The sequence below is a fragment of the Euphorbia lathyris genome, chromosome 8 (genome assembly GCF_963576675.1).
Source record: "Euphorbia lathyris chromosome 8, ddEupLath1.1, whole genome shotgun sequence".
Taxonomy (NCBI): Eukaryota; Viridiplantae; Streptophyta; class Magnoliopsida; order Malpighiales; family Euphorbiaceae; genus Euphorbia; species Euphorbia lathyris.
Window position 1 is genome coordinate 8,457,987 of NC_088917.1, and position 144,179 is coordinate 8,602,165.

Genomic DNA, 144,179 nt, shown 5'->3' on the forward strand with positions numbered 1-144,179 from the left:
AAATCAAATTCAAATGATTTGATCCTCAGATTGCAACTATAAAGGGACAAGCATACCTCTTGGATTATTGCGGAATCACAGAAAATACAAGAGAGAAAAATACAAGCAAAAAGCACATCAAAACAAAAAGAGATCTTACACCAACTTTCTATCCTTGTGTAAAAGCTAGAGTGATTTTTGTAATCATCTAAAGTGTTCTTCATACGAAAAGAACAATTTGTATCAATTGTAAATTGAGAGTGTTGTGCTGAGTGTTTGGTTGTAAATACTCAGTGGTAGAGAAACCTAAGTGTTCGGTTATAGCACTTAGTAGGAGTTGAGTAGACGAATAGAGGAATGTACTCTTGCATATTCAACTTCCTTGTAAACGGTTTGTGCTCTACCTTTAAAGAGCTCAGTATTGGATTTAAAAAGCCCGGAGGGATTCTGGGGACTGGACGTAGGCGGAGAGGCCGAACCATGATAAGTCGTACTGAGTAATTTCTAACTCTCTCTCAATATATATATATATATATATATATATATATATATATATATATATATATATATCTGTATGTGTTGCTTGTCATATTTACTCAATATATAAAATTGCTTAAACTGACACTGAGTAAATAAGAGTGCTGAGTTGGAAGCTGACCACAACAGTGTCAATTCCCAACTCATACATAAAGTAGCTTTAGTCAACATCTGACTAAAGCTGTCTTACACTATAATCGGCCGTGCTAACCAAAGCTGAGTTGACTAACTCAAGAAAATATATTAAGTCAGCTTAATTAAAATAGAAAAAGTTATATTAGTTCCTAACCCCCCCTTGGAACTAATCACACGAGACCAACACCAACTTCCTCTCCACTCCTTCTTTCGTCTCATCAACCAACACAATATCATCTGCAAACAGCATGCACCATGGTATACCATCTTGGAGTGAACTTGTTAGTTCATCCATAACGATGGCAAAAAGAAATGGGCTTAGTGCGGAACCTTGATGCACTCCAATCGTAATAGGGAACTCTTCAATCTTCCCAACAGTAGTACGTACACTCGTGCATGCTCCCTCATACATGTCCTTTATGATGTCAATATATTTTCGCGAAATGCCTTTCCTTATCAAGGCCCACCAAAGTACTTCCCTTGGTACCTTATCATATGCTTTCTCCAAGTCAATGAAAACCATATACAATTCTTTCTTCTTATTTCAATAGTGCTCCATTAATTGTCTCATTAGATGGATGGCTTCCATAGTTGATCTTCCCGGCATAAAGCCAAACTGGTTTTCCGAGATCTTCACCGTCCTCCTTAGCCTTTGTTCGATCACTCGCTCCCAAAGTTTCATAGTGTGACTCATTAATTTGATTCCCCGATAGTTGGCACAATCTTGGACATCGCCTTTGTTCTTATACAAAGGGATTAAGATACTTTTCCTCAATTCTGATGGCATCTTATTGTTTCTCCAAATTTTGTTGAAGAACGTCGTCAACCATTCGATTTCTCCTTCTCCCAAACATCTCCAAATCTCAATAGGGATGCCATCCGGTCCTACTGCTTTCTTCAACTTCATCTTACTTAATGTCATTTTGACTTCACCCGCCATATATTAATAAAAGAAAAGGTGAGTGTTTGAACAAGAGAAGAGGAAGGAGAACAAACAAGAAGAAGAGGAAAGGAGAAAAGTTTAGGAAAGGTCAAGAAAAACGCAAATGAAAAAAATTACAGATGTCATCATTGATAAACCTGTGACAAAAAGCAGGAGCTGAAGGCCACCAATTGATCACTGAGGAAGAGACTCCAAATTTTGCTAAAGCATCAGCAACGCGATTTCCTTCCCTAAAGATGTGTATAAAAATAATGTTCATCCTAGAACAAATGCCGAGACAGTGCAACCATTCTTGTCGAATACTCCAAGGAACATCAATGGAACGAAGTCGAAGCAGATTAACTACGTACATGGAGTCTGACTCAACCCAGAGCTGATGCCAATTTTTCTCCCAAGCAAGTTGAATTGCGAATATGGCGACTCTCAACTCAGCCATGTAAGCAAAAGAAGGAGGGGTATAAAAAGCAAAGCAACCTTTGGGAAAGCCTCGATAATTACGAAAGATACCGCCCGTTCCCCGCCTCACCAGGAGTACCAAAAGCAGAGCCGTCCACATTGACTTTAACCCAACCCGGAGGAGGTTTAACCCAATGAACTGGAATAATGTTGGGAGCTGGAGACGGCCTTAGAGAAGCCAGAAGATGGGATAAGATATCAGCATCTCTCCTCAAAGAACAAAAACATTTAGAAGAGGCCAAGGACTCTCGAATCATTCGAAATAGGGTGATAATAAATACACCCTTATTGGAACGATGATTAGAATAATAGAATTACGCCAAATAAACTTACCGTTCAAATAAATATATATTTGTCTATTATAAAAAATTACAATAATATATTTAGTTGTTTATTTAATAAATGTGCATATGTAAAAAATAGGCAAATACAATCAACATATATGTATTAACCCAAACATTTTTATATTCACTATTTTGGAGTAAACAATAATAACAGAAAATCTCTCTAAATGATGTACCAAATAAGCTATACTATTTTGGTATTTAATATAATTTTTAGTTTGCAAGTATACTTTCTTAATGAATTTTTTGATTTCCAATTCTTATTAATTGTAATTTCTAGTTTCAGAGTAATTTTCTTAATTTATTTATATACCAATTTCTCGATTCGAGGTTCATTAGACACCCTATAAATAGAACTTTTTCGAATTTAAGCTTTCTGCATACGCAATAATTGAGAGATGCAGAAAAATTAAAATGCAATTAATTCAATAATAAATGTGAATTAGAATGGATTATAGAGTAAATTAGTTATTGTTAGTTTTATTAAATGGGTTTTTAATTATTGTAAAACCTTTTAAAACAGTCTAATAATATGAGACCGAGTGTAACATCCAACTCATTTTCACGAACTATCACTATGATAAAATACAATTCAATTACATGAATTGTGACCACTAAACTTAATACAGAGTTGTATTGTCCAGTTTGGTGGTGGAAGCGTCACGTGTTCCCTTTCCTCAAAATGTTAGTTCGGATCTCTTACGTATCACGTGACGACATGGCAGATTTATATTCATAGGATATCACCAAGTATACTTTATTAATGAATTGTTTGATTTTCAATTCTTATTAATTGTAATTTAATTTCTAGTTTTTCTTAATTGTTCCTTTGAAGTATATTTATGGAGTAGATTAATTTAACACGGAGTATTAAGAGAGACAGAAAAATTAAAATGCAATTAATTCAAAATAAATGTGAATTAGAATGGATTATAGATTAAATTAGTTTTTATTAGTTTTATTAAATGCGTTTTTTTATAGTTTGTCCGATTTCTCAATTGGAGACTCATCAACAACCTTTTTAATAGATCGTTTTTCAATTAAAGCTTTTTGTGCATGTTAGGAATCGAACTCAAGATCCAATTTAAGCGACTTGAGTCCCTTAACCACTCAATTCAATCTTAACGGGGCGTTTGGTATTCTATGGGATAAGGATAAAGATAAAGGCCGAGACATGGATAAGGATAAAAGATTGAGATAAGGATAAAAATACGATATGAGAGTTTATTATCTCATGTTTGATAGGTAGAATAAAAATAGAGATAAAATGATTCAGTTTACTATATTACCCCTATCCAAATTTAAATAGAAGGTATATATTATCGTAGTATCAACGTGGACTGTAATTAATTAAATTTAATATATCAATCTAACTTGAGAAATACTTGGAACAATGTATTAAATTTTCAAAATATAAAAAATGGAATAACTTGATAAATACTTGGAACACTATTAAATTTTCGAAATACAAAAAATGGAATAATTTGAGAAATATTTGGAACACAATATTAAATTTTCAAAGCACAAAAAATGGAATAACTAATATATTTAAGATGATAGATTAATTTAATTAATTTTATTCGACATTAATACTACAATAATATATGGACAAAGTTAGGTTTTTAAAAGTTCAAAATTAAAATTAACTATAAGAGTGTGGCAGAAGACGGGACTTCTGGAACGAATTAATGCAGAGGCGGCGGTAGCTGAGAACCTGACAACATAGTTTCATAATATGATTAGAGTAGCACCGGAACAAATTGTAAAAACATTTTTGATGCACCTCTGGAGTTTATGACAGGCTAGAAATACCCATATTTGGCAGTATGAGATTCGCACAACAGATCAAATAGTGGCTCAAGCTTGCACAGTACTTAATGATTGGTCAGAAGCAAATGCCTTGAGGAATCGGACTAGTACGGGAGAACAGCAGATCGGGAATACAGTAGCAGGAAATATTTCATCTGCTGGTTGCACGGCTTGGCACCCGCCATCGGAAGGATTTCTCTCGTGTTGTGTTGATGCCACATGCTTTAACGCTGATGGTCATGCAGGGATGGGAGCAGCAGTACGAGATGCAAATGGGCAGATGTGAAAGTTTGTTATGTTGTCCGACAACACGAAAATGTGAGGCCAGAGCTCTATTACATGCTATGCAATGGCTAAAAGCTGATGGAATAAGGAATGTGATTTTTGAATCTGATGCTAAACAAGTGATTGACGCAATAAATTCTAGTTTTGTTGATGATTCTAAATTTGGGGATAGAATTATTCAAATACGATCGATTCTAACATCAAATGACTCTTACTCAGTCAAATGGATACGGCGGGAAGCGAATGAGATGACACATGTGTTAGCACAGTCTTCCCGTTTATCCACTTGCCCTTCTTTTTTTAATTTATTACCGAGTTATGTTTCTGATTCATTGCTACAATTTTGCTATGATTTGACTCATTAATTCATTGTTTTTTTGATTAAAAAAAAGGTTCAAAATTAACTTGAAAAATATTTGGAACACCCTAATAAATTTTCAAAACACAACAAATGGAATAAATAATAAAATTTGATGGACAAATTAGGTTTTTCCATCTAAATAAGATACACTCATGTCATATACCACTATGAGAAAATACAATTCATTGACACAAATTGTGACCACTAAATTAATCCCCATGTTTTTTTTGCATACATTCTTTGATAAATTTTAATGGGATAATGACCCCCCAAAAAAAACTCTTTAACGTAATCGTTAGGAGTAATTTTATCTTTAACATTTAAAATGATGCAATTTTACTCATAATATTAGTAAGTTGGATCAATTTGAGATATCATTATAAAACACAACTATTTTATTTCTTATTCTACATCAGTTGTATATTGGTTGATGCTAAAAAAAAATCGCATTTTTTTATGATTTAATAATAGAATAAAAGATTAATATTTTTAAATTCGATGAACTAGTTAGATTTTTTTATCTAACTCGCACAAAAGATAATATACCTTTTTAATTCTTTTTCACCTTTGTTCATATATTTGTAATTTGTTATTAAATTACTAATGAGTGATAAAATGACGTACATGTGAACTGTAGATGAGACGATTCACAGCTGAGAGATAGTTAGATAAATTATTTTTCAAATTGATGCAACTAGCCAAAGTTAGGGGTAAATTTGCTATTTATTGTCAACATTAGGGGTAAAAATGTACCATTTTAAACATTACGAATAAAATTACTCCTACTTTGTCAACGTTAGAAGATTTTTTTTGGATAAAGTAAAAAAAATCATGTGTTTTCACGTATTGTCAAACTAGTACCTGAAAAAAATTGACGCTATAAAAACGAGAATTTTTTTATTTGACGCTATAAAAATGACTGTTAACGATTTCAAAATAGAAAATTCCAAGAATTAAAGTTGTTTACCACCACATTTACTATGAAACCAAAATTTTTATTTTCAAAATCACCATTTTCGGAGTTTTATATCTCTAAAACATTTATTTTCTCTTCCCATTAAACAACACCTAAATGACCTCAAAATTGAAAAATCGAAGGATTAAAGTTGCTTAGAATATCATTAAGTTTTTGAATTTTTTAAAATCAACGCCGATTTTAATTTTAATATCCTTATTTTTAGTAAAATGAAAAACCTCAGTTGTCTACTTTAGCAAAACAAAAAAACTCAGTCACCATTTGAATTTTTTTTTCGGGTACCGATTTGATAATATGCAAAAGCACATTGTGTTTTTTTAGAATTTACCCTATTTTCTTTTTTAACCTTATTTCAATTTTAATTAATTTAGGCCTAATGCTTCCCCAGCCCCCTTAACTTGTCCAAATTGGTCATTTTATCCCTTCAACTCATCGAATGTCCTATTTACCCCTTTAACTCCATAAAAGTGGTATTTTTCACCCCTTACAATCCGTTATCGAAGCCTAAATTGATAAGTTTTTTTAAACGTTAAACCTATATTTATGCTATTTTGTAAGTGGAATCTAAATTGATACTTTCCTAAAAATAATAGGCCTATTTTGGTACATTATCCCTACATATAATGTATTTAACTTGCTTATATTAATGTTCTTGTTATTTGTATTTTTTATTCGTTCTTTCTCTTTTTAACTTTTTTTACTACTATAAAGGGATAAAAAATACCATTTTTATGGAGTTAAGAGGGTAAATAAGATCTTAAGTGGTGAGAAATACCACTTTTATGGAGTTAAGGGGTAAATAGGATATTCGATGAGTTGAGAAGGGGTAAAATGACAAATTTGGATAAGTTAAGAGGATGAGAAATACCATTTTTATGGAGTTAAGGGGGTAAATAGGACATTCGATGAGTTGAAGGAGTAAAATGATCAATTTAGACAAGTTAAAGGTGCTGGAGAAGCATTAAGCCATTAATTTATTATACTATATGATTGGATGAAAGGATAAGGGTTGTATTACAATTATTATTTTGTCCTGCATTATTATTATTAAATTTATTAGTATTGTTTTTATTTTGTGGGGGCTCTTATTACTATTAAATATTGGTGACTTTTTTGTGGGGACAAAATCCAGAACAGTGCAGGGGTCTGGTGGTACTAATAATAATAGGATAGGGTTGAAAACATGAAATTGCATTTTAAATGTGAAATATGTTCATCATTATTTGGTAGGTGACTCATGAATTCAATTCCCTTCTTAATTAGTTGGAGATGTAATTTTTTTAATTAAGGGTTAAAATGGAAATTGAAGTTAAAAAACTAGGGTAAATTACAATAATAGTACTTTAACTTTAACTACATTCACACTTTAGTATTTAGATTTTATTTTATCATAAAAAAATACCCGAATTTAAGATGACTAGACGGTGTAGTACCTATTAACCTGCTACAACAAATAACGTATAAATCAAAATGCCCCTTAGAATACTAATTCTATACGCTTACTGGTAATTCAAACATGAGTATTATATCAGAAAATTACTGGAATCTTAATTAAGGATGTTTTTTTTTTCCCAGAAGCAACATGTTGGAACTGGAACTGGTAAAACAGGAAAAGACCGAACAAAAAATAAATGGGCAGAGTCGCAGACAATATCGCTTTCTTTGAGACGTTTGCGGAACTGCCAGAAAATTGCAAGCAATGTGAATTCCGGTCGCCTCCAGGATAAAATAGTCCTCTCTAATACGATTTTGTATTGCAACCATACAAAATCGTTTCTGTCTACACTCAATCTCAATTGCTCAGTTTCGAAAGTAAAATGTAATTGTGTGTTTTGAAATGGCAGTCTGACACCTATTTATATAGAAAAATAGAGCTGTTGAGCTCTGATTTACTGGAGAAGAAGGTGAGAGAGAAATCGGGGAAGGTGGTGAGACTGGGTTTGAGAAAGCCACGTTCAGAAAAATAGACGTTAAGAGTATAACATTCAGAAAGACTAATTCAGAGACTCTAATTAATTAAATAAAAAATAAAACCGAATTTAATATAATAATAGGATTTACACCAACCCAATCCGGCTCGGACGGGCGGCAGCGGCGCGCGTGTGGTGGTCTAGCAAGAGGTAGGTCCTCACCCTTTCACAAAAGTGGGTACCCCTTGGAGCACACTCCAAGTGTGTGAAGACCTCATTAATAAGTATCTCCACTAAGTGCTTTGAAAGCAATGTGAGATACTTTCCATCCTAAAACATAAAGGCAATGGCTTATTTTCATAAATTAAAATTGGGCCAAGCCCAACACAACATTATTTTAAAAACAAACTTTTTAACCTTGTTCATATTAGAAGTAAGGGATTTTTCTTCTTCTTCTGAAAAAAGTATATATTTAGCCGCAATATATGAAATGGTGTAAATTTAATCTTAACGTTTTCAAGTATGATCAACTTTAGCTCTACATTACTGAAAATTTAAAACAACTGATTTAACTGTTATTTAACTGTCACATCAGACATTCCAAACAAATTTGTCGATAAACTGAAGTTGTTTCCTACATTGTTTTAGCTAAGGCATTTAATCCAAATTTGAATTTATGAAAAAGCCTTAAAGCTTTGTCCTGAAAGAAGTGTAAAGTATTAAACATTTCTTAAATATCGCTTTGAAATGCTATTTATAAAAAGGGTCCTCATATATTTGGATGTTCCCAAGAGGTACCCCACTTTTGTAAAATGGTAAGGACATACATGATATTTGACTACCACATGTGCGCCGCCGCCGTCTGACCGGGCTGGTGTGGTGTGCACACTATATTTTTTGAGAAAATATTAATTATTAGTTTCCTCAACGGCTATTTTGATTTCGTCCACCAGAATCACTCTTTTTTCTTCTATATATACATGTTCTATTTCGTTTTTTTGTATATTGAAATAAATTCTTCATGCTTCCTTTAAAAATCGAAACTGAGCAATTATGGAGTGCATTTTGTGGCCGAGTTAGTACTGTGCAATATGAACTCGTATTTTCATTGAGTGGACTGTTTTATCCCGGAGACAATTGGATTATACGACTGTTTGTACTATCTGAAGACAGTTCCACAAACGTCTTAAAGAGAACGACCTCGTCCGCGACTCATCTCATTACTGTGTTTGTTAAAATTGTGTATTTTCTGTTCATGTTTTACCATACATTAATAGTTGGTTGTTTGTAACTATATATTAGTAACACAGTAAACATTTTAGACACATTAACAAAAAGAAAATTGTGATTAACTTATATATGATAGACTTAGTTGTTAACATTTTAATAAGTTTTTTTTGAAGGTCCGATATAAACTTAAATAACAATCAAACCCGCTTTTTAAATTTTTGATAACGTAAGATTAAAATTGATTTTTTTTTAAACGTTAGGATTAAATTTGGAGCGTTTCGTCCGTTAGTTTTCCGGAAAACTTTTCAATTTGCCCTCATTCCCAAAATAATTAAGCAGAGAGTCTAATAAATTAAATTGATTTCCACTTTTTCTTAATCTCAGAATGCAATTAAGTATATAACTAATAAAGTAATGATTGATTATGACATTAGGTTATTAATGGATATTTAATTTAATGAAGAATGGGACATCATATGATCAGATCCAGCACATTAATGATTTAATTCAATACATTACCAACTCAGATATTCCTCTTCAAACTCTATCTTTTTCATCGCTCTTTAATGATTTCATTATTAAAAGATTCCATTGATCTATTTAATTTTTGTGTTTGTTGTTTAATATTAATGTTGATTGTGAATTAAGGTTGGTTTAAGACTTTAACCCCTTAAATTAGAGATTTCAGGTTCCAACTGTTAGATGTGATTAACCAAAAAAACAAACCGAATACACAAAAACATATGAACAATAAAACTAAAAATTAAAAGGAAAGAGTTAGACAAATCTGACGCCTGTATTAGCAGTTTCCTTAAGACAGATGTCGTCGTTATTGACGATCGTCTCCCAGGATACAACAGATTACGCAAGAGAACTCAAACCGTGTGTAGCTTAGTTATCACCGGAGTAGGAAAACAAGAACAATGTAAACAGACAAAGAGTATTTTGAAAAACTTCAACATCAACTTTTAGCAACTTGTGAATTTTGACAATCCATTCTATATAAATAGAACTCGAAAGGATATGTCATTTCACGAACAAAAACGACTGTACACGGACAAACACGACTGTTTACGTACGAACACGACTGTTCACGAAGGACACGACTGTTCATGAAAGGAGGTGTTTGTTGGTATTAAAATTAATAAATAATTTTATTCAAAATTTTCCAACACCAACCTTAATGTATAGTCATATACTTTAATTGCAGAGAAACCATTTAAAAAGTGTCGAAAACAAATCTCAAATCGATTAATCATGACAACTTGTATATGTTAGTTGATTTTCTTAACAAAACACTTAGGAAGTGTTTGGTTCGTGCAAGAATAAAAGAATGGAATGAAAACTAAAAAAGAAAATACAAATTAATTTGAAATTCACCGCTAATTTGCAATTTTGTAGCTCTAAACGATCGAACTTGGTCAGAAGAGGGTGGGCCCCATAGCAACTCTATGGATTTTAACCGTTGGTTTGTTTTCAATCAAAATAGAATTCGAAAAACGCAAAAATCCAACACTTTAAAACTCAGAATAATTTACCGAATTGCTTGATCTTCAACCGCATCAATTTCACAGCCATTGTACTTCTCATAAAGTGAAAACCTCTGAATTATTAGAATGTGTTTTTCATGGGAGATCATCAGTATTTTTCACATGGACCCTGATGACCACGTGAATTTGGTCATTCACCGTTAGATGTAGGCTGATTAAATCTAAACCTTAGGATGCTTTGAATCTCCACCTTAGGATTTTAATCAGCCTACATCTAACGGTGAATGACCAAATTTACCGTGGTCATTAGGGTCCATGTGAACATTACTGGGGAGATCATATAGTGCATATGCTCTTCTCTCTAAACAAATAGAATTAATATATCAAGGTTTAATACATCAACAGTCTCTGAACTTATATCAAAAGCTTAATTGACCCTTTAAATTTATAAAGTGTTTTGTTAGTCTGCTCAATTTGTCTAAAATTACCTATTGACTATCTAAATTTGTTTAAAATGATTTATTGGCCTCCTGAACTTGCTTACAATGATCCATTAACCCATGAACTTGTTTAAAGTGATATACATTTCAATTTGTTTAAATCGATAAAAAAAATTTAAAACTTAGAAAGAATAAAAGCATGATTCATGATTCTAAATTTTTAAAACAAATTAATTTTCTATTTTTTTACATCTTTATGACATTTTTATAGATGTAGTGATTTAATCCAATGTTATTAGAACCAGATCAGATATCAAACTGGATTTGTAGCTGGATCATGGGTCACTTGATCGGACCGGATGGCTCAGATTGGTCAGACCAGATGACGTAATAAAAAAATAAATAATAATTATATATATTAAATATATATAATTAATTTAAAATTATTTTTATAAATTATATATATTCAAAACAAATTATAAACAACTTTTGGTTTGTTATTTTTTGTCAACTTGAGACTTAAATATATAACGGATAAATGAAGTTTAGAATAATTTTAAAATATGTCAATGTATTCTATGTCATGAGATCTTTTTAACGGTATATTATAAACTCAAAACAGACAAGTTATGAATGAAAAATTGATGCTCAAAGTGAACAATTTGAAATGGTTCGGAAAAAGATAAAACGAAGTGTATTTGTCTTTTCACTTCAAAAATGAGACTTTTAAGTCTTTGGTTACTTTGTCTTTTCCACCTAAAAAGTAGTTTTTTAAAAAAGTAGAGAATCCCTATTTTTTTTGGAAAAACAGCTTTTTCCAACAATAAACAGCAAACAGTAAGTAAAACGAATGTGCCCGAAATGAAACATTTTCATCACATATAGGAAAGACATAAGAATCTTAACTAGTTTATAAGTAAATGAGCTTCACAAGTCTTTAACCAATTATTATGGAAGAAGCTCTCTCACGTGTATGGAGTGTACTTGAAGCAGCATCGATTTAGAGGTGCACTCCCACGATATTGGCGACGCGAATGCCGCACCGAATGAGGTCCCTTACACCGACCAAAATTATTCGACTACTAAAAATAATTATTCTCGTTTTTTCTTACTTTAAAAAAGAATTTATTAAAAACCTAGGGTCACACCGGTTCCTAGCCGAACCGCCAAGTTCTGATTTAACCTCACATCTCTCAGATTTGTTGAGGTTCAACAAAATGGAAGAACTCGGACTAGATATCTGGCCGGTTTCCGGTTAGACCGATCGAACCGACCGGTCCATTTTGAGTCTGATAACATTGATTTAAGGGGGTGTTTGTTTACCTACTTTTCATCTCCTGTTTGCCTTTTCATTTTAAAAGGCAGAGTTTTAGGTGTTTGGTTAGGCTCCTCCTGTTTGCCTTTTACAGTTGAAAAACAGCATTAAGTGTTTGGTTAGTGACCTCCTGTTTGCATTTTACACCTGAAAAGCAGCTTTTCACAAAAGTAGAGAATCTCTGCTTTTTGGAAAAACAACATTTTCCAACAGCAAACAGCAACCAGCAACAGCAAACAGCAAACCGTAACAGCAAACAGCAAACAGCAACATCAAACAGTAGGTAAAACAAACGGACCCTTAATCATTACACTTTTTAAGCTAATGAGATACTACTATCAAGCTTTTTTGAAAACCATATATCAAATACACGTTTATTCCATTACTTACAACATGATTTAGTATTTGTTGGTCTAATATTTTGCCGAGACTTATGGTATAATTGAGTATTGACTATTGTCCAAATCTTTGGACTCATTATATGGCCCAAAATCATATAAATTTCATTTTCCTGATGTTATTAATTTATGAGGTCCAATACCAGAGTGGAGGAAATTAAATTTATAATATATAGTATAATATTCTCTAATATATAATTTTATTTCAATGGCTGAATCTTATTTATCTATGGTGTTTTGCTATCTTCTCTACTATTCTGCAAGTGTTCATGGAGCAAGGCATCAAGCCAACAATCAAATTCTGGATACGAAGTCCATAAAAAATGGTACACATTTTTCTCTTCTCAAATGGTATCAATTTCAGCTAAATTTGTATATGTTTTGTTGTTATATGTTATAACTTGTGTTTGTTAGTAGCCGCGGAGCATTGCAATCTCGGTTACTGTAGTTCACTTTGAGAGGAGTGAACTAGGGATGGCAACGGGTACTTTACCCGTGGGTACCCGGCACTATCCGACTCTAATGGGACTACCCGTACCCTGTATAAAAGGGTACGGGTATGAGATCAAAACCATTACCCGTTAGGGTAATGAGACGGGTATGGGAAGACCCCCCAGGGTACCCGGTACCCGTTACCCGTCATAATTTTTTAAATATCAAAAAATATTATTGTGTTTTAGATGTAAGGTTTGAGATTTGAACACCAACCTTTTGTTCTTCGACCATTAAGTGATACCAGTAAGCTATTTTATTTTTATTGATTAAGGTTCAATTTGTTCAATTTTTAGATTGATGATTTATTAAATTTATACTTTGTTAAATTTGGAATATTTTTTATTTTATTTATTGATTCTTAACGGGTAAGGGTACCTGCGGGTACCCGTGAATTAAATGGGACGGGTATGAGATGCAAAATATATACCCGTTAGGGTAATGGGAAGGGTACTAGTAATTAAAAAATAAACGGATAAGAGTTTGAGATTGACACTACCCGCGGGTACCCTACCCGTTGCCATCTCTAGAGTGAACAAGTTGCAAATGGGATTGGGTGGGAATCAGGGGTGGACCAGCACTATAGCTGAAAGGAGTTTTAGATCCTCCAATTAGTCTAAAAATACATTTTAGTATGGTGGGTAGAGGATTATGACCCCATCAAAATCCCCTACGCGACCCTTTGCCCAGCTAGTAACCTCCTTTAAATTTTTTTAACTCCCCTCTAATTTTATTATGCGTTCGCCTCTAGGGAATGGAGACTACTTCCACATCACCGTCCCCATTTAGATGAGGGAATTCCTATCTCCATCATTATTGGTGAAATAAGACAAAAATCATCATTGTTTTCGTTTTCGTGGGGATCTCCATTTTCCATTACTCAAATTTTAAATAATATTACTTTAACGTAATTTAAAATTTCAATGTATTATACTATTTAGAAAATATAATACTAATCTAATTACAATATTTTTTTTCTCTCCCAGTACTCAATTTTTCAAGATTCATGTATCCTTAGATTACAAAAGAAGTAATTATAAAGCTTTTCTTTAGAAATCTTCACGTAAAATTCTCGTCTGACATGGAAAGGGTGGGGGTGGGGATCCTCATAGGATGGGAGAAGTCCTCGTCCTTGTTTATCCTCGTCTCTAGGGATCTTTTTTCCTCACCCCCAACCCATGGGCAAAGTGAATGAGGATTTTCCGTCCATGTGGGGTGAATTCCTGCACCAGTTGCAATTCTAGGTGTAAGGTTGCTTCAAATTCAAAAGGAGTGTGTTAATAATAGAAATTGTTCTCGTGCCATATGCACCAGTTTAATCTTTTTGGTCAATTGATTGTTTGACATGAAGTAGTTAAATGTTTATTTCCCGATAACTTAATTGTTGACATAATAACATAGAATGTGTTATACACACTTCAAACTCAAAAAGCATTTGAGTATCGGAGTGTATCAAATAAAAACAATTGTTCTTGAGTCATACATATCATTGTTCTTGGGTCATACGTATCATTTTAAACATCTGAATAAAAATATTTAGGATTTTGGAATCGGACCAAATACACAAATAAAAAGATCTTGAACCGAAACTAAACTGTTGAATTTTTTTAGAATCAAACTGAATTATACTGTTGATACTCCTTTGATACAAAATTCTACAGATTTTCAAATCCTCATTTTAGACCTAACCGATCTCATCCTTAGAAGTAACGACCATTTCTTACTGCTCTAATAATACTTTGTTTAAAACAATTTGTATTTCTTAGTATTTCTTTTTGTTATTAACTCCAAACCAATCATCTTAACATTATTATAAATGAACAGTAGTGGTCACGTGGATCATGACGGATCATGACTGATCAAATGAATTTAGTTAGTCACCATTAAATTTATATCTTAGCTTATTTTAATCTCCACCTTAAAATTTTAATAAGATTAAATCTAACAATAACTGACCAAATTCATATTAGTCAATATCAATACGAATAGTACTGTGTACATAAAATATTAATAATTAAGTGGTGAAACTCTTAGTTTATTGGTTGAGAGTTTACCTATGACTGTAGAAGTCATGGGTTCGAATCACATGGGTGAGATGGGTTGGGTTGAAGGTTTCCTTTACCTTTAATGTAATTTTCTTTTTTTTTAATGTAAGTGCATTGCGCACAACTTTTTTAAAAAATATTAATAATTAAATAAATTTTTATTAAATCACTTAAATAAAAATTTATTTTTTAGAGTAAAAAACTTTAAAATATAAACCTTAAGTCTTAAATTATAAATTCTAAACTTTTAAAATATATAGGGATAAAGTATAAATGTCACACCCGACCCTAAACGACCTCAATCGGCATCGGACGTGAAATAGAAAGATCACAATCAACACTTAATAGTCTCCAAATATCATAAATATCACTTTTCTAGGTATTCCTCTTAAATGTATATTCTAAACAAATCCATATTCCTATTACATTAAAACCTCAACATATTTACCAACTTCATCATATTACAATTAAATACTAAAGTTCTAATAATAATTCTAACAATAAGCAACAACTTTCGATCCCCGCCTAATCGGCCGGTAACCTTCTCTCTATCATATACTTTCTCACCTAAAAATATTAAAACATTTAAAAAGGTGAGACAAAAATCTCAGTAAGCAATTATCAACTACATAAAATATTTATACTCAAAATAACTATATATATATTTTAATTTCCAAAATACATCATATAAAATTCATATTCTTAAAAATGAATATTTTATGGATTAATCCATAATAAAATACTCGAAATCGTACTTTCTCAAAATACCAATCATAGTCAAAACGCAAATCACTGTATTAAATTACTTAAGATAAAACTCGTGTATAGCTATATACATTTATTTGGTTAAAATCACAACTATACAAAATAAATAGGTTTACAATTAACCATTTACACCGTAAATCAATAAACACTTCATAACCGTATTTCGATGAATACTTCATAAACTGTATCTCAATAAATACTTCACAAATCGTATATCAATAAATATTTTGCAAATCGTATCCATTCGAGAGATAATCCCCATATGTAATATAATCGAGATATCTCATAATTTGTCTATCCCGTATGGTCTTACTCAACACTTCTTTGCCATACCCGATATGTCTTTCAACTGTGTACACATGCCGTATTTCTCACTAAATACGGACTTTAATAAAAACCACCTATCCGGATTACTCTTGATGGATACTAAAAATATTATATCATAAAATTATAACATGCTCAAATCTGTTTTCACAATCAAATTTCATAATTATTTCATAATCATAAACTGTAAACCATAAACCATTTGGCTTCCGTAAAAGAACCATAATTATTCAAATATTCACTAAAAATTGCTCAAAATACAAAATCATCTAAAATCAAATACTCCTTTAATATGACTAAAATCAGAAATATATATATATATATGTAAAATATATATATATAACTCATAAATCAACATCATAGAGTTTTCCAAATCTTTTTCTTCAAATCAATTCTTTAAAATATCAAATCTTACACAACTATTAATCAAATATACTAAGTTCATCAAAACCAAACCCAAATCATGTATACATAAACATATATTATAGGTGGAAATTGACATGCAAATACATATATAATTACTTGAACTTAACTTTAAACTCATGTAGTTTATCGATTCACTTGAACATCAATCTTCATTTTATTCTCTCTTACTTGTAATTCTTTTGTTCTTTTTAATAATATAGGCACTGGGTTAGTGGTTTGTCCGGGGGTGCCGACCTAGTTGGGATGTCCGGCTCTTCACTGCCCTGATGTCAGATTTACTCAAAAAAAAAAAAAACCTTTAAACTCATGTTCAAAACTAAATCATAAAAACTCAAATTAATCAAATGCATGGCAAAAATCCCAACAAAAATTTGATTTTCTGGAAAATATAGAGTTGTATATACATATATATACATAAAAACTTAAAAGGGTAGTTGATAGTTACTTACATTAGCCATAATTGAGAAAATTAGCACATTAAACCTCAAATTTACCCCTCTAATCAGTGTAGGTCGAATCCATCATAGAAAATTTTAAATCCAAATCACACCGACATAATGTGTATTAGGATGTCTAAAACCTACTGTAAAAAATATGAGCTCGATCCGACGGTGCAAACTCCAGATATCAAAGAATGATCAAAACTATGTACATCAGGTGCATGAATGGGGAAGAATGAGATGGAGATGGTGAAGATGAGATATGGGAAATGTAGCAGCCATTGAGACCCACGAAATTACATTCTAGAATTGTGTAATTTGTCTTCCCAAAAAAGGAAAACATCCTTTTTGATCCTCTCAAATCCAATTTCTTTTAAAACTTACCCTAAACTTTTAATTTTACATTTGAAATATGAAATTAGTCTTCAAACTATATCCCTAATATTCAATTAACTCTCCAATCAATAAATAACTATAATATAACCTAATATTAGAGTATAATAACTTAAATTAGGGACACGGATGTGACAATAAAAATACTCCTAACGTTTACAACCAAGAGCAATTTTACCTTTAATGTATAAAATGATGCAATTCCCTTAACGTTGGCAGCCAAGAGCAATTTTACCCCTAACGTTGTCAAGTTGGACCAATTTCAGATATTATTGTAAAACACATATATTTTGTTCCTTATTCTGCACCAATTGCATACTAGTTCGTTTAAAAAAATTATATTTTTTTTTATGATTTAATAATTGAATTGGAGGTTAATATTTATTAATTCGGCGAATATTTTGAATTTTTTTTATCCAACTCGTAAAATAGACAATATATTTTTTAATATTTTTTCACGTCTACTTATATGTTTATGACGTATCACTAATGAGTGATAAAATGACTCACATGTGAACTGTAGATGACAAGATTCATAACCGAAAAAACAGTTTGATGAATTATTTCTAAAATTGACTAAACTTGGCAACATTAAAGGTAAAATTACTCTTGACTGCCAACTTTAGAGGTAAAATTGCATCATTTTATACGTTAAGGATAAAATTACTTGTGGCAGTTTATAGTTATTTGGGATAAAGTACCAAAATAGGTCTAAGTTTTTTGGGAAAGTATCAATTTAGGCTCAATGTTCAAAATAGCACTAATATAGGCTTAACGTTTATAATATAATATCAATTTAGGCTTAACGTTTACAATATAGCGTCAATTTAAGCCTCACGTATAAAATAGCACTAATATATGCTTAACATTTACAAAATAATACGAATTTAAGCTTAACTTTTACAAAAATATATACAATTTAAGCTAAACGTCATAATTAAATTAACCATATTATATTTTTTCCCAATTAGCTTTATATATTATCTTTTTATTTAGTTCTATATTCTTATTTATTAGGCTTAATAGGCACCCAGCCCCCTAAACTTATAACTTTTTTTCACCTGGCCCCCTCAACTTAGGGGATAACCTCTCAACCCCCTCAACTCTCCAAAAACATCACATACAACCCTTTACATCCTTATGTCCGGTCAAAATATTGACCCGTGTAGAAAACGCGCTTGACTGTTGACCACACCAATGCCACGTGTCATTTTTTTCATTAAATTTTTCCATGTCAGCAAAAATATAAAATGATAAAATTGCCCTTATGCATACCCTTTGCCCTAAGAACGATTGGTTTTTCCATTGAACATTATTTTTGTGTCTGCAATTGAACATTTTAACCATTAATTACGAATTTCAATCAACCTAGGCAACAATATATATAAAAAAATCCAGTAAATTACTCCATAATTTGGGCATCTGTAGAATTTTCTTCCTTGATTTGTTTCCATGAAACTTTAAGTACATCATATTCACCACAAAAACATGATTCATGAGTACCCACCATGAAATCGGTTTCAAGAACAACACAAGCCCTAACCTAATTGATAAAAAAAAAAAGAATTATCTCAGAAGAAGAAAAAAACAAACCAGAAGAAGAAGAAGAAGAAGAAGAAGGAGAAGAATAAAAAGAAGGTAGAGGAGGAATAAAGGAGATGAAGGAGATGAATACTTACTGTTGAACTTGAATTGGAGACCGGTCGGAGACAGAAAAGAGGTGAATCGAAGGAATCATAAAAGAGGAAGGAAGGATTTCTGAGGAGAAGAACGTTAGGGATTTAATACAAGTAATTAGTATTCTTGCCCATTAAACATAGCCTAATAGGCTTACTTTGTTAAAAACAAAGTAAGCATAGCCTAATCCTAAGATCTTATATTTGTTTTCATCAATGATTCCATGACTACTAAATTTCATTGCTACTAAATATTCAATTACTTTTAGTTTTCATATATTACATGAGCCATGGAATTTAGGAGTCAATGAATGGTTGATGAAAAACAAATATAAGGTTTTAATGGGTAAAAATATTAATTAATTGTATTATAATAAATAAGAAAATAGAACTAAATAAAAAGATAGCATATAAATTAATAGGAAAAGAATATAATATGATTAATTTAATTGTGACGTTTAACTTAAATTTGATATATTTTGTAAACGTTAAACTTAAATTTGATATATTTTGTAAACGTTAAACCTATATTGGTGTTATTTTGTACATGAGACCTAAATTGATGCTATATTTTACAATGTTAAGTCTAAATTGATATTATGATGTAAATGTTAAACTATATTGATGCTATTTTGAAGGTTGAGCTTAAATTGATATTTAAAAAAAAACCCCTTAGACCTATTTTGGTACTTATCCTAGTTATTTTTTTCCGTTATCCCAAATATATAATATGATTTTCGTTAATTCCATACTAAGAAATTTCATCGATTGGTCTCATATTTCAGGTTCAGCATTGAAAGAGAAGCTTAGTGAATACGGGGAAGGAATACTTCTACCCCTAAATTCAGGACCAAACGGCAATTTTCTAGTCACCGTCGGTTTCGGCACACCGGCACACGACATCACCTTACTTTTCGACACCGGAAGCGACATAACATGGATAAAATGTCAACCGTTCGGCGGCGACACCGGCAACAACACAGACTGCAATAGCCACACCATTTTCGATCCATCTTCATCTTCCACTTTCTCAAATGACCTCTCGTGCATTCCCAATTGTAATTCCTCCGGCAATTACAACGACAACACCTCTTTCACCGGCTATTTTGCTACAGACACGCTCACCATAATTTCCGATCAGATCCCCAATTTCATCTTCGTTTGTGCGCAGAAAATCAGCGGCGATTTCGAAGGAGCGAGTGGATTACTAGCCTTCGGAAGAGGGAAGAATTCCTTACTTGCTCAGACTGATTTAAATTTGCTTAGTATGTTCTGTTATTGTCTTCCGATTTCAGAAACTTCATCTGGTTATATTGTGTTTGGAGTTCAAGCATTTGAAACTTGCCAACCGGAGATCACAAAATTCATCCCGATTGAACCGGCGTCGAGTCAAATTGGACTCACTGGTTATTATATTCCGGTTATCGGAATAACAATTGGGGGAAAAAGACTTGAAATAGCTTCTTATGTTCCTTCGAATTCATCGTCTGTTCGAGCTATAATAGACTCAGGAACCGTCATTTCCCGCCTCCCACCTTCCTTGTATTCAGCTCTTCGTTCTGCATTTCAGGTACAAATTTCCACGTTTGATATTTTTATAAACTTATAAATTTAGAGGGAAAGAATAAAAATAAAACTTTGATTTAAAAGTTACTAAAAAATATATATAGATGTTGATTTTGTTAGTAAATACAGTTCAAATTTATAAAATTATAAAAGGTAAAGTTTAAATAAAACTGCTGTGGTTTTACTAATTTTCAGATAAAGGACTGTGGTTTACTTTTTATCAAAACGAAGACTGAGGTTTTCAAATTTAGCAAAATAAAGATTTTTTCGATTGATACTATTAAAATCACCATTGACGACTTCAAAAATGACATATTTTAAAAACTACTAATATTCTAAGCAACTTTAATTCTTCAACTTTTTTATTTCGAGATTATTTAGATGATATTTGGTAAAGAGAGAGAAAGTTAATGTTTAAGTTAATGTTTAGAGAGAGAAAGTTCCAAAAAAATGATTTTCTAAAATCGAAAATGTAGTTCCATAGAAAATATGGCATTGAACAACTTTAATTCTTGAAAATTTTCATTTTCAGGTCGTTAAAGATAGTTTTAATAGCATTATTAAAAGTGTGAAACCTCAATCCTCGTTTTGACAAAAAGTAAACCACAGTCCTTTATCAGAAAAGTAGTGAAACCACATGGGTTTTATTTGAACTTTACCCAATTATAAATATAAAGACAAAAGTAAGGTGTTGTTTAATAAAACTGAAAATTAAATAGTGAAAAAGTAAGTACTGAATTTTAAGTGATAAAAATTATAAGTGCTGAAAGTAATAATAATGTAACTGTTTGATAAATACTAAAAATAAGTGTTAAATATAAAAATATTAGTTATAGTGATTAACTTAAAATGTTAAGTTAAATATTTTGACTTATCAAAATAAGTGGTATTTAACTTAATTGACTAATTTAAGTGGTGGAAAAATAACCTTATTCAAACACATTTTAATTAAATAAGTGCTTAATATTTTAATTTAAGTGATAAATGGTGCTATCAAACAAGGCCTAACTCTTTTTCCATTTACTTTCGACTTTTTTTTAGGGTAAATTTCAAATAAAACCTCTGTGGTTTCACTAATTTTCAGATAAAGGACTGTGATTTACTTTTTTTCAAAGTAAGGACTGAGGTTTTCAACTTTAGCAAAATAATGACTTTTTTCGATTAATACTATTAAAATCACCCTTAACGACTTCAAAAATGACATATTTTAAGAACTACTAATATTCTAAGTAACTTTAATTCGTCAACTTTTTTATTTTGAGATTATTTAGATATTGTTTGGTAAAGAGAGAGAAAGTTAATGTTTAGAGAGAGAGTTCCAAAAAAGATGATTTTAATCGAAAATGTAGTTCTATAGAAAATATGATATTGAACAACTTTAATTCTTGAAAATTTTCATTTTCAGGTCGTTAAAGATGGTTTTAATAGCATTAATTCAAAAGGTGCTTGTTTTATTAAAAGTGCGAAACCTCAATCCTCGTTTTGACAAAAAGTAAACCATAGTCCTTTATTTGAAAATTAGTGAAACCACATGGGTTTATTTGAAATTTACCATTTTTTTTAACACCGTTAGTCAATTTGGACTGTGTTTGCTAACAAAATCAACCTTAAGATACATTTTTGCTAACTTTTAAACCACATAATTCATGTTTGAAAATGGCCCAAACCACAAGATTTATTTTTGTACTTCCTTCTAAATTTAGTTCTATAGGTGAATAGGGGAGAACAAATTTAAATTTAGACATTACTTATAAAATTATACAATATTAGCACTAAAGTTTTAGGGTTTATTTAAAAAAAATGGTTTCACGTTTTCGCAAATGATTTTTTTTTTGTCTCAAAACAAACCCTGTGATTTCTACCGTTAGAAAAAACGAGACAAATCTCTTAACACAGTTGAAATGGAAGAGTATTTTCAGTAAATTTTTTGTATTGTCACTTTATGGAGAGGAGGAGAAGAAGAAGAGGGAATCAAAAAGTAAGTCAAAAATTCGAAAGTGACAATTTTTTTACTGAAAATGTCCCTCCATTTTAACACTGTTAAAGAATTTGCTCCGTTTTTGTTAACGTTAGAAACCATATGATTTGTTTTGAAGCACTAAAAAAATCATAGTTATCAATCTAAAAAAATGCGAAATCATGTGGATTTTTTTTTAATTTAACCCAAAATTTTTATGAGTGAAGCAATTTGGAATTTCATTATGGATAAATGTAGTATAAGCTAATTTCTGTTAAGTTAGTTTCACGTCTCTGCTACATAATCGAATTCAATCATATGGTTATTAAGGAAAATATATTTAGACTCTATGGATGAAACCGTTCTACGTGGATGTCTGTGTTGTTTAATTGGTGTAGACATAGAACCGAAGTAATGAAAAATGAGCTCCCATTTGATTTGTTATTAATGGAGTTAAAAATTCCTCTATCAACAAAATATTAGTCCTAAAATTGTATGGTTTTATACGTGGAATTTAAATATGTCCTTTCATAATAACTATATAGTTAATTTTGTACTTATTTCTCTTATATATGATCATTTAAAATGTATAGATCATATAACCGTTAATGCTAATATTTTTTATTTTTGTGGTATTTATATTACATAGTAAATAATTTATTAGTCTTTATATTTTTACCTAAAATATTGTTTAGTCCTCTTATTTTAATAATATACTATTTAGTCCTTAATTTTTATCCATTCAACAGTTTAGTCACTTGTAAAGAGTAATAATTCAAATATTTAATGGACTAAAATATATAGGGACTAATAAATTATTACTCTATATTATATAAGGATAAAGTATAAATTTATATCTAGAATTATTATGGGAGAATAAATTTAAAATTCACATAAAAAAACCGTGCACTGTTATTGCACTAGTATTTTGTAGATTGAACAATTTGAAACTCCGTGAACGATAGATGTAACAGAAGTCATTTTTCTGTTAAGTTATTTGCACGAATACCCCACTTAATACAAATTTAGCCCTATGATTATTGGTGTAGGGATCTTCTAGAGTTAAAAATCCTCTAGAGTTGGTGGAGTTGCAATCTCAACCATTAATTGTAAAATTAATGGATGAGAATTAATTGATAAATTTTAATATTTAATTAGTCATTTATTGATCAATCAAATCTCATCCATTCATTTTGCAATTAATGGTTGAGATGATTACAACTCCACCAACTCTAGAGGATTTCAACTCTAGAGGATCCCTAGGCGATTATTGAGGGAGAAGAAACTTAGACTCCATATATGCAACCATATTTAGTACTAACTTTTAGTTCCACGTGGACACTAGTGCAACTTACGTGGTGCAAATATGGAATCAGAATAACGAGAAAAAGGCTTCTATTTGATCTGACATAATGAAATTAAAAATTATTCTATCTACAAAATTTTGGTGCTACTATTTCACGATTTTATATGTACATTATAAATGATTCTCTCCAATAATTATATAACTAATTTTATATTTATCTTTATCATCTATAATCATATGATAAATATATATATCATAATACACGGTTATGACACAACCATCCGATTTGTCATCCATTATTTTAGGAGATTATGTCAGGATATCCAAGGACTTCTCCATCGGAACCAGATTCAGGTTTGTTGGACACATGTTACAACCTTGACGGGCACATCAATGATTGGAGACCACCAAATATAGTTCTTCATTTGGGAGGATATGATAAACCGGTGGATATAGACTTGCATTCTTCTGCAGCTGCGATCTCAGGGAAAAATGACTCAGAGGTTTGCTTGGCTTTCGTCGGAAATAAAAATGACAATGATTTATTCATCATTGGGAATAAACAACATCGGGCTCGAGACATTTTCTTTGACATCAATAACAAAATACTTTATTTTTCATCAAGTGGTTGCTTAGCATCTAATTAAATGAGCTTATATACTTGTATTAATATTTGAATGGTCTAGAACGAATTTGATCTCGAATTATTTTTGAAATTTTCTTAAATTATAAACTTCGGTTATTATCGATGCGATTTAATCTATTTTTCCCTCATTATACCTAAGTACAATGTTTGAATTTTGCTCATAGTAGAAATCTAATTATACCCTTTCTAAGAAATTTAACTTTTGTTGGTATTTATTAAAAAAATAAAATAAAACAAAACTTGATTTTTTTATGACGAGGCTAAAATTTAGCTAATTTTTTTTAGCAAAAATATAATGTGATGCGGACATCTTTTTCAAGGATTCGAATCAAGACGAAAGATGTCGTGTGAGATGCGAAGCGAAGACAAACGTGTGGAAAAATTGCCCCCACACAGCATGTCATACATCCACACCATGTGGAGTTCGAACGTCAACATGAAAGAAGATCTTGAACTGTCCCACACGGCGTGTCACACATCTACACGCCATGTGGAACTCAAGCTCGAATGGAAGGAAGTGTCTGAGTTAATTTACTAGGCATGTCCTATGCCCGCACGCCCAGTGAATCCGAAAGGCAGAGTGCCACATGCCGTGTGGCACCCCCACACGCCGTGTAGCATAGATTTTTAGCAAGAAAATGTGAAGGGGACAAAAGGGACAAGAGCTGCCAGAATTCTGATTTCTTTTTAATTACTGTTTATGTCACTCTTTATTTACTGTCTTGCCATTTAGATTTAATTCCCTAAAAGCCATTTAGGCATCCCCTTTGCATCTTACCCATATCTTTCTTATTTGTGTTGTAAGCCTAGCTTGGTTATTTTAGTCATTTACTTTTAATTGAGAGAGCTATATAAGTCTTCTTATTTGTACGGATGAACTAACTTTTCATTGATCAAAATTATTATCTTTTCTTTGAAACTTTTCTTAAGGTTTATTTCTTCAATGGGGAATTTTCATGATTCCTACGGGCTAATCCGTGAATATTGGGATTAACTCATAGTTTAGCTAGAGAAGAAACATTTTTATTGATTTAAAATTAAAATCAACTCGTTGAACATTAATTTGTATCATTGAGTTTTGTATATATTAATTTAAGAAAAAAAAACATTGTACAAGGTCAATTTAGAATGTGCATTATCATATATGTTTTATCTATTTTTACTTTTATAAATATTTGAATCTTGTTAAAAGATTTCAATTTATAATTTATAGTAGCAAATCTTTCAAAAAATGTGATCATCCTTTCAAAATAATGAAAAAATGCTTAATATATCATTTTCCCTGATCTTGTCCAAAAAATTGATTGGACATCTCAACTTTCAAAATATCTGGTTAGGCCCTCTCAACTTGCATAAAATATTCAGTTAACTTACTGAACTTGCATAAAATGTAATCAATTAATCACTCGGTCACGAAAAAAGTAAGTTAAATGCAAAAGACGTGTTGCACGTGCCTTAGAATATTATATACAATTCACAAACATATTAAAAAAAAGTTCTTACTTGTTCAACCGTACAACTTGTCTTCTCTAATATTAAAATCGCATACCCTGATCTTGGTCGTTTTACTTTTTTTTAAGACGCGTGCAACGCAACTTTCGTATTTAACTTATTTTTTTTACAACTGAGTGATTAATTGATTACATTTTACATAAGTTTAGGGGGCTAACTGAACATTTTATGCAAATTGAGAAAGCTATCTGGACACTTTTTTTTTTGAACAAAACGAAATCATATATTAATGAATAATTGAGATCATTTCATACAAACTAGTTGCCAGATCGGTGCCGGGCAATCCTCTATAAATATCCTCGGTTCCTGTGTGTCCGTTGCCCAGCTCGCAATGCTGTGGGCTACATGATTTCCTTCCAAGTGAATAAACTGATTGAGCACTGCCGGAATATCGAGAACCATGCGGCCACGTCTTCGTACTGAAACCGAAGAGCAGAATGAAGGAAGTTGCTGTTCTGTAACTTTTCCACCACCGTTTGTGCATCCGATTCGACGATTATGGCATTGAAGCTACAGTCCCGAGCAAGGAGCAGGCTTTAAATAATTGCCCGCAACTCCGCCTCCTCGACCGAGTTACAGTTTCCCAGTGGTATCCATGCCGATACCATTATTTCTCCCAGCGAGTTCCTGTTGGTCCCGTGTAACGCGACAATATTAGTTCCAAGGGGGGAGGGGGTTAGGAACTATTTAAAATTTTCACGTATGGCTGACTGTTAATTTGGAACTTAGACTTTCTCGAAATCTTTCAGCACGGTGAGACTGAGTAAATTCTAGATACAGGCTTAGTCAACAGGTGACTAAGACTAAATCTATCCTTGAGTCAGGAGATAACACTTGAGTCTATTCCTGAACTCAGTTTCTCAGTTCACACAACTCAGCTTATGTTCTTTTTAGTGTTTAACTAGGCAGTGTTATAGCAAGCAATAATTTAAGGAGATAAGGGTTAGAAAGATGTTACTCAGCAGACGTATCCTGGTTCGGCCTCTCCGCCTACGTCCAGTCCCCGGAATTCCTTCCGAGCTTTTTGGAATCCTCTACTGAGCTCTTTAAAGGTAGAGCACAAACCTTTTACAATAGCAAGCTGAGTATACAAGAGTACCTTCCTCTATTTCTCTACTCACTCCTATTTCTACCGCTGAGTACTATAACCGAGTACTCAGCTTCTCCTTTCTATTCTTCTAGAAATGATAAGTGTTTGTTTGTCCTAAACAACAATTGCTAAGACACATTAGATGATTTAGATCACTCTAGACTTTTACACAAAATTGGAATTGGTGTAAGATTTGCTTTGCTTTTCTCATAGAACTTCAAGTAACAATTTGGTCAGCGTTTCGACTTGATTGAAGATATGCATCGAATGAAGCGTTTGAGTGGCCTATTTATAGTGACACTTGATGCACTGGTTATTTCGAATTTCGAAATAACCGTTGGAGGGAAACAACTTCCTGTCGCTTTCACTCAGTACGTGCTCAGCGTCTTCGGCCAATCAAAACCTTGTATCTTCTGTCTTCGGCAGTGCTCAGTAGCTTTTCGTCAGATAGAACAAAATGTTTCCACATTTATGGTAAAGTCTACTAGACAGCTTTCTGTGTCTTCTGAACTTTACCCGAAGTAGAAATACTTTGTCTCCAAGTTTATTCAGGCCAGCTACTGACCTGACTATCTTGTCGCTCAAGTCAGCAGCTTCGTCTTGAAGCTTTTGGTTGAAGGTTTCTCGATCCTTCTCAATGCTGGGCTTGCATTTTACTCAGTGAGACCTGCGTTTTGATCTGCTTGGGCCGTGAGGCTTTGACACGTTGACTTGGGCTTGACTTTCTCTTGTGGGCCTTTGGGGCATACAACTTGATGTCTTATAGATTTAAATAACTCAACATTGAACAAACACATTAGTACAAATGAATCAAAGCATTTAAATTTAATGTGTTGGAATATTTTTATCATGGAGATTTAATTCTTATTAAATAATTTTGTCAAATCAAAATCATGTGGAAAGGTGTTTCAACAAACTCCCCCATTTTGATGTTGGCAAAAATATTCAATAAGGAACTCAGTGTTGAGCTCCCCCATGATGATTGACCTTTTCTTAACTTCTTAAGATTCTCCCCCGTAAGGGTTGAACTACTGACTCAGTTTTACTTTAAACATTTCAAGGTTTAATCAAGTAAGTCTAAAGTCAGTTTTCAGAGTTAGGTCAGTACTTGGATTAGTCTCACTTTACTCAGTTTCGATATTAAGTTACGCGGAAGATTTAGTTCAGATATCAGAGTAGGCTGAGTGAGTTAGTTGAGGCTGAGTAGTTTTACTCAGTGGCTAAGTACTTGATTAATTTCTATATTTTCAAGCTTTAGTTACTTTGTTCAATTTGAATAAGAAGACATGTGAGACAAGTCATGAATCTACATCAACACAACAGATAATCATAAAGCAATAAACAGATAACACAAATGTTTAATAGAAGATACGACAATATATTAACTTAGCAACGCAAGAAACATGTAGTCAGCAAAAACTAAGTTTACACAAGTGAAAACATTTATCGTCTAATGTTGACAGAAACTTGGTTCGATTTGGATTTGGTTTGCTGACTGGTCTTTGTTGCATCTTGTTGCTGAGGTTGAGTGCTGGAAGGGACAGCAGAGGTGGAACCAGGATGATTCTTCTTTTGAGTTCCTTATGCCGGGTGTTTGTTTTTCTCCCCCATTTTGCCAGCATTAATGGGCTGAGGGACAGCTGCATAAAACTTTCCTTAATCAACAGCACGAGTTAGCAGGGCTGAGTACTGTTGCATTTGAGCCATACTGTGCTTAAGCCCGTCAAAGACTTTGATCCCACCAGCCATGTTGGACACCGGAATGTCCATATGGGAGCTGATGACGCTGAGTATAAATTGAAGGGACTTGCCCATCCAGCTCATGGTGTCGGTCATCATGGCGTAAGACTGATGGTACATCTTGAGCAAAGCAGCATCATAGTGATGGCGCTGATTGGATTGATGTGTGACGTGTTGATAGGTGGCCTTGGAGAGTTGGAAGATTTCAGATGACTTTGCCTGGTCGGTTTTCATTTCTTCACGGGATAGGCTGAGCATACGAATAGCTTCAGCGATTTGCTCGATAGTGTGTTAAGCCCAAAATATACCTAAAATATCATCAATAATTACATCAATATTGCTACGAATTTATGCTATTCATACCTATTTAGAATACTTTTACTCTCGAATATGTTTCTTTCGTGCAAGGTACATAAATATTTGGTAAAATCCAAATAGGAGTAAAAAGAGCTCAAAAATAGAAGAAAAGCCCTACAAAAGGAGTCAAAGACGATAGAAATTAATAACGCTAAATCGAGGACACGAACGAAAGCTGAAAAACCGAAAAAGCTTCGTGCCGCGACCGCGGCCCCCGCTATTCACGATCGCGACACGCGTCCGTCAGCCATTTTTCCCTTCGTCCGAAGTACAATTGATGCTCCCCCATTCTCGGTAGAGAATTTAATAATTCTCGGTACGAGCAGGAGATTTTAGAGCCTAGTTACACACTTTCGTTTTCGACGAAACGCGATCGTTCGGGTGGATAAAGACGTCCTTTCGCAGCGGACACGATCCTTCACAACGGACACGACACTTCAATCAAGACTCTTCAACATCTATAAATAAAGAGTTGATGGAGAGTTGAAGATAAGAATGATATAGAATGTTATATGTGTAGAAGAAAGAGATTAGTGTAGAATTTATGCAGAAATTCCGAATCAAGTGATTCAGAAGTTAGATTTCGATTCTGTTCAAAAGCAATATGATGTACACACATTGTTTACAAAATAATAACAAATTCAGTAGCGTTTAGACATTATTCCAGTTTAGTTTACATTTTGGTAGTGGACCGACCCAGTCTCTATTATGAAGATTCAGCGAGAAGATTGAGTAGAGGATTCGCCCCTGAGCCTGACAAACTCTAACGAAACCCAAGGAAAGGATTGACAACCCGTTCACTTGCACGCCGTCGAAGAATTCAATGCTCCATGTTCTCTGTAAACTTGTATCAATTTATATTTCATCTAATAAAGTCCGTTCTATTCGATAGATCTTTATACAGCACTTATGGTAACCAATCCACTAAAGTGACTGCTGGTGTTTTCATTAAAACGTATTTAATCGAAAATCTTTACAAGGAAACTTTGTTGAACACTTAAGCAAATTATTATTTCGGTAGAGTTTTAATTTGATTAAGGGCAATTATCCCGGATAAGGGTTTTGTCGCGTTCAAAGCCAATTAATTAGAGGTTCCGTCATTTATTTCATCTTTATAATTCGTACAAAGTTTAAAGTTGTTTTCTTTGCTTAATGCAAACGAATATACTTGTTTACTTTTCTAAAGTACTAAAACGTTCCTGTTTTGCAAATTCATTTTTAATCAGATACTTTCTAACATCTTCACATTCTAATCTAATTCTCATTCTAGCAATTTCAAAACCAAAACCGATTAAACGATTTTTTCCATATTATAAACCTTAAAGTAATTTTAACCGATTGTAAATAAGTTTTGTTAAAAAACATTCCCTGTGGGATCGATATCTTTTATTACTACAAGCGTATACCGTGCACTTGCGGAAATCGCTCAACAAGTTTTTGGCGCCGTTGCCGGGGATTGCCAAAATTTTTGACAAAATTTTAAATTTTTCGTGTTTTATTACGAATCTAGGTTTATTCATACTTATTCAAACTTTTACATTTTATTTATTTTCAATTACTAACATATTTATTTTTCAAATTCTGTTTTATAGGTAGTTTCGGTTCGTGCGAAATTTCAAGTTCATGCGCAGTTCTCGAAGTTCGGGCATGTCACCAGATCCTATTGACCCAGAAATTGAAAGAACTCTTAAAAAGAACAAGAAAGAAAAGAAAAAGAAACACCAAACCCCAATAAAAACTAAAATTACCGAGCCAGAAGTTATGGCCACACTTATGGATTACGCTAGGCCAGGAGTGGCCGGTGTAACAAACATTATAGTTAGACCCCAAATTAATGCACATCATTTTGAAATTAAGCATGCGTTGCTTAATATGTTGCAAAATAATGTAACGTTTTACGGGTTACCTAACGAAAATCCTAATACCCATTTGACAAATTTCTTAGAAATTTGTGACACTTTTAAAATTACTGATGTAACTGCAGAAGCAATCAAACTTCGCCTTTTTCCTTTTACTTTGAAGGATCGAGCCAAAGAGTGGTTAACTTTTATGCCAGCCGCATCAATTGAGACTTGGGAGCAATTAGCCCAAGCATTTTGATCAAAATTTTTTCCTTTAGCAAAAACCGCAAGAGTCATTAAAGAGTTAACATCTTTTTCTCAAAATGATAATGAAACTCTTTATGAGGCTTGGGAACGTTTTAAAGAACTTCAACGTTTATGCCCACACCACCAATTGCCCGCTGAACTTTTAATGCAAACATTTTATAATGGACTAAATCCTACAACTAGAGGTTCATTGGACGCTATGTTTGGAGGGTTATTCATGAAGAAAACATCTGCCCAAGCAAGAGAAGTTTTAGAGGAAATGGCAATCAACAACAGTATGTGGCCCGCGGAACGTGGACACATACCAGTAGCGAAACCATCATCCTCAACTACATCATCAGTTAAAGGTATAGTGAATCTTGATCCAGTAGTGATAACTTGCTGGATCCGATTTGATGATCTCCGCCGTAGTTACCTGCAAAACAGAACCGGAGACAAGATCTCCGGGAAAACTCTCCGACGATCAAGTCAGTTTTTGTAGGAGGGTTGGTAAATTGACAATAGTATTGTGGGAAAAATGTGAATGTACCTTTCCCCCTTTGGCCTTAGGGCTTTTTATAAGTGTTCTTAAGTAACCGCCGAGGGCGGTTACCCCTTCCAGGCCATGTTCCGAGGGCGGTTACTCCTTTTTAGGTCATGCCCCCTCTCGTGGCTTTCGTGGCAACAAACGTGGTATCGTTTGTCCTGAGTGGGAGTTTTAGTGCTCCATTTAGGAATTCGGGGCGGTTACTCACTTCACCCGCTTCCTCTATTCGTGTCCCATCCCATCTTAGATCATGGATCTAAGTATGGGCTGGGCCCGTGTAATGAATTCGGTCCGGTTTGGCTTCGCGGGTCATCATATGCCTCCCCCTTAGTTTGGCAAGAGCCCTTTAGGGTCTTTTTTATAGGAGACTCTTCGTTTTTATCTGGATTTTCAAAATTCAAAAATTGTGACTTTCCCTTTCCCGTCGTTTCTTTTCCGGCATCCACCTTTTGCGTCGTTTCTCTTCCGGCATCAACCTTTTTGCGTCCGTTCTTCTCTGTGTCGTCTTTCATATGTAAGTGTTCCTTTCCAGAATTTGTACCTCGCTCGATTCTTTACTTCTGTTCATTTTCCTTCATCAATATGTCGAACCCTGACCTCGACTTCGCACCATTCGACGAAAATTACGTCCGTGAGGTCTCCCATGAGGTCGAGGAGATGGTTGATGAAGCTTCAACCAGCTCTCCTGGGTCTGATTCTCATCCCGCCGACTTCCTCCACCTGGCGAATACAACCGATGAGGGCCTAGGTTTTGACCCTAAAAAGTTGATTTCGCCACCTGTCCCAACCCCCCGTTTATTACCGAAGAAGGACAGGTCGGGGAGTCTAGTTTGTCAAGAGACAATTGACGATTTGCGGGAGCAGTATCCTTGGCTCCAAGGCCTCGAAACCCTTATTCCCGGGGAGGATGAAGGACCGGGCGACTACCCATAGGGGTATTTCACCATTTTCGTCGCCCAGATCATCTGCGGCTTCATGTATCCGCTGGCGGATGAGATTGCCTCCGTCCTTGGCGGTTATGGAATCGCACCCGGTCAGTTGCATCCCAATGGATGGGCCGATTTAACTCTGGACAAATTTCTGGCGGATTGTCTGGAGGTTCCCTTCTCGCTCAAAATTTTCTCCAAGCTTCATCATTTCAAAAGTTCGGCGGGGTATTTTACTTTCATCCGTCAGAGCGGTTACTATGGTTTTGACGAGAAGCTGAACAAAATCCGCGAGTGGGACCGGTCTTATTTCTTCATCAAGTTTCACGAAGGGAATCCGAACTTCCTTCGCCGTTGGGGCCGACCAAATGTAAAGAGTTTGAATTTCGGTTACCCCAGCGAGGAAGAATCCGCTGTGATCAAGTTTTTGAAGGGTACTCCTCCCTTTGTATGGACATATGATCAGGCTTTCCACATGCTAAGGAGCCGAGTGGCGATTGCCTATCGCGAGGGGGATCACGTTGTCTATATCCCTTATCGCGTTTTTGTACAAGGTACTTTTTATTTCCAAGTTGATGATTTCTTTTAACCCTTTGCAGGGGTGATCCTTTATCTCAACTCGCTGCAGATCGGGAGGCTAAAGCCCTAGCGAGAAGGAAGAGGCGAATGGAGGGAAACACTTCAGTCGCAGGGGCGAATTCTCCTGGAGGGGCGATTACTTCTATCGAGGCGGCTTCTCCCGCAAGGGCCTCCGTTTCACAAGGTCCAGCTTCTGCTTCCGAGGACCTTCCCTTAACTAGGAAGCGGAAGAATACTGCGGATACAGAGTCTTCTCGTCCCAGAAAGAAAAACGCTTCTGTGTCCCTCACTGTTGGCGGTACACCTGTATCCGCCTAGTCCAAAGGAAAAAGCAGTACACCAATCCACGAGGTATATTGATCTATTCCCCTTTTTTATGTTGTTAATTTTTCCTTATGAGTTATCTGCTGTTCTCCTGATCTTTCTCCTTATGCAGCCAATTCCCGATATCAGCGGGTGGTAGACTAGGACCTTTGGCATGGCTGTGAGCTTCTCGTGTAGGGACATTGTTTCTTCCATATGCAATGTCCTTGGGCGACTCCCCTCTGCTTCCCGCGTGCGAGAGCAAGTGCCGCTTCCTACTGCTATGGAGGGGATTGAGAAGCGGGCCATAGAGGTATATTGTTACTTGTGATATTCTCTTTCAAGGATCTTGCATTTGTAGTAACCGCACATTTCTATCCGCTCTTATTATCTGCGAATCATCTTTTATGCAGATTATTAACTTCGCGGAGGGTGCTCTCCTAAGGGACGCTGAACGCGCTAAAGAGTTGGAGAACCTTGGTACTGAATTGGCGACTCAGAAGTCGCTTTATGATGATGTCCAAGGGAAGGTAAAGGCTCTTGAAGGCACTTGTCAGAAGGTTATGAGCGAGAAGGAGGAAGTTCTCAGATCCCTCCAGGCTAAGTCCGACGAGCTGCAAAAGGTCCTTGATGATCTAAATTCATCCAAGGAGGCTCTGGAGATGCAAAAGAAGAAAGCTGAGGAGATTCTAGCCGAAGATGGTGCTCGCATCTATTGGTATGGGGAGCGAATTCATGCTGCTTATGAGCATGGGCATCCAGATCGAGTACTTAGACGCCCCAAGGTTCCCATCCCCGAAAAGGATCTAACTGAGAAGTGGGACAAGCTGGAAGCCGAGGATGCTGATATGGATGAGGTACTCTTCTTAGATTGGCAGAGTTTTTAGAACCCTCCAATTAGCTGCGAGATCCCTACTCAGAACGCGGAAAAAGAGGCACCACAAGACCTTTCTCAGCCTGAGCAAGAGGTACCGCCCTCTGAAGCGGTTACTGATTCGAGGGTTGAGGATTCGCTTGAAGCAGATCCGCCCACTGGAGGAGATGAGGGAGCCGCTGAAGGCGAGGAGGGCCATAGGGGTGAAGGAGAGGAAGCTGTAGCATAGTTTGATTTATATCTGGACTGTTGTATGTAACAAACTGCCCGTATATATATATTTTCTTTTGCTTGCCGCTTTACCTATACGTGCGATTGTTGCTTTATTCTTTATTGCCCTTTGTTTTCATACGTGACCCTTGCCCTTTTGCCGACTCCATATTTGTATTTCCTCGTAGTTTAGTTTCATTTCCGCTAGGGTGGCCAGACCCTTTTTGCAATTTTTTGAGTACTCGTTAATTCGCTTAATTTTATGCCTTATCTTATAATTTTTCTTTCGAAAATAATATAATCATAAGGTTAATCATAAGGTTTTGCGAGTGATGCGTAATCATGCATCCCCCTTTCTTTAAGAGGCAACACTTTTATGTGTTTTTAAGTTCAACCATAAGGTTTTTGCGAGTGATGCGTAATCATGCATCCGCCTTTCTTAATAGGCAACACATTTATGTGTTTTTAAGTTTAACCATAAGGTTTTTGCGCGATTTACCCGCCTTTTGTTTGTAGATAACACACTGAAGTGGTTGTCCTAAAAAGGATCCGCACTCAAACGCCGTATGCAACAATTGAATATCTTTATTGATAAAAGAAAAGACTTTTTGTTACATTGATATATGAAATGTGCGGGATCAAAGCCTCATTAAAACCTTTTATCAGAAAACCCAGTGGGAAAAAACTCATAAAAGGAAAAAGAGTACTCGTCATTTCCCTGAACTACCCGGCCCGTTTATATAGGCGCAGATTTTCTAGATTCCAGGTACGCGGGAGCTTTTTTCCGCTCATTTCTTCTATTTCAAAAGTTGATGGTCCCAGCTTCTTGGATACTCTGTATGGTCCGATCCAGTTGACGCCTAATTTGCCTTTGCCATCTCTGGATTGTATTTTGTCCGCTTTTTTCAAGACCAAGTCGTTCTCGTTGATTATCACTTTTCGCACCCTTCTGTCATGATATTCTTGATTCTATTGCGGTACACTGCCATTCGCATGTAAGCTTTTTCTCTTCGTTCTTCAACAGAATCTAATGCATCTCTAATGTTGATAGGATTTTGTGTGTCGCAATAATAAATTATTCGATCTGTAGGCGACTTGATTTCAACAGGTAGGACTGCTTCGGCTCCATAAACCAGCGAGAAAGGTGTTTCGCCAGTTGCTGCTTTTACAGAAGTTCTGTATGCCCATAACATATGGGGTATCTCATCCGCCCAACCTGTTTTTTTATCACCTAGCCGCTTCTTGATACCTTGAATCATGGCCCTGTTGGTAACCTCTGTCATACCATTCGATTGGGGATGGTTTACGGAAGAAAAATGATTCTTGATCCCCATGCTTTCTGTCACGTCCGTGTCTAAATTTCTAAAATTTATATTTTGATATTAATATATATTATAATTATTGGGTGTGTGAAGTGAATTTGGAGCTATGGGAAAAGTTTGGAGCTAATTCGATGGTTTTAGGTGTAAATTCAAAGTTCAGGATAATTTTTAAAAGATTATAGAAAGATGGAGGATCAAACGTGATATTCACCAAATTTGGATATATATTCCAAATTGTTCCAGACGAATCGTCATCGCCATCTCCCTTTTTCTTTCCTTTTTCTTTTCTATTTCTTTTTAAATTCGTCAATTTTCTCTGAACCGTTTCTCCACCGTTTCTTTGATTTACGGAGATTCGACTGTCCGAATCACTCGAAATTGGAACTATAGCATCCTTATGTATAGATCTAAGTCCTAACCAAAGAGTTTTTGAGTTTCGGCAATGTTTGGAGGGAAATGTCTTAGACAGAGTTTAGAGACGAATTGAACGGGTTTGTGGTCTTTAATTAGTAGCCAAGGTGATAAAGTACATGATATAGAGAAGGTTACCGACCGATTAGATGAGGTTTGGAAGTTGGCTGCTTATTGTTAGAATTATGGTTAGAACTTTTGTATTTCAATTGTAATATAATGATATTTGGATAAATTGGAGACTCCTAAGTATTGATTATGATCTTTCTATTCACGCCCTTATGTATAGATCTAAGTCCTAACCAAAGAGTTTTTGAGTTTTGGCAATGTTTGGAGGGAAATGTCTTAGACAGAGTTTAGAGGCGACTTGAACGGGTTTGTGGTCTTTAATTAGTAGCCAAGGTGATAAAGTACATGATATAGAGAAGGTTACCGACCGATTAGATGAGGTTTGGAAGTTGGCTGCTTATTGTTAGAATTATGGTTAGAACTTTTGTATTTCAATTGTAATATAATGATATTTGGATAAATTGGAGACTCCTAAGTATTGATTATGATCTTTCTATTCACGTCCGATGCCGATTGAGGTCATTTAGGGTCGGGTGTGACACTTTCGCAGTATGCTTTGAACTTGACACAGTTGAACTGGGTGCCGTTGTCAGTTATAAGCTTTTGCGGGATTCCAAATCGCATGATAATGTTCTCTCGTAAGAACTCGATCATTCGTTCAGGTGTTTGAGCGGTTACTGCCTCCGCTTCTACCCATTTGCTGAAGTGGTCGACTACGACTACCAAGTACTTCCTTTTCTTTGTCGTTTCTGGGAATGGACCCACTATATCGATTCCCCATGTTGCGAATGGCCATGCCGTCATTATAGAGATTTGTTCGGCTCCGGGAACGTGCTTTTCATTCGCATGGATTTGACAGCTGTGACATTCCGCTACCATCTTCTGGGAATCCTCCATCGCCTTTGGCCAATAGTATCCCATTAACTTGACCTTTCTTGCCAACGCCGCGGATGCTTCATGTGCGCCGCACATTCCTTCATGGAGTTCTCGCAGTACGTAGTCTCCTTCATTGCGGCTAACATATTTCAACCATGGACATGTATATGATTTTCGATACAAAGTTCCATCTCGAATTGAGTATCTCGCTGATTGTCCAATTAGCTTTCTGGCTAGGCTTTTGTCATCTGGCAAATCTCCCTGCTCCAGATATTGGCGGATAGGTATCCGCCAATCTTCATCATCTTCCAGGTCTTCAATGACCATAATCTGATCGACTTCAAATGCTGGTGCGGATCTTATCTCCAAATTGCATGCTTTTTGATTCCATTGTTCTCTACTCGCCGCTGCTTTTGCCAGTTCATCAGCCTTTGTGTTTTGGCCTCTTGGAACATGCACCATTTCCCAGACGACTCCCTTGTGTGTTAACTCCTGCGTCAATCTGCCGACTATCTGATGGTATTTGACCAGATCTTCTTGTTTCACCAGATAGTTTTTTATGATCTGATTTATCATGAGTTTAGAATCGCTGTAGATCACCACTCTTTCTGGCGTAAGTTCATTAAGCAGCTTCAATCCGCATATCATTGCTTCATACTCTGCGGCATTATTGGTAGTTTTGAAAGTTAACTTTGCCGCATAGTATAGGCGAATAACCTCCGGGCCTTTGATGACGAATCCCAGTCCAGCCCCATCTGTGGATAATGCCCCATCTGTGAACATGCTCCACTCTTCTTTTTATGCCTTTGGACGTTCATCTTCATCCCACGTGAATTCATTCACGAAATCGGCAATTACTTGACCCTTTAGTGCTGGTCTTCCTTCGTAGCGAATATCGAATTCCCCCAGGCGAATTGACCATTCCATTAATCGGTCGGATGCGTCAGGTTTCTGCAGTACCTTCCGCATTGGAATTCCGGTTCGCACAATGATAGTATGCGCCTGAAAGTATGGTTTTAGCCTAGCCGCCGTGGTTATCACCGCGAGAGCCATTTTGTCCAACTTCGAATACCGAAGTTCTGCATCCTTCAAGACCTTGCTCACATAGTACACTGGATATTGTTGGCCCTCTTCTTCTCGCACCATTACAGTGCATATTGCCATACTGGTGACGGATACATAAAGAAATAAATCTTCTCCGTCCTCCGGCCTGCTCATTAAGGGCGGATAGCATAGAAGTCGCTTTATACCCTCAAATGCCTCTTGACAATCCGGTGTCCATTCAAAGGACTTAGATTTTTTGATGGCATTGTAGAAAGGTAGACATCTTCTAGCCGAGCATGATATGAATCGCCCTAATGCCACCAACCACCCATTTAGTCTTTGCACTTCTCTTACGTTCCTCGGAGTTTTCATCTCCATTACTGCTTTAACCTTCTCAGGATTCGCCTCAACTCCCTTGCCACTAACAATGAAACCCAGGAATTTTCCTGCCCTTGCTCCGAACGTGCATTTTTCTGGGTTCAACTTGAGGCCATATTTGATTAGAACTTCCAGGATTTCTTTGATATCCTGCGGGTGGTCTCGCATCTTCTTGCTTTTGATGATCATGTCATCTACGTAGATTGAGAAGTTCTCGCCTGACTTGTCTGAAAATATCTTGTTCATCATCCTCTGGTATGTTGCTCCTGCGTTTTTCAATCCGAAGGGCATCACCTTGAAGCAATAAGTCGCCTGATGAGTTATGAATGATGTTTTGATTTCATCCGCCTTCTCCATGGGTATCTGGTGGTAACTGGATTTCACGTCGGTGAACGATAAAGCTTCAAATCCTGCAGTTCCATCTACCAATATATCAATGTTAGGTAGCGGATACATATCCTTCGGACAAGCTTTATTCAGATCTTTAAAGTCGACACACATTCTGTACGTTCCATTTGGCTTTTTGACTAGCACCACATTGGCTAGCCACTCCGGATAGGTGACTTCTCGAATTGCATCTGATTTTAGCAAATCCGCCACAGCTTTTTCAATCGCCTTCTGCCGCTCTGGAGCGTGTCCTCTCTTTTTCTGTCGCACTGGGGTTGCACCTTTGTCCACATTCAAACGATGGGTTGCTATATCTGGACTTATTCCTTTCAGCACTTCATTCGGAGCGGCGAATGCCGACTCGCATTGGATCAACACCTCGGTAATGGCTTTCTTCGTTTCCTCGGGGAGTCCTGCCGCTATTCGTACATTCTTGTCATTTGAGATGGCGAATGGTTCTGTTTCTCCTAATGCTTCTGCCGGCAACTTCTCATCAACTTTATCCTCTTCACCTGGCTTTGGTTCAAGTGACAATGTATAGGCTTGTTGAGATACAAGTTGATCACCTTCAACTATGACTCGCCCTTGGTGTGTTGGCAAATGTAATGTCAAGTGCTTCATTGAGATGAGCGATTCCGTTTCCGATAGGAACGGACGCCCCAGAATTATGTTGTAGGCCAACGGGAGATCAACAATTGCGAATTCTAGATCACCTCGCCATTTTAGATTCTTATCGCCCATTTCTGCTTCCAACACCACTTGTCCACTTGTTTGAGACGATTGACCTCCAAAACCAGTTACATCCATGAATGTATGTTCCACTCGCTCGTCATTAATTCCCAACTTGTTGAATGCAGTCCGAGTAATAACATTACAAGAACTGCCAGTATCAATAAGGACCCGCTTGACGTCCCATCCTTCTACAGCCATCGTAATCACCAAAGCATCCGCATGCGGCTCCGTGATTCGCACGAATGAGTAATTGAGGGCATCCCCCCTATGCGTGTTGCTTTTTTGCTGTTCACGGCGAGCCCTTTTTGTTGGCGGCTCATAGATCCCGCCAGCTATCATGTTTATCACCCCTTTCTTCTGTTTCTTTTCGGGCCTTGCTTCTCCCCCATGCGGGAGCGTTGTTTTCTCATTAATCGTTTCTTTTCTTATGAATTGGCCTAGTTTGCCCCTCTCAATCAGCTTTTCTATTTCCTTCTTCAGTTCATAGCAATCGTTCGTGTCATGGCCGTTCAATCTGTGGACCCTGCAATATTTGTTAGGATATCGCCCCAAACTAGTTCGGCCTTTCGCCTCGGGGAACCGCACATCCTTCTTCAGGGGGTTCTTTTCGATCCAAAGTAACACCTCCTGGCGAGTCGTATTCAATGGTGTTTGATATCCTCCCCCTTGAAAGGAGCGATCGCCTCTGCGAACAAAATTACCCTTGGACTGTGTCTGGCGTCGATTGTCCGAAGTGGATCTAGCAGCATCTCTCTCTCTCCGGGTTTGAGCTCTATGTTCTCTGTTGACATCGTCCACTTCCATGAATTCCTTTGCTATCTTCATGAGTTCGGCCACTGTGCGCGGCTTGTTGCGGATGATTTCCTCCCGCATGCTCCAATCCGTGGTTCCATCCGCCATGATGTTGCGGATGCTCACGATATCCGGGTTCTGCAACCGCACCAGAATATCGTTGAATGCGACAACAAATTCCCTTAGGGAATTATAGTTCCTCTGTTTGATCTCCTTCAGCTGCCTATCCGTCACATCTGCCGCTTTACAGCCCACGAACTTGGCACAGAAATCACGACTGTATTGATTCCAGTTGTGAATAGATTCAGCAGGTAAAGACCGAAACCAATCAGATGCCGCTCCGCCCAAAGTGGTCGAGAATAATCTGCAAATTATACTTTCACTCGCTCCCGCAACATCCATTAATTCTCTGTAGTTCCTGACATGAGCCTCAGGATCAGAATTAGGATCCCCATAGTATTTAGGTATCGTCGGGGCCTTTATCCTGTGATCTGGTATAAATTCTCGCAACGACGGAGCAAAAGGCGAATCACTCTGCACCTCTGCTCTCGCCCTAGGCGTGTACCCCATTCGCTCCATCATGTTCCGTAGTTGATCTTCCAACTCGAGATTGGGTATTCGCCGAACCTCTTCCATCCGCTGCTGGTGAACTCTAGGTGGCATCCACCCGCCAATTGATGTTGAGATTTGTTCTCGCCGTGGTTCTAGCCGTCGTCCGGTTATAGGATCAAAGTTCCAGGTGTGCTCCTGCCCAAACGTATTCGCCCCAGACGCCATTAATTCTGAATGCCCGTTAACCAAGGGTTCCGTGTGTTGTAGTGGAAGGATTCCTGGTATTCCCGATGTCGGTTGGGATGTTTGCCAGGTCGGATGGATCGTCATACTAGGATCGTGGTACGAGTAGTTGCTTGGATGGCTGCGTGGGTTCATGCGACTACTCTGACCTATCTGGGTTAGCTCTCGAGATGGCTGCGGAAGCGCAGATATGGCGGCAGTAGTCGATGGTTGTGTGGAGACAACAACAGGTTGTTGAGGAGCAGCCGCCACGGCGGTATTATGATCGGCCATTGCGGTTAACAAACTAATCATTCGATCCCCCGCCGCTTGGCTCATATTTGAAGCCAAGACTTGTCCTGCCATTTGTACGAAATCGCTATTGGACATCTCCATTTCATTTTGCACTTGAACCTCCAATAAGGGACTCAATTGCCCCGAAGGGCCTGACGAGCTAGGCACCACAAGCTGCGTACTTGCAGGTTGCGAATTCGCAATCCGTGGACACCTTGAGTTCATACTAGTGGATCTGGTTGTAACGCCGGTCGTTCGTGATGGTTCTGACATGTTCTTTGTGTACCTTTAACCAAATGTTGGTAAAAAAGGTCCACGTTCACTGCACCAATGATAACTTGCTGGATCAGATTTGATGATCTCCACCGTAGTTACCTGCAAAACAGAACCGGAGACAGGATCTCCGGGAAAACTCTCCGACGATCAAGTCAGTTTTTGTAGGAGGGTTGGTAAATTGACAATAGTATTGTGGGAAAAATGTGAATGTACCTTTCCCCCTTTGGCCTTAGGGCTTTTTATAAGTGTTCTTAAGTAACCGCCGAGGGCGGTTACCCCTTCCAGGCCATGTTCCGAGGGCGGTTACTCCTTTTTAGGTCATGCCCCCTCTCGTGGCTTTCGTGGCAACAAACGTGGTATCGTTTGTCCTGAGTGGGAGTTTTAGTGCTCCATTTAGGAATTCGGGGCGGTTACTCACTTCACTCGCTTTCTCTATTCGGGTCCCATCCCATCTTAGACCATGGATCTAAGTATGGGCTGGGCCCGTGTAATGAATTCGGCCCGATTTGGCTTCGCGGGTCATCAAGTAGCGATGTTGCAAGCCCAATTTTTTGCCTTGTCGCACAAAATTGATAGATTTATGGCACCGTGTGATCCTAATGGTCAACCAATCCAAACAGATGTGGATTACGAAGGTATGAGTGAAATTGAACAGGTAAATTTTGTCCAAGGACAAAACCAAACTAATAACCCTTATTCCAATACATATAATCCTGGATGGAGAAATCATCCTAACTTTAACTGGAGAGACAATAATAATGCTAATGCTAATCAAAATCGTACTACTAATTATCAAAATCAATCAAGAGATTCGATTAGCACTTTATCTTCTAAAATCGACAAATTCATTGATGCGATGAGCGGAAAAATAAGTAATCACGACGATGGTTTTAAACGGATCGAGAATAAATTCGATCAGCTTATTAAAAACCAATCATCTAGCATCCATAATTTGGAGATTCAAATTGGACAACTCGCTAAATCAATTCCATCCCGCAAAGAGGGAAGTCTTCCAAGCCATACGGAAGAAAATCTGAAAGAGCATGTTAAGGCTATCACTCTTCGTTCAGGGAAAAATTACTTAGGCCCGGAAATGCCCGGAAATTCGACTTTACCTGGAACTGATTTACCAAAGCCCAAAGAAGATACATTAAAACAAAAAGATGCACAAATTGACTCTAGTAAAAAAACTTTTGTACCCAAACCACCTTTTCCACACAAAGTCCGCAACAAGGACTATGATAAACAACTTTTAACATTTTTAGACAAACTTAAGAATTTGCATATTAATTTAACGTTTATGGATGCAATTACGCAAATTCCCAATTATGGTAAATTCCTCAAAGATTTAATTTCAAAGAAAATCAGTTGGGAAGGAATTTCATCCATTTCACTAACTGAAGATTGCAGTTCGATTGTGTCAAGCAATTTGCCCACAAAACTCAAGGATCCCGGATGTTTTACCATTCCGTGTAAATTAGGAGATATAGAATTCCCAAGTTGTCTTTGTGATTTAGGAGCAAGCATTAACTTGATGCCATTATCTATTTTTAATAAGTTAGGCTTAGAAGAAGACATCAAACGTACCAATATGGTTTTGCAATTAGCGGATCAAACCACTAAAAGACCATACGGTATAATTGAGGATGTTTTAGTTAAAGTTGACAAATTTATTTTTCCTACCGATTTCGTTATTTTAGATTTTGCTTATGATGTCAATTGTCCGCTAATCTTTGGTAGACCGTTCATGAACACGGGACGTGCTCTAGTTGATGTGTCGGAAGGGAAAGTAGTTTTACGAATAGGAGATGATAAGATTGAGTTTGATATGAACCAAGCGATGAAATATCCGATGGAAGATTTCGCTTGTATGAAACTTGATTTAATTGAAGAATGTGTAAATGACATTGTTCAAAAAGAAGAAATGATAGATCCTATAATGAGTGAGGAACTAGAAGATAAGGACCCAGAACCTTTGATTCGTGAAGATGGACCGGTTCCGCCTTCGATCGTAGTTCCACCTAAATTAGAACTTAAGGAATTACCAAGTCATTTGAGGTACGCTTTCTTAGGCGAAGGCGACTCTCTACCTATAATTATCTCTAACAAGTTGACACAAGTTCAAGAAGAAAAATTGAAAGAAGTTGTTAGAAATAGGATAGGAAGCATGGGTTGGCAAATTTCTGACTTAAAAGGTATTAATCCAAGTATTGTAATGCATAGAATTCACTTAGAAGAAGATAAGCCACCTAAAGTGGATAGGCAAAGACGCCTAAATCCGAACATGAAAGAAGTAGTAAAAAATGAGATTACTAAACTTCTTGACAATGGAATCATTTATCCTATTTCGGATAGTGAATGGGTTAGTCCTATCCATTGTGTACCTAAAAAGGGAGGCATAACAGTGGTAAGGAATGAAGAAGGTGAATTAATACCTACGCGAACCACCACTGGTTGGAGGGTTTGTATAGATTATAGAAATCTAAATAAAGCAACTAGGAAAGATCATTTTCCTCTTCCTTTCATTGATCAAATGATCGAAAGGATAGCTGATCATGCTTTCTACTGTTTTCTTGATGGTTACTCCGGATTCTTTCAAATATACATTTACCCGGATGACCAAGATAAAACAACCTTCACATGTCCTTACGGAACATTTGCATATAGAAGAATGCCCTTTGGTCTATGTAACGCACCTGCAACATTTCAACGTTGTATGACTGCGATTTTTAATGATTTCATTGAAGATATCATGGAAGTTTTTATGGACGATTTTTCAGTTTATGGAGATTCTTTTGATTCGTGCCTAGAAAATTTGGATAAAGTTTTGTCTAGGTGTGAAGAAACAAATTTGGTATTAAATTGGGAAAAATGTCATTTCATGGTTGACGAAGGAATTGTTTTAGGTCACAAATCTCTGAAAAAGGATTAGAAGTAGATAGAGCAAAAACCTCAGTAATAGAGAAATTACCCCCTCCAACTTCTGTTAAGGGAGTAAGATCATTCTTAGGACATGTTGGTTTTTACAGAAGATTTATTAAAAAAATTTCTGTAATTTCCAAACCACTTACTAATTTACTCATGAAAGATTCAACCTTTGATTTTAACGAAGAATGTGTTAAAGCGTTCGAAACATTGAAAACAACTTTAGTCAGTGCACCTATTATTGCTAAACCCGATTGGGATCTACCATTTGAAATTATGTGTGATGCAAGTGACTTAGCTGTCGGATGTGTTTTAGGTCAAAGGAAAGATAAGAAACTTCATGTCATTTATTATGCAAGTCACACACTTTCCGGTGCACAATTAAACTACACCACAACAGAAAAAGAAATGTTAGCCGTAGTTTTTGCATGTGACAAGTTTAGGTCATATTTATTAGGTTCAAAAGTTATTATTTATACTGATCATGCAGCATTAAGATATTTATTTGCTAAAAAGGATGCAAAACCACGTCTAATTAGATGGGTTTTATTGTTGCAAGAATTTGATATAGAAATAAAAGACAAAAAGGGAGTTGAAAACCTTGTCGCCGATCATCTATCGAGACTTGAAGATGAAAACGGTTTTATAGGTGAAACTACCGGTATACGAGATGATTTCCCTGATGAACACCTCTATCAAATAAAAAGTGCCATGTCACCTTGGTATGCAGATATTGCTAATTATCTTTGCAGCCAATATTGTTCCGGAAGGATTAGATTTCCAGCAAAAGAAGAAATTTTTCTTCGATATTAAACAATATTTTTGGGAAGATCCCTTTTTGTTCAAGACTTGTGGTGACGGGATAATTAGGAGATGCGTTGGCGAAAATGAATACGAATCCATAATGTCGGAATGCCATTCTAGCTCTTATGGAGGACATAATGGGGTTAACAAGACAGCTGCTAGAATATTTGAAAGCGGTTTCTTTTGGCCTACGATGTTTAAGGATGTCCGTTCATTTATTACTCGTTGTGATAAGTGCCAAAGAACAGGAAATCTAGGAAGGAAAGATGAGATGCCCCTCACAACCATATTAGAAGTTGAAGTCTTCGATATGTGGGGAATAGATTTCATGGGACCTTTTCCCCCTTCCAATGGTAAAACTTACATATTAGTCGCCGTTGATTATGTTTCGAAGTGGGTTGAAGCAATTGCAATCCCGACGAACGATTCTAAAGTAGTCGTTAATTTTCTTGACGATATATTTTGTAGATTTGGTTGTCCAAGAGTTATCGTTAGTGATGGCGGTACTCATTTTATAAACAAGAGTTTTGAAACACTTATGAAAAATATATGGAGTACGCCACCGCGTACCAACGCCGTACCATCCTCAGTCAAATGGTCAGGCGGAGATATTAAACAGAGAACTCAAATGGATTCTCGAGAAAACAGTTTCATCTTCTAGAAAAGATTGGTCTTCTAAACTCAATAATGCGCTATGGGCATACCGTACTGCATTTAAAACGCCAATAGAAATGACTCCGTACCGTTTAGTGTATGGTAAGGCATGTCATTTGCCAGTCGAATTAGAACATAAAGCCTATTGGGCTATTAGAGAACTAAATTTTGATTTACGACAAGCAGGTAAGAAACGTTTGCTCCATTTGAATGAGTTAGATGAGTTACGTCATCTATCTTACGAAAATGCAAAGATTTATAAAGAAAAAGTGAAAAAATGGCATGATTCCAAAATTAAAGTCAAACACTTTAATGTTGGGGATAAAGTATTGTTATTTAATTCACGACTTCGTTTATTTCCAGAAAAACTTAAGTTCAGATGGTTAGGACCATATTTAGCCGTCAAAACATTCGATTACGGTTCTTTAGAACTGGAAGGTCCTACCGGAGTTCGATTCAAAGTTAATGGTAATCGATGTAAAATCTATTACGAAAATATTTCCCAACTAGGAATTGAATTCGTAACAAGATTATCTGACGTATGAATTACTCAGTTTATTTTACACAGTTTATTTTATTTTATTGTTTTTATGATTTTGTTTATTTTATTTTATTTTATTATTTTATTATTATTTTTTTCAAAATGCCATTTTTATAATTAGATGACTTTATGTTATGATTTAAATGCATAAAATATTTATATTTCATGATTTTAGATTTAATTTTTAGGAAATTAAGATGAATTTGAAGTTTCAGGCAATTCTCTGCCGTGAATTTAGAATTCCCTGCCGAGAATCCCTTTATTTAAGAATGTCACAAACAGGTTCGGATTTCTCTGTTCATACCGAGAATTTTTAAATTCTCTACCGTGAATCAGAAGGTAGCTTTGATGCCTGATTTCCGTAAGGAAATCAGCGTGTCGCGACCGCGGCTTTGCCATTCGCGGTCGCGACATGCGTGTTTTCTGCATTATCAGGTCTGAAACACTCTCACCCTTTCGACGAACCTCTTGGCAATTGAAACATTAAGTTTTTTCATTCCCGAAAGGTGCAATTTATACCTTTTCATAATTAAAACGGTACCTCTTTTCATCTTAAACTCTTATAAATTAATCTTAGAGGATTCAGGTTCTGTTACAATTCTTTTCATCTTTGTTAGAACTCTGATTTTCTTCGCAAACACCGTCCTTTGCTAAAGTAACACTAACTTTGCACCATGCCTACCAAATACAAATCACCTAGGCACAATGCTGCCTCAATCAACAAACGCCCAGACTTATCCAAGCGATATGGGGCGCTTTTTCCTATCTTCAATCACGATGAAGGTAGGCGTTATTGGAATCACCGTTACAAATTCTTCACCGGAATGTTGTATATGGATGAATTTCTTAATAGCCAATTAGGCATTTCTGATGACATGAGCCGCTATATGGAGCGCCTAGGGTGGACAAAATTCGCCCAAATGCGATTTCCAATAATAGGCGACTGGATACTCGAATTCTTCTGTACCGTGCGTTTTACTAATAAACGACGAGTACGTCTCAATTTTTGTCGAGAAGGCGAAATCTTCACTTTCGGCTATCCTGAGTTGCATGCTTGGTTTGGTTTTCCCCCGAGGGATACAATCAAACGTCATCCTGGACGAGACATGACATCCTCGGATATTTGGAGAATGCTCACTGGATTCTGGCGATTCAATTCAAAACTCGCCTATAATCACTCTTTTCGCTCCAACTCCATGCTGTATCTACAAAAATTTCTGTGTCACAGTTTATTCGGGCGCACATTCAGTAGTGTGGTCCGTGACACAGATTTGTATGTTCTTGGAGATATATTCCAGGGCAATGCAGTGGATTCTTCCAAAATTCTGATGGAAGGTCTTGTGCCGCTTCTCGATCCAAAGATAAGAAGATTGGGTTCGGCAATATAATCTGTGGAATAATTCTCGGTTCAAAGGGTACCATTGATGTTCCCTGGAGTGATGATGAATTCTTCCAAACAATTGACTATGAATTTCTCGAGCACGAAGGACTTGTGAAACGTGTCTTTCGAGCAGGGCCTCAATTTTTTTCTGCACCAGAACGTGAAACTTTCGTGCAGTTTCAAATTGATCGTATTAAGGCCAGAAATATCCCGTTAGATAGGGATGAATATGTAGAATAGTTTCTGTTTTTCATTTTTTATTTTTTTTTGTATATGTTTTGTTTTGTTTTAGGCCTAATGCTCCTCCAACCCCCTTAACTTGTCCAAATTGGTCATTTTACCCCCTCAACTCATCGAATGTCCTATTTACCCCTTTAACTCTATAAAAGTGGTATTTCTCACCCCCTCAACTTGTCCATTTATCTCTCCAACTCATAGAATGTTCTATTTACCCCCTTAACTCCATAAAAGTGGTATTTTTCACCCCTTACAATCTGTTATCGAAGCCTAAATTGATAACCTTTTTTAAACGTTAAACCTATATCTATGTTATTTTGTACGTTGAACCTAAATTGATACTTCCCAAAAAATCATAGGCCTATTTTAGTACATTATCCCTACATATAATGTATTTAACTTATTTATATTAATGTTCTTGTTATTTGTATTTTTTATTCATTTGAATAAGTCCTATTGATTTTGTACTATAAAGGGGTAAGAAATACCATTTTTATAAGAGGATAAATAGGATCATAAGGGGTGACAAATACCACTTTTATAGAGTTAAAGGGGTAAATAGGACATTCGATGAGTTGAGAATGGCTAAAATGACCAATTTGGATAAGTTAAGGGGGTGAGAAATACCACTTTTATAGAGTTAATGGGGTAAATAGGACATTCGATGAGTTGGAGGGGTAAAATGACCAATTTGGACAAGTTAAGGAGGCTGGAGAAGCATTAAGCCTTTGTTTTAATTATTGGTTTGTTTTCATTATTTGTACATATGTTACAATAATAAAAATCTTATTTAGTTCAATTCTTAATTTTTATCCATTTGATCTATAATCTATACTTAGCATATTTCATATGGGTACTTTCTAAATTTTCATATTCAAATTAAGATAAAAAGGATTCACTTGAACAAATATGGTTTTCTATTTTTCCACACGTATATCCACATTTAATCCACTTTGTAACTCAATTTATTTTTAATGAATTAAGTTATCATTTAATCAATTCAATTCATGTATTAAATATGTATTACCATGCACTTATTATGCATTTAATATGGTTCTCTTAACTTATATGCATAAATGAACATTTAAGTTTCATTAATTACTCATAAATCAATTTATTATACTTTAATTCAATTTATTAAGGTAAAACCTTTGGTTTTCCTTGGAATTAATGACATTTATTTAAGTTTTAAGTGCAGGAACACATCATATTAAGTTCAGGAACCATTTCCTCAACAAAAATTACATAAACCATGTCAAAAGGCACCAAAATAGACATTTTTACCAATTCTCTACCGAGAATTTATTAATTCTCGGTATGAGCAGCAACTTTGGCAAGATTTCAAGGCGAATATTGCCTGAAATTCGCGTGCCGCGGTTGCGACACGCGTATAAATTGCCCTATTAAATCCGATTTTGCCACTAAATTTTGCCTATTCCTATTCCTATTCTACCTATTCACCTACCTATACAACCCTATATAAACCTACCTCTTACACAAACCTCACATCACCTCTATTTTTACCCAATCCCTTACTCTAAACTCTTCCCCAAAAATCTACTTTTTGTCTTCCCAATTTATTCACTCCAATTTCTATCCTCTTTTCTATTCAATCAATCCCATATTCCAAACCCCCAAACTCATCTTCAAGCTTTGCTTTCTCTCTCAATTTCTTATTCTTCTTCTTCTTCTCAAACCCTAAACACACAAAAAACCATCACCATGGTTAGGTCTAAGCGTGTTGGTAACAAGCCCGCCGTTACGGAAGCTAATCGCCTTCGGGTTCAATGTGGAGCTTATTTTGACATTTATTCGGAGGAAGAAGCCGCTCGTTTCAAACATTTTTCTCAAGCCGACCGCCAATTTGTTGATATGCACTTCTTAGACTTCCATTCGGTAAGAGCATTAAATTTCTCTACTCAAATTGATGCCTTTATTGAAGCATTGGGTTGGCAAGCGTTCGTTAATATGCGTTTTCCGCGTATTAATGAATATGTGGTGGAATTTTTGGTCACTTTGTCCATGAACAAGAAGAAAACTTCAATTTCTTTTCGGAATAATGGTATACCTTACACCATTAACTATGAAGCAATGGGAAATATGTTTGGTTTCCCTACTTCTGATTTTTATGATAAACCTAAAGATTTTGATAATGATGCGGTTTGGCAAACTCTTTCGGACCAAGATTATTTTAATTCAAAAAACACTTCAAGCAAGTTGATTAAGGACAATTGTGTGTTCTTCTTTCACAAGTTTTTGAGTTTCTCCTTGTTTGGTCGTGTTGAGAGTTCTAAGGTTCAGGTTCGGGATTTGTATGTTTTGGATAGTTTGCTTAAAGGCTTGCGGATTGATAGCATTGGCATAATGTTTGATAATTTGTTCCGTGCTTCGAGGGCTAGTACCATTCAAATCCCTCTTTGTAATTTTATCACCGGTATTGTGTTGGGAGCTCGTGGTGAATTGGCCGACTATGACATGTCCACCTACCGTGGGTATGTTCCGCTTTTGGACATCTCGGCTCTTGAGCGAGCTCATTTATTGCTTCCCCAAGGACCTCCTGTCTTTATTTCATATGCTACCCGAATTGCCCATCTTCGTGGCACTATGGGTGGTGGCGCTTCAAGTTCTCAATTTGTAGGTACCGAAGGCGGGGGAGATGCGGAAGGAGAGGAAGATGAACCACCGGCTCAAGCACAACCCCAAGCACCTCAAGCGGAGGATGATCCGATAGATTTGCGGAGGATTTTGGACCAAATCAATTCCAACAATCGTCAAATGAATTTAAGAATTGATGATTTGGTTGAAAACAATATGGTGATGAATGACAACCTCAACCTTTTGAGGCGTGAACATCGTTCGACTCGGCATCGGATGCTTTCCTTTCTCCGACGCCGCAATGTGGAGACATCACCTACACCTCCCGATTCACCACCTCAAGCTTAGGTTGTTTTCCTTTCATTTTATTTTTATCTTGTTATAATTTGGTACAATTATCATTTTTCTATGTTTGGTACAATTTTCCATTTTTAATTTTATGTTGAAAGTTTAATTTGCTCAATTTCAATCTTTGTTTCGTATGCCTTATTTCGTATTTATTTTTTATGTTTTCTCCATTTTTGCACCAATGAGGACATGGTCCAATTTAAGTGTGGGAGGAGATATACATATATCATTTCCATATATACGAATAAATGCTACGAAAATATTATTTTGCAAAAACAAATAAATGCAACGAATAATTTTATACAAATGCAACACATTTTATTTTACAACACTAATACATTGCAACACATTTTTCATTTTTCATATGTTCATAAATTAATCATAAGTTAATATGATTATTTGTTTAGGTTATTATTATCGTTAGAAATAATATTTCTATACGGGTACTATTTTTCAAATTTTTTTTACAAATCTCCGTTACGATTTTAAGAAAATTGTCTCGAGTGAATGTATTTAAGTAAAAAAATTCTTTATTCAATTTCTATTTTTATATCATGTAATTCATGATAGAATAAATCTTATTTTAAATTTTCAATTAGGTTTATAGGCATTAAATTGAACTAACAATTTTAGCTCGGTTTGATTTTGTCTTACATTAACACCAATTGAAGTTTTTAAGGAAACTTTAGCCATAATACATGTTGAATTTTAAAGTCAATATAGGATGAATGTGCTATTTTTCTTTTTCCCAAGTTACAATTTCATGTTTCATATTAATTAATCAATTAGTTGAATTCTTAACTTTTGGCCACGATTGAGACCACCCTTATCACAATCGAGGTATGAAAGGGAAGAAAAATTAAGTACCGTTTACTTTTGGCCACGGTTGCGACCACCCTTATCACAATCGAGGTATGGAAGGAACGTTTAAAAAATAATAATAAGCGTGTATAAGTTTAAAGTAACGATTGCGTCCACCCATGGCATGGTCAGTACCTCTTAAGCAAACACAAAGCAATAAAATACGTATAAGGTTACGGTTGAAACCACCCTTATTTCGGGCGTAACTAAGTAAATAAAAACAAGTACTTATTCATTTTAATATATCTTATATATTAGTTTAGGTTTGGGAAAGAAAATTTTGTGCTTTGAAATGCCTTGAGATGAAAGACTCAAAAACATGCGTGCTTACATTGTCCCAAATGCTTCAATTCAAAATTGGAAATACAAGACGAATGATATATCGTATTTATACTAAGTTAGTTTGATATTTTGCGTATAAATTTGCCATGCGAAGTTAGTCTTTTCGGCTTAACTAATTTAAGAGATAAATACCAAGATATATGTTTTATTTTCATAACGAGATTAGTTAAAGAATAAATTCAGTGAAATTTTGCTCGGGACTAGCAAAAGATTAAGTGTGGAGATTTGTTAAGCCCAAAATATACCTAAAATATCATCAATAATTACATCAATATTGCTACGAATTTATGCTATTCATACCTATTTAGAATACTTTTACTCTCGAATATGTTTCTTTCGTGCAAGGTACATAAATATTTGGTAAAATCCAAATAGGAGTAAAAAGAGCTCAAAAATAGAAGAAAAGCCCTACAAAAGGAGTCAAAGACGACAGAAATTAATAACGCTAAATCGAGGACACGAACGAAAGCTGAAAAACCGAAAAAGCTTCGTGCCGCGACCGCGGCCCCCGCTATTCACGGTCGCGACACGCGTCCGTCAGCCATTTTTCCCTTCGTCCGAAGTACAATTGATGCTCCCCCATTCTCGGTAGAGAATTTAATAATTCTCGGTACGAGCAGGAGATTTTAGAGCCTAGTTACACACTTTCGTTTTCGACGAAACGCGATCGTTCGGGTGGATAAAGACGTCCTTTCGCAGCGGACACAATCCTTCACAATGGACACGACACTTCAATCAAGACTCTTCAACATATATAAATAAAGAGTTGATGGAGAGTTGAAGATAAGAATGATATAGAATGTTATATGTGTAGAAGAAAGAGATTAGTGTAGAATTTATGCAGAAATTCTGAATCAAGTGATTCAGAAGTTAGATTTCGATTCTGTTCAAAAGCAATATGATGTACACACATTGTTTACAAAATAATAACAAATTCAGTAGCGTTTAGACATTGTTCCAGTTTAGTTTACATTTTGGTAGTGGACCGACCCAGTCTCTATTACGAAGATTCAGCGAGAAGATTGAGTAGAGGATTCGCCCCTGAGCCTGACAAACTCTAACGAAACCCAAGGAAAGGATTGACAACCCGTTCACTTGCACGCCGTCGAAGAATTCAATGCTCCATATTCTCTGTAAACTTGTATCAATTTATATTTCATCTAATAAAGTCCGTTCTATTCGATAGATCTTTATGCAGCACTTATGGTAACCAATCCACTAAAGTGACTGCTGGTGTTTTCATTAAAACGTATTTAATCGAAAATCTTTACAAGGAAACTTTGTTGAACACTTAAGCAAATTATTATTTCGGTAGAGTTTTAATTTGATTAAGGGCAATTATCCCGGATAAGGGTTTTGTCGCGTTCAAAGCCAATTAATTAGAGGTTCCGTCATTTATTTCATCTTTATAATTCGTACAAAGTTTAAAGTTGTTTTCTTTGCTTAATGCAAACGAATATACTTGTTTACTTTTCTAAAGTACTAAAACGTTCCTGTTTTACAAATTCATTTTTAATCAGATACTTTCTAACATCTTCACATTCTAATCTAATTCTCATTCTAGCAATTTCAAAACCAAAACCGATTAAACGATTTTTTTCCATATTATAAACCTTAAAGTAATTTTAACCGATTGTAAATAAGTTTTGTTAAAAAACATTCCCTGTGGGATCGATATCTTTTATTACTACAAGCGTATACCATGCACTTGCGGAAATCGTTCAACAAGTTTTTGGCGCCGTTGCCGGGGATTGCCAAAATTTTTGACAAAATTTTAAATTTTTCGTGTTTTATTACGAATCTAGGTTTATTTATACTTATTCAAACTTTTACATTTTATTTATTTTCAATTACTAACATATTTATTTTTCAAATTCTGTTTTATAGGTAGTTTCGGTTCGTGCGAAATTTTAAGTTCATACGCAGTTCTCGAAGTTCGGACACGTCACCAGATCCTATTGACCCAGAAATTGAAAGAACTCTTAAAAAGAACAAGAAAGAAAAGAAAAAGAAACACCAAACCCCAATAAAAACTAAAATTACCGAGCCAGAAGTTATGGCCACACTTATGGATTACGCTAGGCCAGGAGTGGCCGGTGTAACAAACAGTATAGTTAGACCCCAAATTAATGCACATCATTTTGAAATTAAGCCTGCGTTGCTTAATATGTTGCAAAATAATGTAACGTTTTACGGGTTACCTAACGAAAATCCTAATACCCATTTGACAAATTTCTTAGAAATTTGTGACACTTTTAAAATTACTGATGTAACTGCAGAAGCAATCAAACTTCGCCTTTTTCCTTTTACTTTGAAGGATCGAGCCAAAGAGTGGTTAACTTCTATGCCAGCCGCATCAATTGAGACTTGGGAGCAATTAGCCCAAGCATTTTTATCAAAAAATTTTCCTTTAGCAAAAACCGCAAGAGTCATTAAAGAGTTAACATCTTTTTCTCAAAATGATAATGAAACTCTTTATGAGGCTTGGGAACGTTTTAAAGAACTTCAACGTTTATGCCCACACCACCAATTGCCCGCTGAACTTTTAATGCAAACATTTTATAATGGACTAAATCCTACAACTAGAGGTTCATTGGACGCTATGTTTGGAGGGTTATTCATGAAGAAAACATCTGCCCAAGCAAGAGAAGTTTTAGAGGAAATGGCAATCAACAGCAGTATGTGGCCTGCGGAACGTGGACACATACCAGTAGCGAAACCATCATCCTCAACTACATCATCAGTTAAAGGTATAGTGAATCTTGATCCAGTAGCGATGTTGCAAGCCCAATTTTCTGCCTTGTCGCACAAAATTGATAGGTTTATGGCACCGTGTGATCCTAATGGTCAACCAATCCAAACAGATGTGGATTACGAAGATATGAGTGAAATTGAACAGGTAAATTTGTCCAAGGACAAAACCAAACTAATAACCCTTATTCCAATACATATAATCCTGGATGGAGAAATCATCCTAACTTTAACTGGAGAGACAATAATAATGCTAATGCTAATCAAAATCGTACTACTAATTATCAAAATCAATCAAGAGATTCGATTAGCACTTTATCTTCTAAAATCGACAATTTCATTGATGCGATGAGCGGAAAAATAAGTAATCACGACGATGGTTTTAAACGGATCGAGAATAAATTCGATCAGCTTATTAAAAACCGATCATCTAGCATCCATAATTTGGAGATTCAAATTGGACAACTCGCTAAATCAATTCCATCCCGCAAAGAGGGAAGTCTTCCAAGCCATACGGAAGAAAATCCGAAAGAGCATGTTAAGGCTATCACTCTTCGTTCAGGGAAAAATTACTTAGGCCCGGAAATGCCCGGAAATTCGACTTTACCTGGAACTGATTTACCAAAGCCCAAAGAAGATACATTAAAACAAAAAGATGCACAAATTGACTCTAGTAAAAAAAAGCCCTCCAATTCGTTTAGTGGATCAGCTGATGGAATCTCAGGAACTGAGTTCTGGTTAGCAGCAGGTGTTTGGATATTGGGTAGCTCACCAGAAATGGAGGTGCCCTCTTGATTATTTGAAGGTTGAGGAATTGGAGGGGCAGACTCAGTGTTGAGGCCAGTAGCAGGCGCTGACTGGTTTGCTGACTGTTCAGTAAGAGGATTGGTTTGCACAACAGCAATGTCTACCTGCTCAATATCATTCTGGAGCTGAGTATTAACTTGTGAGGAGTCAGCTCGAGATTGTCCTGAGCAGGAGTTTTCTTAGGTACTTGTTCATTTTCTTGAACAGTAGTGTCTTCGATCACATGCTCAGTTGAGGCATGAGCATCGGTGTCGGCAGATTTCTGACCCTGAGGAGCGTCAGCTTCGGCATGTTCCTGACTGTGAGAAACAGAGGCTTGTTTTTCCTTGACTGGTGAGGACTTGGCAATGGGTTTGGAGAAGAAATTGAAGTCCAAGTCAGTCAGATTAACAATAGGGTCATGCAGAGGGGAATCATCCAATATATCAAACACTGGTGGTTTGCGTGATTTCTTTTTGAATCTCCTTTCGCTGCCATCCTTGGATTGTTTTGGAGACGGAGTTTGATCAACAGTGATGATGTTTGGGACATCCTCAGCTTGTTCTTCAATAGTAATGGTATTTGTAGGAGACCCAGTTTCCGACTCAGCAACTGGTTCTTTACCAGTTGAGTTGGTTGGTGCTTTCTTTATTGTCTTCTCAGCAGAGACAGACTTTCCTTGTTGGGTATTAGAGGCGGTTTCAATGTTATCAGTTTCCTGAGCTCGCAGGAAGAAGGAGTCCTTTGGAACAGCGAAACCAAGAGGAATTGCGTTCAATGGTGTATCGCCAGAAACCTTATTCCTCTTTAGGGGTGGCTCAGTTTCCTCATGCTCATCCTCAGTTTCTTAAACAGCAGCGGGTCGTTTTTGGGAAGGCTTAGAAGGGTCAGCTTTCTTCTTAGCAGGCTCAGATTGAGTGGGTCTGGCCAGTACCACTTTAATTCTTTTGGCAGTTTGGAGTGTCGGTATAGTTTTTGGTGCAGCTGATGTGTCTACCTTTCTCTTCTTCCCTTCACTGGGCAGCTCAACCTCCTCTTCATCCATAATATCCTTTCCTTTCTTCGATTTTGATTTGAAGGGAAGACTGTGTGCTAGTCCAGCTAGGATCTCAACGGTGATTTCCGTCCCTACTACGCTTTCTTCACCTTTGAAGCTGATCTTATGATCCTTAAGGATCTCGGTGATGAGTGACCCCATACGAAGAGCTCCAGTGCTTCATTGAAATGCTCCGATCAGGAACACATGCATATTCAGAGGCTTGTAGTTCAGCATGTGCCAGAGGAAGCACTGCTCAAAGTTAGATGCGGAAGATGTGGCATTGACCTTTGGGAACAAGTAGTTGGTCAGGAGATAATGGGCATGTCGTTGATGATGACTAAGTGAGGTGCACGAGACTTCTCCTACGTGTCCTTCTGGCTTACAGAACTCAGCTTCATACTTGACTCGTTTATAGTCATTGGTTTTCCTTAATTCAGCTCCTTCCGCCTTTAGATCTAAGAGAATGGACAGGTATGAGGGGTCGATGATGATTTGTTTTTTGTTTACATATGTGACCATGAAATCAACATCGTCTTGTGCCACCAGTAAATTTGTGTATAACTCAGTCACTAGCCTTGGGTAGGTCAGTCCGCTGAGAGAAAAGAGTTTGGTCCATCCGTTCTTGGATATCCAGTCGATGTAGGGTTTCTCAGCTTCGACGAAGCTCTTGGAGAACCATCGTGAAGGGACGACTTCGAGGTTCTCAACATCAGAGAATACGGATTGAAAGGTCCTCTCTTGAGGCTTCTTTCCCTTGTCCTTCTTCTTCTTCTTAGAAGGAGTTGAGTGTTCCGTGTTGGGGTCAATCCCGAGGATGCTGACTTCATCCATAGGGTTGTCGTGTTGACCGTGACCCGTTTGATTTTCATCATCAGAAGTTTCTTTATATTCCTGCTCAGTTGGAGAGCCAGGATTGATATCTGATAGATTGTCTTCGTATTGTTCATCGGAGAGATTCCGGGAATCAGACATGGTGTTCTTGAAGACTTCTTTGGAAATTCTTAGGGCTTTTAGAGAGAGAGAGAGAGAGTTCGAGTGAGAAAATCAAGCGTAGAAAGTAAATAGTGAGAAATCTTTCACTATTTATAGCCGGTAAGCGTTGATTTGATAGGTCGGGGAGAACGATGGGAATTTGAACCATCGATAGTCAGTTATTACTGACATTAATTGCGAGAAACGGCGCGTGGTTTTAGTAATGATGACGCTTACGTCATCCTAGAGGCTACTTAAATACGCGTGCAAACCCTAATTGTGCCAGTTGCTTTACTCAGCAACGTAGTTACTCAGCAGTTCAAGTGCTGAGTGTATAGGTCAGTTTTATAAGTTTGCATAGTAAAAACACTCAGCATGTATAGCCACTCAGCATGTAATCAAAACGCTCAACATGAATTATACTTAGAATTTATTGAAGTGGATTGAACATACCGATAGCTTCTCTAAGTATGTTGAATTGCTCACGAGCCAGTGGCTTGGTGAAGATATCAGCAAGCTGCTCATCCGTTGGGATATAGGTAAGCTTGATCTCTCCTTTGAGTACATGGTCTCTGATGAAATGATGCCTTATGCTGACATGCTTCATCCTGCTGTGCTGGATTGGGTTCTTTGATAGGTCAATGGCGCTTTTGTTGTCACATTTGACTTCAATCATTTTGGTCTGAACACCATAATCTTCTAGCTGTTGCTTGATCCAAAGGACTTGAGCAACACAGCTTCCAGCAGCAATGTACTCAGCTTCAGTGGTTGACAGGGCTACTGACGACTGCTTCTTACTGAACCAAGATACAAGACAGCTTCCAAGGAAATGACATCCTCCTGAAGTGCTTTTTCGCTCCAGCTTATCTCGTCCATAGTCAGCGTCAGTGTATCCGAGAAGTGTAAAGTCATGAGTGTTGGGATACCATAAGCCTGCATTCACTGAGCCTTGCAAATATCTAAGGATTCTTTTTACAGCTATGTAGTGAGATTCCTTAGGGTTAGATTGATATCTAGCGCAATAACATACTGAGAACTGAATGTCCGGTCTACTCGCTGTTAAGTAAAGTAAAGAGCCAATCATACCTCGATATAATTTGCTATCTACTGACTTACCACTTTCATCAGCACAGAGGATAGTGTCAGTGCCCATTGGGGTCGATATTGGCTTACAGTTTTCAAGTTCATATTTCTTCAATATCTCCTTAGCATATTTCGTTTGGCTTATGAAGACGCCATTCTTTCCTTGTTTGATTTGAAGTCCAAGGAAGAAGTTGAGTTCTCCCATCATTGACATTTCAAATTCAGTCTGCATATGTTTGCTAAACTCCTTGCACATAGATTCGTTAGTAGCACCAAAAATGATGTCATCAACATATATTTGAGCCAGTAGGGTATCTTTACCCTTTCTCTTAATGAATAAGGTTGTATCATATTTGCCTCTGACATAATTTCTAGTCAGCAGGAAACTGGTCAGCCTCTCATACCAAGCACGTGGTGCTTGTTTGAGACCGTATAGAGCCTTTTTGAGTTTATAAACATGGTTTGGGAATTTTGGATCCTCAAACCCTGGAGGCTGATTAACATAGACTTCCTCATTTATAACTCCATTAAGAAATGCACTCTTGACATCCATTTGAAACAATGTAAAATTCATAAAACTAACATATGCACATAATATTCTAATTGCTTCAAGCTTTGCCACTGGGGCGAAGCTCTCACCGTAGTTAATACCTTCCTGCTGATTATAGCCCTGAGCTACAAGTCTTGCTTTGTTTCTGACCATATTCCCTTGTTCATCTAGCTTGTTTTGGAAAACCCATCTTGTTCCTATGGTCTTCTGGCTTCTTAGATTTGGCACCAAGTCCCAAACTTCATTTCTTTTGAACTGATCCAGCTCTTCTTGCATTGCACCCATCCAGTGCTCGTCGTTCTTAGCTTTTGAGAAGTTCTTTGGTTCCAGAACTGAGACGAATGCTACATTGCTGAGGTATCTCCTGAGTTGATTTCTTGTCATCAGGGTGTTCTCAGAAGCATCGAGAATAGCGCTTTCAGAGTGTCCTCTTGGGATTCTGATTTCTTTTGGTAGTGTGATGTCTTGAGCTGGTTGTGTTTCAACAATCTCTACAGGTATAGATTGGTCAGTGAAAACAATTTGAGTGTCTTTCTTACCTTTGGTCAGCCCTTGAAATGGTAACTCAGCGGCTCCACTTTGGTCAGCTTCTGCTGAGTATGGATCATCCTCAGTCGTTTGACTGACTTTCCCTGCAGGGTTAGTTTCATCGAACTCAATGTGTACTGACTCTTCTAAGATTTGAGTTCGTTTATTGAAGACTCTATATGCTTTGCTGTTTGTTGAGTAGCCTAAAAAGATAGCTTCATCAGCTTTTGAGTCAAACTTAGCAAGATTGTCTTTAGTATTTAGAATAAAGCATTTACACCCAAAGGCACGAAAGTATCCAATGTTGGGTTTTTGTCCTTTCCAAAGTTCGTAGGGAGTTTTCTTCAATATGGGTCTGACCAGAGCCCTATTGAGTATATAACAGGCTGTGTTGACAGCCTCACCCCAAAAGTACTTTGGAAGCCTATTCTCACTCAGCATTGTCCTGGCAATTTCAACCAGGGTTCTATTTTTCCTTTCAACTACCCCATTCTGTTGAGGAGTTCTAGGAGCAGAGAAATTATGGTCAATGCCGCTGGCTTCACAAAACTCAACAAATTGTTGGTTTTTGAATTCTCCACCATTATCACTTCGGATGTGAGCTAGTTTTATGTCTTTATCATTTTCAAGTTTTCTAACCAATGTTGAAAATGTCTCAAAGGTTTCATCCTTGCTACTCAGCAAGATGATCCAAGTGTACCGAGAGAAGTCATCTACAATGACCAAAGAAAATCTCCTACCACCCAAGCTCAGCGGCTGGACTGGTCCGAAGAGATCCAAGTGTAGTAACTCAAGTGGACGCTTGGTTGAGACGATGTTTTTACTATGAAAAGATTTTTTGGTTTGTTTTCCCTGCTGACAGGCATTGCATAATTGATCCTTTTCAAACTTAAGTTCGGGCAATCCCTCAACTAATTGCTTTCTTGCTAATTTGGCCAGGAGGTCCATGCTTACATGACCAAGTCTCATGTGCCATAGCTAGGAATTTTCTTCCTTTGACACTAAGCATATGATTTTTGAAAATTTCTTTTCTAGACTCAGCATAAAGACATTGTCAACACGAGGGGCGGTTAAAATCAATTCATTTGTTTTCCCCTTGAGTATTTTACATCCAGTGGCATCGAATATAACTTTTCTACCGCTATCACAGAGCTGAGCTACGCTCAATAGGTTATATTCAAGTCCTCTGACTAGGGAGACTGACTCAATAGTAGGATTACCACCGATGGTTCCTGACCCTACTATCTTACCCTTTTTGTTGTCTCCAAAACTTACACTTCCTCCCTGTTTAAGCTTAAGTATGATGAACTGAGTTTCATCACCCGTCATATGCCTCGAGCATGCGCTGTCAACGTACCACAATTTTGACTTCTCCGCACACCTCAGGCCGACCTGCAATATAGCTAGTTATCTTTAGGTACCCAAGTCTTTTTGGGTCCTCGTTTGTTAGGCACAGCAGGTGATATATCATATTTCATTTTATGACGGCACACATTAATGGTGTGGCCAGTCTTGCCACAAAAGTCACAATGGACCTTTCTTTGTGGACGCCTTATCGGCGGGTCAGCACCATTGTGCTGAGCGTGCCAACATACCTTAGTAGTGTGGCCTTTCTTCCCACAAAAGTCACATTGGACATTTCGTTGGGGAGTCCATTTCTGCTGACTAGTACCTGAGTACTCAGCGTAATGATGGAAACTCTTCTTAGTTGGAACCTTTAGTTGGTTCTGAATGGATGTGATGTCCTTTCTCAGTTTCTTTGAATCTGATTGGACCTCAGTGACATACTTATGCATGATTTGTAAGTTCTCATCTTGCCTAGTATTGTCCTGGAGAAGATGGCGGAGATCACTGAGTTTGATCTCTTCAATCTCATCACATCGCCTGCTGAGTGCTCACACTTTCTTGTTACACTTTTTGATAAGTGTGTAAAGATCACTCAGGGCATTAATCATTTCATTTCTGAGCAAAGGTAGAGTTGTTACCTCAGTTGGTTGTTCCTCAGTGTCAGATGCATATGATGAGTCCGCTTGCTCAGAAGGACAGGGGTCAACAGACTCATCCGCCATGAAGCAGATGTTTGCTAACTCAGTGGCTTCAGCTCCTGATGAGGATGATTCATCGCTATCGCTCCATGTGGCCACCATTGCTTTTCTCTCGCTTTTCTTGTCCTTCTTCAGAGTAGGACAACTTGACTTGATATGGCCAGTTTGATGACATTCAAAGCATGTGATAGGCTTTGAGCTTTCCTTCTTGTATTTGCTGTCGCTTGACTCAGCATTGTATTTGTCATATTTCTTGAATGGCTTTTTGCTGTACTTGTCATTTTTACGGAACAGCTTCTTCATCTTTCTTGTGAACATGGCCATTTCTTCATCATCAGATGAGTCACCATCAGTGGAGTCAGCTTTCATGACAAGAGACTTTTGCTTCTTGTCCTCAGCCTTTTCTTTCACCTCAAAGTTCTTCATTGAAATCTCATGGGTCAGCAGAGATCCAATGAGCTCATCATACTTGTAGGTGGTTAGGTCTTGGGCTTCCTCAACGGCTGTCTTCTTCGCTTGCCAGCTTTGGGGAAGACTCCTCAGTATTTTCTTCACTTGCTCTTCCTCAGTGAAGATCTTGCCGAGCCTCTTGAGTTCGTTAATAATGTTGGTGAACCTTGAGTTCATGTCAGAGATTCCTTCACCATCATTCATCTCGAACAACTCGTACAGCCTCATGTGTTGGTTCACCTTGGATTCCTTGACCTTACTGGTTCCTTCATAGGTGACCTCCAGCTTCTTCCATATCTCCTGTGCTGACTTGCAACCTGAGATTTTATTATAGTCTGCAGCATCTAACGCACAGTGAAGCATGTTTATAGCAGCGGCATGATTTTGCAGTTTCTTGAGGTCATCCTCTGACCACTTAGCCTCAGCTTTGACAGACATTTGTCCGTCAACAGTTTCAATAGGAACAAACGGGCCTTGGACTATGGAAAGCCATGCACTCATGTTTGTTGCCTGAATGAAGTTTTTCATTCTGTTCGTCCAAAAGGTATAGTTAGACCCGAAGAACAGAGGAGGCCTAGTAATGGACAGTCCCTCAGGAAGAATCTGAGTTGTCTGATTTCCTGGGAGGAAACGAGTGCTGTTCTCAGCCATCGTGGGAATCAGCTCAAGATAGTTATATCTTGTTCAGTGAGCTATTAAGCTCTGATACCACTTGTAAGTCCCGTGTAACGCGACAATATTAGTTCCAAGAGGGGGGTTAGGAACTATTTAAAATTTTCACGTATGGCTGACTGTTAATTTCGAACTTAGACTTTCTCGAAGTCTTTCAGCACGGTGAGACTGAGTAAATTCTAGATACAGGCTTAGTCAATAGGTGACTAAGACTGAATCTATCCTTGAGTCAGGAGATAGCACTTGAGTCTATTCCTGAACTCAGTTTCTCAGTTCACACAACTCAGCTTATGTTCTTTTTAGTGTTTAACTAGGCAGTGTTATAGCAAGCAATAATTTAAGGAGATAAGGGTTAGAAAGATGTTACTCAGCAGACGTATCCTGGTTCGGCCTCTTCGCCTACGTCTAGTCCCCGGAATTCCTTCCGAGCTTTTTGGAATCCTCTACTGAGCTCTTTAAAGGTAGAGCACAAACCTTTTACAATAGCAAGCTGAGTATACAAGAGTACCTTCCTCTATTCCTCTACTCACTCCTATTTCTACCGCTGAGTACTATAACCGAGTACTCAGCTTCTCCTTTCTATTCTTCTAGAAATGATAAGTGTTTGTTTGTCCTAAACAACAATTGCTAAGACACTTTAGATGATTTAGGTCACTCTAGACTTTTACACAAAATTGGAATTGGTGTAAGATTTGCTTTGCTTTTCTCACAGAACTTCAAGTAACAATTTGGTCAGCATTTCGACTTGATTGAAGATCTGCATCGAATGAAGCGTTTGAGTGGCCTATTTATAGTGACACTTGATGCACTGGTTATAACCGTTGGAAGGAAACGGCTTCCTGTCGCTTTCACTTAGTACGTGCTCAGCGTCTTCAGCCAATCAAAACCTTGTATCTTCTGTCTTCGGCAGTGCTCATCAGCTTTTCGTCAGACAGAACAGAATGTTTCCACATTTATGGTAAAGTCTACTAGACAGCTTTCTGCGTCTTCTGAACTTTACCCGAAGTAAAAATACTTTGTCTCCAAGTTTATTCAGGCCAGCTGCTGACCTGACTATCTTGTCGCTCAACTCAGCAGCTTCGTCTTGAAGCTTTTGGTTGAAGGTTTCTCGATCCTTCTCATTGCTGGGCTTGCGTTTTACTCAGTGAGACCTGCGTTTTGATCTGCTTGGGCCGTGAGGCTTTGACACGTTGACTTGGGCTTGACTTTCTCTTGTGGACCTTTGGGGCATACAACTTGATGTCTTATAGATTTAAATAACTCAACATTGAACAAACACATTAGTACAAATGAATCAAAGCATTTAAATTTAATGTGTTGGAATATTTTTATCATGAAGATTTAATTCTTATTAAATAATTTTGTCAAATCAAAATCATGTGGAAAGGTGTTTCAACAGTTCCGAGCGATTATCCCAGCACTACGCGCATGGCCATTTTCTCCGAATTTGGCATCACAATTGATTTTTGTGACATCGGTCGGAGGAGGACACCATACTCTTGTAGTTTGCCGGGTTACTCGATCGGAGGAATTAGCTAGGTGACTTATTGTTTGCTGAGTGACTGCAACTGCATTTAATTCATCTAGATAGGCTTTTGCTTTTCCGATAATCAAGTCTTTGTCTATCCATGTCCCGTCATGTATGAGTGCATTCCGTCGAAACCAATTCCACCACATTAACAGAACCGCCTGTCGACCTTCTTCCCTCGACAAGCTTTCTAGACTTAGCCGCACCCAGCTGCCAATATCTGATCCTGGTATTTTATCGAGCCGAGTAGCCAGACCTGCTGCCTTCCACACTTGCTTCGCCTCCTTGCACCTAAAAAATACATGAGGTAAATTTTCATTAGATGATTTACATACCTTGCACAGGTCCTGGGTAGTTATTCCTCTCCTTGCTAGTTCCGTCAAGCATGGTAGGATACCTTTGATCAGTTTCCAAAGGAAGTGCAAGATTTTGGCCGGTAACTACAATTGCCAAATGTGATTATACCACGGGTTCGAAACGGTGGAGTTCTTCGGTTTGTCCATTTGCAGTTGCCTTTCTCCCTCTGCTAGGTAGTATGCACTCTTTACCGTAAATATCCCATCCTTCGCAGGACCCCAGTAGGCCTCATCCTCAGGCTTTCTGAAACTTAGGCGGATGCGTAATATTTCCTAGGCATCAGACGGAATCAGGTGTTGTTCCAGTTTTTCACGATTCCAGGTTCCCGTCTCCTCATCAATAAGATCGCTGACATTCTCCAGGCCCTGACCATTTATCAACATAATCGGTCGTCGACAGTTTAGCCCAGGAATCCAGTTATCCGTCATTATTTTGGTTTTCTGCCCATTTCCGATTCTCCACATTAATCCTTTTCGAATTAGATCCTTTACTCTCCATATTCCTCGCTAGAAATAACTTGGGTTGGGAGAGTTTCTAGCCTCCAGCAATTCTGAAGTTTGGAAAGATTTTGCTTTCAAGACCCTGGTACAAAGCGAGGTTGGTCGATTAAGGATCCTCCAGCACTGCTTAGCAATTAAGGCAATATTAAATGATTGCAACCACCGGAAGCCAAGACCTCCACGTTCTTTCGATTGACATATCGCCTCCCACACCAACCAATGAATTGGTCGTTTCCCTTGCCTTCCACCCCACTAGTATCGACTTGTCAATCCTTGGATTTCAGTACACTTTGAATCCGAACATTTGTACAAATATATATAAAAATATATAATTATTGAATGATTATATTTATTATTTTTTGAAATGAAAATAAATATTAGAAAATGCAAATTAAGCATTTTCTAAATTGAGAACGAATGCTCTTAAAAGCTACTGGTCATCATCAAAGATTTTATCCTAATTCAATTTAAAAGAATTAAATGCATTAGATTAAATGTTTAATATCTTATGATTCTGTGATAATTAATATTACATATGGTCTTTAATATATATCGTTTAAGGTTTTTCACAAAAACGAATAAATTATAAATTAGACTATCAAAATTACTAATTTATCTTTAATACTTCTCTTCTAAAACTCTATTTTCTATGCAAAAAAAATTATTTCTTCTTAAATTTCTCTCTTATCATGAATAAAGGTAAACTTGAGAAAATATTGTTCGAAAATGAATTGATAATACAAAATGATGTATAAAAAGGACCAAATTGAAAATCCTAAAACGACATCTATTTGAGACTGGAAGGGAGTGATATTTAACATTTTGTCAATAAATGGAGTATGCGGAAGGAATGTGTACTGAATATGTACATCAGTAAAAAATACTACTTTCCTAAATAGTAAGAGTAATTTTATTTTTGTTCTTTGAAAAAAGAGAGTAATTTTTTGTTAATTATGTTGGGTGAGTAAATTTTAGAAAAAATTACATAGAAATTCAGTTTTAAAAATTATTTACAATTATATTAAATAATAATTTAAATTATTTTAAATTAAATACATCATTATTTTTAATATATTTTAAGGATTAAAATTTAAATAGGATTTTTTTTGAATACAAATTTAAATAGGATTTTAGGATATACTTTTTAGATTTAAAATTTTTAAATTAGAATGAAAAAAAACATATTTTATTTATGATATATATAATAGATTGACACAGGAATATTCAAAATTAGTTTTGGTAGTATTGGCCGAGGTCCAAGACTTTAGACTCATTATATGGCCCAAATCCTATAAAATTATATGAGGAAATTACATAAAAATCAGATTTTATAATTTATCAAAATCTTTTTTTAGTATCTTATTATTATCATATGATTTTAAATTTTAAAATATTATAATATAATATATAATTTTTATATGTATTTAATAAATTATTATTTTATACTTTTAATGGGTCTCAAAGATTTTTTTAAAATTTATTATCTTATTCATTTAGCAATGTTATTATTTTATCTCATTGGCCCAAAACGGGATCAGATTAAATTATTATTTAATCGAGATTATTAATTTATCAAAATTTTACTGTATTAAGTATTGGTAAATTATATTATGGTCACTGAACTTTACTTACTTTCATAGTATGATTACTTTTTTTTTTTTTGATAAAAATGTCATATTTCATTCCATAGAATCACAAGGTACAAATACAGTACGATAAAACTTCCCACACATACAGGCAATAGCCAGTATAAGATCCACAAAGGGAAGAAAATAGAATACAAAGAGCAAGAAAAAGACTACAAAGAGCAAATAAAAACCATATAAAGTACAAATACAACAAAATAGAAATCATATACTCCTCCTCGTAAGTCGAATCCCATTGAAAAACAGTTGTAATCCATTTTTCATCATTTAGTCTCTTCCGGACATTCGGATCTGAGTCCTTTCTTTTTTTGCAACTACGCAGATCTATAGATCTGCGGACAAGATGAACATTTTCCGCTCTTGCTAAGACCGAAAAAAGAATAAACGATAAAAGTATAGCTAACAGGTGTATATCTGACGAAAAAGAGATTCGAGAAAGTATATAGACTTCAAACTAGGAAGAAAAGATAAATCTGAAGCTAAAAAAAAAAACAAAGACTAAAACACAAATGAGAGGAGGAAGAAGGAAGACAAGCTTTCTCCTTCCTCCTCTAAGGGAACCTGAACAGAAAGGAGGAACCGAGACGGTGACGGTGACAGAAAGCTTGAGAAGAAGAGCAAAGGGGAAGAAGAAAATGTAGAGAGATTCATAGTATGATTACTAAACTGCACAAAAGTAATATAAAAGAAACTTAATTTTGTGTCTTAATATATTCCTAGTCGTCTGTACTTACCTACCTAACTTTTAAAATATTCAATTTATCCTCTAAATTTGTTTAAAGTGACTTATTAGCCCCTTAAAATCCACATGATAGAGTAATAAGATATTTTTAAAAAGTTAAAATGTGTACAATTTAAACAAATTAAAAGGAATGATAAATTACTTAAAAAAAGTTGAGGAGCTAATAGGTACATAATAGATAGTCAATCAGTTATTTTAAGTAAGTTGAGGAGTAATAAAGTTTTTTCAAAGTACAAGAAGGCATGTGAGCTTTAGGGACAAATACATTAGGCTAAAGATGTATTAAACCTAACTTTATACTTTCTAGGTTTAATACATCATTTGTCCCCTGAACTTGTTTAAAAAACGTGATTGCCTCCTGAACTTTTAACGTGTCTCGATAGCTCTCTCAACTTGCATAAAATATCAGTTAGCCCCCTGAACTTGCGTAAAATGTAATCAATTGATCACTCGGTCACAAAAAAGTAAGTTAAATGCGGAAGATGTATTCCACACATCTTAGAATGTTATTACATAATTCAAAAATAGATTAAAAATGAAGTTATTACTTGTTGAACTATAAAACTTGTCTTCTCTAATATTAGAACTGTATACCCCGATTTTGGTTGTTTTACTTTTTTTAGGACTCGTGCAATATATCTTCCGCATTTAACTTACTTTTTTGAAACTGAGCGATCAATTGATTACATTTTGCGCAAGTTCAAGGGGTTAACTGAACATTTTATGCAAGTTGAAAGGGCTATCGGGATATTTTGAAAGTTTATGGGGCCAATGAAGATTTTTGGACAAGTTCAGGGGGCAAATGATATATTAAGCCTACTTTCTACTATTGTGACCATTAAATTTTAACTAACGCTTCAAAATGATTGTTAACGAACTCAAAAGGAAAATGTTGAATAATTAAAATTGTTTAGGACGACATTTACCATGAAACCACATTTTTTTATTTTTCAAAATCAGCATTTTCAGAGCTTGCTTTCTCTAAAAGTTCATTCTCTCTCCTAACCAAACAATACCCGAATATCTGCAAAATGAAATTTTTGAAGAATTAAAGTTGCTTAGAATATAATTAGTTTTTGATTTTTTATTTTATTTTGAGATTGTTAAAGGTTATTTTGAGACATTAATTAAAATTTAAAAGCTATAATATTAGAAAGTATAAATTTGAGTAACATAAAGTAACTTTTATGTTACATTTTGAAGATTAATATTCTCAATATGAAAATGAGTAAATTCAGTAGCTATGGTGTAATTTACCATATTGAGTATTGACCCAAGTCTGGCCCAAATCATATAAACTTCTTATGATTTACTATTTCCGTTTCATATTACATGTCTTTCTAAAGATTCTTTTTTGTTTTATTATACATGTCATTTTATATGATCAATACACCTTTAAGTCATCTTTTTTTCTACTATAAAACGTGAGTTTATGAAAATTAATTAGAATAATGGATTTATTATAGAATAAATAAATAGTGGAATCAATAAATAAAGGGTGACAGTGTCTTTTCTCTAATATCTTTAATTTCTATGCAATTCTCTAAAATGAGATGTAATATGAAATAGAGTATCATTTATGAAGTCCAATACTAGAGTGAAGGAAATTAATTTATAATATAATAATATATAGTATAAATCATGATATAGTAATACAACAACAACAAAGCCTTAGTCCCGAAATGATTCGGGGTGATATAGTAATATATAATATAATAATATATAGTAAAAATTAATTGATTCCTTAACATTAAGTTACCAAGAATTTCAATTCTAAAAATTTACTAATTAGTAGAATTTCAATACATAATAGGAAAGATTCATGTTGGACACACTTCAAGCTTAATAAGCACTCATGCATCATAAAATTTTAGACTTTAAAGTATAAATCTTAAATTTCAAATTGAAAATTGGGTTAATACACATATTTGCCCCTATATTATCACGGAAAAACAGATATGTCCTTGAATCAAATAAATTCACAAAAATACCCCTAAATTTTTCAAAAACAAACAATTATACCCTAATCTAACAAAATTTGGATGTGGTATAAGCCGCCGTGAAGTGTGGGGTTATTGTTGTATCCTTTTCTCTTCCTCTCGCAAATTAGGCAAACTCTTTCCCAGACCACCATCTCTTCCTTCTACACCAACCAATCCCAAACAAAATCAGAACACAGATATGAAGATTGATGCACAGAGTTCCTAATTTATCAATCAAATTCTGTTTGGCTGCTGGGAAAATCCACGAAAAGAGAGGAACTCCGCAAAAACACTGGAAACAGAAGCTCCACATCAAACAGAGTGCAAATTAGAAGGAAAAATAAAAAAGAGAGAAAATGGTTATGCAAGCATTGAATTTGATAACTAGTAGTAGAAGAGTAGTTTGGATTTTATCATCATCTTCTCAGAAAATGCAAAACCCACAAAAATTCACCAAATCCCTAAACCAAACCAGTTTTTCTCATTCTCACAGCTTTCTCTTCCCCAGAGAAATGAATTTATTATTGGGTAAAGGATATCTAATATTGGGTTAGGAAGAGAAGAATATATGAATAAACAGCAATAACCCCACATTTCACGGCATTCCGTTAGATTAGGGTATAATTGTTTGTTTCTGTTAGATTAGGATATAATTGTTTGTTTTTAAAAAACTTAGGGGTACTTTTGTGGGTTTATTTGATATACGAGTATATCTGTTTATCCGTGATAATACAAGGGCAAATATGTATATTAACCCTTGAAAATTCTAAACTTTAAAATACATGACGTGATAATTAATTATTATTTCGGAATAGTTCCATTTAAAAAAAAAAAGTCATCGATTGCTTTCATCCTGATCGAACCAAACCAACGCCAGATCAAATTGGACTTCAAGCATTTGAAACTTGCCAATCGAGACCACAAAATTCTTTCCGATTGAGCTGATGCCGGATCAAATTGGACTCGCCGATTATTATATTTCTGTTACCGGAATAACAATTGGGGGAAAAAATACTTGAAATGGCTTCCTATGTTCCTTCAAATTCATCCTCTATAATAAATTGTATTTAGCTGTTAGTCTAGATAAGAATGTTTATTTCTAACATCACAATACAATTTATGAAGCATAACATATAAATTTGGTTTACAGTTATTGAAAATTTTCATTTTAAGGTTATTATCGGTTAAATTTGGTAAAATAAACCAAAAATAGCTGACGATGCACCACAAAATTTGTTTTGTAAAAAAAACATGCATATCGATATGCAAAAATATGAAACCACATGAGTTTTATTTGAAATTAACTCATTTATCTAGTTGTCATTTTTTTACATTTAACAGAGCGTGTCTTATATTTTCTGCATCCAACAAATTCTATTAAGAATTAAAGAGTTATTAAATACATTCGACAAAAATATGGAATCACATTAACCTTTTGAAAGTTAAGAAAGAGCAATTTAAGTTTTAGACTAACTACAATGGCAGCAAAAAATGTATTAGGCTTGTTGACGAAAAGTAGGATTAGCATAAAAACGAGCCGTTCGAGCTAAACAATGAGCATCATAATTAGCTTGTTGATCGACGAAATATACAATATAACACATACCTAAAGTCGGTTTTGACATTTTATGGGCTCTACGTGAGAGGCTCTTAATAAATAAATAAATTGTACTTTAAAAGTTTAAAATAAAAATTTAAATCCATTCAGACCTAAAACTAGCTCTACACCTGTGCTTTGCACGGTAAATTTTCTTTAAAAAGGAAAGTTTCTTTTTAATAGTTTATTATTATTATTATTATTATTTTGGGATGGAAAGTATACACCAATTCAAGTCATTTTAGAATCAAGGACAATGGATGAATTTAAATATACACACAAAAAAAAAAAAAAAAAAATCAAGACCAAAATGAATGAATTCCACAATTACTCATTTCCTATATTTCATTTAAATTAGAGTTAATTTAAAAAGAAGTATGTGGTTTTCCTAATTTGCATATTGATGACTGGTTTTTTTCAATAAAGAATGTAGGTGCAAGCAACCACTCAACATTCCGCCGACCTAAAATCAACATTTAAAATGATTTTCCATTCATACAAACAATTAAAATAACTCAAAATCAACCATCCAATTAGCAATAATTTGAATTGAACACATTAACAACACATGAGAATCATTCAATTCCATTGAAAAGCATTGATAAATTATTCTACAATCGATATTATCGTTATTAAAGTAGTATTTAGCAAACATATGCGATGTATTGCACCTTGCCTTGAAAACCTGTAATCGAGAGCCTATGGAGTTGTCACTGAACGTCCTAACCCTTGCAACAGACAATAATATAGCTACAGTGAAATGGTTATGAGCTCTTGTATCTAATTTCACTATACCAATAACCTCTTTTGCTAAAGAAGGGTCATGCTTCATGAAAACAGGTTCAATCAGCCCCACTTCAACTTTATTCTTCACCATCAACAGCATCCCTCTCTTCAGCTGCAGCAACCATTAATTAATCGAAGTTTTCAGTCTTGCCCAGCAATATTCAATCTATAACCACCACAATGAAAAATGTATCCAGATCAGAATGTAACAATGGAAATTTATATAAAAACCACCACAATGTTTTCAAGAAGAGTTATCCAGATCAGAATGTAACAGTGGATACTTTCTCTAGCTTATTGATATTGAATTAATAAAATATTGAAGAGAATTGGAAGGATTTGCTATGTTTCTACAATTACATCATCTATAATTAATTAAAAATCAGTTTTTTTTTTTTTAAATCAATTCAAATAAAGTATACATTTTAACATAAGAAAAATGTAACTTTCTTTAGCAACTTCTGTATTAGCAGGTGTAACAATAAGGAAAGAACAGAAGCCACAAATTGATAAAGTAATTTTTTTATCTAGGCTTAATGCTTCTCCAGCCCCCTTAGCTTGTCTAAATTGATCATTTTACCCCTTCAACTCATCGAATGTCCTATTTACCCCATTAACTCCATAAAAATGGTATTTCTCACCCCATTAACCTGTCCAAATTTGTCATTTTACACTTTCTCAACTCATCGAATATCTTATTTACCCCCTTAACTCCATAAAAGTGGTATTTCTCACCACTTATGATCTTATTTACATTCTTAACTCCATAAAAATGGTATTTCTTATCCCTTTATAGTAGTAAAAAAAGTTGAAAAGAGAAAGAACGAATAAAAAATACAACTAACAAGAACATTAATATAAACAAGTTAAATACATTATATGTAGGGATAATGTACCAAAATAGGCCTACGATTTTTGGGGAATTATCAATTTAGGTTCCACTTACAAAATAGCATAAATATAGGTTTAACATTTAAAAACAGTTATCAATTTAGGCTTCGATAACAGATTGTAAGGGGTGAAAAATACCACATTTATGGAGTTAAGGGGGTAAATAGAACATTTTATGAGTTGGAGGAATAAATGGACAAGTTGAGGGGGTGAAAAATACCACTTTTATGGAGTTAAGGGGGTAAATAGAATATTCGATGAGTTGAGGAGGTAAAATGACCAATTTGGACAAGTTAAGGGGGCTGGGGAAGCATTAGGCCTTTTATCTATTGTCCTCTGATTGACTTAGGCCTTGTTTGACAAACCACTTAATTGCTTAAATTAAAATGTTTGATAACGGTTGTTTCTCTACCACTTAAATTAGTTAATTAAGTTAAAAACCACTTATTTTGATAAGTCAAAATATTTAACTTAACATTTTAAGTTAAACATTATCAACTAATATTTTTATAAAAATTAAATCATTCAATATTTTCAGCACTTATAATATTCAACACTTAAAATTCAGTATTTATTTTTTTAGCACTTAATTATTTATCTCCTACATAGGTCGTATACATATCTGACTCCTACCATACAAACAGTGCAAAATGAAAATGAAGAACAATTCACTACAAAGAGAGACCAGTTTATGCAAAAAAAAAGATGAGTGGGAGAGTGGAGCAGTTATCAGAACGTGGAGAGACCATAAAGTAAAAGCAAAAAAAAAAAAAATTGACAAAAAGCCACATCAACAATTTGATACTGTGAGAAACTGCCACATCAGCAATCTATCTACCGATTTAGAGTATAACTAGATCGCCGCCCGTGCTTCGCACGTTTTTTTTTATAATAGCACAATATATTTATTTTTATTTTCTTATGAAATCGATATATTTATTAATTAGTTAAGTTAAGAGTATTATTTAATAAAAAGGAGGCTAAACTTTCTGCTAATCCAAATTTGATTAGATTTCTATTATTTAATATTTTTAAAATAGAAACTTTTACATAATAAAAATTATTTTATTTTTAATTTTTAGTATATTTTTTTTCTTAAAAAAATAGCATCAGTATTTTTTTTTTTTTTTTTTGTTAGTTCTTAGCTACTATATTTTTTCACCACTATTGCTTTTCACCACCTTGTGGACTTGAACGCAATCCTGCAAAAAGAAAAGCAACAATTTGTTATTTTTTTTTTAATATGCAGATAGACATAATATATTTTTAGATAGAATATATTTTTATTTTTGTACTTTCACATGAATATAGCAATAGAGTAAAACAAATCCTTTCGGATATGGATATACTCTAAATTGATTTAATGTTTGTATAAATAAATTAAAGAATTTTAAGACACACATAATTAAATACAAAATATCATAACGACATTAGTGCTACATTACAACTTACAATTCAAATCTCTGCAATTATAAAAAGGTATATAGCTTAAGCTTGCAGGAGCTTAGGATTAACTTATAACATTAAATTTAAGCAAAAGTTATAAGAAAAAAACACATTGCAAGTTCTAACTATATGTAGATTCTCAATTGCGAATTTCGACCGCTTGACGTTATTGTATACTCATTGCTAATCTCAATTAGAAATCTCAAAAAGATGATGTAAACATAAAACTAAACAACTGCTCCGAAAGTCCTTTCTGATGGAGGATTGATGAATTTGAATTTGAGATGAACAATAAGAATCCATAAGGAAAACGAAATAAATGGAAAAAGTAAGAGAGATAGCAAGGACGATAGATAAGAAGCAAACTCACCCGTGAGAATCGGTCTGAAATTGAATACACGGAGAAAGAACCATATGAAGAGGAAGAAAGAATCAGTTACCTAAGAAGGAGATGAAAACCATCTAGAGAGGAGCGGTTAGCTACGCAAACGATGAAAGAACGTGAGAGAAAACGTTTGAATTAACAAATATTTAAGGAAAAGAACTTTTGCTTTAAAATAATAAGGGAAGATTCTATCAGTTCGACACATCAGCCAAAAAACAGTATTATTATGACACGTGGCAAATCCGACTACAGATTTAGTATATAGTATAGATATAGATAGATATAGATATCATATTATTTGATCTCCTTTTAGACCCGGATGAGTATTATAACTACATTTATAGTAAAGTTTTTTATTATATATATAGTTAAAAAAATTGACCTCTTTTGGTTTTGGTTCTGGGTGGCCGCACTCCTGGTCTATGGCCAGGACCGGTGTTACCTAGACCTATTCATGGGCCGGACCAGCAGGCTTTTAGCTAAAAATGCTCAACCCAAGCCAGCCTAGTATGTTGTTAATTTAGGCGGACTCGAGTTTAAAAATCAAATCATAAACCTAGCCCATATAAACCCATCTAAATATATATATAATTTTTAATAATAAAAATTTAAATGTATAAATATATAAATTTATTAATTGATATTAATAGATGGGCCGAGCCAATCCGTGCTATTTTCATAAATCTCCAATCCGTCCAAAAAAGAGACGGGTTTTAGTGGACTTGAACCAAGCTGGACCTAAAGATAAATTTTCATGTCCAAACTGGGTCAAAGGATACAGATCTGGACAGGTACCTGAGCCTCCGAGCCTCTGAACAGGTCTAGCGATACCTGAATTTAACAGAACAGTACTGCTATGAATAAGAGACCAGCAAGGACTGTGTTTGGGCATTTGATTGTAATAACGTGTAGAATAGGTCATGGAGTCAAGTTGGGAAAGTTGCAATCCATAGAATAGATCATGGAGTGAATTTCGGGAACTTGCTAAAAAAATTATTGACTTCCACATAAATATAAATATATAAGGAATAAGAGATAAAATATTTTTATTATTGTATTATCGGTCTAAATTAATTTTATCTCTCGCATGGTCGTGTCGTTAATTAACGGAACTTTAGATTTAGGGGTGAGCAAAATTGATCAAAACCCGGTAATTGAATCGAAACCTAATAATTGAACAGAAAGATTCGCAATGAATGAAGGATTCCTAGAATAGGAGGGTCTCGGCAAAAGTATTATAAATAGAATAGATAGACAAATACTAAAGGTACGTTAACGTCACTATATATACAAGCAGGAGCGTCTCCAAGGCCGGCTATTAGGGGAGGCCGCATAGGCGGCTGCCTAGGGCCTCCGATTTATGGGGCTTCTAATCGGAATTTGTTTCAAATTTGGTAATTATTAAGATTTTATGGTTAAATAGTATATAGACTTAGATTTATAACAAAAGCTAGTGCTAGATTGCATGGTAAAGACATTCTGTTTGTATTTGTAAGGGTGAGGGTTCGATTCCTTAGGTCAGCATTTCTTGGTTGAAAGAAAAAATAAGAGGAAAAAAAATGTGAATAAAAAAATGTCAATCTAAGAAATTGAACCCACACCCTTACAAACACAAACACAATGTCTTTACCATTCAGTCTAGCACTAGCTTTTGTTATAAATCTAAGTCTTTATACTATTTAACTATAAAATCTTGTCTAGCACTAGCTTTTGTTATAAATCTAAGTCTTTATACTATTTAACTATAAAATCTTAATAATTACTAAATTTACAAAAGAGGACCCCCGTGAGGCCCTTTGCGGCTTCCCCTAACAGCCGGCCCTGTATACAAGTGCTCATTTCCTTTAATTCTAAAAAATCGTTTACTTACTTAGGCATCAGAGCGAGTTTGTCAGATCCAGCCCCTCTGACCGTCTGTTCTCTTTTGCAAGTAATTTATTGAAGGGTTCTGAAAATACTTCTAACACCTTTGTTTAATTATTATTTTTAAAATAAACATAAAAACCGGTTCACTCCAGGTTATGGTTGGACCGTCGAGTCTCGAGCTGACCTCAATTTTTGATGGGTTTTTGAGGATTTATAAACTCAGCATGACCTAAATTGGTTTCTGCTCAGATTATAACTGGTTCGGATCTGACAACACTAGTTACTATGTCTATTTAGACCCGAACCATTCAGAAATTTGTTCTAGTAAAGAAGGAAAATAATTAAAACTGAATTATCAATACATATAACGAGTTTTAATACGATAATACAATTTAGAGAGGGACACAATACAGTTAAGGGTTAATTTCAAATAAATGTCATGCGATTTCGCTTTTTTTTTTTTTTTGCAGATTGGTATTTATGGTTGGTAAAATTTTCATTTTTCCAAATTGACCGATAACGACTTCAAAATGAAAACTTTCAAAAATTAAAGTTGTTTGTTTCATATTATATGACTTTTTAAAGAGTTGTATAGAAATTAAGGATATTGTAAAAAAGACATTGTTGCCCCTTATTTATTGATTCTAATATTTATTTATTCTAGGCTTAAAACACTTTTTGACCCCTGACCTATCCAAAATTTGTGCATTTGGCCTCTGACCTATTATTTCATCATATTTGGCTCCTGACCTATCAAATTAGACAAAATTCAACCCATATTGAATGGAAAATTAACTTTGTTAGAAAATTAACAGCAGTCACCAATACAAAAACGACACATGACACATAAATAAAATTAATTTTCAACTGGAGATGACAACAGTAACTATTTTACCTACTAAAAAAATCCTAAAAACTTTCTCTAGTGTTCCGATAAAGTGAAAATTAATTTTATTTATGTATCATGTGTCATTTTTGTATTGGTTACTGCCTTTAATTTTGCAACAGAGTTAATTTTTCATTCAATATGGGTTAGATTTTATCTAATTTGATAGGTTAGGGGCCAAATATGACCAAATAATAAGTCAGGGGCCAAATGCACAAATTTTGGATAGGTCAGGGGCCAAAAAGTGTTTTAAGCCTTTATTCTATAATAAGTCCATTATTCTAATTAATTTTCGTAAAACCGCGTTTTATAGCAGAAAAAAAGACGACTTAACGTGTACTGATCATACAAAGTGTCATATAATATGAAACAAAAAAATATCTCTAGAAAGTCATGTAATATGAAACGGAGGTAGTATCATATTTACTATGAAACTATAATTTTTATTTTTCAAAATCATCAATTTTGGAGTTTTCTCTCTCTAAACATTAATTTTCTCTCTTATAAAAAAACACATAAATGATCCAAAACCTAAAATGTTGAAGCATTAACATTTCTTAAAATATTATTTAATTTTTGAAAATTTTGATTTTGAAGTCATTATCAACCAAATTTAGAAAAATGAAAAAATTTTCTAACCACAAATTTAATGATCTGAAAAAAAAAAAAAAAAAGTGAAACCATATGGTTTTATTTTAAATTAACCCTGCAATTAAGGATTAATTATAAATAACTACTATGTGGTTTGGCCGATTTGCAGACCGATACCTGTGGTATTGTTTTTTCAAACACAACTTTGTAGTCGCAAATTTTTACATGTTTTTTTTTTACTTTGTCAAATTTGCACGATAACGACCTCAAAATGAAAAATTTCAAGAATTAACGTTGTTTAGTATCATATTTACTATGGAACCATATTTTTTATTTTTCAAAAACATCATTTTTAGAATTTTCTTTCTCTAAACATTATCTTTCTCTCTTACTAAAAATAAAGATAATTAATTTATTAGTCGCTGTATTTTGACAAAACACACCGTTTAGTCTCTGTATTTTCAAAAAAACACGGTAAAGTCCCTAACATTTTTCTCAATGAACTGTTTAGTCCCTAACGTTTTCCTCGGTGAACTGTTTAGTCTCTACCATTAGACTCTCATGAAGATTTTGTTAGTAAATTTGGATTTGCGTTTTTCTTTTCTTTTATTTTCCTTTCCTTTAAACTCTGTTGCATTTGAAATCAACTTTGAGTGTTCTTCTTCTTGATTTTCTTCTTAATTGCTCAAATTCGTAAACATTGGGTTTGTTCTTTTTCTTGTTTTCCATACAAAGAGCTTCTTCTTCTAAATTGGATTTCCTCTTCTGAAATTTGAAGGTAAATAGTAAAGGGTAATTTAGTCATTTCCAAATTCATAAACGGTAAAAAATCTAACAAACAGACGGAATGACTAAACAATTCACTGAGAAAAAGGTTAGGGACCTTACCATGTATTTTTAAAAATACAGAAACCAAACAATGTGTTTTGTCAAAATATATGGACTAATAAATTAATTACCCTAAAAATAACACCTAAATGACCTCAAACCTAAAAGGTTGAAGAATTAAAGTTGCTTAAAATATCATTTAACTCTTGAAAATTTTCATTTCGAGATCGTTATCGACCAAATTCTGACAAAGTGAACTCAAATACTAAATTTTGCAACCCATAGAATTGCGTTTGTAAAAAAAATACAACAGGTACCACTCTGCAAATCGGCCAAACCACCGAATAGCTACAATTAATAGTTTATCATTTCTCTAAAAACGCAGACTTTTCTATCATTTCTCTTGTGGACTGTATTGAGTATTGACCGAAGTTGAAGTCTTTGGAGTCATTATATGGCCAAAATCATATAAAAATCTTCTATTCTCTATTATATGATTATTTGAATGGCTAATTCTTGTTTATCTTCTCTACTATTCTTTTGCTATCTTCTTTACTATTCTGCAAGTGTTCATGGAGCAAGGCATCAAATTCATGGTACTCTCACTTTTATCTTCTCAAATGCTATAAATTTCACCTTATGACCCGTTTGTTTTACCTACCGTTTGCTGTTTGCTGTTACGGTTTGTTGTTTGTTGTTACTGTTTGCTGTTGCTAGTTGTTATTTGCTGTTACGATTTGTCGTTTGCTGTTGGAAAATGATGCTTTACCAAAATGCAGACATTCTCTGTTTTTGTAAAAAACTGCTTTTCAGTTGTAAAAAGTAAACAGGATGCGACTAACCAAACACCTAATGCTGATTTTCAAGTGTAAAAGGCAAACAGAAATGTCACTAACCAAACACTTAAAACTCTCCATTTCGAACTAAAAAGGGAAATAGAAGCACGAAAAGGAGTACCCAAACACCCCCTTAATTTGCATAAGTTTTGATGTTATATGCCGCGGAGCGAGGGATGGTTGCAGTCTCGGTTACCGAAATTCACTTTGAGAGGAGTGATTTCCGATGGCCCGGATAGCAAACGAGGCACGATGGAGATGAGGACTATTTTCCCATCCCACATCTCCAACCCACTCCTTATTGATAAAATAGGGGGGAAATCATTACATCCCTAGTCTAGGGGTGAACATGGTCCGGTTCAGTTCAAAAATCGAACCAAATCGAATTGGACCGAACCAAATTACTTTTATCTTTTAGAATTAAATCAAACCAAATTATAATTCGATTTGGTCAGGATCGAACCGAATTATTTCGGTCCGGTCCGGTTTGGTTCATGTTTGGACCAAACAAAGTACTAGAAACCTATAACTACTTGTGCTTTGACTAACTAAACAATTGTATAAAGACAATAATCATTTAATTAGTTTTTCTTTTGTATATATAATTAATAGAGAGGAAAAATTACATATTTAATTGTTTTTTCTTTTCTCTATATAATTAGTTAATTAATTTAAAACCTTAAAACTAAAAGTAGTACATATTGTATTTCGGTTTGGTTTTAATTGGTTTTGGACCGGATCAAACCGAACCTAACCGAATCGAAAATCAAACTAGCTTAAAAATTAGGACCGAACCAAACCAAAATATGCTTCGATCCGGTTTGGTCCGATTTTTTCGGTCCGGTTTTTTCGGTTTTTGGGTTTTCGATTCGGTTATGCTCACCCCTACCCTAGTCCTAGCGGGAATCCGATTGCTCAAATTCTAAATAATATTTTTTTTAATGTAGTTTTAAAATTTGGATATATTATACTAGGGTTAATTATAAATAGATGTCATATGGTTTTATGGATTTTCAAATGAGTATCCGTGAAATTTTTTGTTACAAATGCAACAATGTGGTTTGCAAAATTTTCATTTTTTTATGAACCTTGCCAAATTTGGCCAATAACGACCTCAAAATAAAAAATTTCAAGAATTAAAGTTATTTAGTATCCTATTTACTATGGAAACACATTTTTAATTTTCCAAAATCATTATTTTTGGAGTTCTCTCTTTAAACATTAAATTTCTCTCTCATAAAAAAAACCTAAACGACTTTAAACCTAAAAGGTTGAAGAATTAAAGTTGTTTAAAATATCATTTAATTCTTGCAACTTTTCATTTTGAGTTCGTTATCAGCCAAATTTAACAAAATCAATAAAAAAATCAGAATTTTAATAAGTCTAAATTTAATTATGACTGACCAAATTCATCCATTAGAATCCATGTAAATATTACTATGTAAATAAAATATCAATATTCTATAATTAATTAATTAATTAAATAAAATTTTAGATTTTAAAGTATAAAGGCTTAATACATCGCTTGTCTTCTCTGAACTTGTTCAAAAAACTTGATTGGTTCCCTGAACTTTCAAAGTGTTTCGATAGCCTCCTCAACTTGCATATAATATTCAGTTAGCCTCTAAACTTGCGCAAAATGTAATCAATTGATCACTGGTTGTAAAAAAATAAGTTAAATGCAGAAGATATATTGCACGAACCTTAAAAAAAGTAAAACGACCAAAATCGGGGTATGCAGTTCTAATATTAGAGTTGATAAGTTTTATAGTTCGGCAAGTAATAACTTCCTTTTTAATTTATTTTTGAATTACGTAATAACATTCTAAGATCCGTGGAATATGTATCTTCCGTATTTAACTTATTTTGTTTTTTTGTGATCGATTTCAATTGATTACATTTTACCCAAATTCAGGGGGGTTAACTGAATATTTTATGCAAATTGAAAGGACTATCAGGATACTCTAAAAGTTCGGATGAAAAGATGGACAAATGATGTATTAAGCCAAGTATAAAACTTTAAAATAAAAACTTAGATTTTGGCCCTGTTTGGGAATTAGCTGTTAGCTGTTAGCTGATTACATTAGCCGTTAGCTGTTAGCTGATTACATTAGCTGATTTGACTAGCTGTTTGTGTAGACCTGTTTGGTAAAAGTTAGCTGATTGATAATAGCGGTTTGTGCAAAAAGACGAATAAGGCATTTCTTTTTTCTAATACATAAAAATATATATAAAATAATTCAGGTAGGAGCTTTTTCTAAATTAGCGTTTTCATCCCAAAACTCTCTTCCAAACCTTTTTCCACCAAACACTTCAATCAGCAGTTTCAATGGTCAAACCGCTAAAGTCGGTCAAAACCGCTCTTTTTATCCCAAAACGCACTTTACCAAACAGGGCTTTAAGTTATAAATTATAAATTCTAAATATGTTTCATGTTAAGCAGTGGAAAAGAAGATCGGTGAATATGGAGAAGGGATACATCTACCTCTAAAATCAGGACCTAACGGCAACTTTCTAGTCACCGTCGGTTTCGGCACACCGGCACACGATTTCACCTTACTTTTCGACACCGGGAGCGATTTAACATGGATAAACTGCCAACCGTGCGGCGACACCGGCACCGGCACAGATTGCAATAACCAAGCCTTTTTCGATCCATCTTCATCTTCAACTCTATCAAATAACCTCATCTGCACTCCCGACTGCAATTCCACCAAATCTTACAACGACGGTTCCTCTTTCACCGGCTATTTCGTTAAAGACACAATCACCATAATTTCCCTTCAGATCCCCAATTTTTTCTTCGCTTGTGCCGAGAAAATCACCGGCGATTTTGAAGGAGCAAGTGGATTACTAGGCGTCGGAAGAGGGAAAGATTCTTTGCTTGCTCAGACTGATATAAATTTGCTTAGTACGTTCTGTTATTGTCTTCCGATTTCGGAAACTTCTTCTGGTTATATTGTGTTTGGAATTCAGGCATTTGAAACTTGCCAACCGGATACCACAAAATTCATTCCGATTGAACCGGCGCCGGATCTAATTGGACTCACCAATTATTATGTTTCCGTTACCGGAATAACAATTGGGGGAAAAAGACTTGAAATGGCTTCGTATGCTCCTTCGAATTCATCGTCTGTTCGAGCTATAATGGACTCAGGAACCATCATTTCCCGCCTCCCTCCTTCCTTGTATTCAGCTCTTAGATCTGCATTTCAGGTATGACTATATGATAAGTCACGGGTTTTTGTTACCGTTCCAAATTATTTATCACCGTCCCAAATTGGACAATTTTACCCTTTACATAATTTTTTCAAAACTGATTTTTTTTTGGGAGAATCGGCCAAAATTTGGCCTAAACAGGTGCCGCATCTATTCGGCCCATGGTGGAAACGGATGTGGCGTCCGTTCGAACATGGCATCGGTTCCCGCCATGGGCTGAATAGATTCCGCATCCGTTTCTACCATGGGCCGAACGGATACCGCATCCGTTCCCACCATGGTCGAATGGATGCGGCATCCGTGCCATGGCCAAATGGATGCGGCATCCGTTTAGGCCAAATTTTGGCCGGTGCAAAATCGTAAAAATTTTAGTGACGAATAATATTAAATCGTTTAATTTTTTTATGACGAAAAATGCAAAATTCTCCAATTTGTTGTAACGAAAAATAGAAAATCGTCATAAAAATATATATTATTTCCATGAGTTCTTTGATAAAAAAAAGTAAATTTTAATGTTTTCGACTTGTAATCATTCATTTCCAGTGTTCGGGTTGTCACACATAAATTATTTTCATAATTTCAATTATTGTTGTTGAGGTTTATGATTTTGGAGAGAGAACTTTCAGTTTTTGATCAAAATTATGAAAAAGGCAAAAAAGTCCAAATGGAGACAGTGATAAGTAATTTGGGGGGCGGTATTTAACAATCCACTGAGTTATTAAAATACGGAATAAGGTACTAAAATATGTCTAGAGTTTTTGTAGAAGTATTAATTTAGTCTTCACATACACAATAGTATCAATATAGGTTTAATGTTTAAAAAATGGTACTCACTTAGGCTTCGATAACAGAACGTTCATATTACTTTATTAAGTTATGATTTCTTTCTCTACATAGAATTTATAGAATTTAACAGAGTAATATAAATGACATGTCGTGTTCCGTTATCGAGGTTTAAATTGGTACTTTTTAAACGTTAAGTCTATATTGGTGCTATTTTGTATACTTTCTCAAAAACCATAAACCTATTTTAGTACCTAATCCCTTAAAATATCTAAGTTTTTTTTCACTATTGCCGTAATGGGATCAGATAATAAACCGAATGGGTAAATTAAATCCATGGCACTGAACTTTACCAATTTTCATGGTATGACCACTGAATTTCAAAATGTAACATAAAATTCACTGAACTTTACATTTTGTTACATCCGTGACCACTCAACGTCTCAAAACGACCGTTGACGGACTCAAAATTAAATATTTTATTAATGATATTCTAAACAACTTTAATTCTTGAAAAAAATTCCATTTTGAGGTCATTTAGGTGTTGTTTGGTTAGGAGAGAGAATAGATTTTTAGACAGAGAAAGCTCCAAAATGGTTATTTTGGAAAATAAAAAATGTTGTTTCATGGTAAATGTCGTTCAGGACAACTTTAATTCTTGAATATTTTTATTTTGAGATCGTTAATGATTATTTTGAGGAGTTAGTTAAAGTTTAGTGGCCACATGTAACAAAAATGTAAAGTTTAGTGAATTTTATATTAAATTTTGAAGTCAGTGGCCAGTCTGTGAAAATAAATAAAATCCAATAGCCATGGATATAATTTATCCTAAACTGAATTTATAGTTGGATTATGGATCATTTGGTTCAACCAAATGGTCTGAACCAAATGATCTGGATTCGCAAATCGAATGACATAATAAATAAATAAAATGTATTGTTAAATTAAAATCATAAACTAGGTATATATTCAGGGCGGACTTTAGATCTAGAGAGACCTAAGTTAATTATTTAATTAGATCAAAGCTTTTAGTGTTTTTTTTAAGGTGTATAATTTATTCTTCTAGATTTCTTTGATCTAAATTCCTGAATTAAATTTTCATTATTAATTTTGTCTAACAAGTGCTCTTTTATTATGGATGTTGTATTATTATATAATAATAAAAAAAATTTTATAGAAAGCTAAAATGCTAAATAATTTATAGACATTACTTATTTGGGTCCTCAAACTAAAGTTGCAGAGTCAATTAGGACTCTGAACTATTATAATCATTAATCATATTCCTGAATTAAGCAAAAATCATCAATTGAGTCCATATCCTATCTTAAAATCAGAAAATTTGACTATTTGATATAGACTGTAATTATCTCTGTGTTGGTTCAAAATAAGTTTGAGGAAGATGGTTTGAAACTGTTCAACTGAATGATTTTCGATGAGGCCTCAATTGGTGGTTTTTGTTTAAAATGAGGACTCAATTGGTAATTTTTGTTTAGTTCAGGGGCCTGATTGATGATTTTGATAGTTTGGGGTCCTAATTAAATGTGAAGCCTTAGTTTAAGGAGCCAAATGGGTATTATGCCTAATTTATAATAGTTACATAAAATTAAATTTTTTATTTATTTATATGTTAATATTTATTATATAGTAAGTTATAATTTTGAGTTATTTATGTGTTGATTATTTTATAAATTACAAATCTATTTTAATTGAAAAAGATTGGGGCCTTAAAAAATAGGGTCAGATACATGATATCATAATTAAGTACAAAAATTACAACTAAGTCATATCACCAAACTTAATTTTTAATATGTCATTTTCTTCTATATATTATGATTTTACACTATAATTTAAAAAATTTAGGCTCCAATTTATAAATAATAAACTCTAGAAAATATATTTGAGACTTCTACTTTATAAATTTTAATCTTTAAAATATATTAAAAGTACTGATTTATTATTTTGAAATAATTCAAAATTATGATTTGATATAGTTGTAAATAGTTTTTAGAATATGAATTTCAGTGTAATTTTTCCTAAAAAATATGAGGCCTAAAACGTCTGTTTTAATGACTTTATGGTTAAGCATGCCTTTTATACATCACTTGAAAATTTGAATTGGTTTTTCAATTAAAACCCAATAAGTTCTACAGATTCATCTCCATCATGTTTAGGTTTAATTACAACAATTTTCGAATCAAACTATCAATATTTCAAAGTTAAGCTTTTTATATTTAGGTAATGAAACTTAAAATCCAAAATTTTCCAAAAGTAATGATTTTTTTTTTTTACCTTTTTATTTATATTTTCCTAATTGAAAAAAAATTAGAAACCGGTGTCAACCCGAGTCTTGGTTGGACCTACTGTCTCTGGATCGACCTCGATCGTTATCAGGTTATTGAAAATTAATAAACCCACAAGGCCCAGATTGGAGACCTAGCTGGTTCCCGATCCAGCGGGTCGAATCCGGATCTGAGAACATTTTTTTGGGAAGATCTAATTTAGTTTTCATATATAAAATACTATAATTTTGAATACGTAACGTTTGCCAAATGATGTAATTCAAAAATCCCTTAATAAAAATTGACATATAACTAACAATATAATCATTTGATACGTCAATTTCCATTAGTGAAATGTACTGATAGTACTGATTTTTGTGGTACACATGTTATATAGGGATAAGGTATGAATTGAACTATGGATATGAGATAATTCACGTACAAAATTATGCACTTTTATAACACTAAATTGGAAGATGTAACAAAGTCAAGTTTCTATTAATTTAGTTCCATGTTTGCGCCACATAATACAAATTTAGTCATATGATTATCAAGTGAGAAGAAACTTAAGCTCTATACATGTAATCATGCAAATTTAGCACTAACTTTTAATCCCGCGTGGACGCCGGTGGAACTTATGTGGTGAAAATATAGAATCTAAATAATGGAAAATAGACTTCTGTTGGATTGGATATGTCGTTAATGGAGTCGGAATTTATTCCATCTACAAAATTCTCGTTGTCCATCTACAAAATATTGATGCTAACATTACACGATTTTATATGTACCGTTTAAATGATTCTCCCAAATAACCATTTAACTAATTTTATATTTTATCTTTATTATATATAAGCATATGAAAATTATATATCATATAACATGGTTATGACATGATCACCTGATTCATCATCCATAATTTCAGGAGATTATGTCAGGATATCCGAGGGCTTCTCCGTCGGAACCGGATTTATTCGACACATGTTACAACCTTGAAAACGTTAATGATTGGAGACCACCAAATATAGTTTTTCATTTTGGAGGTTCTGATAAACCGGTGGATGTCGATTTGGATTCCTCTGCAGCTATGATATCAATCTCAGAGAAAAGTGAATCAGAGGTTTGCTTGGCTTTCGCCGGAAATGAGAATGACGACGACTTGTTCATCATCGGGAATCAACAACAGCGAGCTCGAGACCTTTTCTTTGACATCAATAAGAGAATGTTTTATTTTTCATCAGGTGGTTGCTTGAACATCTAAGAAAAGTTAAATTCTACTATGGTCTGGAAACAAGTCGTCAACCACTAAAAGGATGAAACGTTCATACCTCTATTGATGTATTATTTTCTGAATGGTCTAGAACCAATTTGTTTTCAGACCATTTTTATAATTGATATAGTTATGATGTGTGCATAGAGTCGTATCTTCTCGTATACGTCATTTTAATGGGTTTTACTTTCTATATACAAATTAATTAGAATTGTTTTATTAAAAGAAAAAATGAAGTTTAGTGATTTTATTGCAAAATATAAAGTTCAATGATCTTTACAAAATAAGTCATTGTCCGGTGCGATTTACTCCAATTTTTATAAATATTTGACTATTGGTAGAAGGAGAAATTTTAGAGTATTTCGGGAGTAATACATCCGATCAATGAAAATCGTTTTTCCTACCACTACATGGAAGATGATTGGTGTAATAGAAAACAATGTATATATATGGCATGAACTGATTGGTAGGGAGTATTACTCCGGAAGTACTCTAAAAAAATACTCCGAGAATACTCTAAAATTTTCCTAGTAGAATATTTCGATTTATGGTAGCAATTAGTTTAGGGTGTTGTTAAACATAGCTTCAATTTCCCACCTCTAGCCCCGTGAAAGCATGAAAATACCCTTTGAGGCTTTAGGGTGGGAAATGGAGGATAATTTCCTCTCCCGGCACGCAGGCGTGAGGTAATCACGCCTCACCACACGGTGAGGCGTGAGGCTATCAGGTCCGCACCTATGGTGAGGTGTGAGGTAATCGCGCCTCACCGCGTGGCTGTGATTGGAAAAAAAATAACTCGGATTAACCTTTTAGAAATAAAAATTATGGAATTTAACTCGAATTACCATTTTACAAATAAAATTTAATAACATAAACATTAAAATAAATTAATAAACATAAAAGAGTACATATAATCTCAAAAGTGTTAAAATGTAATAAGTTCTAATAGATAAACTCATACAAACATATTTCAGTTCGCCCGACGTCATGCGTCCATAAACTCATCCATCTCGCTCCTAATAAGTGGAGCCTCCTCATCAGTTCGGTTTGTAGCCGCTCGCTGTGTGATACAACACAACCAGCTAACCCACTGCAAAAAAAAATAATAAATATTAAAAAACAAACATATGTAAACTAATATTAAATAATAATAAACTTACATATTCGCTGTTGGAGCAAGCAAACTGGACCGGTCCATCCTGTCCGGCATGAAGGAGATGAGGATGTGAATAACGCATGTACCAGTCTATGTAAACAGGATCACAGGCAGTGAGATCGTATCCAACTGGCCGGCAACTCCTCCGATCAATGCCCCGAGCCGATGGAAATCTCCGTCAGGTATCGTCAACTGTGATAGAGGAATGCGTGAGCCTGTACGATAAAGACTTCCATGGCCGTACTGCTCTATCAGGTCTAATACGCTCAGCCGGGATAGGCTGAGTATATCCGACCTGACGTAAGGCTCGATCTGGCATATACGGCTCGACAATGTCTACACCGTATCCAACCGGCGTAGGACACTCAAAGCTGATTATCATTGGAGACAGGACCATAAGGCAACCACGTCACCTGCAAAAAATAAGACTCAATAATAAATAATAATATACTATAAATAATACTTAAATTAAAATTAAAATTAAAAATACTATACTAAAATTAAAAATACTATATCAAAATTATAAATAAAACTATAACAAAATTATAAAATTAAAATTAAAAATATAATTAATACTAAAATTATAAATAAAACTATACCAAAATTATAAAATTAAAAATATAATTAATACTAAAATTATAAATAAAACTATAATTAATACTAAAATTTTATAAAATACCTCGGCTGCCGTCATGCGGTCCAACTGTGCACGTATGGTCTCTAATCGGGCGGCCATCCTGCCTGGAACCCCGACCTCCCATCTGCATGCCCGGGGACGGTCAGCTGGGATCCTGAGTGATAGTCTATGCGACCGAAACACCGAAAAATACTCGTATATCCACGCCTGTAGTATCGTCAAACATCCGCAAATACCAGAGCAGTCTCCTCTGCTCGCTATCTCCAGCTGCCGATATAATTTGGCAAGTGTAGCAGACCCCTATGTCAGTCCAACTGCCCTTCTGACACCGCAGTGAACCTCAGCCAGATGAGACGACCTAATCCTATCGCCACTCTTGTCGACAAACAAGGTGGATCCGAGCATAAGCCACATCCACGCCATGGTCCGAGTCGCGTCATCCCTACCCTCGCTGGTAAGTCTGTGTACAACATCAACAAATACACCTCCACCACTCCAGTATTTTCGGAGCGGCGACAGCAACTCCTCCCGATCCACCCCAAACATCATCATGCATATGGCATGCAGCCGCGCAGTACTACATGACTCAGAGACCATCGGACCGTCGATCGGGATATGCAAAATCTGCCATATATCATGCAGTAGAATAGTCAACTCCCCGAACGGCATGTGGAAGGAGTTCGTATCGGGCTGCCACCGCTCCACGAACGCAGATATGAGCGGGGCGTCGAGGTTTCTGAACATGGTGGATGAGAGGTGAGACAACCCAGTCCTCTCGATCATATCCTTCATCTGTAAAATGACACATATACAATTGTTCAAATTTTTTGAGGTTAAACATAATAATTAAAATAATTTTGACAAACTAAATTATTCTTACCTCAGGTGTCGCGCCATGTAGCCACACACCCAAATTCTAACATGCTAATGATCTGTTGTAGCATGTCAGAAACGATCGAAGCTCCCCTCCCAGCATCCGTGAGGCAACATGTCCTAGAAAACTAGGAATTACGGAACCATCAATAGGGCCACCATCCACCGGCCTAAAAACAATCCAGCTGTGGTCCTCACTAGCTTTGGAACGTTCGCTGGTTCCTGAAATTTTAGATAATACTAAAATTATAAATACTATACTAAAAATTAAAAATACTATACTAAAATTAAAATTACTATATTAAAATTATAAAATACTATACTAAAATTATACTATACTATTACTAAAAATTTAAAATACTATACTAAAATTATAAAATACTATACTATACTAAAATTATAAATTATAATACTATACTATACTAAAATTATAATATACTATACTAAAATTAAAAATACTATATGCAAATTAAAAATACCTGTACTCGCAAAGCGACCACCTCTGCGCTGTCTGTCATGGGTCGGCTGCTCATCGCCATCCTTACCCTCACCATCACCACCAGATACAGTCTGTCGATGTACCTGGGCTACCTCCTAGAAATAGTCATCCACAACATCAACATCAGGATCTCGGCCCTCATGATAATCCGTCGCCGCCTCCGCTCCCCGAATCTCGGACCGATCCAATACAGCCTCCTCAATCGGACCCCTCCTCACCTGCTGCGTCGCAGCCCCTCTCCGCCTACGACCCGATACATCAATACCACGATGTCTCGTATGCCGTGGTGTATCCTACTCCTCGTCCATATCTAGACGACGAGTAGATGACGGGATAGATTTCCCCGCAATAGTAGACCGTTCCGTCTACAAAATTACATTAAAAACAAATATAATTTTCAACAACTAAATTTACCTATACAATTTACAACAATTAAATTGGAAAAGAATATAATTTACAACCTAAACATTTAACTAAAATTATATTTACAACATAAAGATAAACAAAAACATTTAACAATAATAAACATTTACAACATAAACATTTAACATTTACAACAATATAATTTACAACATTTAACATTTAACATATAAATTATAATCAAATTAATCTAAACATTTAACATATAAATTATAATCAAACATTTAACAATATAATTAAATGTAATTATAATTAGGGAAAAGTACAAAAATAAACCTTGTGGTTACACCCATTTTCGAACAACACACATGTGGTTTAAAAGTTTGCAAAGTGGTACCATATACTTCATTCCGTTAGCAAACACATACCAAATTGACTAACGATGTTAAAAGTGAAAAGGAAAAAGAGTTAATTTTGTCCTTATATTTATTTATTTTTATAAATTGACCCCCTTATTATCTAATTATCACAAAAAAAACCCCAAAATAAAAAATAAAAATCAAATATACCATCTTCTCCATCTCTCTTTAATTTCTTATTTTTTTTCTTCTTTCTCTCTCATCTCTTTTAATTTCTCTCTCTAAAATAAAGCTACCACCATCAACACTTTCAAAATAAAGCCCACAGTCCAAACCTTCTGCTATCCCATTCCCGCCATACCACTGCCGCGCATTCCCCCCAAGAACCACAATCCCTCGATTTCCATAGTTGCATTGCATTGCATTGCTTTTTCTCTCTCTGGTTTGCGTTCTTTATCTCATTCATTCACTTTGTAAACTTTTAAACCACATAGGTGTTGTTCGAAAATGGGTGTAACCACATGGTTTATTTTTGTACTTTTCCCTTTAAATAATACTAAATTTTAAATAATACTAAACTATAAACAATACTAAATTTTAAATAATACTAAACTATAAATAATACTAAATTTTAAATAATACTAAACTAAACTAAAAATAATACTCAATTTTAAATAATATTATACTATAAATAATACATGTACTAGCAAATCGACCATCCGTGAGCTGCACATCATCATCATCATCATCATCATCATGAGATCCTTGCCATCGCTGCTCCTCGATTAACTCCTGAAAATACTCATCGACAACCTCATAACCAGGATCTCGGTCTCCTGAATCATTCGCCTCCTCTCCCCCCAACTCGGGCTGATCCAACACAGGCTGATCTATTTGAGCCGACCGCAACTGCTGTGTCTCAACCGTTCTCCGTCTACGGCCTGATACATCAACACCACGCGCTCTCGTATGACGTGGTGTATCATCGGCATCCATATCTAGCTGCCTCGCTGTTGACATGATAGATTATTCGACTACACTCTCCCTCTAAACGTATTGACCACATTATTTTATGAAATTAGAAACTGTATACAAATATTATTCCTCTAACTAAATATTATTTTTTAAAAAATAATTTATTATTCTAACTAAATATTATTTAACTATATTCTAAAAAAATATTATTCTAACTAAATACAAATAATTTAAATTACAAACTAAAAATAGAAAAATTTAACTAAAATTAATAAAATGAAAATCAAATATTTTAACTAAATTAAATTAAACATAAAAAAAACTGTTTTCGCCCACACAGGCGTATGAGCATCACGCCCTCACACGGGTGAGGGCATGATGCTATTACGCCTCACCACAGGTGATGTCGTATGAACATCACGTTGTCACCTGTGGTGAGGCGTATGGCTATCACGCCGCCACCTGTGGTGAGGCGTGATGTTCATACGCCTCACCACAGGTGACATCATGATGTTCGTTTGCCCGATACCACGATTCGGATTTAAAAAAAATAGCAAATTGAATCAAAAATACGTATAAAAAGCATCCAAATCAGTCGAAATCACGTACCATAAGTCCCTTTCCTTTGCCGCCCCTCCCCCGATCCATAATTTTTGTCTGGATTTGAGTTTAGAATTTGAGAGGATTTGAAGAATTGAGAGGATTTCGGTTTATGAGTAAAGGGTATTTCCGTCTTTATCAGAGACTAAAGCTAGGAAATTAGGGCTATGAATAGTAATCCACTATTTAAATACATAACATTAAGTTGATGGATAAGATGGACTTTTCCATTTTATTAAAATCGCAGGAGCTTATCCCACTTCCTTATACCACCCCCCTCTTGGGGATAGGATTTAAGCGATAAGACTCATATCCATCTCTTATCTCCTTAACCTATCTCTAAAATAAGGGTAAATTTCATCTATGGTGTACAACATTTGCTCTATTTCATACTTTGGTGTACAACCTTCAATTTGTCTCACTAATATGTACGAACTTATGGGTGACCTCCCACTATGGTGTATAGCCGGTGAAAATGACCAGTCAACGCCACTCAACGCGCAACTCACCATTTTTCAACTTTAATTAAACACAACCCATATGCAATTACCAAAATACCCTTTTATCTAAAAAAATAAAAAAAATAGAAATAAACTCTCTCCTTCTCCTTCATTCAACTCTCTCTCTCTCTCTTTCCTATGGCTCCTTTCTCTCTCTAACTCTTTTCTTTCTCTTCTCCCTCTCTAACTCCCTCTCCCATTCATGTCATCGATTTTGGTCTAAAAAACAGGGTATGCAATGCCCGACTCTTATGCAAGCTCTCGCTTTGAGTCATGGTGGTCCTCCAGCTTTCCGATTAAACGGAAATTCAATACATCAAATTCAAACTCACTGACCTGTAAGAAGCATGGTTTTCGAATTGTCGAGCGCAGTGACGATTCAACTTACTGTAATTTTCTTTCATTTCTAATATTACAATAAATATCCAACAATTTCTCTGTATTCTTTCTTTTTTATTCAAAACAGACCCAATCTAAACAATCAATAATGAAAAAAGGAATTGCAGAACAGTTAATCGAATGAACTTCAATATTCAAATCAAAATTTGAACCAAAAAGGGAAGAAAATTAAGCAGGTCTAACTTCCTATAATCGATTGTAGTAAGGGTTAAGCTAAAGGGGGATTTCAAGGCTCTCTTATGAACTGCCCAAACAAGGCTCAGGATGACAGACACTTGGGACAGAGATACTAATTCCGATCTTAAGACCTGTTTTGCTATCTGATCTTTAATCCTTTTCATAAGACCTCTTTTCCTGATCAGATCTTTAATCCCCAACCAACTTGAATACCAAATAATCTGAACTTAGTAATGTGTAAGAAGAAGATAAGTAGAATCACATAGATAAAATGACTCACTAATCATGAAGAATAAGATAATGGAAGAAGAGAGAGGAAAGGGAAAATGGCTCAAAAATCGTGAAGAAGAGAAGGGAAGAGGAGAGAGAATGGGATGAAGATAATGGAAGAAGAGAGAGAAAAAGGAGAAAATGGGTCAAAATCGTAAAGAAGAGAAAGGAAGAGGAGAGAGAATGAGAGAAAAAGGAAAGATAATAAGATAAGATGCTAAATAAATGGGTAGATGAATATGTATGGGGTAATTATTTAGGTTTTTTTTAGTAATTGGATAGATGGTGGGTCCATTTTTTTACCTTTTGATCGGTCAAATTATCGACGTGGCGTGTTGACTTTGCGTTGACCAGTCATTTTTACCTGTTGTACACCATATTGGGAGGTCACCTATAAGGTCGTATATATTGCTGAGACAAAATGAAGGTTGTAAACCAAAGTGTGAAATGAGACAAAAGTTGTACACCATTAATGAAATTTAACCCTCTTTTTTGTAAGAAAATTTCAAAAAGAACTCGAAATAAATTAGTTCTAAATCATTCAAAATAGAATATATCAATAGAGGTATAAATGTCCCGTCTCTTTAGTGGTTGACTACATGGACCACTCTTTAGTGGTTGACTACATGGACCAAGATCATAGTAGAATTTAACATTTCTTAAATGTTCATGCAACCACCTGATGAAAAATAGAGCATTTTGCCATTGATGTCAAAGAAAAGGTCACGAGCTCGGTGTTGTTGATTCCCAATGATGAACAAATCATCATCATTCTTATTTCCGGCAAAAGCCAAGCAAACCTCTGATTCACTTTTCCCTGAAATCGTAGCTGCAGAGGAATCCAAATCTACATCCATTGGTTTATCAGAACCTCCAAAATGAAGAACTATATTTGGTGGTCTCCAATCATTGATGTTCCCTTCAAGGTTGTAACATGTGTCGAACAAATCCGATTCCGGCGAAGAAGCCCTCGTATATCCTGACATAATTTCCTGAAATTATGGATGACAAATCGGATGGTCATGTCATAACCGTGTTATATGATATATAATTTTCATATGCTTATATATAATAAAGATGAAATGTAAAATTAGTTATATAATTTATTCACCTCTTATATGCATAGTTCAAAATTTGTACCTTATCCCTATATAATATGTATACCACAAAAATTCGTACTTTCAGTAATAGAAATTGACATATCAAATTATTGTAATATTACTCCTATTAACCTAGATACAGAGGGGTTAACACACAATTATCTTATATGTCAATTTTTATTAGGAGATTCTTGAATTACACCATTTGACAAACGTTACACATTCAAAATGATAGTATTTTGTATATGGAGACTAAATTAGATCTTAAAAAAAACAAATGTTGTCAGATCCGGATCGAAGCGGTTGGACCAGGAACCAACCATGTCTCCAGTATAGGTTTTGTTGGGTTCATTAATTTTCAATAACCCGATAAGGACCGGGGTCAACCCGGAGGCTGTAGGTCCAACCAAGACCCGAGTTGACACCGATTTCTAAATTTATTTATTTTTCAATTTAAGAAAAAAAAGATAGAAAGGTAAAAAAAATCATTCTCACCACCTAAACAATAAAAGGATTAACTTTGAAATATTGATAGTTTGATCCGAAAATTGTAGTAATCTAACTTTAAGGCCCCAATTTTTTAAGGGATAATTACAAAAATAAACCTTTTGCTTTGACACACTTGTAAAAACAGTCTCGTTGTTTAAAAGTTTGTAAATAGGGGTTCTGTGTTTTGTGCAGTTTACAAACTCAGTCACTATATCAAAAATTATTCTCGTGATTATTTACTCCAAAAGAGAGCGATTTGGAGCAATTAACAAATTACTCAAATATAAGATCTGATTTTGCAAATTAACTAAACTACAAGTACTGTTTGATTAAAAAATTGACTAACATATCCTTTCATTGCAAATTTTAGAAAGCACATATATTCTGTTTGCAAACTTTCAAACTAAAGAAACTCTCTTTACAAATTGATAACTTGCTGGATCCGCTTTGATATTCTTTGCCGGAGTTACCTGCAAAACAAAACCGGAGACAGGATCTTCGGGAAAACTCTCCGACGATCAAGTCAGTTTTTGTAAAAATGAGTCTATAATTTAGCAATAGCTTTGTGGGAAAAAATGTGAACGTACCTCCCCCCTTATTCTTAAGGCCTTTTATAGGTGTCTTTTGGGTAACCGCCGAGGGCGGTTACTCCTTAGTGGGCCACGTTCTGAGGGCGGTTACCCCTTTTTAGGCCATGTCCCTTTCGTGGCTTTCATGGCAACGAACGTGGTTCTGAGTGGGAGTCTTGACGCTCCGTTTAGGAATTCGGGGCGGTTTACTCGCTGCGCCCGCTTCCTTCATTCGGGTCCCGTCCAATCTTAGCCCATGGGGTTTTAATATGGGCTGGGCTTGCGAAATGAATATAACCCGTTTTGAGCTTCGCGGGTTATCACATGCCTCCCCATTGGTCTAGCAAGAGCCCTTTTAGGGTCTTTTTATAGGGGACGCTTCGTCTTTGTCCGATTATTTCAAAGTTTTGAATTTGTGCATTTCCCCTCTTTCGTTTTCTCCGGCGTCGACCTTTTAATTCCGTTACTTCTTTTCCGGCGTTGACCTCTTAATCCCGTCACTTCACTGTGTTGTCTTTTTCATGTAAGTTTTTCTTTTCACATTTGTTCCTTGTTCGGCTTTTTGCTTCTGTTTTCCTTTTATCGATCATGTCAGACCTCGACTTCGCGCCGTTTGACGACGATTATGTCCGCGAGGTCTCTAACGAGGTCGAAGAGATGGTTGAGGAGATTTTGGCTGAAGATGGCGCCCGCATCTACTGGTATGGGGAGCGGATTCATGCGGCTTATGAGCACGGGCATCAGGGTCTAGTACTTAACCGCCCCAAAGTTCCCATCCCTGAAAAGGATTTAACTGGGGAGTGGGATAAGCTGGAAGCCGAGGATGCTGATATGGATGAGGTACTCTTCTTAGATTGGAAGAGTCTTCAGGATCCTCCGATTAGCTGCGAGATCCCTATTCAGCCCGCGGAAGGAGAGGCACCCCAAGCCGTTTCTCAACCTGTGCAAGAGGTACCTCTCACCGAAGAGGTTACTGAAGCGGTTACCGATTCAAGGGTTGAGGATTCGCTTGAAGTAGATCCTCCTACCGGAGGAGATGAAGGAGTCGCCGCAGTCCAGGAGGGCATTAGGGGCGAAGGAGAGGAAGCTGTAGCATAGCTTAACTTATATTTGGACTTTTGTATGTAAAAACCATGTAACAAACCGCTCTGATATATATATTTTCTTTCGGTTGTTGCTTTTCATATGTGTGTGATTGTCACTTTTTTGCCCTTTATATGTGCCCTTTGTCCTTTTGCCGACTCCATATTTGTGTTTCTTCATAGCTAGGGTGGCCAGACCCTTTTTGCAATTTTGAGTACTCGTTTATTCGCTTAATTTTATGCCTTAACTTATAATTCTTCTTTCGAAAATAATCATAAGTTTTGATCATAAGGTTTTGCGAGTGATGCGTAATCATGCATCCGCCTTTCTTTAATAGGCAACACATTTATGTGTTTTTTGAGTTTAACCCTAAGGGTTTTGCGAGTGATGAGTAATCATGCATCCGCCTTTCTTTAATAGGCAACACATTTATGTGTTTTTGTAAAGAATCCGCATTTTGTTGTAACATACTGAGTGAATGTAATAACTTTTATTGATGACGAGAAAAAGTTTATTACATATGTGCGGGATCGAAGCCTCATTAAAACCTTTTATCAGAAAACCCAGTGGGAAAAACTCATAAAAGGAAAAAGAGTACTCGTCATTTCCTCGAACTACTCGGCCTTTCTATATAGGCGTAGATTCTCTAGATTCCAGGTGCACGGGAGCTTCTTTCCACTCATTTCTTCTATTTCGAAAGTGGCCGGTCCCATTTTCTTGGATACTTTGTATGGCCCGATCCAGTTGACGCCTAGCTTGCCTTTGCCATCTCTAGACTGTATTTTATCTGCTTTTTTCAAGACCAAGTCGTTTTCGTTGATCATTACTTTTCGCACTCTTCTGTCATGATATTTCTTGATTCTATTGCGGTACATTGCCATTCGCATGTAAGCTTTTTCTCTTCGTTCCTCCACAGAATCCAAAGCATCTCTGATGTTGATAGGATTTTGTGTGTCGCAATAATAAATTGTCCGATCTGTGGGCGACTTGATTTCAACAGGTAGGACTGCTTCGGCTCCATAAACTAGCGAGAAAGGTGTTTCGCCTGTTGCTGCCTTTACAGAGGTTCTGTATGCCCACAACATATGGGGTATCTCATCCGCCCAACCTGTTTTTTTGTCACCCAGCCGCTTCTTGATGCCTTGAACCATGGCCCTGTTGGTAACCTCCGTCATACCATTTGATTGGGGATGGTTTACAGAAGAAAAATGATTCTTGATTCCCATGCTTTCGCAGTATGCTTTGAACTTGGCACAGTTGAACTGGGTGCCATTGTCGGTTATAAGCTTCTGCGGGATCCCAAATCGCATGATAATGTTCTCTCGTAAGAACTCGATCATTCGCTCAGGTGTTTGTGCGGTTACTGCCTCCGCTTCTACCCATTTGCTGAAGTGGTCCACTGCGACTATCAAATACTTCCTTTTTTTGTTGTTTCTGGGAATGAACCCACTATATCAATTCCCCATGTTGCGAATGGCCACGCCGTCATTATAGTGATTTGTTCAGCTCCGGGAACATGCTTTTCATTCGCATGGATTTGACAGTTGTGACATTCCGCAACCATCTTCTGGGAATCTTCCACCACCTTGGGCCAGTAGTATCCCATAAATTTGACCTTTCTTGCCAATGCCGCCGAAGCTTCGTGCGCGCCACAAATTCCTTCGTGTAGTTCTCGCAGCACATAGTCTCCTTCATTGCGACTAACGCATTTCAACCATGGACATGTGTACGATTTCCGATACAAAGTTCCATCCCGCATTGAGTATCGTGCCGACTGCCCAATTATTTTTCTGGCTAAGCTCTTATCAACCGGCAAATCTCCCTGCTCCAGATATTGACGGATTGGCACCCGCCAATCTTCATCGTCTTCCAGTTCCTCGATGATCATAATCTGATCAACCTCGAATGTTGGTGCCGATTTTATTTCCAAGCTGCATGCTTTTTGACTCCATAGTTCTCTACTTGCCGCTGCTTTTGCCAATTCGTCAACTTTTGCATTTTGGCCTCGTGGAACATGCACCATCTCCCAAACGACTCCCTTGTGCGTTAACTCTTGTGTCAATCGACTGACCACCTGATGGTATTTTACTAGCTCCTCCTGTTTCACCAGATAATTTTTTGTGATCTGGTTTATCATGAGTTTGGAATCGCTGTAGATTACCACTCTTTCTGGGCTGAGTTCATTGAGCAACCTCAATCCACATATCATAGCCTCGTATTCTGCGGCATTATTGGTAGTTTTGAAAGTTAATTTTGCTGCATAGTACAGGCGGATAACCTCCGGACCTTTGATGACGATTCCTAGCCCAGCTCCGTCTGCAGATAAGGCCCCATCTGTGTACATGCTCCACTCTTCTTTTTGTGCCTTTGGACATTCATCATCATCCCATGTGAATTCGTTCACGAAGTCGGCGAGCACTTGGCTCTTTAGCGCTGGTCTTCCTTCATAGCGGATATCGAATTCGCCCAGGCGAATTGACCATTCCATCAACCGGCCGGATGCGTCAGGTTTCTGCAGTACCTTTCGCATTGGGATGCCAGTTCTCACAAGGACAGTATGCGCCTGAAAATATGGTTTCAATCTAGTCGCCGTGCTTATCACCGCGAGGGCCATTTTGTCCAACTTCGAATACCGGAGTTCTGCGTCCTTCAAGACTTTGCTCACGTAGTATACTGGATATTGTTGCCCTTCTTCTTCTCGCACCATCACAGTGCATATCGCCATGCTGGTGACGGATACATAAAGAAACAAATCTTCTCCGTCTTTCGGCCTGCTCATTAAGGGCGGATAACATAGTAATCGCTTTATCCCCTCAAATGCTTCTTGACAATCCGGCGTCCATTCAAAGGACTTGGATTTTTTGATGGCATTGTAGAAAGGTAGACATCGCCTAGCTGAGCATGATATGAATCGCCCTAATGCCACCAACCGCCCGTTCAGTCTCTGTACTTCCCTTATGTTCCTTGGCGTCTTCATCTCCATTACTGCTTTAACCTTCTCAGGATTCGCCTCAACCCCTTTGCCGCTAACAATGAAACCCAGGAACTTTCCCGCTCTTGCTCCGAATGTGCATTTCTCTGGGTTCAATTTGAGGCCATATTTGATCAACACTTCTAGGATTTCTTTGATATCCCGCGGATGGTCTTGCATTTTCTTGTTTTTGATGATCATGTCATCAACATAGATCGAGAAGTTCTCGCCGGATTTGTCTAAAAATATCTTGTTCATCATCCTCTGGTATGTTGCTCCCGCGTTTTTCAATCCAAAGGGCATCACCTTGAAGCAATAAGTCGCCTGATGAGTTATGAATGATGTTTTGATTTCATCCGCCTTCTCCATGGGTATCTGATGGTAACTGGATTTCACGTCGGTGAATGATAAAGCTTCATATCCTGCAGTTCCATCTACCAATATATCAATGTTAGGAAGTGGATACATATCTTTCGGACATGCCTTGTTCAAGTCTTTGAAGTCGACGCACATTCTGTACGTTCCATTTGGCTTTTTGACTAGCACCACATTGGCTAGCCATTCCGGATAGGTGACTTCTCGAATTGCATCCGATCTTAGCAAGTCCGCCACTGCTTTTTCAATCGCCTTTTGCCGCTCAGGAGCATGTCCCCTCTTCTTTTGCCGCACAGGGGTTGCCCCTTTGTCTACATTCAACCGATGGGTTGCTACGTCTGGGCTTATTCCTTTTAGCACTTCATTTGGGGCGGCAAATGCCGACTCACATTGGATCAATACCTCGGTAATGGCTTTCTTTGTTTCTTCTGAGAGTCCAGCCGCTATTCGCACGTTCTTGTCATTCGAGATGGCGAATAGTTCCGTTTCTCCCAATGCTTCCGCCGGCAGCTTCTCTTCGACTTTATCCTCCTCTTCCGGTTTTGGTTCAAGTGATAATGTATAGGCCTGTTGAGATACAAGTTGATCACCTTCAACTATGACTCGCCCTTGGTGTGTTGGCAAATGTAACGTTAAATGCTTCATTGAGATGAGCGACTCCGTCTCCGACAGGAATGGCCGTCCCAGAATTATGTTGTAGGCCAGTGGGAGATCAACAATTGCGAATTCTAAATCACCTCGCCATTTTAGATTCTTATCGCCCATTTCTGCCTCCAACACCACCTGCCCACTTGTTTGGGAGGATTGACCCCCAAAACCAGTTACATCCATGAAGGTGTGTTCCACCCGCTCGTCGTTGATTCCCAACTTGTTGAATGCTGTCCGGGTAATGACGTTGCAAGAACTGCCTGTGTCGATAAGGACCCGCTTGACGTCCCATCCTTCAACGGCCATCGTGATCACCAAAGCATCCGCATGCGGCTCCGTGATTCGCGCGAATGAGTAATTGAGGGCATCCCCCCTATGAGTGTTGCTTTTTCGCTGTTCACGGCGAGCTCTTTTTGTTGGAGGCTCATAGATCCCGCCGGCTATCACGTTTATCACTCCTTTTTTCTGCTTCTTTTCGGGCCTTGCCTCTTCTTCATGTGGTAACGTTGCTTTCTCGTTACTAGTCTCCTTTCGTACAAATTGATTCAGCTTGCCCCTTTCGATCAGCCTTTCAATCTCCTTCTTCAATTCATAGCAATCGTTCGTGTCGTGGCCGTTCAATCTGTGGAACCTGCAATATTTGTTAGGATGTCGCCCCAAACTGGTTCGACCTTTTACCTCGGGGAACCGCACATCCTTCTTCAGGGGGCTCTTTTCGATCCAAAGTAACACCTCCTGGCGAGTCGTGTTTAATGGTGTCTGATATCCGCCACTTTGAAAGGGGCGATCGCCTCTTCGAACAAAATTACTTTTGGACTGGGTCTGGCGCCGATTGTCCGAAGTGGATCTAGCGGCATCTCTTTCTCGACGGGTTTGAGCCCTATGTTCCCTGTTGACATCATCCACTTCCATGAATTCCTTTGCTATTTTCATGAGTTCGGCCACTGTGCGCGGCTTGTTGCGGATGATTTCCTCCCGCATACTCCAATCTGTGGTTCCATCTGCCATGATGTTGCGGATGCTCACGATATCCGGGTTTTGCAATCGCACCAGAATATCGTTGAATGCGACAACAAATTCCCTTAGGGAATTATAGTTCCTCTGTTTGATCTCCTTCAGCTGCCTATCCGTCACATCCGCTGCTTTACAGCCCACAAATTTCGCACAGAAATCCCGACTATATTGATGCCAATTGTGAATAGATTCTGCGGGTAAAGATCGAAACCAATCAGATGCGGCTCCGCCCAAAGTTGTCGAGAATAACCTGCAAATGATGCTGCTCCTGCAACATCCATTAGTTCTCTGTAGTTCCTGACATGAGCCTCAGGATCAGAATTTGGATCCCCATAGTATTTAGGTATCGCGGGCGCTTTGATTCTGTGATCTGGAATGAATTCCCGCAACGAAGGGGCAAAAGATGAATCGCTCTGGACCTCTGCTCTCGGCCTAGGCGAGTACCCCATTCGCTCCATCATGCTTCGTAATTGATCTTCTAAGTCAATATCGAGTATTCGCCGGACTTCTTCCATCCGCTGCTGGTGAATTCTGGGTGGCATCCACCCGCCCATCAGTGTTGAGACGTGTGCCTGTTGGGGGACTAACCGCTGTCCCGTTATAGGATCAAAGTTCCATGTGTGCTCTCGCCTAGGAGTCATCAACTCCGAATGTCTGTGAGGAAAAGGTTCCACTTGCTGTAGCGGAAGAGTGCCTTGCACTCCTGGCAACGGTTGGGATGGCTGCCAGGTCGGATGTATCGTCGTAATGAGATCTGGGTGCGAGTAGTTGCTCGGGTGGCTGTGTGGGTTTGTGCGACTACTCTGTCCCACTTGATTTGGCGCCTGAGATGGCTGCGGGAGGGCCGATATGACAGGGATAGTCGGTGATTGTGTTGAGATAACCACAGGTTCTTGAGGCGCAGCCGCCACAGCGGTATTGTGTTCGGCGAGGGCAGTTAGTAAATTAATCATTCGATCTCCAGCCGCCTAGCTCATGTTCGAAGCCAAGACTTGTCCTGCCATCTGCACGAAATCACTATTGGACATTTCCATCTCAGTTTGCACTTGGACTTCCAATAAGGGACTCAATTGTCTCGAAGGACCCGATGAGCTAGGCACCACAGGCTGTGTACTTGCAGGTTGCGAATTCGCAATCCGTCTGGAGTTCATACTGGTTGATCTAGTGGTAACGCCGGTCGTTCGTGATGGTTCTGACATGTTCTTCGCGTACCTTTAACCAAATGTTGGTAAAAAAGGTCCACGATCACCGCACCAATGATAACTTGCTGGATCCGCTTTGATATTCTTTGCCGGAGTTACCTGCAAAACAAAACCGGAGACAGGATCTCCGGGAAAACTCTCCGACGATCAAGTCAGTTTTTTGTAAAAATGAGTCTATAATTTAGCAATAGCTTTGTGGGAAAAAATGTGAACGTACCTCCCCCCTTATTCTTAAGGCCTTTTATAGGTGTCTTTTGGGTAACCGCCGAGGGCGGTTACTCCTTAGTGGGCCACGTTCTGAGGGCGGTTACCCCTTTTTAGGCCATGTCCCTTTCGTGGCTTTCATGGCAACGAACGTGGTTCTGAGTGGGAGTCTTGACGCTCCGTTTAGGAATTCGGGGCGGTTTACTCGCTGCGCCCGCTTCCTTCATTCGGGTCCCGTCCAATCTTAGCCCATAGGGTTTTAATATGGGCTGGACTTGCGAAATGAATATAACCCGTTTTGGGCTTCGCGGGTTATCACAAATCGATCAAACTATAATATTTATTTTTATACTTTTCTCTATTTTTAATTAAAATAGATTTGTAATTCTTAAAAAAAAAATCAACGCATAAATAACTCAAAATAATAACTTACAATATAATAAATATATGATAAAAAACAATATAATAAATATTAACATTTAAATAAAAAAATCTTTCAATTTTATGTAACTATTATAAATTATTTAGCATTTAGCTTTTTATAATTTTTATAATAAATATTAACGTTTATTTAATAATTATAAACATGGTTTTTTTTTTTTTTATCTTTTCTCTATTTTTCTTAGCTTCTTTATCTTTTTTTACCCGTTATAACATACAATAATACGTCAACAAAAAAAAAAGCACTTATTAAACGAAATTAATAAAAAAAATTTAAGAAATTTACATCAAAGAAATCTTGAAGAATAAATTATACACGTTAAAAAAATTAAAAACTTTTTTGACATGGATAATTGTAGAAAGACCTAATTAAATAATTAACTTTAGATATCTCTAGATCTAGAGTCGATCAAATTAAGTATACATTTTATTCTTTAAAAAAAACTATACATTTGATTTATTTATTTATTACATCATTTGGTCCGATCAACTTAGGTTATCTGGTTGAACCAAATGACTCATAATCCAACTATAAATTTGGTTTGGGGAAATTACATCCATGACTACTGGACTTTATTCATTTTCACAGTCAGACTACTGATTTAAAAAAATATAAAATAAAAGCCACTGAACTTTACATTTTATTATACATATAGTTAAACTTTAATTAACTCCTAAAATGATCTTTAATAATCTCAAAATAAAAATATTGAAGAATTAAAGTTGTTTAAAACGACATTTACTATGAAACTTCATTTTTTATTTTCCAAAATAACCATTTTCGGAGCTTTCTCTCTCTAAAAATTCAAGCATTCTCCTAATCAAACAACACCTATATAACCTCAAAACGAAAATATATTAGAATATTATTAATTTTTAAAAGGCTCAATACATTATTTGCCCCCTAAACTTATCCAAAAAGCTTGATTAGCTCATTGAACTTTCAAAGTGTTCCAATAGCCTCTTGAACTTGTATAAAATGTTTTTAGCTCATTGAACTTGCGTAAAATGTAATCAATTGATCACTCGGTCGTAAAAAATTAAGTTAAATGCGGAAGATGTATTCCACGCATCTTATAATGTTATTGCATAATTAAAAAATAGATTAAAAATGAAGTTATTGCTTGCTCAACTATACAATTTGTCTTGTTTAATACTAGAATCGTATACTCTGATTTTGGTCGTTTTACTTTTTTTAAGACTCGTGGAATACATCTTCCGTATTTAACTTACTTTTTTACGACCGAATCATCAATTGATTACATTTTACGCAAGTTTAGGGAGGTAACTGAACATTTTATACAAGTTCAGGGAGCTATCGGAATACTTTGAAAGTTCAGAAGTCAATCAAGCTTTTTGGACAAGTTCAGGAGGCAAATGATGTATTAAGCCTTTTTATTTGAGGCGTTGAATGATAACGGATAATAAAGTATAAACCAGCAGTCTTGATCACATGCAATTTAATAAGCATGTAGAATTTGCTCATTCACCGTTAGATCTAGGCTTATTAGAATTCTAGGGTGGAGATTCAAAATATCCCGAGGCTTAAATTTAAGGGTAAAGTTCAAATAAAACCTCTATGGTTTCACTAATTTTCAGATAAAGGATTGTGGTTTACTTTTTGTCAAAACGAGGACTGAGGTTTTCAAATTTAGCAAAATAAGGACTTTTTAGATTGATACTATTAAAATCACCATTGACGACTTCAAAAATGACATATTTTAAAAACTACTAATATTCTAAGCAACTTTAATTCTTCAACTTTTTTATTTCGAGATTATTTAGATGATATTTGGTAAAGAGAGAGAAAGTTAATGTTTAGAGAGAGGAAGTTCCAAAAAAGATGATTTTCTAAAATCGAAAATGTAGTTCCATAGAAAATATGGCAATGAACAACTTTAATTCTTGAAATTTTTTCATTTTTAGGTCGTTAAAATAGTTTTAATAGCATTATTAAAAGTGTGAAACCTCAATCCTCGTTTTGACAAAAAAAAATAAACCATAATCCTTTATCTGAAAATTAGTGAAACCACATGGGTTTTATTTGAATTTTACACTAAATTTAATAACCCTATATCTAACAGTGAACGAATAAATTCACTTGACAAGGTGCCCGTAAAAAAAAAAAACCTGTATAAACCATATTATCAAAATCAAAATCGGTAAAGTTTGGCGGCCATGGATCATACCTGAAATGCAGATCTAAGAGCTGAATACAAGGAAGGAGGGAGGCGGGAAATGATGGTTCCTGAGTCTATTATAGCTCGAACAGAGGACGAATTCGAAGGAGCATAGGAAGCCATTTCAAGTCTTTTTCCCCCAATTGTAATTCCGGTAACGGAAACATAATAATCGGTGAGTGCAATTTGATCCGGCGCCGGTTCAATCGGGATGAATTTATCCGGTTGACAAGTTTCAAATGCTTGAACTCCAAACACAATATAACCAGCTGAAGTTTCCGAAATCGGAAGACAATAACAGAACATACTAAGCAAATTTATATCAGTCTGAGCAAGCAAAGAATCTTTCCCTCTTCCGACGCCTAGTAATCCACTTGCTCCTTCGAAATCGCCGTCGATTTTCTCGGCACAAGCGAAGAAAAAATTGGGGATCTGAAGGGAAATTATGGTGATTGTGTCTTTAACGAAATAGCCGGTGAAAGAGGAACCGTCGTTGTAAGATTTGGTGGAATTGCAGTCGGGAGTGCAGATGAGGTTATTTGATAGAGTTGAAGATGAAGATGGATCGAAAAAGGCTTGGTTATTGCAATCTGTGCCGGTGTCGCCGCACGGTTGACAGTTTATCCATGTTAAATCGCTCCCGGTGTCGAAAAGTAAGGTGAAATCGTGTGCCGGAGTGCCGAAACCGACGCTGACTAGAAAGTTGCCGTTAGGTCCTGATTTTAGAGGTAGATGTATCCCTTCCCCATATTTACCAATCTTCTTTTCCACTGCATAACATGATGAAACACATTTAGAGGGTAAATTTACACCCATAGCCACTGAATTTATGCATTTTAATATTATGATCATTAAACTTCGATTTTTAATAGTATGACCACTAAACTTTACATTTTTTTTAATACCGATTACCATTTAACTTTAACCAAATCTTAAAATGACCGTTAACGACCTCAAAATGAAAATATTCAAGAATTAAAATTGTTCAGAACGATATTTACCATTAAACTACATTTTTTATTTTCTAAAATCACATTTTTTGAAGCATTCTCTCTCTAAAAATACACTTTCTCTTTCATAACCAAACAACACCTAAATGACCTCAAAACGAAAATTTTCAAGAATTAAAGTTCCTTAAAATATCATTAACTCTTCGAATTTTTTATTTTCAGACCGTCAATGGTCGTTTTGAGGCGTTGAGTGGCCACCGGTATTAAAAAGTGTAAAGTTTAGTAACCATATTGTTAAGAATTAAACTTCAGTGGCCACAATGTTAAATGGGTAAAGTTCAGTCGCCATGGGTGTAATTTACCCCATATTTAGAATTTATAATTTAAAATCTAAGGCTTTTATTTTTAAGTTTTATACTTGGCTTAATGCATCATTTTGCCCTGAACTTGTTTAAAAAGTTTAATTAGTCTTTTAAACTTTTAAAGTATCTTGATAGTCCTTTCAATTTATATAAAATATTCAGTTAACTCTCTGAACTTGCGTGAAATGTAATCAATTGATATCGGTCGCAAAAAAGTAAGTTAAATACGGAAGATGAATATTAGAATGTTATTATATAATTAAAAAATAATTAAAAATGAAGTTATTACTTGCTTAATTATAAAACTTGTCTTCTCTAATATTAGAACTGCATACCCCGATTGTGGTCGTTTTACATTTTTTAAGACTCGTGCAATATATCTTTCACATTTAACTTACTTTTTTTTTTGGAACCGAGTGATCAATTGATTACATTTTGCGCAAGTTAAGGAGGCTAAGTGAACATTTTATGCAAATTGAGGAAGCTATCAGAATACTTTGAAAATTCAGGGAGCCAATCAAACTTCTTAGACAAGTTCAAAGGAAACAAATGATGTATTAAGCCCTTTATACTTTAAAATCTAAAATTTTATTTAATTAATTAATTATAGAGTATTAATATTTTATTTACATAGTAATATTTACATGGATTCTGATCGATGAATTTGGTCAATCATAATTAGATTTAGCCTTATTAGAATTCTGACTTTTTGTTGATTTTGTTAAATTTGGCTAATAACGACCTCAAAATGAAAAGTTGCAAGAATGAAATGATATTTTAAACAACTTTAATTTTTCAATTTTTAGGTTTAATGTCACTTAGGCTTTTTTTTTTTTTATAGAGAGAAATTGAATGTTTAGAAAGGAAAAACTCCAAAAATGATGATTTTAGAAAATTAAAAATGTGTTTCAATAGTAAATATGATACTAAATAATTTTAATTCTTAAAAATTTTCATTTTGAGATCATTACTGGCCAAATTTGACAATGTCAATAAGAAATAAATTTTTTCTTACAAACCAAATAATTACATTTGTAATGAAAAATACTACGGCTCATCTACAAATCCGTAAAACCATATAACATCTATTTATAATTAACGCTAGTATAACATACCCAAATTTTTAAATTGCATTAAAAGAAACGCTATTTAAAATTTGAGCAATGGGATTCCAGCAATAATAGGGATGTAATGATTTTTCCCATGTTTCATCAATAAGGAGTAAGACTGTAAACGGGGTGGGTCGGGGATTGCATTAACCATCCCCGACCACTGGTCTATCAGGGACTCCCCGTCTCCGTCCCAAATAACATATGGGGAAAATTTTGGATACCATCTCCGCCCCGCGAGGAATCCCTATCCCCGCGGGGAATCCCCATCCCCGTTTAACTTTTAAGTTTTTTTACTTTTTTTAAGGTTTCCAAGGTTTTGATTATCTAAGATTTCCATCTTCGCGGGGAATCTCCATCCCCGATGCATGCATTACTTATTAGCTTTCAAATTTTTTATTTTATAATTTCTACTCCTAATTCCATAGGTTCTGTTTTAATTTTAAACCAACTTAGATAAAACTCTTAATTTATTTTTAGAATACATTCCATTTTAAAACAACCAGGTTACAACTCAATATTTTTAGTTTATCTCAATCATATATATATATTTTTTAGTTTATGTTTTTTAATATCCAGATATTTAGTCGGGGATCCCCGTTGGGGACATTCAGGGACGGGGATGGAACATTTATAACCATACCCGCCCCGTCTCCGACTATCGGGGACAAAATAAAAACTATCCCCGCCTCATGGGGATCACAAACGGGGATTCCCCATCCCCAACAGACCGGGTCTCCAATAGGGATGGGAAATCCCCAACTAATTGACAGCCCTAATAAAGAGTGGGTTGGAGATGAGAATTTCTCATCTAGACGTCCTCATCCCCATCCTGCTCCATTTGCAATCTTACGTAAACCTGGTTACTAGAAATCACTCATCTCGAAGTGAATTCCGGCAACCGAACCGAGATTGCGACGACCCCTCGCTCCGCGGGATATAACAGCAAACAAATGCAAATTAAGGTGAAATTGATAGCATTTGAGAAGAGAAAAGTGAGAGTACCATGAATTTGATGCCTTGCTCCATGAACACTTGAAGAATAGTAGAGAAGATAGCAAAACACCATAAATAAACAATAATTAGCCATTTAAATAATTATATATTTGATAAATCATAACAATAGGAAGAAGATTTTTATATGATTTTGGCCATATAATGACTCCAAAGATTTGGACTTCGGTCAATACTCAATATATACCACAAAAATCGGTTAGAAAAGTCTTAGCTAAAGGAATATATATAGGGTAAATTACATCAATGGCCACTGAACTTCAATTCTTAACTGTATGGTCATTGAACTTTACACTTTTTAACATCGATGGCCATTCAACGCCTCAAAACGACCGTTGATGGCCTAAAAATAAAAAAATCCAAAGCGTAATGATATTCTAAGTAACTTTAATTCTTGAAATATTTTATTTTGATATCATTTAGGTGGTGTTTTGTTAGGAGAAAGAGAGAATTTTTAGAGAGAGAAAGCTCAAAAAAATGTGATTTTGGAAAATAAAAAATGTGGTTTCATGGTAAATGTCGTTCTGAACAATTTTAGTTCTTGAATATTTTCATTTTGAGGTCGTTAACGGTCGTTAGCTGTCACTTTGAGGAGTTAGTTAAAATTGAGTAGCCACCGGTGTTAAAAAATATAAAGTTCAGTGGTTATACCGTTAAGAATTGAAGTTCAGTGACTACAATGTTAAAATGGATAAAGTTGAGTGGGCATGGGTGTAATTTACCCAATATATATATATATGAGAAATGATAAACTCTTTAATTTAAGTCGTATTATCGTGTCAAAACTCATTACATGTATTGATAATCCGGGTTTAATTAATTTCCTTCTTTATCGGTACAAATTTTATAATGGTTCGGGTTTAAATGGACGTAGCAAATAGAAACTAGTGTTGTTAGATCCGAACCGAACCAACTAGACTGACCAGAAACCGGTTTGGATTATGTTAAGTTTATAAATCTTTAAAAACCTGTCAAGAACTGAAGTCAACTCGAAACCTGGCGGTCCAACCATAACCCGAAGTGATCCCGTTTTTATTTTTATTTTAAAAATAATAATTAAAGAAAGGTGTTAAAAGTATTTTCCGAACCCTTCAGTAAAGTACATGCAAAAGAGAACAGATGGTCAAAGGGAGCTGGAGTTTGGCGAACTCATTTCGATGTCTAAGTAAGGGTTTGTTTGTTTTACCTATTGTTTGTTGTTTGTTGTTTACTGTTGGAAAAATCTGCTTTTCCAAAAAATAAGGATTTCTTGCTTTTGTAAAATGCTACTTTTCAGGTGTAAAAGACAACTTTTAAAGTGAAAAGACAAACAGGAGATTGAAAAGTAGCAACCAAACACCCCACTAAAAGATTTTTTTAGAATTGAAGGGATTGAACACTTGTATGTGTAATGATTTTAACGTACCTTTAATGTTTGGCATATCTATTCTATTTATAATACTTCTGCCGAGTCCCTCCTATTCTAGGAATCCTTCATTTATTGAAAGTCCTTCTATTCAATTATCGGGTTCGGTTCAATAACCGGCTTTTGGTCAATTTTGCTCACCCCTAAATCTAAAGTTTCATTAATTAAAGACACGACCATGCGAGAGATAAAATTAATTTGGCTTAATACATCATTTGCCTCCTGAACTTGTCCAAAAAATTTGATTGGCTCCCTGAACTTTCAAAGTGTTCCGATGGCCCCCTGAACTTGCATAAAATGTTCAGTTAGGCCTCTAAACTTGCGTAAAATGTAATCAATTGATCACTCGGTCGTAAAAAAAGTAAGTTAAATGCGGAAGATGTATTCCACGCATCTTAGAATGTTATTACATAATTAAAAAATAGATTAAAAAGGAAGTTATTGCTTGCTCAACTATACAACTTGTCTTCTCTAATATTAGAATCGTATACTCTGATTTTGGTCGTTTTACTTTTTGTAAGACTCGTGGAATACATCTTCCACATTTAACTTACCTTTTTTACGACCGAGTGATCAATTGATTATATTTTACACAAGTTCAAGGAGCTAACTGAACATTTTATGCAAATTCAGAGGGCTATCGGAACACAGGGGTCAATCAAGCTTTTTGGACAAGTTCAGGAGCAAATAATGTTTAAGCCAATTAATTTAGACCGATAATAATAATAATAATATTTTATATCTTATCCCTTATTTATATATATATATATATATATATATGGAAGTCAATAATGTTTTTTAGCAAGTTCCCCAAGTTCACTCTATGACCTATTCTACACGGCTCACTGTCTTTTTTTCAAAGACTTATATATGGATTGCAACTTTCCCAACTTGACTCAATGACCTATTCTACACGTTCTTACAATCAAATGTCCAAACACAGTCGTCGCTGCTATCGAGAAGGTCGGAACTGATTTTTCTGACTTTGGATCACTTATTCATAGATGTACTTTAAACTCAGGTATGGACATGACTGGTCTTGAATATAGGTCAGGAGTGCGGCCGTTCAGGAACCAGTGCGAAAAGAGCTCAATTTTATAACTTTATATAATAATTTTTTTTATTATAAATGTAGTTATAATACTTATTCAGGCTTAAAGTGATATAGATTAAATTGATGTGGATGTTTTAATCTTAAACCAACAAAGATTACAAACTTCTCAAGCTAAACTATAAGAATGAATAACCCCAAATTGGATAAATCCAAATCTCTCAAGGAGACTAAAATGTTTAATTCAATAAAATTCGGTTTCATTAAAATAAGAAGTATATATACCCCTTTTCTAATTCAAGCAAAAGTACTAAAATGTCTCATTAGGGCTACAAGCAAGTAATAAATCCTAAGGATAGGATACGAATAAATATCTAGAAGGATAGGGAGGTAAATATGATGAATGACAAAGTGGTAAATAGTCAAGTGGCAAGACCGTAAATATCATGTGGAAACACTTGTCTCCCATGGCATCAACTTGACGGAGAATGCAGCATAAATGACTCCCCCGTGTCATATGACTCGCACGATGTGTTAGTCCTTTGTTGGATTCTTGAAGTTCTTCGGCCTTACTTCGCACGTCGTGCTGTGTGGCATGTCGGGTGGCACGTCGTGCGAAATATGACTCGGTGTGCCATTCTTTTTCTAGCCCTTCCTCTTCTCAGCTTTATTAGTGGCACGCCGTGTGGCATGTGACTCGGTGTGCCACACTGATTCTGGTCCATCCGTGGTTTCGGCTCCTTTGGTGGTACGACATGTCACATCAGTTCTTCCCTTTGGGTACGTGAACTTTGCCTCGTCTCTCTCCCGCGGTAACCCATCGCTCTTGATCTCTCCCGTTATGGGTCTCGTGCTAGGGGTGTCCGCATCATAAAGGAGACAAAATAGTGTGATATTTTAGGTCTGAATGAGCTTAAATTTCTATTCTAACCTTTTAAGTAAAATTTTTTATTTGTACTTTATTTTGTCTAAAGTTCATAAAGTGACAATATCGCCCCTGGATATGGGTTATATTGTATTTTTCATCCGTGGACAAGCTAACTCGCTGACTGTGTTGCTCATTGTTTTGTTCATTTTTATGATAATGCTACTTTTTGGCTTGAGGGCGTCCATTGTTAGACCTCTTGTTTCTCTTGTTTGATGATCTTTGAATCCTTGATTTATTAAGTGGATAACTATTCATAGCCCTAATTTCCTACCTTTAGCTTCTAACAAAGATGGAAATACCCTTTACTCAAAAACCCAAATCCTCTCAACTCTTCAAATCCTTTAAAATTCTAAACTCAAATCCGGACAAAAACTATGGATCGGGTGAGGGGCGACAAAGGAAAGGGACTTATGGTACGTGATTTCGACTGATTTGGATGCTTTTTATACGTATTTTCGATTCAATTTATGGGTTTTTTTTTTTAAATCTGAATCGAAAGCACCGGGCCCACGAACATCACGCCGTCACATGTGGTGAGGCGTATTAACATCACGCCTCACCACAAGTGGCGGCGTGATAGCAATACGCCTCACCACAGGTGACGACATGATGTTCATACGCCGTCACCTGTGGAAAGGCGTAATAGCATCACACCCTCACCTATGTGAGGGCGTGATGCTCATACGCACATGTGGACGAAAACAGTTTTTTTATGTTTAATTTAATTTAGTTAAATTTTTTTATTTTTATTTTGTTAATTTTAATTAATTTTTTTTTATTTTTAATTTGTAATTTAAATTATTTGTATTCAGTTAGAATAATTTTTTTAGAATATAGTTAAATAATATTTAGTTAGAATAATACATTATTTTTAAAAAAATAATATTTAGTTAGATGAATATTTAATTAGACAAATAATATTTGTATACAATTTCTAATTTCATAAAATAATATGGTCAATACGTATAGAGGGAGAGTGTAGCCGGAAAATCCATACCGTCAGCAGCGAGGCAGCTAGATATGGATGTCGATGATACACCACGTCATACGAGAGCGCATGGTGTTGATGTATCAGACCGTAGACAAAGAGCGGCTGAGACGCAGCAATTGCGGATGGCTTAAATAGATCAGTCTGTATTGGGTCAACCCGAGTTGGGGGGAGAGGAGGCGGATGATTCGGAAGACCGAGATCCTGATTATGAGGTTGTCGATGAGTATTTTCAGGAGTTAGCCGAGGCATAGCGACGACATGGATCTGAAGATGATGATGGTGATGATGATGATGATGATGATGTGCAGCCGACTCAGGGCTCGAACAGACAGTGCAGTGGTGGTTGATTTACTAGTAAATGTATTAATTATAGTATAATATTATTTAAAATTGAATATTATTTTTAGTTTAGTTTAGTATTATTTATAGTTTAATATTATTTAAAATTTAGTATTATTTCTAGTTTAGTTTAGTATTATTTAAAATTTAGTATTATTTATAGTTTAATATTATTTAAAATTTAGTATTATTTAAAATGTGGATTACTATTTATAGCTCTAATTTCCTACCTTTAGCTTCTAACAAAGACGGAAATACCCTTTACTCAAAAACTCAAATCCTCTCGACTCTTCAAATTCTCTCAAATTCTAACTCAAATCGGACAAAAACTATGGATCGGGGGAGGGGCATCAAAGGAAAGGGACTTATGGTACGTGATTTCGACTGATTTGGATGCTTGTTATACGTATTTTCGATTCAATTTGCTGCTTTTTTAAAATCTGAATCGCGGCACCGGACGCACGAACATCACGCCTCACCACAGGTGCGGCGTGATAGCCATACACCTCACCACATGTGATGGCGTGATGTTCATACGTCGTCACCTGTGGTGAGGCGTAATAGCATCACGCCCTCACCTATATGAGGGTGTGATGCTCATACGCCCGTGTGGGCGAAAACAATTTATTTTGTTAATTTTAGTTAAATTTTTTTTTAGTTTGTAATTTAAATTATTTGTATTTAGTTAGAATATTTTTTTAGAATATAGTTAAATAATAATTATTTAGAATAATAAATTATATTTTTAAAAATAATATTTAGTTAGACGAATGATATTTGTATACAGTTTATAATTTCAAAAAATAATGTTGTCGATACGTGTAGAGGGAGAGTGTAGCTGGGAAATCTATCCCATCAGCAGCGAGACAACTAGATATGGATGCCGATGATACACCACGTCATACGAGAGCGCGTGGTGTTGAAGTATTAGGCCGTAGACGGAGAGCGACTGAGACGCAGCAATTGCGGACGGCTCAAATAGATCAGCCTGTGTTGGATCAGCCCGAGTTGGGGGGGGGGGGAGAGGAGACGAATGATTCGCGAGACCGAGATCCTGGTTATCGATGAGTATTTTCAGGAGTTAGCGAGGCGCAGCGACGGTAGGGATCTGATGATGATGATGATGTGCAGCCGACTCAGGGCTCGAGTAGACAGCGCAGAGGTGGTCGATTTGCTAGTACATGTATTATTTATAGTATAATATGATTTAAAATTGAATATTTTTAGTTTAGTTTAGTATTATTTAAAATTTAGTATGATTTATAGTTTAATATTATTTAAAATTTAGTATTATTTATAGTTTATTATTATTTAAAATTTAGTATCGTTTATAGTTTAGTATTATTTAAAATTTAGTATTATTTAAAAACTTGGGCTATGTTTAACAACACCCTTTAAATAAGGTTAAAATAGTAAAATGTATTATTTTATCTTTATTCCTATCCCACGTACCAAACATTGAATAATAATTCTCGACTATCATATTTTTATCCTTATCCCTATCCCAATAGAATATCAAACGGCCCCGTAATTGTTTAACTTCTACCTTCCACCGTCCTCATAATAGCAAAGCCGCTTCTTATCCCCTTTTTCTTTTGTTGATGCTGTTAAATGATAGAACAAACAACTATTTCCGGTGCAATCTCCACAGGATCGATCCCTAATTTCTGATGTGGGCGGTTGCTTTGCCGTCAAGATTCCCCAGTCCCTATATGATGAGCGTTTGGTTACATTTAAGCATCCAGAAACCCTTTTTCGTGTTGCTGATAATTTAACGGAAGCGATTCTTCATGTTTGTTTCGTGTGTTTCCTTGTTTCTGATATCTTTTGAATTGGTTGCAGTAATTTCTTATTGAATCTTCGTTTTTTTTATGTATTATTGCTTTAATGTAGAAAACGAGAATTTCATCAAAAAATTTTTTTTATCAACCAAACATGATAATGAAATCACTATTCCATTCCATTCCATTACAACTTTGATTACATTAGATTTTGTGTTCAAAAAGTGGCTGATCATTACAATGCAAAAACAAATCAGACTCTGGAGGAACGAGAAGCTAGTCCAATTATTCACTTAAAAAAACTTAACAATTATTGTTTCCTGACATCACTTAGGGTCGGTTTGGTTCGGCTGTTAGCTAATATAGTTGTTGCAGTTGGAGTAAGCTGTTGTTAGTTGTTTGTTATTAGCTGTTTAATTACTAGTGTTTGTAGAATTATATTGAACTGTTACTGTTCGGCTTTAAAATGTCTAATGTAGACATGTTTTAAATTAATCAATAAAGAAATTATAGAAGGAAAAATGTGAAAAAATGCTCATAACGTTTACAATTACGATAAATGAGAGAGGGATAATTGCATTATTTTAGACGTTAAAGGTAAAATTGTTTCTAGCTATAAATGTTAGGGGTATTTTTGCAACTTATCCTATTATAAAATAAAAATTGTGTTACACAATAATTAATAAAAAAATTATTGAATGCAACAAAACCTTGTTGTTACGGTAATTATGTTGTAGAAATATAAATAATGTTAAAAGAATAAACATATTTTCGTGGAAATAAGAAGATAATTTTGTCAATAATAAATAACTACAAACAGCTGCTTCAAATACGAGCTTTTCGTGAAAAGCTTCAAAATATTACAGTTTACGGAGAAAATGCTAAACATTGCGTTTATACAAACCTAACCAAACGCAATATTTTTTACGATTTGTAGTGAAACGCTAAACATTCATCCGAAAAGCTGAAACAAACACCCTCTCAGTCTCGACATCCCTTTTGATTTTATTATTTGTTTGCAAATTATGCATTTTGAATTTGTAGGATAGAAGTTTAGGGTGTAAATACATTGAACATAATGATTTATCGCATCAATTTTATTATAGGGTGTGTTCAACATATGCTTTTCTTAATTCTCGAACCTTATTATCATAGCTTAATGCTCTTCCATCCTCCTTAACTTGTCTAAATTAGTCATTTTACCCATTTAACTCATCAAATGTCTTATTTACCCCTTTAACTCTATAAAATGGTATTTTCCATCCCCTTTAACTTGTGCAAATTGGCCATTTTACCCCTCCTCAACTCATCAAATGTCCTATTTACCCCCCTTAACCCCATAAAAGTGGCATTTCTCACCCCTTATGATCCTATTTATCCCCTTAACTCAATAAAAGTGGTATTTCTTACCTCTTTATAGTGCAAAATTAATAGGACTTGTTCAAATGAGTTTGAAAATATATTTTTTTAATATCAACTTTTTTTATTTTGTTTTAATTTGAAAACTATATTGATGTTTCATGTGTTTATTACAATAATATTGTATTACAATAATTAGATAATTAAAATTTAACTAGTAAAAAAAGTTGAAAAGAGAATGAATGAATAAAAGATACAAATAACAAGAACATTAATATAAACAAATTAAAGACATTATATGTAGGGATAAAGTACCAAAATAGGCCTATGGTTTTTGGAGAATTATCAATTTAGGTTGCACGTACAAAATAACACCAATATAGGTTTAACGTTTAAAAAAGGTATCAATTTAGGTATCGATAACGGATTGCAAGGGGTGAGAAATACCACTTTTATGGAGTTAAGGGGGTAAATAGGACATTCTATGAGTTAGAGGGGTAAATGGACAAGTTGAGGGAGTGAGAAATGCCACTTTTATGGAGTTAGGGGGTAAATAGGACATTCGATGAGTTGGAGGGATAAAATGTCCAATTTGAACAAGTTAAGGGGGTTGGGGGAGCATTAGGCCTATTATCATATAATGCATTTTTTGTCACTACTTTGCTGCTATGTGCTTAAGGGTGTAAACGAGTCGAGCCGGGCCGAATCCTAGGTAGGCTCGATATTGGCTTGTTAATATCTCGAGTCGACTCTCTCAAACCGAGCTTTGATCGAGCTTCTAACGAGCTTTAACCAAGTTCATCATACATGCATAGAATAAGTAGCGTAGAAAATAAAAAAGCCTTATAAAATAATCCATATGAAGTTTAAAATATTTATAAAGGAAAACAATCATGTTATTGTCGAGATTCCAGAATAGTAGGTCGGAAACACAAATTCGGAGAAAAATTTCAAACAATGAAATATATATTAAAGTTTGTAATGTATCTGTTCCTTATCAAACCTAATTGTCTAGTTAAAGTCTCAAATGTCTAAGCTTTTTTAGTTAAAGTCTCAAATATCTAAGCTTTTTTTTTATGGACTAAATTTTATTTGAGTTGTGAATTGTGATGATAATAACCAATAATATATATATATATATAAAATGAAATATATATAGTAATTAAAAATAATCGAGCCTGCTCCTAAGCTTTCGAGCCGAACCTGAGTAAGTTGGGACTCAGCTCGTTAGTTCTCGAGCCGATTCCAAACTCGAATCGAATCCTATCGAACTAAGCTCGAATAGTTTGCGAACTACCAAGACTCGTTTACACCCGTAAGTATAAATCATATTGTCTAATTTTGTGACTATCAAATTTCATTATAGATAGAAGATTGTCGCACAGGCTACAATGATGATCGCCAAAAGTTCTCTTTTCCTGCCTGCCTCATATGTGGGGACGGTTATAAGATAATTTCAGACATTTTCAGTTATTAGAACTAGTCTAATAAAATAAATGCAGCACTTGAAGTGCGATAATTTAACCTATATTGTCTCTAATAATTTGATTGCATTCAATTTTCAAAAATTAACCTGATGAGAACCTTTAGATAAAACTATTGAGTACTTAATTTGGGTGTAAGAAAGATCTACTTTCTATGAAACTTTGGGAGCGAGTGATCGAACGAAGGTTAAAGAGGACGGTGAAGATCTCGGAAAACCAGTTTGGCTTTATACCGGAAAAATCAACTATGAAAACCATCCATCTAATGGGACAATTAATGGAGCACTATCGAAATAAGAAGAAAGACTTGCATATGGTTTTCATTGACTTGGAGAAGACATATGATAAGGTATCTAGGGAAGTATTTTGGTGGGCCTTAATAAGGAAAGACATTTCGCTGAAATATATTAACATCATAAATGACATGTATGAGGGAGCGTGCACGAATTTACATATTAGTGTTAGGAAGACTGAAGAGTTTCCTATTACGATTGGAGTGAATCAAGGTTTCGTAATTAGCCCATTTCTTTTTGCCATCGTTATGGATGAACTAACGAGTTCACTTCAAGATGGTATACCATGGTGAATGTTGTTTGCAGATGATATTATGTTGGTTGATGAGACGAAAGAAGGCGTGGAGAGGAAGTTGGAACTATGAAGACAAACTTTGGAATCTAGAGGCCTTAAGTTGAGCCGAAGTAAGACAGAATATTTGGAGTGTAAGTTTAGCGACGATAGGGGTAGGGAGGAGGGGCTCGGATTGCTTCTGGTATTTAGAGTTTATTACCCAAACGGATGGAGAAATAGATGGAGATGTTGCTCATAGGATTAAATTTGGTTGGACGAAGTGGAAGAGTGCTACGGGTTTCCTTTGTGACCCCGACAATGCCTATTAGATTGAATGGAAAATTCTACTGCACGGCAATTAGACCAGCATTGTTATATGGTACGGAGTGTTGGGCAGTGAAACACTGTCACATCCATAAGATGCGGTGGCTGAGCTGCGTATGTTGAGATCTATTGAGAATAAAATGAGGAAAACCCGACTAAGGTGGTGATGACCCGCGAGGCTAAACCGGGTCATATTCATTTCGCAGGCCCAGCCCATACTTAGACCCATGGTCTAAGATCGGATGGGACCCGAATAAAGGAAGCGGGCGCAGCGAGTAACCGCCCCGAATGGGACCCGAATAAGCGGAAACGGGTGAAGCGAGTAACCGCCCCGAATTCCTAAACGGAGCATCAAGACTCCCACTCAGAACCACGTTCGTTGCCATGAAAGCCACGAAAGGGACATGGCCTAAAAAGGGGGAACCGCCCTCAGAACGTGGCCCACTAAGGAGTAACCGCCCTCGGTGGTTACCTAAAAAACACCTATAAAAGGCCTTAAGAACAAGGGAAAAAGGTACGCTCACAATTTTCCCCGCAATACTGCTGTCAAATTACCAACCTTCTTACAAAAACTGACTTGATCGTCGGAGAGTTTTCCCGGAGATCCTGTCTCCGGTTCTGTTTTGCAGGTAATTCTGGCAGAGAATATCAAATCGGATCCGGCAAGTTATCATTGGTGCGGTGAAGGTGGACCTTTTTTACCAACATTTGGTTAAAGGTACGCGAAGAACATGTCAGAACCATCACGAACGACCGGCGTTACCACTAGATCAACCAGTATGAACTCCAGGGGACCACGGATTGCGAATTCGCAACCTGCAAGTACACAGCCTGTGGTGCCTAGCTCATCCGGTCCTTCGGGACAATTGAGTCCCTTATTGGAAGTCCAAGTGCAAACTGAGATGGAAATGTCCAATAGTGATTTCGTGCAGATGGCAGGACAAGTCTTGGCTTCGAACATGAGCCAGGCGGCTGGAGATCGAATGATTAATTTACTAACTGCCCTCGCCGAACACAATACCGCCGTGGCGGCTGCTCCTCAAGAACCTGTGGTTATCTCAACACAATCACCGACTATCCCTGTCATATCGGCCCTCCCGCAGCCATCTCAGGTGCCAAATCAAGTGGGCCAGAGTAGTCGCACAAACCCACACAGCCACCCGAGCAACTACTCGCACCCAGATCTCATTACGATGATACATCCGACCTGGCAGCCATCCCAACCGTTGCCAGGAGTGCAAAGCACTCTTCCGCTACAGCAAGTGGAACCTTTTCCTCACAGACATTCGGAGTTGATGACTCCTGGGCGAGAGCACACATGGAACTTTGATCCTATAACGGGACAGCGGTTAGTCTCCCAACAGGCACACGTCTCAACACTGATGGGCGGGTGGATGCCACCCAGAATTCACCAGCAGCGGATGGAAGAAGTCCGGCGAATACCCGATATTGACTTAGAAGATCAATTACGAAGCATGATGGAGCGAATGGGGTACTCGCCTAGGCCGAGAGCAGAGGTCCAGAGCGATTCACCTTTTGCCCCTTCGTTGCGGGAATTCATTCCAGATCACAGAATCAAGGCGCCCGCGATACCTAAATACTATGGGGATCCAAATTCTGATCCTGAGGCTCATGTCAGGAACTACAGAGAACTAATGGATGTTGCAGGAGCGAGTGAAAGCATCATTTGCAGGTTATTCTCGACAACTTTGGGCGGAGCCGCATTTGATTGGTTTCGATCTTTACCCGCAGAATCTATTCACAATTGGCATCAATATAGTCGGGATTTCTGTGCGAAATTTGTGGGCTGTAAAGCAGCGGATGTGACGGATAGGCAGCTGAAGGAGATCAAACAGAGGAACTATAATTCCCTAAGGGAATTTGTTGTCGCATTCAACGATATTCTGGTGCGATTGCAAAACCCGGATATCGTGAGCATCCGCAACATCATGGCAGATGGAACCACAGATTGGAGTATGCGGGAGGAAATCATCCGCAACAAGCCGCGCACAGTGGCCGAACTCATGAAAATAGCAAAGGAATTCATGGAAGTGGATGATGTCAACAGGGAACATAGGGCTCAAACCCGGTGAGAAAGAGATGCCACTAGATCCACTTCGGACAATCGGTGCCAGACCCAGTCCAAAAGTAATTTTGTTCGAAGAGGCGATCGCCCCTTTCAAAGTGGCGGATATCAGACACCATTAAACACGACTCGCCAGGAGGTGTTACTTTGGATCGAAAAGATCCCCCTGAAGAAGGATGTGCGGTTCCCCGAGGTAAAAGGTCGAACCAGTTTGGGGCAACATCCTAACAAATATTGCAGGTTTCACAGATTGAACGGCCATGACACGAACGATTGCTATGAATTGAAGAAGGAGATTGAAAGGCTGATCGAAAGGGGCAAGCTGAATCAATTTGTACGAAAGGAGACTAGTGACAAGAAAGCAACGTTACCACATGAAGAAGAGGCAAGGCCCGAAAAGAAGCAGAAAAAATGAGTGATAAACGTGATAGCCGGCGGGATCTATGAGCCTCCAACAAAAAGAGCTCGCCGTGAACAGCGAAAAAGCAACACTCATAGGGGGGATGCCCTCAATTACTCATTCGCGCGAATCACGGAGCCGCATGCGGATGCTTTGGTGATTACAATGGATGTAGAAGGATGGGACGTCAAACGGGTCCTTATTGATACTGGCAGTTCTTGTAATGTTATTACTCGGACCGCATTCAACAAGTTGGGAATTAATGACGAGCGAGTGGAACATATATTCATGGATGTAACAGGTTTTGGGGGTCAATCCTCTCAAACAAGTGGACAGGTGGTGTTGGAGGCAGAAATGGGCGATAAAAAGCTAAAATGGCGAGGTGATTTAGAATTCGCAATTGTTGATCTCCCATTGGCCTACAACATAATTCTGGGACGCCCATTCCTGTCAGAAATGGAGTCGCTCATCTCAATGAAGCATTTAACATTACATTTACCAACACACCAAGGGCGAGTCATAGTTGAAGGTGATCAACTTGTATCTCAACAGGCCTATACATTGTCACTTGAACCAAAGCCATACGAGGAAGATAGTGTAGAGGAGAAGTTGCCAGCGGAAGCATTGGGAGAAACGGAACTATTCGCCATCTCAAGCGACAAAAATGTGCGAATAGCGACGGGCCTCCCCGAAGAAACGAAGAAAGCCATTGCCGAGGTGCTGGTCCAATGTGAGTCGGCATTTGCCGCCCCAAATGAAATACTGAAAGGAATAAGTCCAGACGTAGCAACCCATCGTTTGAATGTAGACAAAGGTGCAACCCCAGTGCGACAGAAAAAGAGAGGACATGCTCCTGAGCGGCAAAAGGCGATTGAAAAAGCAGTGGCGGATTTGCTAAAGTCAGATGTGGTGCTAGTCAAAAAGCCAAATGGAACGTACAGAATGTGCGTCGACTTCAAAGATCTGAACAAGGCATGTCCGAAGGATATGTATCCGCTTCCTAACATTGATATATTGGTAGATGGAACTGCAGGATATGAAGCTTTATCATTCACCGACGTGAAATCCAGTTACCATCAGATACCCATGGAGAAGGCGGATGAAATCAAAACATCGTTCATAACTCACCAGGCGACTTATTGCTTCAAGGTGATGCCCTTTGGATTGAAAAACGCGGGAGCAACATACCAGAGGATGATGAACAAGATATTTTCAGACAAATCCGGCGAGAACTTCTCGATCTACGTTGATGACATGATCATCAAAAGCAAGAAAATGCAAGACCACCCGCAGGATATCAAAGAAATCCTGGAAGTGCTAATCAAATATGGCCTCAAATTGAACCCAGAGAAATGCACATTCGGAACAAGAGCGGGAAAGTTCCTGGGTTTCATTGTTAGCGGCAAGGGAGTTGAGGCGAATCCCGAGAAGGTTAAAGCAGTAATGGAGATGAAAACACCGAGGAGCATAAGAGAAGTACATAGATTAAATGGGCGGTTAGTGGCATTAGGGCGATTCATATCATGCTCAGCTAGGAGATGTCTACCTTTCTACAATGCCATCAAAAAATCCAAGTCCTTTGAATGGACGCCGGATTGTCAAGAAGCATTCGAGGGGATAAAGCGATTACTGTGTTATCCGCCCTTAATGAGTAGGCCGGAGGATGGAGAAGATTTATTTCTCTACGTATCCGTCACCAATATGGCGATATGCACTGTGATGGTGCGAGAAGAAGAAGGGCAACAATATCCAGTGTACTACGTGAGCAAAGTCCTGAAGGATGCAGAACTCCGGTATTCGAAGTTGGACAAAATGGCCCTCGCAGTGATAACCACGACGGCTAGATTGAAACCATACTTTCAGGCGCATACTATCATTGTGAGAACTGGCATCCCAATGCGAAAGGTATTACAGAAACCTGACGCATCCGGCCGGTTGATGGAATGGTCAATTCGCCTGGGAGAATTCGATATTCGCTATGAAGGGAGACCAGCGCTAAAGAGCCAAGTACTCGCCGATTTCGTGAACGAATTCACCTGGGATGACGATGAATGTCCGAAGGCACAAAAAGAAGAGTGGAGCATGTACACAAATGGGGCATTATCTACAGATGGAGCTGGGCTGGGAGTCGTCATCAAGGGCCCGGAGGTTATTCGCCTGTGCTATGCAGCAAAATTAACTTTCAAAACTACCAATAATGCCGCAGAGTATGAAGCAATGATATGCGGATTGAAGTTGCTCAATGAACTCACCCCAGAAAGAGTGGTAATCTACATCGATTCCAAACTCATGATAAACCAGATCACAAAAAATTATCTGGTGAAACAGGAGGAGCTAGTAAAATACCATCAGGTAGTCGGCAGATTGACACAAGAGTTAACGCACAAGGGAGTCGTTTGGGAGATGGTGCATGTTCCGCGAGGCCAAAATGCAAAGGTTGACGAATTGGCAAAAGCAGTGGTAAGTAGAGAACAATGGAGTCAGAAGGCATGCAATTTGGAAATAAAATCGGCACCAGCATTCGAGGTTGATCAGATTATGGTCATCGAAGAACTGGAAGACGATGAAGATTGGCAGATGCCCATCCGCCAATATCTGGAGCAGGGAGATTTACCGGTTGATAAGAGCTTAGCCAGAAAGCTAATTGGGCAGTCAGCTCGATACTCAGTTCGGGATGGAACTTTGTATCGGAAATCGTACACATGTCCATGGTTGAAATGCATTAGTCGCAACGAAGGAGACTACGTGCTACGAGAACTACATGAAGGAATTTGTGGCGCGCACGAAGCTTCGGCGGCGTTGGCAAGAAAGGTCAAACTGATGGGATACTACTGGCCCAAGGTGGTGGAAGATTCTCAGAAGATGGTTGCGGAATGTCACAATTGTCAAATACATGCGAATGAAAAGCATGTTCCCGGAGCCGAACAAATCGCTATAATGACGGCGTGGCCATTCGCAACATGGGGAATCGATATAGTGGGCCCATTCCCAGAAATGACAAAGAAAAGGAAGTACTTGATAGTCGCAGTTGACCACTTCAGCAAATGGGTAGAAGCGGAGGCAGTAACTGCACAAACACCTGAGCGAATGATCGAGTTCTTACGAGAGAACATTATCATGCGATTTGGAATCCCGCAAAAGCTCATAACCGACAATGCACCCAGTTCAACTGTGCCAAGTTCAAAGCATACTGCGAAAGCATGGGGATCAAAAATCATTTTTCTTCCGTAAACCATCCCCAATCGAATGGTATGACGGAGGTTACCAACAGGGCCATGATTCAAGGCATCAAGAAGCGGCTAGGAGACAAAAAAACAGGTTGGGCGGATGAGATACCCCATATGTTGTGGGCATACAGAACCTCTGTAAAGGCAGCAACAGGCGAAACACCTTTCTCGCTAGTTTATGGAGCCGAAGCAGTCCTACCTGTTGAAATCAAGTCGCCCACAGATCGGATAATTTATTATTGCGACACACAAAATCCTATCAACATTAGAGATGCTTTGGATTCTGTTGAGGAACGAAGAGAAAAAGCTTACATGCGAATGGCAGTGTACCGCAATAGAATCAAGAAATATCATGACAGAAGAGTGCGAAAAGTAATAATCAACGAGAACGACTTGGTCTTGAACAAAGCGGATAAAATACAATCCAGATATGGCAAAGGCAAGCTGGGCGTCAACTGGATCAGACCATACAAAGTATCCAAGAAGCTGGGACTAGCCACTTTTAAAATAGAAGAAATGAGCGGAAAGAAGCTCCCGCGCACCTAGAATCTAGAGAATCTACGCCTATATAAAAAGGCCGAGTAGTTCGAGGAAATTACGAGTACTCTTTTTCCTTTTATAAAAGGCGGATGCATGATTACGCATCACTCGCAAAACCCTTAGGGTTAAACTCAAAAAACACATAAATGTGTTGCCTATTAAAGAAAGGCGGATGCATGATTACGCATCACTCGCAAAACCCTTAGGGTTAAACTCAAAAAACACATAAATGTGTTGCCTATTAAAGAAAGGCGGATGCATGATTACGCATCACTCGCAAAACCCTTAGGGTTAAACTCAAAAAACACATAAATGTGTTGCCTATTAAAGAAAGGCGGATGCATGATTACGCATCACTCGCAAAACCTTATGATTAACCTTATGATTATATTATTTTCGAAAGAAAAATAATAGAGTAAGGCATAAAATTAAGCGAATAAACGAGTACTCAAAAATTGCAAAAAGGGTTTGGCCACCCTAGCGAAAGCAAAAATTACTATGAAGAATTACAAGTATGAAGTCGGCAAAAGGCAAGGATCATACATGAAAATAAAGTGACAATAATCGCACGTATAGGCAAAGCGGCAAGTGAAAGAAAATTAATATATACGGGCAGTTTGTTACATACAAAAAGTCCAAATATAAATTAAACTATGCTACAGCTTCCTCTCCTTCACCCCTATTGCTTTCCTCGCCTCCAGCGACTCCCTCATCTCCTCCAGTGGGCGGATCTACTTCAAGCGAATCCTCAACCCTCGAATCAATAACTGCTTCAGAGGGCGGTACCTCTTGCTCAGGCTGAGAGATGTCCTGCGGTGCCCCTTCTTCCGCATTCCGGGTAGGGATCTCGCCGATAATTGGAGATTCCTGAAAACTCTTCCAATCTAAGAGGAGCACCTCATCCATATCAGCATCCTCGGCTTCCAGCTTGTCCCACTTCTCAGTTAAATCCTTTTCAGGGATGGGAACCTTGGGGCGGTTAAGTACGAGACCCTGATGTCCATGCTCATAAGCAGCATGAATCCGCTCCCCATACCAGTAGATGCGGGCACCGTCTTCAGCCAGAATTTCCTCAGCCCTCTTCTTTTGTGTCTCCTTGGAATCAGCTAGATCATCGAGGGCCTTTCGCAGCTCATCGGACTTAGCCTGAAGAGATTTAAGAGCCTCCTCCTTCTCGCTCACAGCCTTCTGAAGGGCGCCTTCTAGGACCTTCACCTTCCCTTGGACATCATCATAAAGCGACTTCTGAGTCGCCAATTCAGTACCAAGACCTTCCAACTCCTTGGCTCACTCGGCATCCCTTCGGAGAATGCCCTCAGCGAAATTGATAATCTGCATATAAGACGGCTCACGAATAAAAAAGGGCGAATAGAAATAGGCGGTTACAATGGACGCAAGATCCTTGAAAGAGAATGACAAGCAACAATATACCTCTACAGAACGCTTCTCGATCCCCTCCACAGCGGTAGGGAGCGGTACTTGTTCGCGCACACGGGAAGCAGAGGGAAGCCGCCCGAGGACATTGTATATGGAAGAGACAATGTCCTTGCAAGAAAAACTCACGGCCATGCCAAAGGTCCTAGTCCACCATCCGCTGATGTCGGGAATTGGCTGCAAAGGCGTAAAGAAAAATATCAAGAGAACAGTAGATAGCTCATGAGGAAAAAAGTAGCAATATAGAAAGAGGGAATAGATCAAGATACCTCGTGAATTGGGGTACTGCTCTTTCCTTTGGATGAGGCGGATACGGGTGTACCGCCAACAGTAAGGGACACAGAGGTGTTCTTTTTCTTGGGACGAGAAGACTCTGTATCCGCACTTATCTTCCGCTTCCTCGTCAAAGGAAGATCCTCGGAGGCAGAAGCGGGACCTTGTGAAACGGAGGCCCTTACAGGAGAAGCCGCCTCAATGGAAGGAATCGTTCCTCCAGAAGAATCCGCCCCTACAACGGAAGCGGTTCCCGCCATCCGCTTCTTCCTTCTCGCTAGGGCCTTAGCCTCCCGATCTGCAGCGATTTGAGATAAAGGATCACCCCTGCAAAGGGTTAAAAGAAATCATCAACTTGGAAATAAAAAGTACCTTGTACAAAAACGCGATAAGGGATATAGACCACGCGATCCCCCTCGCGGTAGGCAATCGCTACTCGGCTCCTTAGCATATGGAAGGCCTGATCATATGTCCATACAAAAGGAGGGGTACTCTTCAGGAACTCGATGACAGCGGATTCTTCCTTGCTGGGGTAACCGAAGTTCAAACTCTTCACATTGGGCCGGCCCCAACGGCGAAGGAAGTTCAGATTTCCCTCATTAAACTTGATAAAAAAAAGTAAGAGCGATCCCCTTCGCGAATCTTGTTCAGCTTCTCGTCAAAACCATAGTATCCGCTCTGGCGGATGAAAGTGAAATATCCCGCCGAACTCTTGAAATGATGAAGCTTGGAGAAAATTTTGAGCGAGAAAGGAACCTCCAAACAATCCGCCAGAAATTTATCCAGGGTCAAGTCGGCCCATCCATTTGGATGTAACTGCCCGGGTGCGATTCCGTAACCGCCGAGGATGGAAGCAATCTCATCCGCCAGCGGATAAATGAAGCCGCAGATAATTTGGGCGAAGAAAATGGTGAAATACCCCTTTGGGTAATCGCCCGGTCCTCTATCCTCCCCGGGAATGATGGTCTCGAGACCTTGGAGCCAAGGATATTGCACCCGCAAATCCTCAATGGTCTCGCGACAAACTAGGCTTCCCGACCTGTCCCTCTTTGGTAACAAACGGGGGGTTGGGACAGGTGGCGGAATCAACTTCTTAGGGTCAAAATCTAAACCCTCGTCGGTTGTATTCGCCAGATGGAGGAAGTCAGCGGGGTGGGAATCAGACCCTTGAGAACTGGTTGAAACTTCATCAACCATCTCATCAACTTCATGAGAAACCTCGCGGACGTAGTTCTCATCGAAAGGTGCGAAGTCAAGGTCGGGGTTCGACATGTTGAGGAAAAGAAATAAACAGAAGTAAAAAGCCGAACAAGGTACAAGTTATGAAGAGGAAAACTTACATGGGAAAGACAACACAGAGAAGTGACGGAAATAAGAGGTCAACGCCGGAAAAGATGACGCCGGAAAAGAAATAACGAAAGAGGAAAAATTCACAAGTTTTTGAATTTTGAATAGACAAGCAAAAACGAAGCGTCCCCTATGAACAGACCCTAAAGGGCTCTTGTATCAAACTAAAGGGGAGGCATGTGATGACCCGCGAGGCTAAACCGGGTCATATTCATTTCGCAGGCCCAGCCCATACTTAGACCCATGGTCTAAGATCGGATGGGACCCGAATAAAGGAAGCGGGCGCAGCGAGTAACCGCCCCGAATGGGACCCGAATAAACGGAAACGGGTGAAGCGAGTAACCGCCCCGAATTCCTAAACGGAGCATCAAGACTCCCACTCAGAACCACGTTCGTTGCCATGAAAGCCACGAAAGGGACATGGCCTAAAAAGGGGGAACCGCCCTCAGAACGTGGCCCACTAAGGAGTAACCGCCCTCGGTGGTTACCTAAAAAACACCTATAAAAGGCCTTAAGAACAAGGGAAAAAGGTACGCTCACAATTTTCCCCGCAATACTACTGTCAAATTACCAACCTTCTTACAAAAACTGACTTGATCGTCAGAGAGTTTTCCCGGAGATCCTGTCTCCGGTTCTGTTTTGCAGGTAATTCTGGCAGAGAATATCAAATCGGATCCGGCAAGTTATCAGGTGGTTTGGGCATGTAAGATGAATAGCGTCTGATGCGCCGGTTAGGAGGACTGAAGAGTGGTAAAGGGATGTAATAGTGAGGGATATGAAAAGGCCTAAGCAAACTTGGAAGAGGGTGATCGAGAGTGATATGAGTTTATTGGGGATTGAGGAAAATATGGTAGTGGATAGGACGGAGTGGAGGTAGAGAATTTATGTCGCTGACCCGACTTGATTTTACGGTTTTATACGATGGTTCATGTTAGTCAACCTCGAATCATTTCGGGACTAAGACTTTGTTGTTGTTGTAATCTGCTTTCAATTTTGGCAGTATGGGTTGGATTTGTTTTTGTGAAGAATGCACATGAATTTGTTCACAAGCATATGAAAAACCAAGAATATGCTGATTCGATGAGAAGGCTTAGTGCTCTGGGCGATGGTAACCAGGACCAATATGGATCTTGCACTATTCTTATGTTTCAATTCTTTTCTTTTACTGTTCTGTAGGTTCGGGTTTTTCATGTTTCCTTTTCTAATTATACGTGGTGTATAATTTTTAGGCTAGTTCTTGTTGGTCCCGTGTGATTAGTTCCAAGGGGGGGGGGGTTAGGAACTAATGTAACTTTTTAGTCAAATAATGCTGACTTAATTAATTCTTTAAGTTGCTTAACTTGGTTTAGGTCAGCACGGCCGAGAAATGTAAGACAGCTTTAGTCAGATGCTGACTAGAACTGTTTTACTTGTGAGTTGAGAATTAACACTTGAGGTTAGCTTCGAACTCAGCACCAAGATTACTCAGTGTCAGCTTTTACAATTTATATCCTGAGCAATTTAATCAGACAACACATATATAGATATATTGAGAGAGAGTTAGAAATTACTCAGCACGACTTATCTTGGTTCGGCCTTTCTGCCTACATCCAGTCCCCAGAGTCCCTACGGGCTTTTTCAATCCAATACTGAGCTCTTTAAAGGTAGAGCACAAACCGTTTGCAAGGCAGTTGAATAAGCAAGAGTACCTTCCTCTATTCGTCTACTCAACTCCTACTAAGTGCTATAACCGAACACCTAGATTTCTCTACCACTGAGTACTTAAAACCGAGTACTCAACACCACTCTCTCAATTTTACAATTGATACAAACTTGTTCTTTCTAGATGAAGAACACTTTAGATGATTACAAAATCAATCTAGCTTTTACACAGAAATGGAAGTTTGGTGTAAGATCTTTTTCTTGTTTGAATGTGCTTTGTATCTTTTCTCTTTTTCTCTTATATTTTTCTTCGCAAAATCGGCTTAGGATCCAAGCATGAACTTGTCCTTTTATAGTTGAAATCTGAAGACACAATCATTTGAATCCGAAATTATCTGTTGGATTCAAACGGCTCTTTCTTGCGACATAGTTCTTGTCAGCTTCTGATTTGCAGGCCAATCCTGTCGTCTGAATTCCGCAAACGCCAGGGTTGTCTTCTTCCCGCAAGTGTGTCTTCTAGTGCCTGTTCATCTTTTAGCTAACAGACAGTTGACCCATGCATCTCGAAATTGACTCTGTGCGTAATTCCAAGGTTTCTATTATTGGTGCAGACAGTTGTCGGATCTTGTCTTCTAGCAAACGGATCATTCATGCTGTCCAAACGAACACTCAGCTTGACTTTATTGATGTTGCTTTTGTTCTTCGCTTCTGAGTTGCTCTTACTCAGCTTCCGTGGTCAACTTCGTCTGCAAGCTTTAGTTTAGAGAAGGACTTGCATTTCACTCAGCTTCTTTGGTCAGCTTCATCTTTAAATATTTGTTCTGCATCTTGCTTTTCTTCTGTCTTGTGAGTTGCACTCCACTCAGCTTATGCTGAGTTCTCATGCTGACTTCGTCATGTCTTACTTTTTGATTCTGTCTTCAATTATACTTATACTTACCATCGAACAAACATATTAGTACAATTAAATCAAAGCACTTTAAATTTAATTGCCTCTTAATCATAGATTAACTTAAATAATTTTGTCAAATCAAAATCATGTGGAAAGGTGTTTCAACAGACTCCCCCATTTTGATGTTGGCAAAATATTTAATCAATTGAACTCAGTTTTGAGTTTCCCCATGATTGAGTTATCTTTCATTCTTCTGAAGTTACTCCCCCGTAAGGGTTGCATCTATTAACTTTAAACCTTCTAAGATTTAATCGAGTAACATTAAGACATGCCTATACTGACTTAGTTCAATTCTAGACCTTCTAAGATCTAATTCATATGAGCCTAGGTCAGTTTTCAGAAGAGTTCAAAATTTGGGACATATTTTTACTCAGTTTGATACATGGTCAGTTTAGGTATCAGAGTTATGAAGGATTATATCAAAGCTTATTTAATCATGTATCAGAGCAAATGAAAGGATGTATCAAAGCAAATGTGTACTGAGTATATTTTGCTTGTATGTCACCTTTTTAGTTTTGTTTGTTTGTTCGTTTAAGACGGATCAGCATATAGCACAACAAGTAAGCATCGCATATAGATAAGTCAGTTTTGAATGAAAAGATGCTTAAAATAGATAGATTGTCAGCATACAAAATACGAAAGAACATGCCAGATAAACTACAAGTCAATTACTGAAACTAGACAGTCTATTTCTTCATGTTGACTTGAGCTTGGTGAGCAGGATTAACTTTGCCTTTTCCTTTGGCAGTTCTTTGTTGCTGACTACCGGATGCTTCCCCCATTTGCTGAGTTCCATCATCTTGTTCTTTCTCCCCCGTTTTGCCAGCATCAGATGAAGGGGGAATAAAGGTCTCGCGAAGAGCAGCACGAGTGAGTTTTGCGGAGTATGCTCGGAGTTGACTCGTACTCTCCCGAAGACCGTTGAAGACAGCCATACCATGGTCCATCGTGGCAGCAGGAATCTTAATATTAGCACTGAGCATGCTCAGTAGATACTCCTGTGATTTCCCGATCCAAGTGATGGATTCTGTCAGCTTGGCATATGATTGATGGTACATTTTGAACAGAGTCGAATCATAGAACTGACGTTGGGCATTTGTATAGCGGACATGGTTAAGTGTGGCTTGAGAATACTGCAGAATCTCATTTGTCTTGACTTGGTCAGTATCCATTTCTTCTTTACTCAAGTTGAGTAAGCGAACAACTTCGCTAATTTGCTCAATGGAACACTGGGAGAAGGAGGAGACTAATTCACGAGTCCCGGTTAGCTCAGAACTTAGCTGGGTAAAGAGTTGATGAACCTCAGCAGAGGTTGCATAGAGTGAGTTTGCAACTGACAAGGTGTTGAGTTGGCCCTAGATAGCATTCATATGATTGACCATTGTCAGTTGGAGTTCAGCCAGCTTTACTATAGATTCTTGCTTGGGTTGGTGAGATTGGAAGGTTGTCATGACACTCAGCAAGTCTTTGAGACCTTTGATTTCTGCCAGAAGCTGAGTGACAGAGGATATGTGTTGAGGCTCAATATGGACAGACCCAGCAACATCGGCATGAGATTGGTTAATGTCCTGGAGTAGTGATTGAGCTGAGTCAACGATTCTTCGCCCAGACTCAGTTGCGTGCAAGTAAGCGTAAGTCTCATCAGGATGATGCTCAGCGGCCGGTATTGGAATAACACTGGATGGAGGAAGAGTTTGGTGCTATCTAGAATTAGATGTGCCAGCATGGTCAGCAGCTGGACTTTGATTCAGATTACCAGTAGGAACTGACTGGTTTTCTTTCTGCGTCAAAGGATTTGGAAGAGGTGGATCGGCAGAGATATTGACTTGTTCAGAGTCAGCTTGAAGTTGAGTTGAAGGTGAAGGTAGATCAGTACTGACTTGAGCAGGATTTTCCTTTGCTAACTTTTTGTCTTGAGCAGCAGGAACTTCGAGCACTGGCTCGGCAGAAATTGGATCTTCAGGAGTCTTGGCTTGTTCCTCAGCTTGAGAAACAGTGGCTTGCTTTTCCTTGAGTTGGTCCAAATTTGGTTCAATGGCATTGTTGAAGAACTGGACTGGAGTGTGGTCAGGGCAGAGATTGGTTCCCTTAGCGGAGAATCATCCAGAAGATCAATGATAGGAGACTTTTGAGCTTTTCTCTTGAGTCGTTTGCCATTGCTGGTCTTATGAGTTGGAGGAGATGGGTCAGCAGCAATGGAGTCAAAGGACTCAAGAGATGAGGTTAACCCAAGGTCAGCATTGAGATCTTCCACAGCTCTTGCGTGTTCTGTGGACTCAGCATCAACTGTCTTACTTAGCACAGTTGGATTCTCAACCCGCTCAGTACCAACTGTTTGGTTTTGCTCAGTATCAACTTCTTTACACAGTTCAACATCATCTGTCCTTTCATCATCAAACTGACCTCCAAGATCACCCAATTCTTTTTCTTGGTCAGCAGGAGTTTTCTCAAGATCAATTTCTTGACTTCTCACAAAGTGTGAGTCTTCAGAGATCAAAAAATCAAGAGGAGATGCATTGATTGGCTTTAACCCAGAAGTTTTCTTCTTTTTCTGCAAAGGTTTCTCAGGGGTTTCCTCACTTTCTTCTTCAGGCTCAACTTGCCTTTTTCGTTTCTCTGTTGACTTAGGTTCCTCCTGACCTTGCTCAGCATCAGCTTTTCTTGCACTGGATATTATTCTTAGCTTTTTCGGAGCTGTGTTCACATCCTTTACTGACTGGTCAACTTTCCTCTTTTTGTCTTGCTTAGCGCGGTCAGTGCGAGCTTGGTTTATTTTCTTTCCCTTTCTGGTCAGCATGCCCTTTGTTTCTTCAACCACATTATCTCCTTCCTCTGTTAGAGCCCCCTTTCCTTTCTTTGGTACGATAGGTTGGTCATAGGCCAGTCCAAATAGAATACTGGCAGTAATCTCCGTACCCCGGACTTGAATTTCCTCCGCCAAGCTTACTCGGTGGTCTTGGAGAATCTTTGTGATAAGGGATCCCAACCTGAGTGTCCCAGTGCTCTGTTGAAATGCACCGATAAGAAAGACGGGCATATTGAGTGGTTGGTAGGTCAGCATGTGCCATATGAAGCACTGCTCAAAGTTGGATGTGGAGGATTGGGAGTTGACCTTAGGGAATAAGAAATTGGTCAGGATATAGTGGGCCATTTTCTGATTTTGACCCATACAGGTGCTAGCAATTTCTCCTTTGTGATCCTTCGGTTTACAGAACTCAACGGGGTAGTCAATTTTATCGGAATCATTTGTGGTTCGGAGTTTGGTGCCCTCATTCCTCAGTTTGAGTAGTGTAGCGAGATAGGGAGGATTGACAAAGATTTTCTTTCCCTTGACCTTGGTCACCATGTAGTCACTGTCATCATCAGCAGCTTTTAGGTTAGCATAGAATTCCCTTACCAACTCAGGATAGGTGGCTTCACGGATAGAAAATAGCTCGGTCCAGCCATTTTTGGAGATCCATTCGCAAAAGGCTTGTTCAGTCTCTACAAACCCCTTAGAAAACCAGCGAGAACGATTGATCTTCCAACCCCTTACGCTATTAAAGACTGGAGAATAGGTTCTTTCCCTTTATTTCTTTTCCTTCTTTTTCTTCGCCTGTTTGGATGGTGTCGCTTGGTCAGCTTGGGTATTCTTGCTTGGAGTATTTACCTTGGATTGGTCATGCTGACCTTGACCTTGAGACTCACTGGAGGTCTCTACATATTCCTGCTGAGCAGGAGACGAAGGGTTTTCATCGGAGCGATATTGGTCGTAATCGCCGCCGGAGATGTTTTGAAAATCAAACATGATTTTCTCAGGGATTTTCGAGAGGTTTTGAGATTTAAAGAAAGAGAGATAGAAATCAATTTGCCAGAGATTTCGAATGTAAAGAGAAGTTAGTGGGAAATCATCCACTATTTATAGGGATGCCAAGTTGATCGAAAGGGTTGGAATAACCGTTTTAGCTCGAGATGATCAATCGACAACAATTCTGATATTTATGACACAATCGGCGTATGTGTTTTCTAATAATTGTGCTTACGTCATCCTAGGTGGCTATTAATGCGCGTGCTAGCATTTATTGTGCATAAGAGTTTTACTCAGTTTTGAGAAGCCTAATCGTTTGAGATTCTAGGAAGTCAGTTTTACGTAGAAGGAATGTTCGCGTGCTTAGTAACTTAGCTTATGTTAATCACTCAGTGTGTATGTATACTTAGCATTGAGTGATATAGTTCATATTTAGCTCAGCATGCAATAGTTACTCATGTAGCATAGATCACTCAGCATGGTAATCACTCAACATTCAATTTAAACATATAATTTTAGTGAAGAGGATTAGACATACTGATAGCTTCCTTTAGTATGTTAAATTGCTCACGAGCAAGAGGCTTTGTGAAGATATTCGCAAGATGTTCATCTGTAGGAACATAGGTCAGCTTGATCTCACCATTGAGTACATGATCTCTTATGAAGTGATGCCTTATGCTGACATGCTTCATCCTGCTATGTTGGATTGGATTTTTGGATAAGTCAATGGCACTATTGTTATCACATTTGACTTCTATTGTTTCTGTTTTTACACCATAATCCTCAAGCTGTTGCTTTATCCATAGGACTTGAGCCACACAGCTTCCAGCAGCAATGTACTCAGCTTCAGTTGTTGACAAGGCCACTGATGATTGCTTCTTGTTGAACCAAGCCAAGATACTAGACAGCTTCCAAGGAAGTGACATCCTCCTAAAGTACTCTTACGTTCTAGCTTATCTCGTCCATAGTCAGCATCAGTGTATCCAATGAGTGTAAATTCATTTGTATTTGGATACCATAAACCTGCATTAACTGAGCTCTGCAAATATCTGAAAATTCTTTTTACAGCTATAAGGTGAGATTCCCTGGGGTCAGCTTGATATCTTGCGCAATAACATACTGAGTACTGAATATCAGGTCTACTAGCAGTAAGATAAAGTAGAGAGCCAATCATACCTCGATATAATTTACTATCTACTGACTTACCTTTCTCATCAGCACAAAGGACTATGTCAGTACCCATTGAGGTAGATATGGGCTTGCATTCTTCCATATCGAATTTCTTTAACATTTCTTTGGCGTACTTACACTGACTAATGAAGATGCCATTCTTCCCTTGCTTGATTTGAAGTCCAAGGAAGAAGTTGAGTTCGCCCATCATAGACATTTCGAACTCAGTTTGCATCTGTTTACTAAATTCTTTGCATATAGATTCGTCAGTAGCACCAAAAATTATATCATCTACGTAAATTTGTGCCAGCATGGTATTTTTACCCTTCTTCTTAATGAACAAGGTTGTGTCAGTTTTACCTCTGACATAGTTCCTTGTCAGCAGGAAATTGGTCAACCTCTCATACCAAGCACGAGGTGCTTGTTTCAGGCCGTACAAGGCCTTCTTGAGTTTATAAACGTGGTTTGGAAACTTTGGATCTTCAAACCCAGGAGACTGACTAACATATACCTCTTCGTTTATAAATCCATTAAGAAAAGCACTTTTAACATCCATTTGATATAGCTTGAAATTCATGAAACCAGCATATGCACATAATATACGTATAGCCTCTAACCTAGCTACGGGTGCAAAGGTCTCACCATAGTCAATGCCCTCTTGCTGACTATAGCCTTGGGCTACAGGTCGGGCTTTGTTCCTGACTACATTGCCTTGCTCATCTAGTTTATTTCTAAAGACCCACTTAGTTCCTATGGTCTTTTGATTCCTAGGTTTTGGTACTAAATCCCATACCTCGTTTCTTTTGAACTGATCAAGCTCCTCTTGCATAGAATTGATCCAATGTTTGTGGTGCTCAGCTTCTTAGAAGTTCTTCGGTTCATGTACCGAGATGAATGCAACATTGCTGAGATATTTTCTAAGCTGATCTCTCGTCATCAGCTTGTTTTCAGCAGCATCAATAATGGACTTCTCCGAATGTCCTCTTGGAATTTTGATTTCTTTGGGCAATGTTGAGTTGTCTGGAATAGGTGTTTCTACAATATCTGCAGGAGTAGATTGGTCAGCAAAGGTAATTTCAGGTTCGTGTTTACCTTTGGTTAGCCCTTGTGGTGACGACTCAGCAGCTCCATTTTGGTCAACGGAAGCTGAGCTTGGGTCATCTTCGGCAGACTGAGTTGTCTTTCCTGCAGGATCAGTTTCATCGAACTCAATATGTACAGACTCTTCTTCAACCTAAGTTCGCTTATTATACACCCTATATGCTTTACTGTTAGTTGAGTACCTAAGAAAGATCGCTTTGTCAGCTTTAGCATCGAATTTAGCAAGGTTTTCTTTTGTATTGAGTATAAAGCATTTACACCCAAAGGCACGAAAGTAGCCAATGTTGGGCTTTCGTCCTTTCCAAAGTTCATAGGGGGTTTTCTTAAGAATAGGTCTAACTAAAGCCCTATTAAGTATATAGCATGCTGTGTGGACAGCTTTGTTGGTCCCTAGTAATTAGTTCCAAGGGGGGGTTAGGAACTATTTAAACTTTTTCGCGTTTTAATTAAACTGACTGGGAGTTATTTTGAGAGTTTATTAACTCAGCTTATAGTCAGCTTGGTGAGATATGTTTGAAGACAGCTTTAGTCAGATGTTGACTAAAGTTGTTTTCTTGTGAGTTGAGAATTGACACTCTTGGAGGTCAGCTCCTAACTCAGCACCACTTACTTACTCAAGATCAGTTTAGACAATTTATATGCTGAGTAAATAAAGTAAACAACACATGCAATTATAAGAGAGAGTTTAGAGATTACTCAGTATCACTTATCCTGGTTCGGCCTCTCTGCCTACGTCCAGTCCCCAGAGTCCTCCGGGCTTTTTGAATCCAATACTGAGCTCTTTAAAGGTAGAGCACAAACCAATTACAAGGCAGTTGAATATGCAAGAGTACCTTCCTCTATTCGTCTACTCAACTCCTACTAAGTGCTATAACCCAGCACTTAGATTTTTCTACCACTGAAATGCTTACAGCCAAGCACTCAGCTTTACAATCTCAATATTCCTATTGATCACAAACTTGTTCCTTTTGAACTAAAGAACACTTTAAATGATTACAAATCAATCTAGCATTTACACATGGAATAGAAAAGTTGGTGTAAGATCCTTTTTGTATTTGAGTGCTTTTGAAAACTTTCTCTCTTGTATTTTTCTTTTTTTTTCTTTTGTACTTCAATTTCTGTCCAAGTTTTTCGATTGTCCTTTTATAGAAGGAAATCTGTAGATTTGATCGTTTTGAAATGTCCTAACCGTTAACATCAAAACGGCTCTTTTGGGGAACAATTTCTGGAAAGCTTCAGACTGCACCTCCATTCCCTTTCTCTGTTTTCTTCAGGCATCAGGTTTGTCTTCTAGCGTCTGGTTTGTCTGTTTGTGCCAGTTGTCTGTTTCCAATAATCCAACGTCCCATGACTCTTGGAATTAGTCTTTTAGGTGTCTTCGAGGTTCCAATTATTGGTGCAGAAGATTGGCAGACTTTGTCTTTTAGTGAACGGATCCTTCATGCTGTCCTGACTGTTACTCAGCTTCGTTTGTTCTTTTCGAATGTTCAACGTTCATGCTGAGTTCCTTCAAGGTCAGCTCCATTCTGTTTAACCGCTCCTGAAGAAGTCTTCAACTTTAGTCAGCTTCGTTTTGCTTCTGAATTTTAACTCCACTCAGCTTCTATTCTGTCATGCTGAGTTCCGTTCTACTCAGCTTCGTTATGCTGACTTTTGTCATGTCTTTACTTTATATATTTTTGCACTCAATATTTAACAAACATATTAGTACAATTAAATCAGAGCATCTAAATTTAATTGCCTCTTAATCATGGATGATTTTGTCAAATCAAAATCTTGTGGAAAGGTGTTTCAACAAACTCCCCCATTTTGATGTTGGAAAAATACATAATTACGTAACTCAGTTATAAGTTGCCCCATGATTGATATTTTTGATATGACTCCCCCGTAAGGGTTGCATACATTTTGTCTTAATTTTATTCTAAACCTTCCAAGATCTAATTTGATTAGACTTAAGACATTTGTGTGTATTGACTCAGTTTTGGAAGGATGTTGTCTCTCAGTTTTTAGTGTTAATGTGTTTAACCTTTTTGATTCGTTTGTTCAAACTCGATTAGTCAGATCAGGAAGAAAACTGATACTTGTGATATTATATTAAACCATAACAACAACAAAAAAAACATATTAACCTAAACAGTAGACAACAAAAACAGGAAACAGGATGTGATGCTAAGTCTCTAGACACAGACTAGCTAGTTTTACTTCTTCTTCTTTTGAGCCGAGGGATCAACATAAGCAATGCCTTTTCCTTTGCTTCCAGACGCAGTACCTGCAGGCTGAGGCTGAGTTCCTCCTTTACTTGTCTCCCCCGTTTTGCCATCATCGGGTTTGTAGAGGAAAGTTTCATTCCGTGCTGCGGAGGAGAGATACTGAGAGTAGCGCTGGAGCCTTTTGGTGCTTTCACCCAAGCCATCAATGACTGGCACACTGTCGTCCTGGATATGCCAAGGAACCCTGATAGAGCTGCTGATCATACTGAGGAGGCATTCATGAGATTTGCTCAGGCAGGTGAGGCAGCTTGTGATCTGACCAAAAGCTTGATGAAATAGATTGAGCAGAGCATAATCATAAAACATGCGCTGGCCATTGTTGATACGCATTACCTTCATGATGGCTTGTGAAAAGCTCATGAGTTCAGTGTTGGAAATGGGATCGACATCCATTTGGGCTCGGTCAATGTTGAGTAGTCTGACAGCCTCACTCAATTGGTCAATAGTACACTAAGAAGAGGAGGATACTAGATCACGTGTACTGGTCAGCTCAGTATGAAGTTGGGTGAAACATTTTTGAAGTTCGGCAGAGGTAACAAACTCAGCATTGCCGGGTGGACTTAATTTGGTCAGCTCAGCAGTCAATTTGGTAAAACAGTCTTGCAATTCAGCAGACGTAACAGATTCAGGAATGGCAGGTGCTCTAGAGGGGGTTAGTTCTGCTGCTAGCTTAACAAAGTAGCTTTGAAGCTCAGTGGAAGTGACATACCCTGGATTGATTTCTGACAGTTGGTGAATTTTGCCTTCAAGCGAATTCATATGGGTGGCCATTGTAAGCACTAGTTCAGTCAGTTTTGCCATTTGCACTTGATTTGGTTGCTGGGTTTGAACCGCAGTGATAACGCTAACCAGATCCTTAAGCCCTCGAAGTTCATTCAGAAGCTAAGTAATACCTGTCAGGTGAGAGGACTCAGCTTGAGTAGATTGGTGACCATCAGCTTGAGTAGTATGAAAATCTTGAAGCAAGGACTGAGCTGAAGCAATGACCCATCGGCCAGACTCAGTAGCATTCAAATAGGCAAACTTAGCAGTATTGGACTCAGAGGCTGGTACCGAATTTGATGGTGGTGGAGGAGTTGGTTCTCTACCAGATTGAGTACCTTGATTGGTACCTGGACTTTGGTTGATTTGATGAGCTGGATCATCAACATTTTGTGTTGGAGAGTGAATTGGGGTATGAGTTGGCTCAACTTGAGTAGTTTGAATTGGATCTGCAGGGTTTTTGGCTTGTTCCTCAACCTGAGTAACAGAGGTTTGCTTTTCCACTGGAATTTCAAGTGGTGACTCATTTTCATGGGAGAAGTACTGGAACTGGATTATAGAGAGGTCAGTTTCAAGCTCATCAGTGGGAAAGTCGTTCATGAGATCCATTTGCTTTTGGGCTTTCTTCTTGAGTCTTCGCCGTGTCTCAACACGTGGCGGTGAATGGTCAGTTCGAATATCTTCACAGGACTCAGTAGCAACTGTCTCCTCTTCTACAAGTTGCTCAACAAGACCTTCAACAGCATTACTTTCATTCTTTCTCTACTCAGCATCATCCTGAGATACTTCAACATTGGGATATCCTTCCTGCTCAGTATTAACTTCTTGGTGCTCAACATGTTGCTCAGTTTCTTCCACATCTTCCTTTTCTTGGTCAGTTCCATGACCTTCAGGTTGAGTAGAGGCTAGTGGGACAACTTCTACTATCTTTAAGGAGTTACCCTTTTTCTTCTTCTTTAAAGGGGTTTCTGGAGTTTCTTCGTTCTCATTCTCAAGGTCTTCTTGCCTCTTTATTTTCTCAGCTTGCTCCTTAGCCTTGTCGGCTTTAACTTTTTCTCTTGATGAAAGCCTTACTTTCTTTGGGACAGCATGAATGTCCTTGGAGCAGGTTTCTACAGCCTTCCTCTTCTTCCTTCTCTCAGGCTGAGCTGTCTCAGGTGACTCAGCATGAGCCTCAACATCTTCTGAAGGCTCAGCTTCAGGCTCAATTTCTTGTTGCTCATCTTCTTCATCTTCCTCAGCATCTCCAGCTCCTTCATAACCCTTCAAGGGTTGATTATACAATAGTCCATCCAGCAGGACTGCAGTAATTTCACTTCCCAATGTGCTTGTCTCATTCACCGTCTCTATTTGCTTGTCCTGTATAATTTTTGTAATGATTGAGCCCAAACGGAGTTTCTTACCACTTCGTTGAAATGCTCCAACTAGAAAGACGGGAAGATTGAACGGAGTGCAGGTCAACATGTGCCAGATGAAGCACTGTTCGAAGTTTGATGCGGATGAAGCTGAGCTGAGTTTGGGGAAGATAAAGTTGGTCAGCATGAAGTGGACCATCTTTTGTGCTTTACCCATACAGGTGCTGGGTATTTCCCCCTTATGATCTTTGGGTTTACAGAACCCCTTTAGCTTATCAGATGTGGCTTTTGGTATTTTCTCCTTTGTCGTTCTAAATTGAATTCCTTCGTCTGGTAACTCTAACAATGTGGCTAGATAGGCAGGGGTTATGACGATTGTCTGACCCTTAACAGTGGTCTCCAAGTAGTCAGAGTCATCTGCATCAACACCTAGATTCGAGTAGAATTCCCGTACTAACCTGGGATATGATGTTCCTGAAAGAGAGAAGAGACCTTTCCACTTGTTCTTCTCGATCCATTCACAGAAAGGTTTCTCAGACGAGACAAAATTTGGAGAAAACCATCGGCATTTTTAAAACCTCCAGATTGTTGACCTTGGAGTGTACCTTGATCATTTTCCTTTCTATTTCCGTTGAAGGACCCGCGAGGTCAGTGGGTTTATCTGTGGTTTGAGTTTTAGGGTTTTTGTTTTTGCCGGGAGCCATTTTTAAAGAGTTTGAAGTTCTTAGAGAGAAAGAAATTCGATTTTAGGAGATTACATTCGTAGTGAATGAAGAGTGGGGATTCTTCCACTTTTTATATAAATCTACGACGACCCTTAATCATTAACTAGCCGTTTTTACCTAGGGACGTTCAACCGACAAAAATTCTATTAATTATGACATCT

At 36.9% G+C, this 144,179-nt stretch overlaps 3 protein-coding genes, 1 long non-coding RNA gene and 2 other non-coding genes across 8 annotated transcripts; 2 read left to right on the forward strand and 4 right to left on the reverse strand.

Moving 5' to 3' along the window:
- Positions 1–12,836: 12,836 nt before the first annotated feature.
- Positions 12,837–24,712, forward strand: LOC136203705 (aspartyl protease AED1-like). The gene is made up of 3 exons (XM_065994916.1): positions 12,837–12,934; positions 19,955–20,739; positions 24,304–24,712. The coding sequence occupies exons 1-3, from the start codon at positions 12,838–12,840 to the stop codon at positions 24,643–24,645; spliced, it is 1,224 nt and encodes a 407-aa protein (XP_065850988.1). The 5' UTR covers position 12,837; the 3' UTR covers positions 24,646–24,712.
- Positions 24,713–31,473: 6,761 nt separating this feature from the next.
- LOC136205001 (small nucleolar RNA R71) lies at positions 31,474–31,580 on the reverse strand. Its single transcript, XR_010675809.1, has one exon. It is a non-coding gene; the product is annotated as a small nucleolar RNA R71 (small nucleolar RNA).
- A 23,757-nt stretch (positions 31,581–55,337) lies between these two features.
- Positions 55,338–55,444, reverse strand: LOC136205002 (small nucleolar RNA R71). Its single transcript, XR_010675810.1, has one exon. It is a non-coding gene; the product is annotated as a small nucleolar RNA R71 (small nucleolar RNA).
- Positions 55,445–80,259: 24,815 nt separating this feature from the next.
- On the forward strand, positions 80,260–88,367 carry LOC136202993 (aspartyl protease AED1-like). The gene is made up of 3 exons (XM_065994021.1): positions 80,260–80,415; positions 83,099–83,871; positions 87,859–88,367. The coding sequence occupies exons 1-3, from the start codon at positions 80,325–80,327 to the stop codon at positions 88,192–88,194; spliced, it is 1,200 nt and encodes a 399-aa protein (XP_065850093.1). The 5' UTR covers positions 80,260–80,324; the 3' UTR covers positions 88,195–88,367.
- Positions 88,368–89,070: 703 nt separating this feature from the next.
- On the reverse strand, positions 89,071–90,761 carry LOC136201994 (uncharacterized). The gene is made up of 3 exons (XR_010674246.1): positions 90,039–90,761; positions 89,364–89,772; positions 89,071–89,293 (listed from the first exon to the last, which is right to left on the reverse strand). It is a non-coding gene; the product is annotated as an uncharacterized lncRNA (long non-coding RNA).
- A 4,763-nt stretch (positions 90,762–95,524) lies between these two features.
- On the reverse strand, positions 95,525–110,866 carry LOC136202412 (aspartyl protease AED1-like). 3 transcript variants are annotated; one of them, XM_065993013.1, is made up of 3 exons: positions 110,711–110,866; positions 107,294–108,054; positions 95,525–96,000 (listed from the first exon to the last, which is right to left on the reverse strand). In XM_065993013.1, exons 1-3 carry the CDS (start codon positions 110,793–110,795, stop codon positions 95,668–95,670), a joined length of 1,179 nt encoding a protein of 392 aa, XP_065849085.1. In that variant the 5' UTR covers positions 110,796–110,866; the 3' UTR covers positions 95,525–95,667. The 3 variants fall into 3 exon arrangements, with proteins under 3 accessions (XP_065849085.1, XP_065849087.1, XP_065849086.1); XM_065993015.1 differs by lacking the exon at positions 95,525–96,000 and adding an exon at positions 104,716–104,966; XM_065993014.1 differs by lacking the exon at positions 95,525–96,000 and adding an exon at positions 104,777–104,932.
- Positions 110,867–144,179: the final 33,313 nt, after the last annotated feature.

Excerpts from the sequence above, each read along its gene's own strand:
- LOC136202993 (XM_065994021.1), top strand. The coding sequence starts at position 80,325 with ATGGCTAATTCTTGTTTATCTTCTCTACTATTCTTTTGCTATCTTCTT. Across the intron at positions 80,416-83,098 it reads AGCAAGGCATCAAATTCATG|TGGAAAAGAAGATCGGTGAA; the intron begins GTACTCTCACTT and ends CATGTTAAGCAG. Across the intron at positions 83,872-87,858 it reads CTCTTAGATCTGCATTTCAG|GAGATTATGTCAGGATATCC; the intron begins GTATGACTATAT and ends CCATAATTTCAG.
- LOC136202412 (XM_065993013.1), bottom strand. The coding sequence starts at position 110,795 with ATGGCTAATTATTGTTTATTTATGGTGTTTTGCTATCTTCTCTACTAT. Across the intron at positions 108,055-110,710 it reads AGCAAGGCATCAAATTCATG|TGGAAAAGAAGATTGGTAAA; the intron begins GTACTCTCACTT and ends CATGTTATGCAG. Across the intron at positions 96,001-107,293 it reads CTCTTAGATCTGCATTTCAG|GAAATTATGTCAGGATATAC; the intron begins GTATGATCCATG and ends CCATAATTTCAG.
- LOC136203705 (XM_065994916.1), top strand. The coding sequence starts at position 12,838 with ATGGTGTTTTGCTATCTTCTCTACTATTCTGCAAGTGTTCATGGAGCA. Across the intron at positions 12,935-19,954 it reads TACGAAGTCCATAAAAAATG|GTTCAGCATTGAAAGAGAAG; the intron begins GTACACATTTTT and ends CTCATATTTCAG. Across the intron at positions 20,740-24,303 it reads CTCTTCGTTCTGCATTTCAG|GAGATTATGTCAGGATATCC; the intron begins GTACAAATTTCC and ends CCATTATTTTAG.